The sequence below is a fragment of the Phaethon aethereus genome (genome assembly GCF_964289735.1).
Source record: "Phaethon aethereus genome assembly, chromosome: W".
Lineage (NCBI taxonomy): Eukaryota > Metazoa > Chordata > Aves > Phaethontiformes > Phaethontidae > Phaethon > Phaethon aethereus.
The window spans coordinates 28717223-28861401 of record NC_138581.1 but is presented as its reverse complement, the minus strand read 5'-3'; the positions used below and the strand labels follow the sequence as shown (position 1 = coordinate 28861401).

Sequence of the window (144179 nt, the reverse complement as noted above, 5' to 3'; positions counted from 1 at the left end):
TCTGCCTTAAAAATAACCCCATGAACCAAAAGAGGCCACCTCTAGGAATGATAAAACAAGGAAATTCTCCAGGAGGTTATTGGCAAATTGATTTTTCTGAGTTACCCAGACAAAATGGATACACGTATTTGTTAGTACTAATTGATACATTTTCTGGATGGCCGGAGGTCTTCCCTTACCGCACCAACAAAGCTAGAGAGGTAGTTAAAGTGTTGTTGAAGGAAATAATACCAAGATTTGGAGTGCCATTGGGAATGTCTTCTGATAGGGGACCACACTTTGTGGCAGATGTAGTTCAACAGATCAGTAAAATTTTGGGTATAAAATGGGACTTATATACCCCTTGGAGGCCACAATCGAGTGGAAAAATTGAGAGATTGAATCAAATGTTGAAAAGACAAAGAAGTAAAATTTGTCAGGAAACATCTTTGAAGCGGCCACAGGCTTTACCACTAGCTCTCTTGAGAATCAGGATCCAACCAAGATCAAGAGACGGTATAAGTCCATATGAAGTCCTGTATGGTAAACCGTACCAGACTCCTTTAATCCCAGGGGATATGAAGGTAGCTGGGGAAAATGATTTGAAAGTGTATCTAATTTCTTTAGGAAAAGTCCTTGGAGCACTTCGGAGATATATCGTGCTGACTAGGTCACTTGCCTTGGATATGCCTGTACATCAGTATCAGCCAGGTGATCTTTAAACTTGGAACTCTGAACCACTGCAGGAAAAGTGGAGGGGACCATTCCAGGTACTGTTAACAACTCATACTGCAATCAAGGTTGGAGGAGTGGAACTGGGGATACACTACACCCGAGTGAAGAAAGCCCCGGCATGGAAGGTCATCAATAGGGATTCAGAGACTGCAAAGTTGATTTTAAAACATGTTTAAGAAATTATCATTGGAAAATATAGAAAAATGGGTTTTGATTTGGAAACTGATGATGTTGGGAGCATTGTTTGAGATGATAATAGATCAATTGGAAGGGAGAGTGAAGCAGAGCAGCTAATATACATTCCAAGGAGAACTCCAGAAGAAAATTTAATGGTAGGATTGATAAAAGAATTTGCAAATTTACAAAATGTAACCCAAATAACCGCATGTCTTCCAATTCCAAGAGCAGTAGGTGAATCAATTCCATGGGGAATCTTAACAACAAATTTGAGCACAGTAAGCACAAGGGATGAACAATTATGCAAAGAAATAAGTAGAGGCCTCCCTGTACATGATCCCGAGGAAGCTGGACGTGTAGTCCGTAATTGTGAAAATCAAACTAAGCGAGAGGCAGAGGTTGCATGGGATTCAGTGTGGTCTATGGCTATTTCATCTCAATTTCAATATATGGCTAATACTTCATGGTTTTTTACCTAGGACGGAACAGTCTTTACAGTTTTCCCATCAGTTAATGACAAGGGAACCACATCCAGGGAAAAGGAAGACATAGTACCCTGGTGGAATTGTAAAAAGATATGTAATTGCAGTGCAGTTGATAGAGCAGCCCAAGAAGTCCCTCCCTTAGCAGCTGCATTGAAATATGGGTGTTGGTGTAGAGGACTCAAGAACGATTTAAATTTGACTAGTGTATATAAAATTAGAAAGGGATCAATATTTAGTTGTAGAAGGTCTACAGTTCAGAGCCCAGAACATTTAGTTTGGGCAATGAGTGATGGAACTTGGACCACCCATTTACCAATGGACGGGAAAGTAAAAAAATTACTTTAGGAATGCCAACATTATGTCCAATCTGGAAGAAAGCTCCCTTTAGGGGAGATTCTGAAAATGTAAAGTTAATATGGACAAAAAGATCACAAATTGATGATGATGATTGGAATGAACCCTCGACAGGAGTGAAACTTGGATGAGCCTTAGAATCCTTATTGACTCCCTTGGCAACTTACAGGAATAGGGATTGGTTATATAAGTTGACAGGTCAAGTGGAAAGATTAGCCAATATAACAAGGAAAGGATTTAAACAACTAAATTTACAGTTACAAGCCACTTCGAAGATGACCCTACAAAATAGGATGGCTCTAGATATGCTCTTACTAAAAGAACATGGAGTTTGTGGATACCTGAGGGATAGGATAGATCATTGTTGCATACATATCCCAAATGTTACCCAGGATGTTGAATATGATTTGGACTTATTGAGAAAAATAGAAAAGGATACTTAGGAAATGCAACAAGACATGCAAGAAAATTGGTTTGATAAAATTTTCAGTGGATTGGGATGAAACTTGAGTTCTTGGGTGAAGTCCTTAATTGGTACTGTGTTGTTATTATTAATAATATCTTTGGGAATATTATTCATTTATCATTGAAAAAGGAATTTACAAAAAGAGCTACCATTGATAGCAGAATTACACTTGCATTGACTACAAAACACCAAAATTTAAATGGACTAACTAATAATGCTCCTACCATCATACAATAAAGTGATTGAATGTTAATAAAGAAATTAATTTGTAATGGAAGTATTGAAAAGAAATTATTTCAAAACTTCCAAAGGGGGGAAATGTAACCAAGGTGGTAGGGAATTAAAATAAAATAGGGTTAGAAAATAGGTTTGTGAACTTGTAGCAAGTTGTAACTATAAGAACATTATGCACCAGCAATGCTGCTCGAGAACCCACCTAACCCTTCCCATCTTGATTTAATTATCAAGGAGTTAAGTGTAACATTGTGATCATGGCATTATGTTTTGTTCTAATAACAAGTAGTCAGAAAGAAGGAACACCTTGGTCAGTTCTACAGTCCGGTGGGTAGGTAATTATTCATTCTATAGTCCTGTCTTAAAACAAAGGACTGTGGGGAGAATGATTGCTTATTGGGCCGACAGCCCGTGAAAGCCTATTGAGTGTTGCCAAGCTTAAGTGAACTTTGTAGGAAAGGTAATTCCAGCAGGGAGAGATCGCGACCACCGACTCAGAGACCACCCACTCAAGAAACCCTCCGACTCAAAAGATTAAGGAAGTAAAATCCCAAGAAATTATAGTGAGCATGCGTGGTCATTTACATGGTAGGCGAGGAATACTTAACCAATCATTGTATGGACACTTGATGAATATGTATTAATCTTGCCTATAAATGTTTGATTTTTGAACCGATCGAGCGAACACGATTTAGGAGGAGCTATGCCCCATGTTCCCGGCGCCATGAATAAAGAATGCCTGCCTTTTAACACTACATTGGTGTTACGAGGTTTATTCCCGATTTCAGTGACAATATCACCTTGGAGAGTGAGTTAGAAATTCATCTACTGTGTTGTGCTAAGGAGGTGTAGTTGTCACAAAGTTCTGTGTCTGACCTGTCACTGCAGTAATTATTTTCCCCAAAATATGAAAATCTATCCTCAGGCACAGGAATAGTGTTTTTTTTTTAAATCTGATTGTCATTCTGTAAGCAAGATGGAGTAACTTAAGGTGGACAATGGTATATGAAGTTTATCTAATCTAATGCATATAAATACTATTTTCAGTGTTCATTACCAAGACAGAAAGTGTTTGAAATATTATCTTTTAAAAAAAGAGCTACAACACAGTAGAAGCAACATAAAATACCATACTGTATTTTGATACCAGTATGTATTCATTTAGAAAAAGATGCATACAGACAGGAAGACACATTCACAATGTCATTTATAAAGTCATTTACGATTTAGCATCATGACAAGAAATGACATGCACTAATGTGTACAAGGCTTGTTTCCAAGAGCAACATCTTTCCATTCCATTGGCGTAATCCCAAGTACAACCAAGCAGGTAAAAACTGGAAATGTCCAATAGCTTCACAAGCCTCGCTCACCTCTTCCCATCTCCTTATTGAAAACAAAGGGGGCAGAGATGGGTGGTTACACACTGTTAGTAACAAGCACTCCTCAAAGAACTGAGAGTGCGGTGCCACGGCAGCCTGGATCACCAAGCGCAGGCCAGTCTGAGGAACGGTACAGAAACAAAGTTCAGGAGTAAGATACACGCTAAAGGAATGGCTTCAGGTGGTAAATAACACTCGAGACAGTCTGTATGGAATACATACAGCAAAGTATAATTGATACAAGAAGCAGCGTGAACCACAGGAGATTCAGATATTCCTAATTTAGCAACCCATGCAAGTGTGCGTCCTGGTTTCGGCTGGGATAGAGTTAATTTTCTTCATAGAAGCTAGTATGAGGCTATGTTTTGGATTTGGGATGAAAACAGTATGTTGATAACATACTGATGTTTTGAGTTGTTGCTAAGCAGTCAAGGACTGTTCAGCCTCTCATGCTGGCCTGCCAGTGAGAAGGCAGGGGGTGCATGGGAAGCCGGGAGGGGACACAGCCAGGACAGCTGACCCAAACTGGCCAAAAAGCTATTCCCTACCATACGACGTCATTCTCAGTATATGAACTGGGAGAGTTGGCCAGGGAGGCGCCGCGGCTTGGGAACTGGCAGGGCATCAGTCAGTGGGTGGTGAGCAATTGCATTGTACATCACTTATTTCGTATATTCTTTTATCATTATTTTCCCTGTCTTTATCTCAACCCATGAATTTTACTTTTTTTTTTCCCCCCCAATTCTCTCCCCTATCCCACTGTGGGAGGGAGTGAGTGAACAGCTGTGTGGTGTTTAGCTGCCTGCCAGGTTAAACCACAACAGTGTGTTAATGGAATATCCTAAAAGTATCTAAAAAGCAATCTTGATACACTATTGTAAAAACAGCCTTTTAAATTAATAACTCAATATAGATCAGACTACAAGCCTTGAAAAATTATACTAAAAATAGTAATTTATACTGCAATATTTCACAATGTGAGAACTCATTTTTTTTAAAAAGTGGAAGCAAAACAAGCTATCTGACAAAGACTTTCATTAGTGCTGTAATCAAGTGCCAATAGATTTTTTTACTACAATAATAACTCGCAAGGCATGTGGGACAATATATCTCAGTTATGTGGATCCAGGCTAAACATCTTCTGTTATAAATTCACTTGGGGGGGGGAGAGGGGGAGAATCAAGTCAAGTTGGACCATATAAATTTAAACCCAAGAGGTCTCAGATTGCTTATTTTCCATTTACACTACCGGATCAGCAACAAAAACAGTGCAGGTCAAAACCTCCTGTAAAAATTTTGCTTTCTGCTACTATCTTTTTACACGTGATCTTTCAAAAACTGGAACCCCCTCCAAGCCAAAGTTACGTGGCCCACAAAAGGGGTTACGAAACAGCCTCATACTAGCTTCTATCAAGAAAATTAACTCTATCCCAGCTGAAACCAGGACACTAGCCTTCATCTTTACCTTATTTGTTGCTTCAGTTCACCTATAACATACAATTCTATAAGTGAACAGCTATGTTATATATTACCTTAGGCATGTTATTCTTGATCTCTTTCTGGAAGGTTTCTGATCTAGTGTTGCCTTGCAGCATAATATATAAGCATTCACAGTAATTTTCTCTATTTCTGTGTTGTGACCATATTTTCTCCTAGATAGTGATCAAGAGGATATAATTTTAAACAAACTTTCCTGCTCTGACCTACTGCTAGATTACAGGGTGAGTGAGAGTTTTCTACTATATTTGGAACCATTACTTTTTTGCTGTCACTGCTATGTTTGAAAAGCCTACCACTAGCAGCATACCTAGAAACACTTCATCTTCAGAATTATTTAAAAAAAAAAAAAAAAGAGAAAGTGTACAGAGCTGTATCTTTTCCCCCCCAGTGACTCAACGATCAAACAAATTCCTTGCAGGCAGATGCAATATGACAAGTACAATGGCTTAGAATATTTAATAGCAATCTAATACAGTGTTCCATCAAAACAGACACAGAAAAGTAAGAATAGCAAATCAGACAATTTTCTATGGCATTCTAATTAAGCTAGACAAATATTAAAGAAGTTATTTTGCTAACATTTGTCTAGAAAAATCCAGATTATTGGATTCTAACCATGCTTTATTGACCTTCCTCGCCTCCAATATAAAAGAAATGTACTTATGGTTTAAAAATCTTGTGTATTGGGTTTCCCTGCAAGGTTTTGGTAGCAGGAGAGCTGCAGGGCTGGCTTCTGTGAGAAGCTGCTAGAAGCTTCCCCTATGTCCAATAGAGCCAATGACAACCGGCTCCAAGATGGACCCGCTGCTGGCCAAGGCCGAGCCAATCAGCAACGGGGGTAGTGCCTCTGTGATAACATATTTAAGAAGGGGGAAAAAAAGGCACACAGCAATTGCAGCCTGAGAGACAAGTGAGAATATGTGAGAGAAACAACTCTGCAGACACCAAGGTCAGTGAAGGAGGGGGGGGACATGCTCCAGGCACCGGAGCAGAGATTCCCCTGCAGCCCATGGTGAAGACCATGGTGAGGCAGGCTGTTGCCACTGCAGCCCATAGAGGTCCACGGTGGAGAAGGTGGATGCCTGAAGGAGGCTGTGACCCCATGGGAGGCCCATGCTGGAGCAAGCTCCTGGCAGGACCTGCGGACCCATGGAGAGAGGAGCCCACATTGGAGCAGGTTTGCTGGCAGGACTTGTGACCCTGTGGGGGACCCATGCTGGAGTAGTCTGTTCCTGAAGGACTGCATGCTGTGGAAGGGACCCAGGCTGGAACAGTTCGTGGAGAACTGCAGCCTGTTGGAAGGACTCACGTTGGAGAAGTTTGTGGAGGACTGTCTCCTGTGGGAGGGACCCCATGTTGGAGCAGGGAAAGAGTGTGAGGAGTCGTCCCCCTGAGGAGGAAGGAGCGGCAGAGACAATGTGTGATGAACTGACTGCAACCCCCATTCCCTATCCCCCTGTGCCACTTGAGGGGGGAGGAGATAGAGAAATCGGGAGTGAAATTGAACCCGGGAAGAAGGGAAGGGTGGGAGGATGGTGTTTTAAGATTTGGTTTTAGTCCTCATTATATCTACTCTGATTTGACTGGCAAAAAATTAAATTTATTTCCCCAAGTCGAGTCTGTTTTGCTCATGACAGTAATTGCTGAATGATCTCTCCCTGTCCTTATCTCGACCCACAAGCTTTTCACTATATTTTCTCTCCCCCGTCCAGCTGAGAAGGGGAGTGATAGACTGACGTCATACCATATGACGTCATGCTCAGTATATAAAGCTGGGACAAAGAAGAAGGAAGGGGTGGAGGGGAAGTTCTAAGTTATGGCATCTGTCTTCCTAAGAAACCATTATGCATGATGGAGCCCTGCTTCCCTGGAGATGGCTGAACACCTACCTGCCCATGGGAAGCAGTGAATGAATCCCTTGTTTTGCTCTGCTTGCATGCGCAGCTTTTGCTTTACCCATTAAACTGTCTTTATCTCAAACCATGAGTTTCCTCACTTTTACTCTTCCGATTCTCTCCCCCATCCCACCGTGGGGGAGTGAGCGAGCGGCTGCATAGTGCTTAGTTGCTGGCTGGGGTTAAACCATGACAGATGCTATGCAGAGATTAATCACGTTTCCAAGCTCCAGGATTTTCACATGCATCCATGAGCCCTCCAAAACCTGAACTTGAATATCTAAGCAACATTCACAACATGAACACAGGGAAGTGCTTGTGCCCCTGTACTCGGCACTGGTGAGGCCGCACCTTGAATACTGTGTTCAGTTTTGGGCCCCTCACCACAAGAAGGATGCTGAGGTGCTGGAGCGTGTCCAGAGAAGGGCAACGAAGCTGGTGAGGGGTCTGGAGCACAAGTCTTATGAGGAGCGGCTGAGGGAACTGGGATTGTTTAGTCTGGAGAAGAGGAGGCTGAGGGGAGACCTTATCACTCTCTACAACTACCTGAAAGGGGGTTGTGGCAATGAGGGTCTTAGTCTCTTCTCCCAAATAACTAGCAATAGAACGAGAGGAAATGGCCTCCAGTTGCGCCAGGGGAGGTTTAGACTGGGTATTAGGAAAAATTTCTTCACTGAGAGGGTGGTCAGGCATTGGAACAGGCTGCCCAGGGAGGTGGTGGAGTCGCCATCCCTGGAAGTGTTCAAAAAACGTGTGGATGTGGCGCTTCAGGACATGGTTTAGGGAACATGGTGGCGCTGGATTAATGATTGGACTTGATGATCTTGAAGGTCCTTTCCAACCTTAGTGATTCTGTGATTCTGTGATTCTGTGATTATTTGGCTCTTAAAAAAATGTGTGTGTTTATGCTTATAAAAATCTTGCAGGAAGAGAAGAGTCATAACTGTCCTAAAGGAAGTGGATACAGCTATACATTTCTACATACAACTTCTGTCAATATACTCTCCATAATATCAAAAACTAATTAAAGAAGCTTCTCCTGAAGGTTTCTGGTACATAAGTATCATTAACCCACAAAAGACCAAATATCTCCTACACACATGCGCTAAAACTGCAGTGGGCTCAGTGAAGACGTTAAACCCTGGGACCTAGCTTTATATTTACAGTAAACAAATATCTATTGTTATGGGAATGTCTTTTGCCCACAGGTTTATTTAAAGCAGCTTAACTGGCTTTATTTGGATGCTATCTGAACAAGTACAGACACTGCATAATTATCAACACCAAACTGCAGGAGGCATCTGTTAGCAGTACCATCAGAGATCAAAACAGGCCAAGCCATTCTACTTGTCCACACCCCTAGGGAAGACTATGCAATTTTTGAATGTTTATTTATGCATGTATAACATCTTTAAGGATTAATATCATGTGCAATGGTATTGCTTTGTCTCCTACGAGACAGGCAAATCTGTTTATAAGCGACTATACCTAAGCATAGGGAAGAAGCTGCCAGGGAGTACCTGTGTGTAGGAAGAAAGATCCTATTTGGAAAAAAAGACTGAAATCCCAGCCTTTGACAGGCAAGACATCTAGGAGGTGGATTACCAAACTCAAACTCTGGACAGAAAGGATTAACATGCCAACCACCTGTTAATTCTCCCATGAAAGCACATTACCTCAACAATAATCATTGAGGACAGAGGGATTAATGACTAATGAAAAACACCACACCCAACCAGAAATTTCAACTGAAATGTTTTTATATTTACAGTATAACCATACCTGCAACTGCAGCTCTTGCAGACACACTCAACTTAAGCTTATCCAGAAAAAACAGTTCATGAATCAACAGCTGCATGAAGCTCAACACATACTAGAAAAATCTGTCTAGGCCCCAACCAAAAACCTCAGGTGTCTGAACTGAGTTGATCCAGGTGCATCACCATCAGTGTCCCAAGCCAACAAGGCTCCCACTGCCCTTCTGACAAGCCCTAAAGCATACTGAGCTCCTGTACAACTGGCAGTGTATCAGGTCATCGGCCCATGAGATTGGATTAGAGCTGGTCTGAAGTCAGTTCCCCCAAAACACATACAGTGTGAACGCTGTCCTCAACACCGGCTGTTTCACCCCGCAGATCCATTCCCCTTGCATTGTACTACTTGCTTATGTAGGCAAGGCTCTTTCTACTGCCTCATTCATTTTGTAGGAACAGGATTTCTGTGAAAAGTATTTCTTCATATAAGGCTTAGCATTAGATAACTGTAGGATACTTTTTCCAGAAACTGCACACAAGAAGTTTTAGTGTCAAAATAACTTCTTTGCAATACAATCTATTAAGGCTCCCATACAGAAAAGATTAAAGAAAAGGCATTAATGTAATTAGGTGGAGATCACTAGCATTAAAATAATTTGTTTATAACAATAGCAGGGGGTTTTCTTTGCTTGTTTTAAAGAAATTCAAAAAGCATGCAAGGTTTCAATAACTGCAACTAGCTACAGGTGAGACACTAGCACACACATACTTTGAAAAATGTTCCTGACTTGTCCTGGATTAGAGTCCAGGTCCTCAGAGATGTTTAGTTTTCTAATTCCAATTCTGGCTTTGCTTTCCAGGGACAGATCTATGACAGCTATATCTACATTTGTCATTTGCAGTTTCCACAATTTACTTTTTTCTTAATTTAATTACCGTGCCAAAATAACACTTTTATGAGAGCCACATTGGGAAAGCATACCTGGAATGAAAGCGTTTTAGCTCCTACAGCCTGTCTCTACCTGCTTGTAAATCACCAGAGTGCATATAGCTGTGAGGCTATTCCTCTGCTGTGCACAAGGTACATTGCCACAGTTCCTGGCACAGCTGCTCTCTCCAGTAGCATGAAGGTGAGGTAATGCAGGACTATAACAGCAGGGCTTGCACCTCCCAGCTATTTGACTGATTACCATCATACCAAAGTTTTCCTCACCCTCAAACAAGCTTACACCTAAAGTGTCTGATGGCGTGGCTTTAGGTTTTTACATATTTTTAACATCCCTCCTTAATTTTGTGTCTAATGGCCCTGTTAACACAATGCTAATAGTCACATACTTAGAAGCATAAAGGTTATTGAACACTATGGGGAAGGTTTTCCCCCAGCACAAGTCATTATACCTTAAGCGACCCTATCACCACCTCCTCCTTCCTTACCCTACCTGTAACTGTCCTACTTTAACTGTATGACCAGTGCTGTCTGAATGTAACCCTTAACACTCAGTTGCTTCAATTCCCAGGCAATAGTTATTACCTCTGATGAGAATTTAAAACTAAGTATGCAGAGTATGGATGGAAGCAAACCAGGGGAGATAACAAAAACAGCTGCCAGGAGGGAAGGTAATACTCAGCATAGAATGATACAGAGACCCCAGCCAGCAACTAAGCACCACCCAGCCGCTCGCTCACTCCCCCATGGTGGGATGGGGGGGGAGAAAAGACTAAAAGTGAGGAAAATCATGGGTTGAGATAAAGACATTTTAACAGGTAAACCAAAAGCCACACATGCAAGCAGAGCAAAGCGAGGAATTCATTCGCTACTTCCCATGGGCAGGCAGGTGTTCAGCCATCTCCAGGGAAGCAGGGCTCCATCACACATAATGGTTTCTTGGAAAGACAGATGCCATCACTCCAAACTGTTACTGAAAAAGTCGGCAAGAAAACCCTCTAACACTTAGTTTGAAGTTTTAGAAGGCAGGCATTCTTTATTGCAGTACTGGAGACACAGGGGATAGCGCTGCCCAATGTGTCTGTCTTGAGTTTCATAAGCACTTATTTTATTGGAACAAGCTATACATAGTCATTACATTTTCTGAGAAGTCTCCACCTCCCTGCCTATCTACTACATTTACGTAATGCTGGCGTTGCAAAACTACACTACGCATGCGCGGGGGTCTCGGGTGGTCGTCGATGGTCGTTTGGGGAGTTAGCCCCCTACTCCTTTTTCCCTTTTAAGGTCACGGATCTCCTGAGGAGTTTCTTTTCCTTCGATATTTGCCCCTTCTGTTGTTCAGCCAAGCGATTCTTTCTTATCATCCTTGTTTGAGCACTCCTGCTAGGATGTTTCTATTCTCAAGGTTAAGATATCTTCTCTGTACTCATTAATCTCTCAGTCCTTGCTCTTAACTCTTCTTTTTTTTAATTACATGAGGCCTCTTGGTTCTACACGCACGCATTTCTTGTGATTAACTATTTACACATAGCTGAAAGGTTAGCATTGAGGCAAGTATAGCCTAAGGACTATGAGAGTAGGTTGTTAAACAATCACAGTTACTAGGCTAAAGAAATCTGTACAAAAGCTAAACTAATCATGTAATCAATAACTTTCCAGAAAGTACATAAATGTATCAGAACGTTCCCCCCACTTCCTTCTTCTTTCCCCAGCTTTATATACTGAGCATGACATCATATGGTATGGAATATCTTTTTGGCCAGCCCAGTCTGGGTCAGCTGTCCTGGCTGTGTCCCCTCCCAGCTTCCCATGCACCCCCAGCCTTCTCGCTGGCAGGTCAGCTTGAAAAGCTGGACAGTCCTTGACTGCTTAGCAACAACTGAAAACATCAGTATGTTATCAACATTTTATCATCCCAAATTCAAAACATAGCCTCACACTAGCTTCTATGAAGAAAATTAACTCTATCCCAGCTGAAAGCAGGACAGAGCAATAGCATCGGAAACCACCATGGATATTCTTTAACCCATATCTTCTTTCTGAGAAAACCAGATGCCATGCAGCTAACTACCTTAACACATACTCAGTTTGAACATATATACACTCTCTCAGCAGAATTCAGTGCAACCCTGAGCCCTCTCTGTAATTTCAATACACATTCAGTGGTTCAGCAAACTCAAGAACTCAACCGCGTCAAAGTCAATGACTGTCACTGCTCTGCAATGACCAATAAGCTATATGACCAAGTTTACCTCCTTGCTGTTTCAGCTACTCAGTCTGTAATTTAGACCCATATTTTCTAAAAAAATGCACAGCCCATTCAATATTTGATTTGAATGATTGATTTGATTTGATTGATCAATATTCAATTTGACCACGGGGCGGTTTACGTGGCACCGGGCCTCCTCGCAGCAGATGGAGTGCAACCGACTCCAAGGGGCAAAAGGATTCTTGCTTATGAGCTGGCACGCCTCATCGAGAGGGCTTTAAACTAGATTTGAAGGAGGAAGGGGATAAAACCAGCTCACTAGAGTTGAGCCTAGGGGTGGCGTGCCAGAGTTGAAATCGATAGCCCAGGTCAAGTGCATCTACACCAATGCACGCAGCATGGGCATCAAACAGGAGGAGCTGGAAGCCATTGTGCAGCGGGACAGCAATGATGTAGTTGCCATCACAGAAACATGGTGGGATGCTTCTCATGACTGGGGTGCTGCAACGGATGGCTATAAGCTCTTCCGAAGGGATAGGCAAGGAAGGAGAGGTGGTGGGGTGGCTCTGTATGTTAGGGAGTGTTTTGACTGTATAGAAATCAATGATTGTGAAGACCAAGTAGAGTGCTTATAGGTAAGGATGAGGGGGAAGGCCAATGAGGCAGATATCCTGCTGGGAGTCTGTTACAGGCCCCCCAATGAGGATGAAGAGATAGATGAGACATTCTATAAGCGACTGGCAGAAGTCTCGCATTCGCTGGCCCTTGTTCTTGTGGGGGACTTCAACCTACCGGACATCTGCTGGAAATATAACACGGCAGAGAGGAAACAGTCTAGGAGGTTCCTGGAGTGTGTGGAGGATAACTTCCTGACACAGCTGGTAAGTGAGCCTACCAGGGGAGGTGCCTCGCTTGACCTGCTGTTTACAAACAGAGAAGGACTGATGGGAGATGTGGTGGTCGGAGGCTGTCTTGGGCTTAGCGACCACGACATGATAGAATTCTCAGTTGTGAGCGAAGTAAGGAGAAGGGTCAGCAAAATTGCTATCATGGACTTCCGGAGGGCAGACTTTGGCCTGTTCAGGTCACTGGTTGAAAGAGTCCCTTGGGAGACAGTCCTGAAGGACAAAGGGGTCCAGGAAGGCTGGACAGTCTTCAAGAAGGAAATCTTAAAGGCGCAGGAGCAGACGGTCCCTGTGTGCCATAAGAAGAGCTGGCAGGGAAGGCGACCGGCCTGGCTGAACAGGGAGATTTTGCTGGGACTCAGGGAAAAGAGGAGAGTTTATCACCTCTGGAAGAAGGGGCAGGCAACTCATGAAGAGTACGAGGATCTCGTTAGGTCAAGCAGAGACAAAATTAGAAAGGCAAAAGCCCAGCTAGAGCTCAATCTGGCCACAGTTGTAAAGGATAATAAAAAATGCTTCTACAAATATATTAACAAGAAAAAGAGAGGCAAGGAGAATCTCCATCCTTTACTGGATATGGCAGGGAATGTTGTCTCCAAGGATGAGGACAAGGCTGAGGTACTTAATGCCTTCTTTGCCTCAGTCTTTAATAGCCAGTCCAGGTATCCACAGGGTATTCAGCACCCTGAGCTGGAAGATGGGGATGGAGAGCACAGTAACCCACCCATAATCCAGAAGGAAGCAGTTAAGGACCTGTTAAACCACCTGGACACCCACAAGTCTATGGGGCCTGATGGGATCCACCCGAGAGTACTGAGAGAGCTGGTGGAGGAGCTTGCCAAGCCACTCTCCATCATTTATCAGCAGTCCTGGTTAACAGGGGAGGTCCCAGAAGACTGGAGGCTTGCCAATGTGACGCCCGTCTACAAGAATGGCTGGAAGGAGGATCCCAGGAACTACATGCCTGTCAGCCTGACCTCCGTGCCAGGGAAGATCATGGAGCGGTTCGTCTTGAGAGTGCTCACGGGGCATGTGCAGGACAACGAAGGGATCAGGCCCAGCCAGCATGGGTTCATGAAAGGCAGGTCCTGTTTGACCAACCTGATCTCCTTCTATGACCAGGTGACCCGCCTAGTGGATGAGGGAAAGGCTGTGGACATTGTCTACCTGGACTTCAGTAAAGCCTTTGACAGTGTCTCCCACAGCATTCACCTGGAGAAACTGGCAGCTCGTGGCTTGGACGGGTTTACTCTTCGCTGGGTGAGGAACTGGCTGGATGGCCGAGCCCAGAGAGTTGTGGTGAACGGCATTAAATCTGGCTGGCGGCCGGTCACAAGCGGTGTTCCCCAGGGCTCAGTTCTGGGGCCGGTCTTGTTCAATATCTTTACTGATGATCTGGATGAGGGGATCGAGTGTTCCCTCGGTAAGTTTGCAGATGACACCAAGTTGGGTGGGAGTGTTGATCTGCTGGAGGGTAGGAGGGCTCTGCAGAGGGATCTGCACAGGCTGGATCGATGGGCCGAGACCAACTGTATGAGGTTTAATAAGGCCAAGTGCCGGGTCCTGCACTTCGGCCACAACAACCCCATGCAACACTACAGGTTTGGGGAGGAGTGGCTGGAGAGCTGCCTGGCAGAAAAGGACCTGGGTGTGCTGGTTGACAGCTGACTGAATATGAGCCGGCAGTGTGCCCAGGTGGCCAAGAAGGCCAACAGCATCCTGGCCTGTATCAGAAATAGTGTGGCCAGCAGGAGTAGGGAAGTGATTGTGCCCCTGTACTCGGCACTGGTGAGGCCACACCTTGAATACTGTGTTCACTTTTGGGCCCCTCAATACAAGAAGGATGCTGAGGTGCTGGAGCGTGTCCAAAGAAGGGCAACAAAGAGGGTGAGGGGTCGGGAGCACAAGTCTTATGGGGAGCAGCTGAGGGAACTGGGGTTGTTTAGTCTGGAGAAGAGGAGTCTGAGGGGAGACCTTATCGCTCTCTACAACTACCTGAAAGGGGGTTGTGGCGACGAGGGTGTTGGTCTCTTCTCCCAAGTAACCAGTGATAGGACGAGAGGAAATGGCCTCAAGTTACGCCAGGGGAGGTTTAGATTGGATATTAGGAAAAATTTCTTCACCGAGAGGGTGGTCAAGCATTGGAACAGGCTGCCCAGGGAGGTGGTGGAGTTGCCATCTCTGGAAGTGTTCAAAAAACATGTGGATGTGGCGCTTCAGGACATGGTTTAGGGGACATGGTGGCGCTGGATTAATAGTTAGACTTGATGATCTTGAAGGTCTTTTCCAACCTTAGTGATTCTGTAATATGCATTATTCTGCTTACCGCACAGCTGCTCCAAGGAAATCAATGGCAGCTTTAACTTTGAAACATATCCTCCAGTGATGTAACATGTTAACACCACTGCTCCACAAATATAACAGTGTTTGAACAAACAGTAAGAGGGAAGGAACCTCTGATAAGTTAAAACACATCCAGGAGCTTTACATTAGCCTATGTACTTATCAAAACTATAAAGATCAAATTGAGTTAAGATTTTCCCTGTGACTTTTTATAAAAGAATCTATTCTGTTAGCTAGCTCAGAACAAAACATATCAGGCACATTTCCTCCTGCCCTTCCCTATCATGTACTATGCACAAAACCTGAAATACAGCATGAAAGACATCTGAGACATTTTCATTATATGGTCTGAATATCAGGTTTACAATAAAAGTATCCACTGAGCTGTAGCTACAGCATTATTAAATTCTAGAAAAAGTTTCCTGAGGTGATGTCGCGGCCCGAAAGGAGCCGTTTAGGACGACCTCCCTCCACTTGGGACCAACGACCAGGTTCGTGATCCCCCCGGACTGAATTAAGGTGAAAAGACACCAGCCAACCAATTTAACAATTTAATAGTAAATTAAACAATAACTAGACCAGCAAGTCCCGTGAAACACATCTTTCACGCGTTTGACAGAGAGACGAGGAGACAGAGACAAAGAAGATATCCCCACCCGTGGATCCAGCAGCGTCCCGTTGGTCCTCTTGATTTTTGTTGTTCCTTGGTGGTGGGAGTTCCCCCTCAGCCACTGTGAACACGGCCTTTTATACTTTTTAGTCCCGCCTTTTTCACTCCGGTTGCCCGAGGAAACGGCACATTTTTAGTGCCCACGCGGCATGTTCTTCTCGCATGCTTGGGGGGGTCATTGCTTGTCCGATGCCCTCGTTAAGCGCCATACTTAAGGCTCCATTCAGGTTTCGGTTCTTATCATGATGCATTGTTCCCTGGGCTGAGCCGTTTTTGCAGCTCCTCCCAAGTCATCTCTGCATAGATAAGGATCTGTCAAGGTGAGACAAAGCTGAGTCGATTCACAACTCCCTGCATCTCGCCTTTGTGTTCCGAAACCGGTCTAGTCCAGGTGATATTTACCACTATGCCTGCGCTGTAGCTCTGCTCTGCAGGCCTCTGCACCAAGAAATGTTTAAGACAAAGTCCTCGCATCGGTCTGCCACAGGTAACAATGAAAATAAAATTAGCAGTTTAGTGCAGTAGATCATATGCTCCATTCACCCACAGCTCTCTTCCTCAGGATTGCAGGACTATTAAAAACAATGGGATCATTAATAGTCCAGGTGCATTTAATTATACAGTCCCACCAGCATGGCCTCACAAAGGAAATTTGTTACTCAGTATATAAGCACTATCCTCTGAGAATTAAAAATAAATAAATAAAAGTGATATATTGAGATAGATACACAAAGTTGTTACAATACAACACTGCAAAATGCCTCTAATACACAAGGTTCTCTGCCAGGCAACAGGGAATTAATCTTTCTTGCTTGGCTATAGAGGTTGCCATTCTATAATCAGTTATTTTCATCCACACTTTATCATTTTGGAAGAGATTTCTGTAGCTTACACATGGCTTTTTTTCTTTTTTTGCTGCTTCTGTGTCATGGTTTAACCCCAGACAGCAACTAAGCACCATGTAGCCACTTGCTCACTCCCCCAAGGTGGGATGGGGGAGAGAATCAGAAGAGTAAAAGTGAGAAAACTTGTGGGTTAAGATAAAGACAGTTTAATAGGCAAAGCAACAGCTGTGCATGCAAGCAGAGCAAAACAAGGAGTTCATTCACTACTTCCCATCGGCAGGCAGGTGTTCAGCCATTTCCAGGAAAGCAGGGCTCCATCACACGTAATGGTTTCTTGGGAAGACAGATGACATAACTTCAAACATCCCCCCCCTTCCTTCTTCTTTGTCCCAGCTTTATATACTGAGCATGATGTCATATGGTATGGAATATCCCTTTGTCCAGCCTGGGTCAGCTTTCCTGGCTGTGTCCCCTCCCAGCTTCCCGTGCACCCCCGACTTCTTGCTAGCAGGCCAGCACGAGAAGCTGGACAGTCCTTGACTTGCTTAGCAACAACTGAAAACATCAGTATGTTATCAACATTTTTTTCATCCCAAATCCAAAACATAGCCTCATACTAGCTTCTATGAAGAAAATTAACTCTATCCCAGCTGAAACCAGGACAGTATCCACCCCTTATTCCATACCATTTATGTTATGCTCAGGTACCACACTATCCAATACAACCTCATTAACCACCACCCCTTCCCATCCTTTGATATAATACACACATATTATTTTATTTCCTTAGTCTATGGGCCACCCCTGTAAAACATCTGCGAAATGTCCACAAATGTCCATGAAATGTCCACTGAATTCATTTAGTCCATGACTTTGGGCTCCATGTCTTATGGTGGTCACTCAGGACAGGAGAGGTGGTGTGTTGCGTGGAATTATTGGGCACCAAAGCCAGCTCAGATCAGGTCACTGCTGCACTTACACTGCTTCTTGTAAGGCTTGTCCTCCATTGGTTCAGGTGGTTCCTGCTATAGCAATTCCTATAACCTGCAGCTCAAATCCCGGTTTACAACAATTTAAAGGTATTTCCATTACAATCTCCACCCCTGGGCCCTTTGGACTGGACCATCGGGTTTAACGTTGCAGTTAACTCCTCCCCTGCTCCCTGCCCCTGCTCTGGCTTGGAGGTATCCACAGACTGCAGTCCCTTCCATGAGCCACAGTCTCTCCAGGGGTATACCTGCTACAGCATAGACTTATCCACGGTCACAGTCGCTTCGAGGTGCACCTCTTCCAAAATGGCCTCCTCCATGGGCCACTGCGACGAGCGAGGGAAGGCAAGCAGTCGACTCAATATGAGTGATAAGGCAAGCTTCAACTTTATTGCAAAACCTTACACATATTTATACACTAAGTTCTACCTTATGCATACTTGTCTTACAATCATTGGCTTAGCTCTAAAGATTGCATTATCATACTCCTCCTACTTGCGGTTACTGCTACGTGGTCCGGGTTCCATCCTGTTTTTCTTATACAGTGCTTCTTCTTAGCTGTTTACCACAGCTCCTTCTTCTCAAGGCCGAGCCCTGCAGATGTCCAGCTGTTTACCAGCTTCCCAATGCCACAGCTCCCTCTTCTCAAGGCCGAGCCGTGCAGATATCCAGCTGTTTACCAGCTTCTCAATGCTGCAGCTCCTCCTTAAGGTCGAGCCGTGCAGAATGATCCCAACATCTCCCCCTTTTTGTTTATGTATAAACAAAACCTGATGGATCATTTGCAACCCAAGGACTGTGAGGAAGATGGACCATCTGTACATTATTGTATCGTCCTGTGCCGCAAACTCAGCCCAGCAGTCGGTAGGTGCCAGCTTTACGTGGGCGTCCCCACGGAGGCAACCGTGGCCTTGCCGTACACCAATCCCCCTGCTCTTCGGGAAATCTCGGTATTTATACATTCGCCAAGGAACGAGTTTCGACACACGTGGCCAGCGAGTGTCGGAACTCACCTCAGTTGTCACCTTTTAACACAGGGAGCCTATGGCGTATGTGCCCGCTGGCCAGACGTGCTGCACGCGCCACAGCCATCCCGTCTATTGGTTCGTAGGCTTTGTTCACACGGCATTTTTTCATAACCCAGCAGTCACATATCAACTTATGCTTAAGTCAATAGCAGAATATTACAAAGCAAAACAATTCTAGCTGTACTACTTCTAGTGATATAAACTACTCCTAGTGATAGAAAAAAGGTACTTGTATAAGGCTATGAAGACCAATATTATATCTTACCAAAGCATTTGTAGTTATAGAACACTGCCTCAAAAGCTTTCCACGTTCATCTCATGATATCGCAAATTTCAGTGTGATTTACCCCTACATTTTCTTTTGACTGAGGTGGCATCCAGATTGCGATGACACCTGATAGTGTCATGATGTGTCCAACGATGACGATGGCAGCTGCCGCACCCATGGCCTCACCCACTTCGAGGCACCTGCAAAGTGGGTAAAACCATGGGTAAAACCATGGGTAAAACAGCCACCACCGTCAACCTCATCCCCTGGTTAGCAGTTGAAAAGGTCCTTTCTCCTTCCGCAAATAATTTAACACATATAAGGCTTTATGCAAACGTTCTTAGGGTAATGTGGTAGCCTCTCCCCCTTTTTGTTTTGAGCGTGTTTATCTAACAAAGCTCATTCATTGGGTGTGTAAGATACTCGTTGGAGTTATTAGCTAGCCAAGCATTCTTTACTACCTTTTGAACCATTCCTTGTAGACAATGCAATAAACATGGTACAATAAGCATTAGTATTAAGATAACAAGTACTATAACAACTGCCCCTTTTATTAAGTCTTGTAACCATCCACTTAGGCCCAAACTTGACAGCTATGATTCGAGGTTTAGTGAACTTGTCTGTAACCTGTCCGTTAAGTCCTTCAGTTTTTGTAATTGTTGAGTTACCGACTATGATGTATCTGTTAAATTCATACAACACATGCCTTCAAACTCCTCACACCCGTGCCCTTGGGCCAAAAGTAGGAAGTCGATAGCTGCCCTATTTTGCAACGTCGCATGCCTTATTGAGTCAGTTTCCATTAACAAAGCACTGAGTGTTGCAGAAGTAGCATTGGTTTGTTTCGCTAGCCAACATCCAAATTTATTTAAAGTGGTTAAGCCTTGGGCAGCAGCGACCCCAGGGGCAAGGAAAGAGGTTAGTATGGTTTTGTCCGCAGTCCAAAAATCCAGTTGGTCATTGCACTCTTCCTGATATTTTCAAATCTGTCGTCTTATTCTATGCCGTCGGGTAAGGTTCAATATCATAGAAGTGTTGGGAGTTAACAATGTTAGGTGCCCCAATGTGTAAGGACCACCTCTCAAACGGGAGGGAACACCTTGCCATGCACGATCACCACAAATCAAGAATATTCCTTTAGGGAGTCTCATTGGGACAATAGCAGAGCGTGAGATGTTGCTCGTTGTATAATTACACCAATTGGTAGCATTCTGAAAAACGGCTAACGTGGGGTTTACATCCTGTGACCTGGTATCGCCCTGTCCTGTATAATTAAAATATAAACAGGTAGGGGCTGTAATGCATCCTAAAATATCCAACTCCTGCGGTTCCAACAACTCCTGTGGTCCGTGTGTCATCCATCCGTCCCACTTATCCATAGCTGCAGAGGTGTTTGTTATTTTTTAAAAACAAGGTTAGATCGGGGTGGTCTTCTTTACCACCATTGTCGAATCATAGTCCCCTAAGGGCAGACCAACTAAGCATGTTGTAAACAGATTCTCAGCAGTGGATATAGATAAGCAAAGGTGGCCTTGGCCTGTTTGATTAGCTAGTGTAACCCAGATATTTTTTCTTGGTTGAACAGAAAACCACGCCTGAACCTGGCATATCAAACACGTGACTATCAGACTCACGAACAACGGGATTTGCGTCCTGCGTCGGTAAAGACTGTCATCCCATTCACTGGGGTCTCCGATCGCATAGGCATTTCTTCAAACTGTTGATTAGCCAACAGTGACAATAATCTATCGGACGGATAGCTATTTGTAACGTGTTCTAAAAACTCAGAGATTGCGATCTGAAACTCCAGAGAACTGGCTAACAACCAATCTAAGTACTTTTGAGATACAGGAACATAAATTATTACAGGTTCTAATCCAGATATTTCTACAATTCTTTGTCTTCCCTTAATAATGAGTTGTGCAAATAATTCATATCTGGTGACCACTATTTTTCTGGGTTGATAGGAGAGAAAAACCCATTCTAATACTTTCAAACTGTTTGCTGTATTTCCTAACTGTACGATCAATCCTAGTGGATATTGCCGTTCCCCTCCTGAATTAACTATCATAAGCGAGATACTCTCAGTAGGTGAACATCTGTGAGCATAGGTTGTTGCTATCTTCTCAGTAATTTTCTGCAATGCTTGCTGTTGATCCTCATCTAGTTGACGTCGCTCTGGAGCCTCCACCGAAGACTCCAGGAGCGGCATCAATGGCCTCAGATCATCATTAGTAATTCTGCAAATATTGCGAACCCACTGTATATCCCCCATTAATTTTTGGACATCAGAAAGATTTTCTATTTTCGCCTTAATCTTTATTTTTTGTGGGTGGACCGCTGCCCTGGTAATAATCCAGCTCAAATATTGCCATGGTCCCTTCTTTTGACTTTTTTTCGGTGCTATTTTTAAACCCCGTTTTCCTAAATAGTGCTCTAAGTGCTGTAAAATGTGGTCTGCATTCAGTTGTGTCCCTGCTATTAATATATCATCTATATAATGATACATTATTAAATCTGGATACTTTTTCCACACCGGTTCTAGAGCCCATGCCACAAATGTCTGACACATCGTAGGTGAATTTTGCATTCCTTGTGGTAACACTACCCAATGATACTTTTTTGCTGGCTCTCCTTTATTTACCGATGGTACCATAAAGGCAAACTTCTCTGCATCCTCAGCTGCTAAGGGAATGGTAAAAAAGCAATTGAAATATACTCTTCGATTCCCTGCAAAAAAATGATACATTTGTGACAATAATTACAACGACATAGAATGAACCCACAACACCGTTTTACAAATATGGCATATTGAAGTTCCTGCTCTTGACCGTCCGGGGAGAGCCGCTGAGACAGTCAACGAGCCATCATTCCGCATACAAAAGAGTGAAAGCATCAGCTGGCGGTACGTTGGAGTTGACTGCGTCCGTGGGACGTGTGACAAGATCTTCAGGTCTTACTGCCGGCTGTACCGACCTGGTCGGTACCCACTTCGCTCCATCCCCTCCCTCTCTGCCAAAGTCTCTTGTCTCATGCCTCGCCAATGTTGGGCAGGGTCGTATCTTGACTTGGGGGAAGGATCATCCCAGGCAGCCCCTTCCTGTTGCGGCACGGGTCAGGAGGCGGGGGCCAAGGAGGACTCGCCACCTCCGTTGGTTGCGTTAGCGGGGGGGGGGGGGGCGGGAGGGGTGGGGGGGGAGGCGGGCGGGGGTTGCTCGTTCTCACCATCCCCAGCTCGGCCTCCCTTCTCTCCTGAGGCTGTGGCAGCGGCAGCTGCTGCCGCCGCCGTCCGCTCTGATTTTATCGCCTTTATAGAGTCTCTGACTAATCGCCAGGTTGTTAACACTTTCGCAGCCGTATGATCCTCTTTAGAGGCTGCCTCAAACACCAATTTCCCTGCTTTCTCCCAGGTAGGTAACTCAAAAGCTGTTGCAGAGTCTGCTGCTAACCCCTGGCTCTTCAAAACAGTCTCGAATAGCAATCGCCACGTTGTTGCTAGCTCCGCTGCTTGCCCATCTCCTTTTGAGATTTTTGTGTTCAGTTTTGGGCCCCTCACTACAAGAAGGATGTTGAGGTGCTGGAGCGTGTCCAGAGAAGGGCAACGAAGCTGGTGAGGGGTCTGGAGCACATGTCTTATGAGGAGCGGCTGAGGGAACTGGGGTTGTTTAGTCTGGAGAAGAGGAGGCTGAGGGGAGACCTTATCGCTCTCTACAACTACCTGAAAGGGGGTTGTGGCGATGAGGGTGTTGGTCTCTTCTCCCAAGTAACTAGTGATAGGACAAGAGGAAATGGCCTCAAGTTGCGCCAGGGGAGGTTTAGATTGGATATTAGGAAAAATTTCTTCACTGAGAGGGTGGTCAGGCATTGGAACAGGCTGCCCAGGGAGGTGGTGGAGTCGCCATCCCTGGAAGTGTTCAAAAAACGTGTGGATGTGGCGCTTCAGGACATGGTTTAGGGGACATGGTGGTTCTGGATTAATGGTTGGACTTGATGATCTTAAAGGTCCTTTCCAACCTAGTGATTCTGTGTGATTCTGTGTGTGAGACTCACCCCATTGATCTTTCACATGGGCACACAGGGGAACATTGAGTACATTGTTCTGGGCAACGTTGTCCCGTCTTGCCCTCACATACATCATCGTAGGTCTGTTTCTCTGACTTATCTATGCAGCCGGTTCACTCGGTGCATCTGGCACCTCAGGAGGTGCAGTCAGAGTTGTTGAAGGTCCTGGACCCTCTGACTCAGTTAAAAAGGGATTGGTTGAAAGTGGTTTAACAGCCTCCTCCATATCAGCTGCAGCTTTTCTCTCTGCCTTTAAGGCTTTTAATGTGGTTAACATCAACTTCCATGCCATCACTAACTCTGCGGTGGTTTTATCTCCATTCCCAATATGTTCCTATAACATTTTTCCTATCTCCTCCCACGTCTCTGCCTTAAACGCCACAGATGCATCAGGGGGGGTACCCTTTTTGGCACCAAATTAGAAGCCTTCTAAGTGTATATTCATCATATTTCAGTCCTCTCTTAGAGAGCATATGCGGCAGGAGTCTGACCATCGCCCCTTCTTCATGCGATGCGTTCTGCCTTTAGTTCTTTTAATGTCTCTAGGATCAACCTCCAGAGCGTCGTAAATTTTATACTGTCTTTGTTGCCTGTGCTGACTTGATTCTTCAGTGCTGCACCAATTCCTTCCCAAATCGGGATCTCAAAAGCCTCATTTACTCATCTTCACTTGGACCTTCCCTCTCCTCCTCCCTCTCCCCCGGCGGTGCGGAGGGACAAGCCCTTTCTGTCGGTGGATTAGGAGGGGGATGAGAGGGTCGGCGAACGACGGGAACAGGAATTCCCGAAGGCGGAGGTGAAAAATAGTCACCCCCTGCCGTGAGATGTCCAGTGGCAGGATCGGACTGCTCGAGCCGATCAGAGGCAGCTGTAGCTATTCGCTTTTCAGTTTTATATCTTTTCATGCAATTAATAACATCTCTCCAAGGTTTCATTAATTTTTTTGCTGATTTATCATCATCGATTACTAGATCCCACAAACAATCTCCATAAGAACGCCACTCGTCTACTTCAAACATACTTTCAGGGTCTTTAAAAAACCCTTTCGCTTTCCCTAACGCAATTAACCCAGCCAGATCTTTTAATTGGTTTACTCCCCGCTTTTCTAAAAAGCATTTTAAGATTTCGAACGCTACCTCTATTTCCATTGCACGCTATGTTGACCTTCTTAATTATCCGGTCAATTGCAGCCTTTTCCCACGGGTAGCCTTCTTTCGGACGGCGAACCCCTTCTAATCGTCCTGGGTTCAAGCACGGATCAGGCGCGCCGCGGCAGCGTCCGCCGATCTTCTGCTCCCTGGTCGCTGCTACCAGTGCTTCTCCGATCTCGCTGTCTGGTGAAAAACAAGGATGGGGTCCCTGTTCGGGCGCCACTTGCGACGAGCGAGGGAAGGCAAGCAGTCGACTCAATATGAGTGATAAGGCAAGCTTCAACTTTATTGCAAAACCTTACACATATTTATACACTAAGTTCTACCTTATGCATACTTGTCTTACAATCATTGGCTTAGCTCTAAAGATTGCATTATCATACTCCTCCTACTTGCGGTTACTGCTACGTGGTCTGGGTTCCATCCTGTTTTTCTTATACAGTGCTTCTTCTTAGCTGTTTACCACAGCTCCTTCTTCTCAAGGCCGAGCCCTGCAGATGTCCAGCTGTTTACCAGCTTCCCAATGCCACAGCTCCCTCTTCTCAAGGCCGAGCCGTGCAGATATCCAGCTGTTTACCAGCTTCTCAATGCTGCAGCTCCTTCTCCTTAAGGTCGAGCCATGCAGAATGATCCCAACAGGCCACAATGCCTCCAGAGATATATCTGCTCCAGCATGGCCTTACTCACAGCCACAGTCCCTTCAGAAGTAAACCTACTCCAACATGGCCTTACCCATGGCCACAGTCCCCCAGGAATGTACCTGCACCGTCCAGGGCTTCTCTATGGCCACACACTTTGAGGTGTTCCAACATGACCTCATGCACAGCCACTGATGCTTCAAGGTGTATGTGCTGCAATGTGGATTTATCCACAGATGCTTCGAGATGTACCTTCTCCAGCATGGACATATCCTTGTGCCACAGTCCCTTCAGAGATATACCTGCTGTGACACAGACATAAACCGGATGCTACTGAAGAGCATACATAACATGGATAGCAAGGAGGCACAGCATGCAGACAATTTGTGTGCAAATCTCACAAAGGTCTCTTGGTTTTGTTCTGACAGATCCTAAGATGTTTGAGAGAGAAAGATTAATATTTTTATGCAGAAAAAACAGAACAGTATGTCATCTGGTTCATTAACTGGTCAATGAGACACTATGATTATCAGTAATGCAAAAGCTGAAGAGCTGAATGCAATACAAACTCAAGTCCTGTAATGGACCATATTACTCTCTTTGCTGGCATCATTAAATTTTCAAACTGATTAGAGATCAGGTTGCTGTGATTTTTAAAGTAACAATTCATACCTTACTTTTTCTTTTGCATCAGTTTTCCTTCTTTGAGAAGAAGGGAAATAATTTCTGTGATACAATATCAGTTCCAGTTGCATTTTAGGATGTGCAACAGTGAGAATATGGTGCAGCAAGAGGACATTATCTAAAACTAAAGGGACTAGGAAAGATGGGGGGAAAACCAGTCATAATTTAAGTAAAAACCGCATGCAGCAGTATAGGCTGCTTATCCTGCCCCTTGCCATTCAGCATATCATGCAAGGGCTTTGCCAGCAGGCATGCACACATGCACTATTTGTATCACCGATTCCCTGAAATTGTCTGTTTTGCAAGCTTTGTTATCCATACTTGGATGAGGATTATGTGTTTATCAGGCAGAACAGGACCCCCAAGAAGAAAACAGTCTAAAATGCAACTGTTCCCACTTGGGCATGTCTGTTCTCTTAGGAGTCTCTTCACTTGTTTTATACCACGAGAACATCCTGTGCTCTTCCCTTTATATCAGAAGACCTATGTTATTTTTTCCATTTCCCTTGTAGCTGGCTGCCACTTTGTTTAGCCTCTTCAAAAGGAGCATTGTAAGAGGTCCATGTAAGAAAGTTTTCATCTCTGTACAAATAATTTGCAAGTTTTGGAAGGGTTCCCTTGTTCATTGACACAAATCCTAGACCATTCTAGGACGGCCAACTAGCCAACCATACTCCATCCAGTAGTGCAATAAATAACCACGGGCAGACGGTCTGGTACACAGCACGTGGAAGAACAGAGAGTTAAGAGCAGTAAGGAAAGGGATGCATGTCCTACAGGTTCTGGAGACAGGGGAAATAGGACATTCAAGTTAGTAATGTGAAGGACTGGAAGAGACAGCCACACTGGATCATGAATATTCATTATCCCCCATGGCCCAACTGCTCCTGTGAACTTAGGCTGTAAATCACATTTATATAGGCTGCATTTACACATGGGACTGGAGGGAAAGGGCAAGTGTGGGTGTACAAGCACAGAGGATATATAAAGCTAGCTGAGAAATAGTGAGTGTTTGCCAAGAGGAGGATTAATGTACATGTAATTTAACACACAGGTCTTAAATCCATCTCACCTCGCTCTTGTTCTTTAAGAGATTTGGAGTCTCCCTGATATTGTGTGTTGGGTCTTTTTTTGGTGACCAAGCTAGTTTTATTAACAAAAGTATATGAAGTTAATTACAACTTTAATAAAAAAAAGGAAGCATTACAAAAAAACAGAGAGGAGCTGGCCACATAATAGTGGGGGATTTGGGTGGTTAGGGTGTCCTGGTTTCAGCCAGGATAGAGCTGGTTTTCTTCACAGAAGCTAGCGTGAGGCTATGTTTTGGATTTAGAATGAGAAAAAGTTGATAACATGCTGATGTTTTGAGCTGTTGCTAAGTAGTCAAGGACAGTCCAGCGTCTTGTGCTGGCCTGCTAGCAAGAAGGCTAGGGGTGCACAAGAAGCTGGGAGGGGACACAGCCAGGACAGCTGACCCAGGCTGGCCAAAGAGATATTCCCTACCATACAACGTCATGCCCAGTACATAAACTGGAGTTGGCCAGGGGGTGGAAATCGTTGCTCGGGGATGGGCTATCGATCACCGGGTGGTGAGCAATTGCTGCATTGGGCATCACTTGTTCTTGTACATTCCTTTGTCGGTATTATTATTACTGTTGTTATCATTGTTGTTTCTTTCTCTCTTGCTGTCCTATTAAACTGTTTTTATCTCAACCCACGAGTTTTTTCCCAATTCTCTCCCCCGTCCCACAGCGAGCAGCTGCGTGGTGCTTAGTTGCCGGCTAGGGCTAAACCACGACAGTCCTTTTTGGCGCCCAACGTGGGGCAAAAGGCTTGAGATAATAATGGTTGCAGGTCACAATATCAGTTTATTTGATTTGCATCATGCTCTCATCTTTGCCATACATGTTAAAGATTGGTGTTGGTTTCTGCAGGTTGCTGTACTCTGCAATGATTAGTAACGTCTTGCCTGCAAGATTTGTTTGGCTAAAATGTGTAGTAATTCCTTTTTGATGATAGGAACCTCAACTTTCAGCTACAGTCAGAAGAGTGGTTCTTGACTGAGAAAACAGTTAATATAAGATTGTTTTATTGCTGACATAAATTAAACATAATTTGTTTTTAGGTGCCTGTAGAAAGCAATGCTGTCAATGTCACTGTTTCAAATTTAAATGCTATGTCTTCATACATTGTTCAGCTCGGATGCATAGCCAAAGATGGTCTTCACTGTGTGTTTGGAGTAAAGAGATTTTGGTCCCTCACAGCAAGTGAAATATAATTTTTTCCTACTGGGAATAAGCATGAATGTAAAAGCCTTTTCAGATTTTTTATCATATGAAATAGTATTGTCAGATACTATTGAAAATATGAAGAACAAACTGTTTCATATGAGCACATCTCCATCTTTTTCTATGTTTACCAGAATTCACAAACAAGCCAAGAATATCATGTAATGCAACCACAGAAATCTCTCCAGGCAGAAGAAGTGTTCTTCTTAAGTGGGAGGTAATGTTCACTTTGAGTCTAGGTACCTTCTGTTATGTCCATGCTATTAATTCATTACTTTACAGGAAAAAAATAGTCTTTCTTGTTGTATTGAGACTACACTTTACAAATAAAAGGCATTGAACATTGTACTCTTGCTTCAGGATTTGCTGAATTTGTATGGTGGTGTTTTAGGTGCTAGAAACTAGCAAGGAAAAACTACACCAATTTATAAACTTGAAAAAATATTAAAACAGCAGTCTCTGGGCTCAAAATCATGGGCTAGGATAAAGATTCTTTCCAGCTTGCATTAAGAATTGGTGTGCCTCAAGTTTGTCTCTTAGAATTAAGCTTTCCTTGAAAGATCCTCATAAGCTTCTAGTGCATACAAGTGACACACCTTGTGTTTCATGTGTTCCTAAGGAGCATTCATATTCTTGAGAGACCAAAATCTTTTAGAGAAGCGTTTGGTAAATCTACTAATTTACTAATTCAGAAGAGCAAATACATTATAATCAGGAAGGAAAATGAGCCTCTGGCTTAGAATAACAAACAGCTGCATGCTTCCCATAATGACATTTAAAGTTCAAACCTACAAGTCAGAGGCATCCTCTCTTCTGCAGCAGGTGTCATTATCAGCTGACTGACTACAGTATATCAGTCAGTTTTATCAGCTGCAGTTCTCTTGGTAAGAAATGGACAACTGACAATCTTGAATTTATATTTGAGGGGCCCACAGGCAATTTCAATGAGCAAGGTGTTACTAGAGTTTTTTGCATGGAAAATAATTCTATCTAGATTCTGAGAGAAATAACATCTACAAACTCCAAGAAGTTTGCTATAGGGGATATCCCCAGAAGAAAGGACAGAGTCTGGCAGAGTTTTGAAATATCAGATGATGTAGAAAGTTTTGTAGTTACCCCTTGTATTTTTGTTAAGGGAAAGAAAAGACAGCAGAGGAAATAGATACCTCATCTCCTGAGGAAATATCCCCCTTTTCCCTTATCTCCTGTGAAGAAAGCAAAGCTGCACAGTAAATGATTCATTTTGTAATAAAGCAATTGACTGTACATGCCAATGCTAAGAGAAGAAACTATTCTCCATCTAAATGCTTTAGCTAAAATTAACATAATATTAAATATAAGATCAGGGCTAGGACCTTCATTCAGGATAACACTTGTACTACTCTATTATACTGAAAAATGTTCAAGTCCAGATGGCTTCAACAAATATTGAAGGGGCAGAGGGAAGGAGTGCACTCAATAGTTAATACGTTAAAGAGAGATGAAAAAAAAAAACAACCTTGGGCTGTGCTGCCATACCTGTTTAAGCCAATCTGAAACAAAAAAAATGGTTTAAAGATGTTAGAGGCTAGCCATAGCTCCTCTGCTTTTGTCAACATTCAGTGATCCAAACTGTGTAGAGGTTATTCAACAGGCACAAGATAGCTGGCTTCAGCTCTAAACGTCCAACCAGGTAGTGTGTATTGCTTTCATGGCTGCAAATAACATAGGACCTCCTGCAGGACTGCACAAGATAGGGCAGTGCTAGCCTTTTCCAGTCTCATTTTGCTAAGCTAAGAAAGCTAAATTCTACTAGTTTCTTCTTGTGTGACAGACCTCATATTTCACATATCCTAGAGTTGTCCCACAAGTGGGGTCCAGTACCCAGTGTGCAATAGGCCAATCTTACACACAGAGCCGAGATATTTATTTCATGTTTGCATAAAGATGGGTGCTAGGTAGCAATTCCACAAAGCTAGAACACCATACAAAGGAATTACAATGTATTTATCCTGTTACATGATTAGCAAAAACTATGGAAAACCCACCCAAATTTACCTTCATTGGTTAGTGACTACCATATCTCTTGCTATTGGTTTGTTATATTTCAATTAGCTTCACTTACCATGTAAATCAGCATGCATGCTCTTGGCAGGGGAGGGGGGGCAATTTGCATAGACCCTCAATTGAGTTGGTGGTCATGATCTCCCCCTGCTGCCTTTACCTTTACCCCAGTTACTGTGGATTTTGCTGACTTCATGCCAGTGGCATTCTTCTATCCTTGTTATCTTCCTTATAACAAGATGTCTCCTTGAAGTCCCTCTTATCAATCCCTCCTCTGGAGGTTGGTGATTAGTAAGGCATAAAAAGTAATCAGCCCCAAATTGGACAGTGTTATCATTATCTAGGCATTAATCCAAACATATGGTTGTATTCAGTCTACATTTCCCCCCTTTGAGACTATAGAAGAGGAACTTCACTGTAGTTTCTCTTATATTAGTCTCATTTTCTCATAACTCTATCTCCCTTCTGTAGAACAACATTTCCAAAACCACTATATTATTACGTAGCAAATCCATGAGATGTGTCATCCCTTTGTATCTCATGGAGCATTTTAGTCTGTTTCCAGATTTCTTCTAGGTCTGTAGAGATTCTGCCACATTGATTCACATACACACAGCAACTAGTATTTAAAATTGTGCATATCCCTCCCTGGGAAGTTAGCATCATATTGAGAGATAATTTGCTAACTCCTAACCAGGGAATGAACCATCTAGCAAAGGAGTGAAATCCTGTGGGTCTATCAATCAATGGATTATTTCTGTTTCTTTTATTTCTCCAGAGGTAGGTTCTTATCCACACTTGAGACTCTAGTTTCTCGATTATTGTGATATTTGGAACTATGGCTCCTTAGAACACAAGTTCTGAACCAATTCAGTGGCACGGCCTTACAGGCACATCCCCACAGAATGGTTACTTTGGGGATATATCGTTAGGCAACTTGCATAATTTTTTGTAGAATTTGTAATTTCAATTTCCCATTCCTGATTTTCAGAGTTGTTGGCACTGCGAGTTATATCTTTCCACAAATTACTCCATGATGAGATATCAGTTGGTACAGGGATTCTGATTAGTGGGACCCCTTTATTTGGAATATGGAAAATGAGTTCTGGAAAATGAGTACAAACCCAGCAACTCGACTTATTTGCAATCTGAACAGTTTTTTGTAATAATTAAAAATGCATATTCTTCTCCCATGGATTTCCTGGTTTCCCATTGTTTAACTTCATACACAGGCAACAGAGGAGTATCATCTCCCTTAGTCCCTTCATTCCTTGTCCAAAAATCTGGATATTTACACAAATATACTAGCAAAGGTATAAAAGCAATTATTAAAACACAATACAAAGATACTAGGCTTTATGTACAGTCTAGTTCAATATATGAACTTTTCAGAGTCCCAACTACAGTTCACTGAGATAGGGAGAGTTTCAGCTTCAATGGTCCTGTTTCTTCAGAGATCCACTCCTTCTGTGGAGCTTTCTTCACGCAGGTATAATGTATCCACGGATCTATACCTTCCACCTTCACAGCTGTATAAGTAATAAGTAGTACCAGGTAAGGTCCTTTCCGCTTTTCCTTCAGAGGCTCATCCTTCCAGGTGCAGATATAAACTTCATCTCCAGGTTGAAATTCATGCACCGGCGAGTCTAAAGGCAAAGGAGCTCGCCGGTTAAGATACCTGTGCAATGAGGATAAAGTCTGTGACAAGGATAATAAATAATTGATTAGCATTTCCTCTCCCTTTATGTGCATTTGGTCCCCTCTTCCTGTCATCGAGTTCACAGGATACGGTTTCCCATACAAAATTTCAAAAGGACTTACTCTTTCTCTTACTCTAGGGGTAATTAGAATTCTCATTAATGCTACAGGCAGGACATCTACCCACGTCATTTGTGTTTCCTGACATAGCTTCGAGATCTGTCTCTTTAGGGTCTGATTCATCCTTTCTACCTTCCCACTTGACTGAGGTCTCCAAGGTGTATGTAGATCCCATTGTATTTGTAGAAACTTAGCGACCTCCCAAACTTCTTCAGCTATGAAGTGAGGCCCATTATCTGATGACATCCCTTCTGGGACACCAAACCTTGGAATCACTTCTTTGAGTAAGATCCTAACCACTTCTCTAGACTTGTTGGTACGGCACAGGAAGGCTTCAGGCCACCCAGAAAAAGTATCCACCAAAACCAAAAGTTACTTAAACTGGTTACATTTTGGTAAGTCAGAAAAATCTGTTTCCCAGTACTCCCCCAGGGGATTGGCCTCGTCTCACTTCTCCAAAAGGAGTCTTTCTTTGGATTTTTGGATTATTCTTGCAACACTGTTGGCATTGCCAACATTATCTACATTAATAATGTAGATAATTACATTATTTAACTTTTGCATTTTTGGCCCTACAGCATAACTTTTAACACTCACGACCAAAGCATCTGCTTCCATACAAGATTCACTATGGGTTTTCTTCAATATTTCTTTTACCACTGAGGTGATGATCAATACCTGTCCATCCTTAGTTACCCACTGTCGTGGTTTAGCCCCAGCCGGCAACTAAGCACCAGGCAGCTGCTTGCTCACTCCCCCCTCCCCCAGTGGGACGGGGGAGAGAATTGGGAAAAAACTCGTAGGTTGAGATAAAAACAGTTTAATAGGACAGCAAGAGAGAAGGAAACAACAATGATAATAATAACACCGACAAAGGAATGTACAAGAACAAGTGATGCCCAATACAGCAATGGCTCACCACCCGGTGATCGATAGCCCGTCCCCGAGCAGCGACTTCCGCCCCCCGGCCAACTCCAGTTTATGTACTGGGCATGACGTCGGATGGTAGGGAATATCTCTTTGGCCAGTCTGGGTCAGCTGTCCTGGCTGTGTCCCCTCCCAGCTTCCTGTGCACCCCCAGCCTTCTTGCTAGCAGGCCAGCATGAGAAGCTGGACTGTCCTTGACTACGTAGCAACAGCTCAAAACATCAGCATGTTATCAACATTTTCTCATCCCAAATCCAAAACATAGCCTCACGCTAGCTTCTGTGAAGAAAACCAGCTCTATCCTGGCTGAAACCAGGACAGTATCCACCCCTTATTCCATACCATTTACGTCATGCCCAGGTCCTGTACTTTTCAATATATTCCAATTATTCATTATTACTCTTCCTGTCTTTTAATATATACACACAGATATCACTTTCTTAGTCCATGGGCCATCACTTTAAAATATCTGTGGAGTTCATTCAGTCCATGACTCTGGGCTTCATCCATCATAGCAGTCTCTCAGGGCAGGGGAGATGGTATGTGGTGTTGGATTGTCATCTGGCACGGTCCATGTCCATGATCTGCAGGTCGAAGATGTCAATCTCGAGGAAATTGGTGGGCGCAAGCTGCTGAAGCCAGTTCTGGTTCCATCACTGCTGCACGTTGCTCGGTTTCAGTGAAGCTCATTCTTCATCAGTCTGGGTGATTCTTACTGTAATACCATTGATATGGTAGATAGATAGCAACCATAGTAGTAATGTCATACTGTATTGTGTAACAATTAACATAATACAATTCAAATCATTGACTATTTTCACCCAAAATCAAGTCTCCTTGAGGTACACATTGGACTTCCCCATCCTTCCGCATTACCCACCAAGTGCACCCAGGTCCCTGGGCAAAGGAAATCCCACGAATGGGTTTGCCTTTGCCTGAGGCAGGAGTAACCCAGACTGTCTTCCCCAGCATGTTTCTCACATGCACCACAGGGACTTTATCCCCTTCTACAGTACGTAGAAGTTTTGATTGGGCAGGGCCGGCTCTATTAGTAGATCCCCTAGTGTTGACTAACCAGGTGGCTTTGGCTAAATGTTTATCCCAATGTTTGAAAGTCCCATCACCCATTGCTCTCAGTGTAGTCTTTAACAGTCTGTTGTATCATTCAATTTTTCCGGAATCTGGGGCATGATAGGGGATGTGATATACCCACTCAATGCCATGCTCTTTGGCCCAGGTGTCTGTGAGGTTGTTTCAGAAATGAGTCCCATTGTCTGACTCCGTTCTTTCGGGGGTGCCATGTTGCCGTAAGACTTGCTTTTCAAGGCCCAGGATAGTGTTGCAGGCGGTGGCATGGGGCACAGGATATGTTTCCAGCCATCCGGTGGTTGCTTCCACCATTGTGAGCACATAGCGCTTGCCTTGGCAAGTTTGTGGAAGTGTGATATAGTCAATCTGCCAGGCCTCCCCATATTTATATTTCAACCATCATCCTTCATACCAGAGGGACTTTAACCGCTTGGCTTGTTTAATCACAGTGCACGTTTCACATTCATGGATAACCTGTGCAATAGCATCCATGGTCAGGTCCACCCATTGATCCCGAGCACATCTGTATGTTGCATCTCTTCCCTGATGGCCTGAGGTGTCATGGGCCCACCGAGCTATAAATAATTCACCCTTATGTTGCCAGTCCAGATCCACCTGAGCCACTTCAATCTTAGCAGCCTGATCCACCTGATGGTTGTTTTGATGTTCTTCAGCGGCCTGACTCCTGGGCACGTGAGCATCTACGTGATGTACTTTTATGACCAGGTTCTCTAGTCAGGCAGCAATACCTTGCCACAATTCAGCAGCCCAGATGGGCTTGCCTCTGTGCTGCCAGTTGCTCTGCTTCCATTGCTGTAGCCACCCCCATAGAGCATTTGCCACCATCCATGAGTCAGTATGGAGATAGAGTATTGGCCATTTTTCTCGTTCAGCAATATCTAAAGCCAGCTGGATGGCTTTCACCTCTGCAAACTGACTTGATTCACCTTGTCCTTCAGCAGCTTCTGCAACTCGTCGTATAGGGCTCCATACAGCAGCTTTCCACCTTCGATGTTTGCCTACAATACGACAGGACCCATCAGTAAACAGGGCATATCGCCTTTCGTTCTCTGGCAGTTCATTATATGGTGGAGCCTCTTCAGCATGCGCCACCTCCTCTTCCGGCGATATTCCAAAATCTTTGCCTTCTGGCCAGTCCATGATCACTTCCAAGATTCCTGAGCTATTGGGGTTTCCTATTCGAGCCCGCTGTGTAATAAGCACAACCCACTTACTCCACGTAGCATCAGTCGCATGATGTGTAGAGGGGACCCTCCCTTTGAACATCCAGCCCAGCACCGGCAGTCGGGGTGCCAGGAGGAGCTGTGCTTCACTACCAACCACTTCTGAGGCAGCTCGAACTCCTTCATATGCTGCCAATATCTCCTTTTCTGTTGGAGTATAGCGGGACTCAGATCCCCTATATCCGCGACTCCAAAACCCTAGAGGTCGACCTCGAGTCTCTCCTGGTGCATCTGCCAGAGACTCCAGGTAGGGCCATTCTCCCTGGCTGCCATGTAGAGCACATTTTTAACATCTTGTCCTGCCCAGACTGGCCCGAGGGCTACAGCATGAACTATCTCCTGTTTGATTTGTTCGAAGGCTTGTCGTTGCTCAGGGCCCCATTTAAAATCGTTCTTCTTTTGGGTCACTTGATAAAGAGGGCTTACAATCAGACTGTAATTTGGAATATGCATTCCCCAGAAACCCGCAACACCCAAAAATGCTTGTGTTTCTTTTTTGCTAGTTGGTGGAGACATAGCTGTTATTTTGTTGATCACATCCGTTGGGATCTGCCGACATCCATCTTGCCATTTTATTCCTAAAGACTGGATCTCTTGTGCAGGTCCTTTGACCTTACTTTGTTTTATGGCAAAACCAGCTTTCAGAAGGATTTGAATTATTTTCTTCCCTTTCTCGAAAACTTCTTCTGCTGTGTTGCCCCATACGATGATGTCATCAATGTATTGCAGGTGCTCTGGAGCTTCACCCTGTTCCAGTGCAGTCTGTATCAGCCCATGGCAAATGGTAGGGCTGTGTTTCCACCCCTGGGGAAGTCGATTCCAGGTGTATTGGACACCCCTCCAAGTGAAAGCAGACTGTGGCCTGCATTCTGCTGCCAAAGGGATTGAGAAAAACGCGTTAGCAATATCAATGGTGGCGTACCACTTTGCTGCCTTTGACTCCAGTTCATATTGAAGTTCTAGCATGTCCGGCACGGCAGCGCTCAGTGGCGGCGTGACTTCCTTCGGGCCACGATAGTCTACTGTCAGTCTCCACTCTCCATTAGACTTTCGCACTGGCCATATGGGGCTGTTAAAGGGTGAGCGGGTCTTGCTGATCACTCCTTGGCTCTCCAGCCGACGAATCAGCTCATGGATGGGGATCAGGGAGTCCCTGTTGGTGCGATATTGCCGCCGGTGCACTGTCGTGGTAGCGATTGGCACCTGTTGTTCTTCGACCCTGAGCAACCCCACCACAGAAGGGTCCTCTGAGAGACCAGGCAAGGTGGACAGCTGTTTAATTTCTTCCATCTCCAAGGCAGCTATACCAAAAGCCCACCGGTACCCTTTTGGGTCCTTGAAATACCCTCTCCTGAGGCAGTCTATGCCCAGGATGCACGGAGCCTCCGGGCCAGTCACAATGGGGTGCTTCTGCCACTCATTCCCAGTTAGGCTCACTTCGGCCTCCAGTACAGTCAGCTGTTGGGATCCCCCTGTCACTCCAGAAATACAAATGGGTTCTGCCCCTATATGGCTTGATGGCATCAGGGTACATTGTGCACCGGTGTCCACTAAAGCCTTATATTCCTGTGGGTCTGATGTGCCAGGCCATCTAATCCACACAGTCCAATAAACTCGGTTGTCCCTCTCCTCCGCCTGGCTGGAGGCAAGGCCCCTCTAGTCCTGGTCATAGTACTCGTTACCCACTTCTTGTAAATAGGAATCAGAAGTCCCTTCAAGAGGATCAGAGGTGAGATCAGCCCTTCCATTCTTTCTGGGGAACTGCCCACTGAAAGTGGAGCGACGATTTTTCTGGAGGAACCCGAACCCCCTTTTGTAATTGTTTTTCCTTGCAGCTCGCGTACTCGTGCCTCTAGGGTCGAGGTAGGATTTCCATCCCACCTCCTCATGTCCTCTCTGTAGTCATGCAATTGAAACCGCAGGGTGGCTCGCGCTGTGTATCCTCTATATCCTATCTCTTGAGCAGAAGAGCTCTTTCTCCTAATGGCCAAGATACTGGTCCGTACGGGTGGAGGGTATGGCATATCCCCTTTGAATTGCCAGAACTCCCGGGACAGTTTCTCTACAGCAGAGACGCAGGCCCGTAGGGAGGAAGAGAGACTTTCTTCGTATTGCCGGAGTTGGCCAGCCAATTCATCCACCGTTGGTCTCTCTCCATCTTTCCAGGCCATTACTGCTAATGAGTCGGCATATGATGATGGTGCACTCCGTACAAACTTCCGCCACATAGGTCGCCTGCAATTGACTTCATCTGGATCTTTGGATGATTGTCCATTGTCCAAGTCACCATAAATCACCTCCAGCACAGCTAGCTCCCTCAGGTACTGGATACCTTTCTCCATGGTGGTCCACTTGCCTGGGTGACATAGAACATCTTCCTTGAAGGGATACCTTTCCTTCACACCCGACAGGAGTCATCTCAAGAGGCTGAGGACTCGTGCACCTTTTCCAATTGCTTTGTCAATGCCCCCTTCCCTAGAAAGGGATCCCAGCTGCTTGGCTTCCCTACCCTCTAATTCCAGGCTACTGGCCCCATTATCCCAGCATCGGAGCAGCCAGGTGACAATGTGTTCACCTGGACGACGGCTGAAATCCTTTCGCATATCTCGCAATTCACTCAGGGATAGAGATCGGGTAGTCACCGTCTCTTTTATGAGTTCTTCCTCTTCCTCCTCTTCAAGCAATGACCTGCTCTCTTCCCTCTTCCGTCCTTGTGATGGCCCTGCTTCAGAGCACTCTGCCTCCTCACTCTCTTCCTCTGGCTCCTTCTTAGAAGAATCTTCCGCGTCCCTTACTAAATGAGCTGACTTCCGCTTCCAAGATTTCTTCTTTTGTATAGGGGCAACTGATACCGGGAAGGGCTGGTTCTCTGGTTCAGCTGCAACAGTCTGAGTAGCTACAGTGCCCGTCGCGGAGGTTGGAGCAGTCGCAGTGCCTGTCGCAGGGGTTGGAGTAGTGGCAGTGCCTATGACGTTGTCATCAGATCCAGAGAGCCTCTCTCCCCTTTGCATAGTATTAAATAGAGCTCGGTAGGCATGGGCCAGGCCCCAGCACATTGCAATGATCTGTGTCTCCTTGGAACTGCCAGGCCGACAGCATACTTCTTCCAAATATTCTGCTAGTTTATCAGGGTTCTGCACTTGTTTGGGAGTAAAGTTCCAAAACACTGGAGGTGCCCACCGCCCCAGGCATTTGCCCATGCTGTTCCACACACCCTGCCATTCATAACTATCCAGCCTTGGGGCAGATCTCTGGATGATATTCTTACATTGCTTGCTAACCTTAGACAAAACCGAAACAGTGCTCCCCAGAAGTAGCAATAGAAGTATTTTAACTACCCAAGGGTGTTCAAAATACTGAAAAGTTATTGTGATGAAGGAGGAAACGTTATGATAGAGGGTAGCAAAGGTACCATTCTGCATTTCCTCCATAAAAAGCCTTTCAGAGGCAGAAGTATAATTGCTAATTGTCTCCACAAGATAGTACCCGAAATACAGTAACAGCTTTAGTACAGAGCTCAGACACCACATTAAGCTCAAGGTCAGTGTTCTAAAAACAAATCTCCCAGGCAAGACATTACTAATCATCGCAGAGTGCAGCAGCCTGCAGAAACCAACACCAATCCTTAACATGTACGGCAAAGATGAGAGCATGATGCAAATCAAATAAACTGATATCATGACCTGCAACCGTTATTATCTCAAGCCTTTTGCCCCACGTTGGGCACCAAAAAGGACTGTCGTGGTTTAGTCCCAGCTGGCAACTAAGCACCACGCAGCCGCTCGCTCACTCCCCCTCCCCCAGTGGGACAAGGGAGAGAACTGGAAAGAAAAACTTCATGGATTGAGATAAAAACAGTTTAATAGGACAGCAAGAGAGAAAGAAACAACAATGATAACAACAGTAATAATAATACCGACAAAGGAATGTACAAGAACAAGTGATGCCCAATACAGTAATTGCTCACCACCCGGTGATTGACAGCCCGTCCCCGAGCAGTGACTTCCGCCCCCTGGTTAACTGCAGTTTATCTACTGGGCATAACGTTGTATGGTAGGGAATATCTCTTTGGCCAGCCTGGGTCAGCTGTCCTGGCTGTGTCCCCTCCCAGCTTCTTGTGCACCCCTAGCCTTCTTGCTAGCAGGCCAGCATGAGAAGCTGGACTGTCCTTGACTACTTAGCAACAGCTCAAAACATCAGCACGTTATCAACATTTTCTCATCCCAAATCCAAAACATAGCCTCACGCTAGCTTCTGTGAAGAAAACCAGCTCTATCCTGGCTGAAACCAGGACACCCACCAACCTTCCTCTGATTTGGTACATTCTAAATGTTTGGCAAGCCGACCTTTTTCTTCAGAATATTTCAGAGGTTCCCAGTGAACTTTCCTTAGTGGTATCAATGCTCCAATCAATGATCCCTTTTCTGCAACTCTTTTAGCCGTTTCATCTGCCTTTCAATTTCCTTTGATTATCTTGGTTTGCCCTTTCTGGTGAGCTTTGCAGTGTACAATGGCAACTTCTTTTGGTCTTAGAACAGTTTGTAGTAGTTTTAAAATCTCTGGTCCATATTTGATAGAGGTTCTGTGAGAGGATAACAGATCACACTCTGTCCAAATGTCTCCATGTGCGTGGACCACTCCAAACGCATCTTTGGAGTCTGTGTATATGTTTGCCTTTCTATCCTTGGATAATTCTAAAGCTCAGGTTAGAGCTATGATTTCTGCTTCCTGAGCGGAGGTACTAGGTGGCAATGGTAGTGCTTCAACCTCCTCTTGTAGGGTTACCACAGCATACCCAGCTCTCCGTTCTCCATTCACCATAAAGCTGCTTCCATCTGTAAAAAGTTCAACTTCTGGATCGATTAATGGTATATCTTTCAATTTAGGTCATCTGGAGTATACCTGTTCTATAACATGTAGGCAGTCATGTTCTAGCTCTTCCTTCTCATCTATTGGCATTAAAGTAGCAGGATTCAAGGTCGAAGTAAATTTTAAAGTGACATTGTCTTGTTTGATCAGCATCACCTGGCATTGGGCTAACCTGCTAGGAGAAATCCAATGGTGCCCTTTTTGTTCAAGCACATCTATCACTGCATGTGGTGCAAAAACTGTGATAGGCTGCCCTAAGGTTAATCTCCGGACTTCTTTAATTAGTAGCACCACTGCAGCTATCGCTCTCAAACACGCAGGCCATCCTTTGCTCACTTCCTCTAACTGTTTGGAGAAATAGGTTACTGGTCTTTTCCAGTCTCCCAGAGTCTGAGTCAGGACTCCCAATGCCACGCATTTTCTCTCATGCACATATAACGTAAAAGGCTTGTTCAAGTTTGGTAGACCCAGAGCAGGAGCTCTCATTAGTTCAGTCTTGATGGAATCAAATCCTTTCCTGCACTCTGGTGTCCATTCCAAAGTTTCTCCAGGCCCCTTGATAGCCACATATAATGGTTTGGTGATCAGGCTGAAATTTGGTATCCAGAGTCTGCATCATCCAGCCATTCCCAAGAACCCTTGTATTTTTTTTCTTAGATCAGGGGGGAGCTATTTGACAAATAGCTTCCTTTCTCTCTGCTCCTAGTTTTCTTTCTCCCTGAGATATCTCAAATCCATGTTAAACATCAGGGAACTAATGCAGTTGTCACTTGGACTCCAGAATAGAGTCCAAAATGTTTTGACTGGGGCATTGTTAAAGAGGATATGCACATGAAAATAGCAATTATGGCTACTGGAAATTTCATGCTAAGTAATGTCAACAACCATTGATAGAGGCGCCATTTCATCTACTGGTTATTTTCTGTTGGGGAGGGAAGGATTTTTATCCTGTTTTTAAGAGTAAACTGAAGATTCAGATAAGTGCAACTTGTATCTTTGTCCAGCACTGAGACAATATCGAGTTTTTAGCACCAAAGCAGATAAGAAGAGTTTTTCAGTAGGATTCTTCTGATCACAGTTGGGCAAGAAATGCAGCTAAACTGCTGCTGTTGTATGAAGTCTCTCCTTCCCCTCATTCCAGACAGACCTATACATTACTGGCTAAAAAACCCCAAATAGTTTCCCTTGTCCCTAGGTAAACTTAACTTTAAATATAAACCACTCTGTTACAGTCTCCCTTAGATTACTTTTTATCCCAGTGGCTGCCGTCAAAGCATAAGTTCTCAACTCCAGTATTCTGCTTACCAAGCTAGACACAAAGAGCTGCAGCCAGGGAGCAGTTTATGGGACAGTCATCAAAAATTGTGATTAAGATCACATAGGAGACTCTTGCAAGGGCCATTCAGGACTGGCTTTTATGTACAGTAGAGAGCATTTAACTTCAGGTTTATATAAATGAATGCACTGTTTTCCTTGGTCCTCCTGCAACATCTGCACTGCCACATTACATCTAGTTGTTTTGCTTGTTTTTAAATATGCTAGCTGAGGGGGAAATATCTGTCCTTGGAATAAGATATCTACAGTCATTTTAGTTCCCTACTTCTTCAGCAGCTCAAGCCTTCCAGATGCAGTCTATAAACAAGTCTGGCATCTTTTAAAATCAAACAAGCGTTATGTCTTGTTCTGCTTTTGAAATAGTTTCTATAAAGGGTCTAGAGACAATGAGGAAGGATGCACATATTTTGCACTCAGTGTAAAGCGCTGTAAACTTATACTATGCTTTGAGGCTCAGAAAGTAAGAACTATACAGAATAGCTATAAAGTTGTCCCTCCTCCCCTTCTTTCTCACTTATAACTTTTCAGTAAACCCTGATGTACATTTATTTGTTTTCCAGACAATTTTCAGCCAGATAAGTTGTACAAAATAATAGTCCATGCATCTGATGTGTGTCAGTATGAAAGTTTTGCAAGACATGAAAAGACTTTTGGAGTGACCCACTTCTACTCAGTTGAAGGAGGAATTTACAGAACCTCATCCCTTATATTTCTTCTCATTTCTTAAATCCAGCAATAACAATCCTACACAAAGTTTCTTTTCCAGGTGACTTAACAGCATTCTCCAGTTAGCATTACCTTTGGTCCTAGCAGTTATGCACTGGCAGTGAATGACCTGAATGTTGTTCCTTATTGACAGGTCCACAGCAATATTATTACACACAACATTACTAAAATAACAGGAAAACGGTCCCAAAGTTACTAGTCCCTGTAGCTCAAATTTAACTGTGGCCAAATTCAGATTGTCCATTTCACAGAATGACAGAATCATTAAGGTTGGAAAAGACCTTTAAGATCATCAAGTTCAACTGTCAACCCAACACCAACACGCCCACTAAACCATGTCCTGAAGTGCCACGTCCACACGTTTTTTGAACACCTCCAGTGATGGTGACTCCACCACTTCCCTGGGCAGCCTGTTCCAATGCTTGACCACTCTTTCAGTAAAGAAATTTTTCCTAATATCCAGGCTAAACTTCCTTTGGTGCAACTTGAGGCCATTTCCTCTCGTTATGTCACTAGTTACTTGGAAGAAGAGACCAACACCCACCTCACCACAACCCCCTTTCAGGTAGTTGTAGAGAGCGATAAGGTCTCCTCTCAGCCTCCTCTTCTCCAGACTAAACAACCCCAGTTCCCTCAGCCGCTCCTCATAAGACTTGTGCTCCAGACCCCTCACCAGCTTCGTTGCCCTTCTCTGGACACGCTCCAGCACCTCAACATCCTTCTTGTAGTGAGGGGCCCAAAACTGAAGACAGTATTTGAGGTGTCCAGGTCCTTTTCCGCTGGGCAGCTCTCCAGCCACTCCTCCCCAAACCTGTAGCCTTGCAAGGGGTTGTTGTGACCCAAGTGCAGGACCTGGCACTTGGCCTTATTAAACCTCATACAGTTGACCTCAGCCCATTGATCCAGCCTGTCCAGATCCCTCTGCAGAGCCTTCCTGCCCTCGAGCAGATCAACGCTCCCACCCAACTTGGTGTCATCTGCAAACTTACTGAGGGAGCACTCGATCCCCTCATCCAGGTCATCAATAAAGATATTGAACAAGACCGGCCCCAGAACCGAGTCCTGGGGAACACCGCTTGTGACTGGCCACCAACTGGATTTAACGCCATTCACCATGACTCTCTGGGCTCGGCCATCCAGCCAGTTCTTTACCCAGCGAAGAGTACACCTGCCTAAGCCGTGAGCCACCAGTTTCTCCAGGAGAATGCTGTGGGAGACGCTGTCAAAGGCTTTACTGAAGTCCAGGTAGACAACATCCACAGCCTTTCCCTCATCCACTAGGCGGGTCACCTGGTCATAGAAGGAGATCAGGTTGGTCAAGCAGGACCTGCCTTTCATGAACCCATGCTGGCTGGGCCTGATGCCTTGGTTATGCTGCATATGGCCTGTGAGCACCCTCAAGATGAACCTCTCCATAATCTTCCCTGGCACGGAGGTCAGGCTGACAGGCCTGTAGTTCCTGGGATCCTCCTTCTGGCATTTATTGTAGATGGGTGTCACATTGCCAAGCCTCCAGTTGTCTGGGACCTCCCCTTTTAACCAGGACTGCTGATAAATGATGGAGAGTGGCTTGGCAAGCTCCTCTGCCAGCTCCTTCAGTAGTCTTGGGTGGATCCCATCAGGCCCCATAGACCTGTGGGTGTCCAGGTGGCATAGAAGGTCCTTAACTGCTTCCTCCTGGATTCCGGGGAGTTTATTCTGCTCTCCATCCCTGTCTTCCAGCTCAGGGAGCTGAATACCCTTGAAGATACCTGGACTGGCTATTAAAGACTGAGGCAAAGGTGGCATTAAATACCTCAGCCTTTTCCTCATCCTTGGTGACCATGTTCTCCCCCACATCCAATAAGGGATGGAGATTCTCTCCTTGGTTCCCTTTTTGTTGTTAAATATTTGTAAAAACACTTTTTGTTGTCCCTTATGACCGTGGCCAGATTGAGTTCTAGCTGGGCTTTTGCCTTTCTAATTCTGTCTCTGCATTCAGTAGTGTCTTGTATTGCAAGTTGAAAGGAGTACAGCTGTTATTATTGGAGTATAAGTGTTCACAATTAGTCAGTCACAATTTCTACCTACTTTGGTATTGCTTAAGATGAGGTTGTTTTACTCTATGGGATTTCTCCTTTCTCTTCTACCCTTTATGCTATATTTATGACAACTAGAATCAGGCAAGGAGCTCTCTAGGAAGCAGCTAGGTTTCAGTCTTGTATGTCTATCGCATAAGTATTGATGCGGAACTTAAATTATTATCTGAATTTTAAGTTCCTAGGACAGGTCCCGCTTAACGTAACAATTCTGAATATCACGAAGCATTCTGCACTTGTGAAGTGGACTGAAATACAGTACTGAATTACTTAGATTTCCATGGGAATTGAGTGCTCTCAAAGGTCAGCTCCCGGTTAGAATATTAATGTTCTAGATAGATAGTTCTATGAATACCTAGAATTTTATAGATATCGTCTCAAATTAAATATTAATAAGAAATATTTTCCTTAAAGCTTACAGTTCTAAGACTTCTACAGAATTCTCTAGTAACACTGAAAGGAAGATGTACGCTCTCAGTATTTCTGAGGTATTAAGATTTCAATCACAATACTTTTATATTTCATTGCAACTCAACCAAGCTTGACTGAGCATTACTGTAGGACTTAAGAAATTAGATATTTCCTTTTCAAACTAAATTAGCAGGGAATACAGTTTCTATTTCTTACACATTTTCAGAGACACGTATTAATTTCATTTTTAGAAACATTTTCTTAAATTGATAGCTTTTATGTTTAGCTGCAAGGGATTAAACTTCTACACATTGAAATAAATTGTTATGAGCTCAAACCACTTAAGTTTACCAAAAAAATCACCATATCTTTTGATAAACATTTTCCTTCCGGTCTGCAATGGAAAGTCTTCTTGCCATAAATAACAATGCATTAACTTCACACATACTGACTTTCAAATAAAATTAAAGACATGTTATGGAAGACAAAAAGCACCTAAGACCCGACAAAGGAGAACAACAAGAATTCTCCAGTTCGTGTTGGCATATGCCTTTACAGGACCGTAAAAAGTAACAAAAGCTTTAAGTATGCAGCATTAGAAGGAGGTTTGGCACTGTCTTCAGGGGGCTCTAATCCACCCCACATACCTATCAGAGAGCACAAGAGGAGACCAGAAGGGGAGCGCCCAGGACTGAACTCCTCCGCCACCCCCATCAGTCAATACAACAGTGATATGACACTCAACTGCCATATTTTGCAGGCAGGAAGAATAATTTTATTGGAGAATTTGTGGAAGAGAAGCCTATAGGCTACAGCACGATTTCCACTTCTATGAAAATCTTAAATTCTCAGTGGCAAACTTGAAAAGTAATTTCTGCTACGTTAAAGGTATTCTACAGCATTGATGGTTATGTTATTCTGGACAGGGGAAAACTCACTGCACCATCAAAAAAGAAAGGTTGAACTGAAAGCCCTAAAAGTAGATGAAGCAGAATACACATCCCTTTTTCTGTACTGAATGCGAAGTAGTAGCACTGATATTAATCAAGGCAAATAACTGACGATTACTACAATGACAAGCACATGACTTAACAGGGACATTCATTCTACTACTGCTGTGAAAACCAGTCTTTATTTCAACTGTTACAGCCGAGGATATTCACTGTTTCGGATGTTAGGTATACTTCCCTCTCATACATTATACATGGCCTACTGCACCTTACCACCTAAACATCCTTGATGTGTTAGAAGCTGGGCTGGTTGTGCCTGGGATAGAGTTAATTTTCTTCATAGTAGCTAGTATATTTTGGATTTCTGCTGGAAACAGCGATGATAATATAGAGATGTTTTCGTTATTACTGAGCAGTGCTTATACAGAGTCAAGGCCCTTTCTGATTCTTCGACCATCCCACCAGCGAGTAGGCTGGGAGTGCACAAGAAGTTGGGAAGGGACAGTCGGGACAGCTGAACCCAACTGGCCAAAGGGATATTCCATACCATATGATGTCATGCTCAGTATATAAAGCTGGGGGAAGAAGAAGGAAGGGGGGGTATATTTGGAGTTATAGCATTTGTCTTCCTAAGTAACCATTACATGTGATGGAGCCCTGCTTTCCTGGAGATGGCTGAACACCTGCCTGCCCATGGGAAGTAGTGAATAGAGACCTTGCTTTGCTTTGCATGTGCATGCAGCTTTTGCTTTACCTATTAAACTGTCTTTATCTCAACCCATGAGTTTTCTCTCTTTTACCCTTCTGATTCTCTCCCCCATCCTACCGTGGGGGAGTGAGTGAGCGGCTGCGTGGTGCTTAGTTGCCAGCTGGGGTTAAACCATAACATAAGCTCATGCTTTTTACCTCTGGATTCAAAATGTACATAAATATTTTTGAGAAATCTTTTACCCATCAAAAAAATCTGCACAGTGCAACTTCCTCCATCTGTGAATTAGGGCACAGAAATTTTGCCTTTTGCCCCATCAGCTACACTGATACAGACTCAGCCATGAGAGTTCATCTAATAATCTCGTTCCCGAACCCCTCTTGTGTTTCAGCCGTTATGCTCAATTCTTCTACCACAAGTTACTGGACTGAAGGAAAAGACCATATACAGATTTCAGGATACACTAACACTGGCAAAGGACCTCCAACTCTTTCACAACCTTTCAACACTCTCAAATATGGTATGCGGAAGCTCTATGCATTTGCATTACCCAGCATGAATCTCAGCTTTATGCACTATATATGGCATTGTTTCTACCCTTTCCCACTTTTCAAGGAGTAACAAAGTGCTCATACACAAGATGTATTATTCAGTCCTTCGTAACTGATATCAAATACATAAAAATCATTCCTTTGTTAGAGATAAACTGTGTATCACAGAACAACTCTGACTGTATTTCATTACCTAACACGCAGGGAAGAGTTATCTAGGGTTCCTCATCTCAAACATTTTCTGACCTCTTTATGGTAGCTATATTTGCATATCTTTGTTGCCAATTCCTATCATAGATTTCAGCAGTTTAAATATTGTCTCTGTGAGCTAGTTAAGTTCAGTAATCTTTGTTCCTGGCAAAATCCCTAGCAATCATAGAATACCCCCCACAAGAATAGCCACAAGCAGGTCGAAAGCTTATGGGTAAGAATCAGGGATGGAGGCAAAGGGAACCTTGTGGTTGGTGTCTACTACAGGCCGAACGATCAAGGGGAATCTTCTGATGAAGCCTTCCTACTCCAGCTACAGGAGGCTTTGTGCTTGCAGGCTCATGTCCTGCTGGGGGACATCAACCACTCCGACATCTGCTGGAGAAGCAGCACAGTGAGCTGCAGGCAATCCAGGAGACTCCTGGAGTGCATGGAGGATAACTTCCTATGCCAGGTAATAGACAGCCCTACCAGACGGGATGCCATACTGGACCTGTTGGTCACTGTCCTGGTTTCAGCCAGGATAGAGCTGGTTTTCTTCACAGAAGCTAGTGTGAGACTGTGTTTTGGATTTGGGATGAGGAACTGTTGATAATGTGCTGATGTTTTGGGTTGTTGCTGAGCCGTCAAGGACAGTCCAGCTTCTTGTGCTGGCCTGCCAGCAAGCAGGCTGGGGGTGCCCGGGGAGCTGGGAGGGGACACAGCCAGGACAGCTGACCCAGACTGGCCAAAGAGATATTCCCTACCATACGACGTCATGCCCAGTACATAAACTGGAGCTGGCCGGGGGGCGGAAATCGCTGCTCGGGGACGGGATGTCGATCACTGGGTGGTGAGCAATTTCTGTATTGGGCCTCACTTGTTCTTGTACATTCCTTTGTTGGTATTATCATTATTGTTCCCTTCTTTCTTTCTGTCCTATTAAACCGTGTTTATCTCAACCCACGAGGTTTTTCCTAATTCTCTTCCCCGTCCCACTGTGGGAGGGAGAGTGAGCGAGCGGCTGCGTGTTGCTTAGTTGCCGGCTGGGGCTAAACCACGACAGTCCTTTTTGGCGCCCAACGTGGGGCCCGAGGCTTGAGATAATAACGGTTGCAGGTCACAATATCAGTTTATTTGATTTGCATCATGCTCTCGTCTTTGCTGTACATGTTAAGGATCGGTGTTGGTTTCTGCGGGCTGCTGTACTCTGCAATGATTAGTAATGTCTCGCCTGTGAATTTTGTTTTTAGAGCACTGACCTTGAGCTTAATGTGGTATCATCTGAGCTCTGTACTAAAGCCGTTACTGTATTTTGGCTACAGTCTTGTGGAGACGATTAGCAATTATACTTCTGCCTCTGAAAGGTTTTTTATGGAGGAAATGCAGAGTGGTACCTTTGCTACCCTCTATCATAACATTTCCTCCTTCATCACAATAATTTTTCAGTATTTTGAACACCCTTGGGTAGTTAAAATACCTCTATTGCTACTTCTGGGGAACATTGTTTCGGTTTTGTCTAAGGTTGGCAAGCGATTTAAGAATATCACCCGGAGATCTGCCCCAAGGCTGGATAGTTATGAATGGCAGGGTGTGTGGAACAGCATGGGCAAATGCCTGGGGCGGTGGGCACCTCCGGTGTTTTGGAGCTTCACTCCCGAACAAGTGCAGAATCCTGATAAACTAGCAGAATATCTGGAAGAAGTATGCTGTCAGCCTGGCAGCTCCAAGGAGACACAAATCATTGCCATGTGCTGGGGCCTGGCCCATGCCTACCGAACCCTATTTAACACTATGCAAAGGGGAGAGGGGCTCTCTGGGTCTGACGGCAATGTGGCAGGCACTGTGACTACTCCAACCCCTGTGGCAGGCACTGTCACTACTCCAACCCCCACGGCGGGCACTGCCACTACTCCAACCCCCATGGCGGGCACTGTAGCTACTCAGACTGTTACAGCTGAACCAGAGAACCAGCCCATCCCGGTATCAGTTGCCCCTGTACAAAAGAAGAAATCTTGGAAGCGGAAGTCAGCTCGTTTAGTAAGGGAGGAGGAAGATCCTGCTAAGAAGGAGCCAGAGGAAGAGAGTGAGGAGGCAGAGTGCTCTGAAGCAGGGCCATCACAAGCACGGAAGAGGGAAGAGAGCGAGTCATCACTTGAAGAGGAGGAAGAGGAAGAACTCATAAAAGAGACGGTAACTACCCGATCTCTATCCCTGAGTGAATTGCGAGATATGCGAAAGGATTTCAGCCGTCGTCCAGGTGAGCACATTGTCACCTGGCTGCTCCGATGCTGGGATAATGGGGCCAGTAGCCTGGAATTAGAGGGTAGGGAAGCCAAGCAGCTGGGATCCCTTTCTAGGGAAGGAGGCATTGACAAAGCAATTGGAAAAGGTGCACAAGTCCTCAGCCTCTGGAGACGACTCCTGTCGAGTGTGAAGGAAAGGTATCCCTTCAAGGAAGATGTTCTATGTCACCCAGGCAAGTGGACCACCATGGAGAAAGGTATCCAGTACCTGAGGGAGCTAGCGGTGCTGGAGGTGATTTATGGTGACTTGGACAATGGGCAATCATCCAAAGATCCAGATGAAGTCAATTGCACGCGACCTATGTGGAGGAAGTTTGTACGGAGTGCACCATCGTCATATGCCAACTCATTAGCAGTAATGGCCTGGAAAGACGGAGAGAGACCAACGGTGCATGAATTGGCTGGCCAACTCCGGCAATACGAAGAAAGTCTCTCTTCCTCCCTTCGGGCCTGCGTCTCTGCCATAGAGAAACTGTCCCGGGAGTTCCGACAATTCAAAGAGGATATGCCCTACCCTCCACCCATACGGACCAGTGTCTCAGCCATTAGGAGTAAGCGCTCTTCTGTTCAAGAGAGAAGATACAGAGGATACACACCACGAGCCACCCTGTGGTTTCAATTGCGTGACTACGGAGAGGACATGAGGAGGTGGGATGGAAAACCTACCTCGACCCTAGAGGCACGAGTACGCGAGCTGCAAGGAAAAACAATTACAAAAGGGGGTTCAGGTTCCTCGAGGAAAATCGTCGCTCCACTTTCCAGTGGGCAGCTTCCCAGAAAGAATAGAAGAGCTGATCTCACCTCTGATCCTCTTGAAGGGACTTCTGATTCCTATTTACAAGAAGTGGGTAACGAGTACTATGACCAGGACTAGAGGGGCCCTGCCTCCAGCCAGGCGGAGGAGAGGGACAACCGAGTTTATTGGACTGTGTGGATTAGATGGCCTGGCACATCAGACCCACAGGAATATAAGGCTTTAGTGGACACCGGTGCACAATGTACCCTGATGCCATCAAGCCATATAGGGGCAGAGCCCATCTGTATTTCTGGAGTGACAGGGGGATCCCAACAGCTGACTGTGCTGGAGGCCGAAGTGAGCCTAACTGGGAATGAGTGGCAGAAGCACCCCATTGTGACTGGCCCGGAGGCTCCATGCATCCTGGGCATAGACTACCTCAGCAGAGGGTATTTCAAGGACCCAAAAGGGTACCGGTGGGCTTTTGGTATAGCTGCCTTGGAGACGGAAGAAATTAAACAGCTGTCCACCTTGCCTGGTCTCTCAGAGGACCCTTCTGTGGTGGGGTTGCTCAGGGTCGAAGAACAACAGGTGCCGATCGCTACCACAACAGTGCACCGGCGGCAATATCGCACCAACAGAGACTCCCTGATCCCCATCCATGAGCTGATTCATCGGCTGGAGAGCCAAGGAGTGATCAGCAAGACTCGCTCACCCTTTAACAGCCCCATATGGCCAGTGCGAAAGTCTAATGGAGAGTGGAGACTGACAGTAGACTATCGTGGCCTGAATGAAGTCACGCCGCCATTGAGCGCTGCCATGCCGGACATGCTAGAACTTCAATATGAACTGGAGTCAAAGGCAGCAAAGTGGTACGCCACCACTGATATTGCTAACGCGTTTTTCTCGATCCCTTTGGCGGCAGAGTGCAGGCCACAGTTTGCTTTCACTTGGAGGGGTGTCCAATACACCTGGAATCGACTTCCCCAGGGGTGGAAACACAGCCCTACCATTTGCCATGGGCTGATACAAACTGCACTGGAACAGGGTGAAGCTCCAGAGCATCTGCAATACATTGATGACATCATCGTATGGGGCAACACAGCAGAAGAAGTTTTCGAGAAAGGGGAGAAAATAATTCAAGTCCTTCTGAAAGCTGGTTTTGCTATAAAACAAAGTAAAGTCAAGGGACCTGCACAAGAGATCCAGTTTTTAGGAATAAAATGGCAAGATGGACGTCGACAGATCCCAATGGATGTGATCAACAAAATAACAGCTATGTCTCCACCAACTAGCAAAAAAGAAACACAAGCATTTTTGGGTGTTGTGGGTTTCTGGAGAATGCATATTCCAAATTACAGTCTGATTGTAAGCCCTCTTTATCAAGTGACCCAAAAGAAGAACGATTTTAAATGGGGCCCTGAGCAACGACAAGCCTTCGAACAAATCAAACAGGAGATAGTTCATGCCGTAGCCCTCGGGCCAGTCCGGGCAGGACAAGATGTTAAAAATGTGCTCTACACGGCAGCCAGGGAGAATGGCCCTACCTGGAGTCTCTGGCAGAAGGCACCAGGAGAGACTCGAGGTCGACCTCTAGGGTTTTGGAGTCGAGGATATAGGGGATCTGAGTCCCGCTATACTCCAACTGAAAAGGAGATATTGGCGGCATATGAAGGAGTTCGAGCTGCCTCAGAAGTGGTTGGTACTGAAGCACAGCTTCTCCTGGCACCCCGACTGCCGGTGCTGGGCTGGATGTTCAAAGGGAGGGTCCCCTCTACACATCATGCGACTGATGCTACGTGGAGTAAGTGGGTCGCGCTTATTACACAGCGGGCTCGAATAGGAAACCTTAATCGCCCGGGAATCTTGGAAGTGATCACGGACTGGCCAGAAGGCAAAGATTTTGGAATATCACCAGAAGAGGAGGTGGCGCATGCTGAAGAGGCTCCACCATATAATGAACTGCCAGAGAACGAAAGGCAATATGCCCTGTTTACTGATGGGTCCTGTCGTATTGTAGGCAAACATCGAAGGTGGAAAGCTGCTGTATGGAGCCCTATACGACGAGTTGCAGAAGTGGCTGAAGGACAAGGTGAATCAAGTCAGTTTGCGGAGGTGAAAGCCATCCAGCTGGCTTTAGATATTGCTGAACGAGAAAAATGGCCAGTACTCTATCTTTATACTGACTCATGGATGGTGGCAAATGCTCTATGGGGGTGGCTGCAGCAATGGAAGCAGAGCAACTGGCAACGCAGAGGCAAGCCCATCTGGGCTGCTGAATTGTGGCAAGATATTGCTGCCCGACTAGAGAATCTAGTCATAAAAGTACGTCACGTAGATGCTCACGTACCCAAGAGTCGGGCCACCGAAGAACATGAAAACAACCACCAGGTGGATCAGGCTGCTAAGATTGAAGTGGCTCAGGTGGATCTGGACTGGCAACATAAGGGTGAATTATTTATAGCTTGGTGGGCCCATGACACCTCAGGCCATCAGGGAAGAGATGCAACATATAGATGGGCTCGGGATCGAGGGGTGGACCTGACCATGGATGCTATTGCACAGGTTATCCATGAATGTGAAACGTGTGCTGCGATCAAACAAGCCAAGTGGTTAAAGCCCCTCTGGTATGAAGGACGATGGTTGAAATATAAATATGGGGAGGCCTGGCAGATTGACTATATCACACTTCCACAAACTCGCCAAGGCAAGCGCTATGTGCTCACAATGGTGGAAGCAACCACCGGATGGCTGGAAACATACCCTGTGCCCCATGCCACCGCCCGCAACACTATCCTGGGCCTTGAAAAGCAAGTCTTATGGCGACATGGCACCCCCGAAAGAATTGAGTCATACAGTGGGACTCATTTCTGAAACAACTTCATAGACACCTGGGCCAAAGAGCACGGCATTGAGTGGGTGTATCATATCCCCTATCATGCACCAGCTTCTGGAAAAACTGAACGATACAACGGACTGTTAAAGACTACACTGAGAGCAATGGGTGACGGGACATTCAAACATTGGGATAAACATTTAGCCAAAGCCACCTGGTTAGTTAACACTAGGGGATCTACTAATAGAGCTGGCCCTGCCCAATCAAAACTTCTACGTACTGTAGAAGGGGATAAAGTCCCTGTGGTGCATGTGAGAAACATGCTGGGGAAGACAGTCTGGGTTACTCCTGCATTAGGAAAAGGCAAACCCGTTCGTGGGATTGCCTTTGCCCAGGGACCTGGGTGCACTTGGTGGGTAATGCAGAAGGATGGGGAAGTCCGATGTGTACCTCAAGGAGACTTGATTTTGGGTGAAAACAGCCAATGATTTGAATTGTATTATGTTAATTGTTCAGTATGACATTACTACTATGGCTGCTATCTACCATATCAATGGTATTACAGTAAGAATCACCCAGACTGATGAAGAATGAGCTTCACTGAAACCAAGCAACGTGCAGCAGTGATGAAACCAGAACTGGCTTCAGCAGCTTGCGCCCAACAAATCCCTCGAGATCGACATCTTCGACCTGCAGATCATGGACATCGACCGTGCCAGATGACAATCCAACACCACATACCATCTCCCCTGCCCTGAGACACTGCTATGATGGATGAAGCCCAGAGTCATGGACTGACTGAACTCCATAGACATTTTAAAGTGATGGCCCATGGACTAAGAAAGTGATATCTGTGTGTATATATTAAAAGACAGGAAGAGTAATAATGAATAATTAGAATGTATTGAAAAGTATAGGACCTGGGCATGACGTAAATGGTATGGAATAAGGGGTGGATACTGTCCTGGTTTCAGCCAGGATAGAGCTGGTTTTCTTCACAGAAGCTAGTGTGAGACTGTGTTTTGGATTTGGGATGAGGAACTGTTGATAATGTGCTGATGTTTTGGGTTGTTGCTGAGCCGTCAAGGACAGTCCAGCTTCTTGTGCTGGCCTGCCAGCAAGCAGGCTGGGGGTGCACGGGGAGCTGGGAGGGGACACAGCCGGGACAGCTGACCCAGACTGGCCAAAGAGATATTCCCTACCATCCGACGTCATGCCCAGTACATAAACTGGAGTTGGCCGGGGGGCGGAAATCGCTGCTCGGGGACGGGCTGTCGATCACGGGGTGGTGAGCAATTTCTGTATTGGGCCTCACTTATTCTTGTACATTCCTTTTTTGGTATTATCATTATTGTTCCCTTCTTTCTTTCTGTCCTATTAAACCGTGTTTATCTCAACCCGCGAGGTTTTTCCTAATTCTCTCCCCCGTCCCACTGTGGGAGGGAGAGTGAGCGAGCGGCTGCGTGGTGCTTAGTTGCCGGCTGGGGCTAAACCACGACAGTCACCAATGCAAGTGAGCTAACTGGTGACGTCAAGATTGGAGGCAGCCTGGGCTGCAGTGATCATGCTCTGATTGAGTTTGCAGTCATGAGGATATGGGGCAGGCAAAGAGTCAAGTCAGGACCCTGAAGTTTAGGAAAGCAAACTTCCAGCTCTTCAGGGAGTTAGTCAATAGGGCCCCTGGGAAACTGCCCTCAGGGACAAGGGAGCAGAACAGAGCTGGCAGATCTTTAAGGATGCTTTCCACAGAGTGCAAGAGCTCTTGATCCCCAGGTGTAAGAAATCAGGAAAGGAAGGCAAGAGGCCAGCATGGCTGGGCAAAGTAAAGGACAAGAAGGAAATGCACAGGCATTGCAAAGCCTCTGTCCATGATGTTTGAAAAGTCATGACAGTCAGGTGAAGTCCCTGGAGACTAGAAAAAGGGAAACATTGCACCCATTTTAAAAAAAGGTAGCAAGGAGGACCCTGGGAACTACCGACCTGTCAGCCTCACCTCTGTGCCTGGGAAAATCATGGAACAGATTGTCCTAGAAGCTGTGCTAAGGCACATGGAGGGCAGGGAGGTGATTCGAGAGAGCCAGCATGGCTTCACCAAGGGCAAGTCCTGCCTGACCAACCAGGTGGCCTTCTATGATGGAGTGACCACATCAGTGGACAAGGGAAGAGCTATGGGTGCCATCTATCTGGACTTCTGTAAGGCCTTCGACACGGTCCCCCCACAACATCCTTCTCTCTGAATTGGAGAGATATGGATTTGATGGGTGGATGAGGAATTGGTTGGATGGTCGCATGCAGAGCATAATGGTCAATGGCTCAATGTCCATACGGAGATCGGTGACAAGTCTGCAGATGACACCAAGCTGAGTGATGCGGTTGACATGCCTGAGGGACAGGATGCCATCCAGAGGGACCTGGACAAGCTCACGGAATGGGCCCATGTGAACCTCATGAGGTTCCACAAGGCCAAGTGCAGCGTCCTGCATCTGGGTCAGGGCAAGCCCCAGTATCAATACAGGCTGGGGGATGAAGGCATTGAGAGCAGCCCTACCAAGAAGGACTTGGGGGTATTGGCAGATGAAAAGATGGACATGAGCTGGGAATGTGTGCTTGCAGCCCAGAAGGCCAACCGTATCCTGGGTTGCATCCAAAGAAGCGTGGCCAGCAGGTCAAGGGAGGTGATTCTGCCCCCCTACTCCACTCAGGTGTGACCCCACCTGGAGTGCTGCATCCAGCTCTGGAGCCCTCAATACAAGGAAGACATGGACCTGTTGGAGAGGGTCCAGAGGAGGGCCACAAAAATTATCAGAGGGATGGAACACGTCTCCTATGAGGACAGGCTGAGAGAGTTGGAGTTGTTCAGCCTGGAGAAGAGAAGGCTCTGGGGAGACCTTATTGCAGCCTTCCAGTATTTAAAGGGGGCTTCTAAGAAAGATGGGGACAGACTTTTTAGCAGGGCCTGTTGAAATAGGAGAAGGGGTAATGGTTTTAAACTAAGTCTTAAACTCAGTTTTAAACTGCGTCAGTCAGCCCCATGCATCAAGACGTCCTCTGTTAGGAGAAAAAGGAGGGTAATTGTTGTTGGTGACTCCCTTCTGAGTGGTACAGAGGGCCCAATATGCCGACCGGACCCAATCCACAGCGAACTGTGCTGCCTCCCTGGGGCTCGGGTGAGAGATGTCACCCGGAAACTCCCTGGTCTGGTTCAGCCCACTGATTACTACCCGCTGTTGGTCATACAGGTTGGCAACGATGAGGTTGCGCTAAGAAGCCCAAAAGTGATTAAAAGGGATGTCAGAGCACTGGGGCGACTGATCGATGGAGCAGGATCACAGGTAGTGTTTTCATCAATCCCTTCAGTGACAGGGAAGAACGCTGAAAGGAATAGGAAAGCACACCTGGTCAACACATGGCTCAGGGGCTGGTGCTGTCGGCAGAATTTTGGGTTTTTTGACCATGGGGCAGTTTACATGGCACCGGGCCTGCTGGCAGCAGATGGAGTGCAACTGTCTCCAAGGGGCAAAAGGATTTTAGCTTACAAGTTGGCAGGCCTCATCGAGAGGGCTTTAAACTAGATGCGAAGGGGGAAGGGGATAAAACCAGGCTCACTAGAGATGAGCCTAGGGGTGGCATGACGGAGTTGGGGGTGAAACCGATAGCCCAGCTCAAGTGCACCCACACCAATGCACGCAGCATGGGCACCAAACAGGAGGAGCTGGAAGCCATTGTGCAGCGGGACACCTATGACTTAGTCGCCATCACAGAAACATGGTGGGATGACTCTCATGACTGGAGTGCTGCAATGGATGGCTATAAGCTCTTCCGAAGGGATAGGCAAGGAAGGAGAGGTGGTGGGGTGGCTCTGTATGTTAGGGAGCATTTTGATTGTATAGAAATCAACAATTGTGAAGACCAAGTCGAGTGCTTATGGGTAAGGATGAGGGGGAAGGCCAATGAGGCAGATGATAGATAGATATCCTACTGGGAGTCTGTTATAGGGATGAAGAGGCAGATGAAGCATTCTACAAGCGACTGGCAAAAGTCTCACAATTGCTAGCCCTTGTTCTTGTAGGGGACTTCAACCTACCAGACATCTGCTGGAAGTATAACACAGCAGAGAGGAAATAGTCTAGGAGGTTCCTGTAGTGTATGGAGGATAACTTCCTGACACAGCTGGTGAGTGAGCCCACCAGGGGAGGTGCCTCGCTTGACCTGCTGTTTACAAACAGAGAAGGACTGGTGGGAGATGTGGTGGTCGGAGGCTGTCTTGGGCTTAGCGACCACGACATGACAGAATTATCAATTCTTCGTGAAGTAAGGAGAGGGGTCAGCAAAACTGCTACCATGGACTTCCGGAGGGCAGACTTTGGCCTGTTCAGGTCACTGGTTGAGAGAGTCCCTTGGGAGACAGTCCTGAAGGACAAAGGGGTCCAGGAAGGCTGGACAGCCTTCAAGAAGGAAGTCTTAAAGGCGCAGGAGCAGGCGGTCCCCATGTGCCACAAGACGAGCTGGCAGGGAAGACGACTGCCCTGGCTGAACAGGGAGATTTTGCTGGGACTCAGGGAAAAAAGGAGAGTTTATCACCTCTGGAAGAAGGGGCAGGACACTAGAGAAGAGTACAAGGATCTCGTTAGGTCAAGCAGAGACAAAATTAGAAAGGCAAAAGCCCAGCTAGAACTCAATCTGGCCACAGTCGTAAAGGATAATAAAAAAAGTTTTTACAAATATATTAACAACAAAAAGAGAGGCAAGGAGAGTCTCCATCCTTTACTGGATATGGCGGGGAACATTGTCTCCAAGGATGAGGAAAAGGCTGAGGTACTTAATGCCTTCTTTGCCTCAGTCTTTAATAGCCAGACCAGGTATCCACAGGGTATTCAGCCCCCTGAGCTGGAAGACAGGGATGGAGAGCAGAATAAGCTCCCCATAATCCAGGAGGAAGCAGTTCAGGAGCTGGCAGAGGAGCTTGCCAAGCCACTCTCCACCTTTTATCAGCAGTCCTGGTTAACAGGGGAGGTCCCAGACGACTGGAGGCTTGCCAATGTGACACTCATCTACAAGAGGGGCTGGAAGGAGGACCCCGGGAACTAGAGGCCTGTCAGCCTGACCTCTGTACCAGGGAAGTTTATGGAGCAGTCCATCTTGAGGGCACTCACAGGCCATATGCAGGATAACCAAGGGATCAGACCCAGCCAGCATGGGATCATTGACCAACCTGATCTTCTTTGACCAGGTGACCTGCCTAGTGGATGAGGAGAAGGCTGTGGATGTTGTCTACCTGGACTTTAGTAAAGCCTTTGACAGCGTCTCCCACAGCATTCTCCTGGAGAAACTGGCGGCTTGTGGCTTAGACTGGTGTACTCTTCGCTGGGTAAAGAACTGGCTAGACAGCAGAGTCCAGAGAGTCGTGGTGAATGGCGTTAAATCCAGTTGGCAGCCAGTAACAACGGTGTTCCCCAGGGCTCGTTTCTGGGGCCAGCCTTGTTCAATATCTTTATCGATGATCTGGATGAGGGGATTGAGTGCTCCCTCAGTAAGTTTGCAGACGACACCAAGTTGGGTGGGAGCGTTGATCTGCTGGAGGGTAGGAGGGCTCTGCAGAGGGATCTGGACAGGCTGGATCGATGGGCCGAGATCAACTGTATGAGGTTTAATAAGGCCAAGTGCAGGGTCCTGCACTTCGGCCACAACAACCCCATGCAACACTACAGGGTTGGGGAAGAGTGGCTGGAGAGCTGCCCAGCAGAATAGGACCTGGGTGTGCTGGTTGTCAGCTGACTGAATATGAGCCGGCAGTGTGCCCAGGTGGCCAAGAAGGCCAGCTACATCCTGGTCTCTATCAGAAAAAGTGTGGCCAGCAGGAGTAGGGAAGTGATTGTATCCCTGTACTCAGCCCTGGTCAGGTCGCACGTTGCATACTGTGTTCAGTTTTGGGCCCCTCACTATAAGAAGGGCATTGAGTTACTGTGTCCCAAGAAGGGCAACGAAGCTGGTGAGGGGGCTGGAGAACAAGTCTTACAAGGAGTGGCTGAGGGAACTGGGGTTGTTTAGTCTGAAGAAGAGGAAGCTGAGGGGCTCTACAACTATCTGAAAGGGGGTTGTGGTGAGGTGAGTGTTGGTCTCTTCTCCCACATAAATAGCGATAGAACGGCCTCAAGTTGCTCCAGGGGAGGCTTAGACTAGATACCAGGAAAAATTTATTTAGTGAGTGGTCAAGCATTGGAACAGGCTGCCCTGGGAGGTGGTAGAGTCACCATCATTAGAAGTATTCAAAAAGCATGTAGATGTGGAACTTTAGGATATGGTTTAGTGGGTATGGTGGTGTTGGGTTGGTGGTTGGATTTGGTGATCTTAAAGGTCTTTTCAAACCTTAACGATTCTTTGAAAGAGGGTATATTCAGACTAGACATAAGTAAGAAATGTTTCACAATGAGGATGGCAAAACACTGGCACAGCTTGCCCAGCGAGGTAGTAGATGCCCCATCTCTAGAAAGATTCAGGGTCAGGTTGGATGGGGCCCCGAGCAAGCTGATCTAGTTGAAGATGTCCCTGCAATGCGCAGCAACATCTTCGATTGAACCAGACGATCCTTAAAGGTTCCTTCTAACCCAAACTATTGTGTGATTGTATGACGAAAAGCTTGTAAAGTATACTATAAGCTAATAAATTTAATTTTTCTACACTTCTGTTGAACAAAGCAAGTATTTTAAGTCCTGTTATAAGATGAGAAGAGTGAAGAACAGAATATTTCCATATGTATTCCATATTATCTGTGAAATGGCACTATAGTCTCCAGTTCTCCAGGCCCACAACCATAAATGTATAGCTGTCATCTTTCCATCCTCTTTAGAGATTAAGCAACAGAATAAACATATCACAGCTTTACAGATCTTTAATGGAGCAAAGGATCTCCTTGCTGATACAAGTGATGTTTGGACAGATCAAATAACACCTTATAATTAACATTATAAATATTCAGTCACCGTCTGTTGTAGAGGCTAGCTCCTCTTTTCCACATACCAATTAAATCTTCAATAACATATCTTCCCCAAGTCGTCTCTGGCAAGAGGAGAATTAAAGTGAGCACACCAAAATAAGCTTAAGAGCACCTCATGTTTGTTCCTGGTTAATATATACCTCTCATCACATCTCTATTTATTCTGTATTATGTTTCATTCAGTAATACAGATCATTTTGCTGGAGGCTGACCTGGAACATGGGTTAGTATGATTTACAGCACAGTTGAGACAAGTCTAGTCTATTACTAGATACGTAGTCTAGACTAGACTAGGCAGGATGACTGGGATGCATGAGAATTGAATAACTCTGAGGAAAATGCCAAGCTAGTAAAAAGACAAGTAATGAACGTCTCAGAAGACTTATTAAACAAGTCTTAGTAAAATAATAGTATCCCCTTAAAATTGAACAAAGCAGAGAAGCAATTATGGAAAATGCTAGGTCACCACAGTAATACATAAATCCAATGAAAGCCGATTATTATACATTTGTTCAGTGCTCACATTTCATGCGCACCAATGCATTTGCTTTGAGCTTCTAAATCCAGTAATCTGAATCAACCCTTTAAAATATTACTTTAAAATTAAAGGTTTTCTTTAGGCTCTATCTTTAAAAAGAAAAGTAAGATTTATAGAGAGAAAAACAGAAGAGGAGAAGCATGGAGTCTTCCCCATGTGTGAAGCTGAAGCAGCACACCTAAGGAAAGACTAATACTAACACTCATGTCTGCCTGTTTTCTTAAAAAGAGTAGACAAACAAGCCATGTACACAGAAAAGTTTGATTTTAAAAAACTGTCACTTTTTTTAGTCAATTTTCAATCACCTCCTCTAAAAATAATTTCTCTTTATTTCTATTTCCTGCTGTAGTGAGTAATTATTCGGTACTAAATTAACAGAAAAAAATGCCACTAATAAAAAACCCAAACTATAAGCCAAAAACTTTCCACAAAAAAAATATAAACACCTAAAAGCTAATTTTTGCTGTCAGTATGCTCCTGTATTAAGCTCAACAATCACAAAACTGCCATGACAATTTTTTTTTTTTTAAACACCTCCCCCCCATAGTAGGAGTTCATGGTTTCAGAAAACATTGTGAAAACTGAAATTTATAGATAGCTTCTCAACTGTAGTATTTACTTAAACAATACAGAATCAAAGTTAGAGCTGTGCGCCTCCTCAAACTAGGGGGGAAAATATCTGTCTCCATATTTTGTCAGACAAGTTTATTAAGCAGATCCTGCAATAGGACTTACCTACAACTGAAGCATTCTTGTATTTGAAATAAAAATTAATACAGCATGCAGAGACATTTTTTAGAAGTTTAAAATTAAACACAGTTGAAAGTGTATTTCTCTTACATTTAAAAAAAAAAAGCCCTTTTATACAGTACTTTTCAGTATTATTTTAGTTACACTTTTCACCATATAAAAATAAACCTAAGGTACAGGCTGAAAACTTTTTTTCTGTTTACATATTAGCAAACAAAATTAAGTTTTAGAATTTTTTTCACTAACAATATCTACAACTATCAACTGTCCACACTCGATTCTCTGGTGAGAAAACTACATCTCTCTGAACTGAGCACCTATTGATTTACATTATTTTAGCCATTTACAGTTCTCAACATTTGTGTCACTAAGTCCAATTATCACTTTTAAAATTATGACAACACCAAAGGCAATAATCCATTGCTATAAAACTGAAAGTATCACCAAGTGGCAGATGGGACACATAATATGCCCCAACTTGCAATATTTCATTGTTCAAAATTCATGTTTCATAATGGTAAACAAAATAATTTTTAATGCAATTTTCAAAATAAAAAAAAATTCATTGCAAACTAACAAAGAGACAGTGATGCAGAGATGCTTCAAACCTAAAGGTAGAAGATACACACATCATTATGGCATTAGTGCTTGCAACAATCATACACATGAATGAAAAAAATAACTGGTCACAATAATAAGGACAAATATGCAGTATACAAGAATTTGTATCATACAAAGCAGCCTTTACTTATTATTTCTTCCTTAGACCAAAAGAAACATCACAGAAATCACTAAATCTAGAAACTATTACAAAATACCAGTTCAAGCTAAGGGCAACACAGATAAGCTATCATATAGCAAACAGATTTGCAGAGTTTCAAATTAATTTCAGGTATTGCCTTAGATGTAACCAGGCTAGAGAACACTAGAAAGCAATAACAAGCATTCTTCAGACTGCAAAATTTAGTTTCCTAGCTACTTAGCACGAGAGTAAATGCATTTAATCAGCTCATTTCAGAATCCAAGCTGTATGTAGGTTGCCACTGTTAGCCAGCTAATTTAAAGCTAGTTCAGATGTATCTACCTGAAATTGCAATCAAAGAAATTAGCAGGTGACTAATGAGTAGGCAGAACCCATGTCTCACTGATTTCTCAGGCATTGTTCAGATGTTTCTAGTTTCCAACTTAAGTGCTTTTTTTCCTCTTGGTTCTAATTCTGAAAACCAAGTTTTGTTGGGCTTTGTTTGTTTGTTTGTTTACACACCATACTACTAACGGTGTTTGCAAACAAAATTTCATCCCTCACATCTGGGTTTACCATTTACTTCAATGAATTTATCTAAGTCACAGCCACCTCTTATTTTGAGCTTGGAATCCTGCTTCATCCACCAGCAGTTGTCTTCTGCTACCTTCCTCTTTTAAAATCTAGAGAAAAATCCTATCTGTTTTCCAGAAACAACACTGTGAAATAACTGTGGTTACTAATGGAAGCTTCCACATAAGTGTTTTACATGGTTTTAGCAAAATGGCACCATATCATCACTTTTCTGAGCAATTACGAGTCACAACATTTTCAAATAAAGGCTGATTCAAATGAAATTACATTTAAAAAAATACAGCTATCATGAACTACACTGTTCTCAAAACCTCCATTCAATTTCATCTCATTTATAAAGTGCAAAACTAAACAACCTGACATGGCAGCGCAGCATGCAAACTTATTAATAATGAAGGCAATGAACTTCCAGTCAAAGAAAGATGTACACATTTAATGGATGGTGCACACAATCAGAGCAAGCAGGAATTTCATTACTGTGCTATGCTACTGGTTTAAAAATGAGCTACCCTCTGCAGAGATAGGCATTTTACAGAATAATAGTTCTCTTGTGGTGGCTTTTGAGGAAGAGGGCAACCGTAAAACATGTAATACGAATAGATATAACAACTATTTCACAGATCTGCATAGTATTTACAAAGCAAAATCAGAAAATACAGCATTTGTAAGAAAATATGACTTGGGGTGGGGAAGATATTTATGTGTTTGGTGGATTTTCTTTTTTTGTTTGTTTGCCTTTAAAAAAAAATAAACTAAACCCCCCCACACCTTTTTGTAAGGAAACCATTAATTCACATACAATATAACAATGTGCTGCATATGGACTTACACATGCGATAAATTAGCTAGTAAGGCTGCCATCCTTAACTGTTAATTTTCCAAGGCATGTTTCTTAGCTAACTGTACACAATCCTTTACATATTCTGTAACTGCTATATAATAGAGCTATGCAATTTCAGGATAACAAAATGCAGGAAATCAAACTAACCTCAGCTGAAACGTGAAACTGCAAGAATTCTAATTTCTCCCAAAGGAGAAACTTCGCTTTTCAAAAATATTATAAGTAATACACGTATATTTTCACTTGTATCCACATTTCAATTCAAAGCAGCTGCCTGAATAAGACCAGATCAACTAAAAGTATGCAACAGCAGAAACTTCCCTCTGAAATACTTAATTTTATTAGTGAAATGGTACCAAAGATAACAAGTATACAAAGAATCTCTTTGCTCTATGCTACTTGCACATCATAAGACAGCTGTTGTTGCAAGACACAATCCTTCACAGTCTTTCTATAAGCATACAGATTTGTCATTATTTTATCAAATAAGCTGTTTACCAGTCAACAGCATGTGTGTCTATAACTTTACATGGTAAAGCATTTTCTATAGTCTTAAATGTACACAGTAGCAAGAACATAAAATCCTATTAAAAAAAAAGAGTGATTAAGCAGCTTCACAATCAAATTGGGTTTCATTACCTTAGGAATTAAGCAAATTTTTCATTCCCTGTGATATGCTTTGCTTTTTTTTTTGGTAAGAATTAACTATGCAAAGGAAAAGAAAAACAAATTGAAAGCAAATAGCTAATATTAAGTTTTTTTTAACTGAAAGAAATAACTCTTCCCATGAGGTAAGGCAATTAAAGTAATTTGATTGTATTAAGTTGTATTAAAAATAATCTGCTTGATTTTAGATATAAATTTTAAAGGTATGACTCTTAAAAAATCTCACAATGATGAAACATTAAATTAGTACAGAGAACACAAGCCATGTTTTACCTTGACAAAAATATTTGCTTTGTCATTCTCTTCTTACATGCTTTATCTTTAAAGAATGAAAAACAATCTCTACCATATAACTCCTGTGTAAATTAGAACTTTTTTCCCCCCAAATTATTCATCCCCTCAGCTTTGCGTACAATTCCTTTTATATGACCCAACAGGTATGAGAGATAATGATGGAGAGGTAACAATTAAGGCCATTCAAATGTAGATTAAATATCTAAAGGGCTGTCTTTGATGCAGGTGATCAGAAAATGCTTTGTATTCAGCTACTACTTTTGTACAGTGGTGGTCCCAAAAATGCATCTTTGCATTCACCTATAAATCTCTTCTAAAAATAAAAAAAAAAGTAAAAATGGAGCTTTAGTATTTTAACAAGTGAATCAAACAATCGTTCTGACAAATCACTTGCATTCTTGTGTACAATATGGTGGTGGCAAAATAGCAATAGAGATCATGTAAGATTTAGCTGAAAATGAGTAATAGCACATATACATTTCTAGAAAATACCACATTATTTTAAGGCGGCACTAAAGCTTCAGCTTGTGCTCCCATGTTTTTTTAAACAAATAAGAAATAAAATTTTTTTCATAATGGCACTGTCCTGGTTTCAGCTGGCCTAGAGTTAATTTTCTTCATAAAATAAATAATGTTTCTGGTGATGGAGACAGATGAGTGTTCTGGTTTCAGCCAGGATAGAGCTGGTTTTCTTCACAGAAGCTAGTGTGAGACTATGTTTTGGATTTGGGATGAGAAACTGTTGATAACGTGCTGATGTTTTGAGTTGTTGCTAAGTAGTCAAGGACTGACTGGCTTTTCATGCTGGCCTGCTAGCAAGAAGGCTAGGGGTGCACAAGAAGCTGGGAGGGGACACAGCTGGGACAGCTGACCCAGGCTGAGCAAAGAGATATTCCATACTATGTGGCGTCATGCTCGGTATACAAAGCTGGGATGACGAAGGAGGGGGTGGAGGGATGTTCGGAGTTATGGCATCTGTCTTCCCAAGAAACCATTACGCGTGATGCAGCCCTGCTTCCCTGGAGATGGCTGAACACCTGCCTGCCAATAGGAAGCAGTGAATGAATCCCTTGTTTTGCTCTGCTTGTGTGCGCAGCTCTTGCTTTACTTATTAAACTGTCTTTATCTCAACCCATGAGTTTTCTCACTTTTACTCTTCCGATTCTCTCCCCCATCCCACCGTGGGGGAGTGAGCGAGCAGCTGCGTGACGCTTAGTTGCTGGCTGGGGTAAAACCACGACAGTCCTTTTTGGCGCACAACGTAGGGCACGAAGGGTTTGAGATAATGACAGATTTGATTGGAATGTGCTAGATCGAGTTTATAGCTGTTATTGCTGTTTAGCTATTAATGGGCAGGATCCTGTGCTTGCCATGGGTTTGCTTTCCTTACTGTATATTAGTCTAGTGCTCGTTAGTGGCTGCTTTTTGCTTTTGCTGCTTGTTGTACTGCTGTACTGCTTATCGTCTGACTCTGCTGTGCCTGGGAACATTTTGATAACAGCAATGGCCTTGAACCTGGGCTGGCAGATGGCCAGGTCATCGCTGCTGTTTCTGTGCTGCTGTACTGCACAGGCTGGAACTCCAGTGTGAACTTGAGTCGAAGGGACTGTGACCTGTGGATGAGTCCATGTGGGAGCAGGACACCCCGAAGTGTCTATGGCCGTGAATAAGCCCATGCCAGAGCACGTACATCTCGAAGCATCTGTGGCCGTGGTTATGTCTGTGCCGCAGCAGGTATACCTCTGATGGGATTGTGGCACAAGGATAAGTCCACGCTGGAGAAGGTACATCTCGAAGCATCTGTGGCTGTGGATAAATCCACGTTGCAGCAGGTACACCTTGAAGCATCAGTGGCTGTGCATGAGGCCATGCTGGAGCACCTCAAAGTGTGTGGCCATGGAGAAGCCCTCGATAATGCAGGTACATTCCTGGAGGGACTGGAACTATGAGTAACGCCATGCTGGAGCAGTTTTACTTCTGAAGGGACTGTGGCTGTGGATAAAGCCACGCCGGAGCAGGTATATCTCTGGAGGCATTGTGGCCCATGGAGGAGGCCATTTTGGAACAGGTGCACCTCGAAGTGACTGTGACTCTGGATAAGTCTATGCCGCAGCAGATATACCCCTGGAGAGACTGGCTCATGGAAGGGACTGCAGTCTGTGGATATGTCCAAGCTGGAGCAGGGGTAAGGGGAGGAGTTCATTGCAATGTTAAACCCTATGGTCCAGTCCAAAGGGCCCAGGGTTGGAGATTATAATGGAAATACCTTTAAACTGTTGTAACCGATGATTTGAGTTTCATGTTATAGGAACTACTATAGCAGGAACCACCTGAACCAATGGAGGACAAGCTTTACAAGCAGCAGTGCAAATGCAGCAGTGACCTGACCTGAGCTGGCTTTGGTGCCCAGTAACTCCACATAACACACCACCTCTCCTGTCCTGAGTGACCACCATAAGACATGGAGCCCAAAGTCATGGACTAAATGAATTCAGTGGACATTTTATGGACATTTGTGGACATTTCAGGGACATTTTACAGGGATGGTCTATAGACTAAGGGGATGACAATCTGTGTGTTATATCAAAGGATGGGAAGGGGTGGTGGTCAATCACGTTGTATTGGATAGTGTGGTACCTGAGGATAACATAAATGGTAAGGAATAAGGGGTGGATACTGTCCTGGTTTCAGCCCGGATAGAGTTAATTTTCTTCACAGAAGCTAGTGTGAGGCTATGTTTTGGATTTGGGATGAGAAAATGTTGATAACATACTGATGTTTTCAGTTGTTGCTAAGCAGTCAAGGACAGTCCAGCTTCTCGTGCTGGCCTGCTAGCAAGAAGTCAGGGGGTGCACGGGAAGCTGGGAGGGGACACGGCCAGGAAAGCTGACCCAGGCTGGCCAAAGAGATATTCCATACCATATGACGTCATGCTCAGTATGTAAAGCTGGGATGAAGAAGAAGGAAGGGGTGGAGGGACATTCGGAGTGATGGCACCTGTCTTCCCAAGAAACCATTATGCGTGATGGAGCCCTGCTTCCCTGGAGATGGCTGAACACCTGCCTGCTGATAGGAAGCAGTGAATGAATTCCTTGTTTTATTCTGCTTGTATGCGCAGCTTTTGCTTTACCTATTAAACTGTCTTTATCTCAAACCATGAGTTTTCTCACTGTTACTCTTCCAGTTCTCTCCCCCATCCCACCATGGGGGAGTGAGCAAGTGGCTACATGGTGCTTAGTTGCTGGCTCAGGTTAAACGACGACACAGAAGAAGCAAAAAAAGAAAAAAGCCATGTGTAAGCTACAAAAACCTCTTCCAAAATGGTTAAGTGTGGATGAAAATAACTGCACTATTTGCAGCTGAACAGACACACTGCAGTATGGCTCAAAACAAAGCTGTAAGTTCTAATAATATCATTCAGATGTGCTCAATTCTCGAAGGATAAAAATAAACAACAAAACAAAACAACCCCAAAATAACCCAGTAAGCTAACCTATTATCTATAACATGTCAGTGTTCCTTTTAGGAACAGAAAAGTAGCATGCGTTGTTCAAATACTTTAAAAGAAATATTCATTTTAGGGATATTAGTAAGAAATTGTTTTAAATAAAACCCAAGAATCTCAAACAGTGAGCAGATGAAAAACAAACTAGTCAGTGGGCATTTAACATAAGAACTGTAAAACTGTGTTTATGTTTAAAAACCCTTTTTCTATAATTTTCATTTACAACAAAAGAAAGTGTGTATATTTGTACACCATTTCCAAGCACATCAAACAGTATACATTGAAGTTTTTTTTGATTTTTTAACCCACAAAGTAAAACAATACAAAATTCATCAACAAACAGTATTTTAAACAATCTTCAATGCATATCTTCAGCTTTTTTTGGATAGTACAAGTTTACATCTTTCAGTTTCTACTTATTTGTAACAGCTTATGGCAAAACTTAACAAATAAGTAAAGCCATCATGGAAATGCATGGTTTTTCAGAGATGAATAATTATGATAGCATCTGCTTTTTCATGGTATAACTACTGGTCTGTGCTCTCTTGCTTTACAGCAAGAAATCAACAAAACTATCACAAGAACTGGAAGAGCTACTAGTACTATCACCATGTTCAGGTTGATTGCTTTGACATTTTCTTCCTCATTCTGGGAAATAAAAAGCTTTGGATTTCATTCCTTGGTTGAGTCAGAGGTTCATTCTTTGCTTTAAATCTCTTCCATTTTAATTGAGAGGTTTTCATCATTTGGTTGACAACTCCCATTCTGTTGTAGTTTGACTTCATCTGTCCTTTGTGTATCTCTATTGCCTACTTCCTTGTCAGTTTCTGAATTCGGATCCTCTTTAGTGTGATCTTTGTCCTACCAAAGATAAAATGATTTTACCAAAAAAAAAAAAAAAAAAAAAAATATCATACTCTCAGCATTACAGGATATGACTTCCAACCAACTCTTGGTATTTTGATTGCCTCAATTTTTACACACCTATCTTGTCTCAGCAATTTTCAGAATAGAAGTGTCAGCTCTTTTTTTTTTTTTTTAAAGCTTTCTTTTCAATTGGCTGAAGTTAGGCACTCAAAACAACCTGTCACCCAAGAAATCATTGCCATAAAGTCATCTGTCTTTATCATCAATATTCAGGTAAAACAGAACAAGCAGCATCATGGGACCTATGAGAAACAGCTCCAGAAATTAAGACTTCACCATATTTTCTAAATAAAACAGGATTACAATTTTTCTTTCATATTTTTTGTCAGGTAACTGATAAATTTTAAAAAGAGTTCTTGGGTAAGACAATTACTTAAGCATGTGGACGGTCACCTAAATCAGCTGTTTTATAACAGCTGAATAATTCTGAGTACCACAAACTACTCTTTAAAGGCATGCCACTTTTCAAATTCTAAGATTAAATAATTTGAAGATGTTTCTTTTCTTAATCACACCACCTTCGATTTGCAAGGGAAAAATCCCATACCACTCTTCCTCAAATCCTCAACTTTACTCCTGCAGAGTCCAATATGCAGCCCAGGACCAAAGCAACCAGGGAGAGGCTAAACTGCAGAGTGAAAGTTTATTAAAAATCTTTTCAGCTTGACAGCCTCTAATAGTTTTGGCTGGGATAGAGTCAATTTTCTTCACAGTAGTATGGGGCTATGTTTTGGATTTGTGCTGAAAACACTGCTGAGAATATAGAGATGTTTTCATTATTGCTGAGCAGTGCTTACACAGAGTCAAGGCCTTTTCTGATTCTCACACCACCCCACCAGTGAGTAGGCTGGGGGTGCACAAGAATTTGGGAAGGGACACAGCCAGGACAGCTGACCCCAAATGACCAAAGGGATAGTCCATACCATATGACGTCATGCTCAGCATATAAAGCTGGGGGAAGAAGAAGGAAGGGGGGGACGTTTGGAGTTATGGCGTCTGTCTTCCCAAGAAACCATTACGCATGATGGAGCCCTGTTTTCCTGGAGATGGCTGAACATCTGCCTGCTGATGGGAAATAGTGAATGAATTCCTTATTTTGTTTTGCTTGTGTGCGTGGCTCTTGCTTTATCTATTACACTGCCTTTGTCTCAACCCACGAGTTTTCTCACTTTTACCCTTCTGATTCTCTTCCCCATCCCACCAGGGGGGTATGAGCGAGCGGCTGTGTGGTGCTTAGTTGCTGGCTGGGGTTAAACCATGACACAGCCAAACTAACCCTGAACCCTGCTGCTTAGTTACACAGTCTACTTCCTGCCTGTTCATACAGATAAGGCAGCCAGTCAACTCCTAACATATGGCACAGAACAGAAAAGAGAGCAAAACCAAAACAAAGTGTTTCCATAACCTATTCACACAAGGTCCTGCAGGTCCAGTAAACTTCAAACACAGAGACCTCTCAACCTGGCCTACTAAGATCAACTGGGGAATGACTTTCATGTCTCCAACTGGCAAAACCTAAACCCAAATGGCAACAATTTTGTAAGGAAAACAGGGGAAAAAGAACAGTGAGGAAAAGAAAGATTTTTCCAGTAACTGCTCTGCTTGCAGCACTCCACTCTGCTTATCACTTGGTCATACAGCTTACCTTCAAAGTTGTGGTGCTTTTGTCAGATTTCTCCTTTCCCTCTTTTTCTTTACTACTTTTTTTCTTGGAGGTGGAGTGTTCCCTTTCTTTTCTTTCATTATTTATATCCCTTTCTCTTCTTTTTTCTTTCTTGTTTCTGTTTAAGAACATTTTTACTCAAATCAGAATTTGATCCAGCAGCAACAAATGTACTACCAATGCATACATTGAGAGTACTGTACAGTAAATTGCACAGTACCGTAACTAAGAATGTTGGTATCCTGGTTTGCTTTCCTTCAGAAAGGTTCGGTCATCTTCAAACCATTTAACTGCAAACTAAACTCTCATCTGGGGGTTTTAAAAAAAAAAAAACCAAAACCAAACCCATACAAAAAAAACCCCAAACAAACAAAACCCCCAACAACAACAACAAAAAACCCACCAAAACATAACAAAAAACCCTTCATAAAGACAAGGGGATTTTTTGACTGAAGAGAGCTAAAGAATGCATGTTTTCGGTATACATGGCATTTTGCAAAAAGAAACCAAATTTATCTGTATCCGATGAAGGGCTTTTATTGATTTGAACCATCACTAACGGATTTTAAATTCTGCAGTTGAAAGCATACCAAAGATCAAATCCATGAAGGGTTTTTTTGTTTTGTTTTAAATTAGAACTGAATCATACTGACCAACTAAAATTATCCGAGATGACTAGTGAAAAGGCAGTAAACCAATGAAAATACTTCTCAAATTGTTTTCAATATATGTATCTGCATCCACCTTTGAGTGTTCTGTTTATTGAAAAACAGACCTTTTCCTTCTAAAAGAAAATTATTATTAAAGAGCTTCTTGCATAGCATAAAAAAAATCCAGAAACACAAACTGAGTTAGCGCCTTTCATAACACTGATCTCTGTATCACATTTCTACTTAAGAAAAATACTATAACTTTTTCCTCATTTACTTGCTCATTAACTTTTATGTTCACATCAAACTGACCTTCTCGGAGAAGGAGTTTGTGAAGACTTTCGTTTTGTTGTTTTAGGAGACTTGGAGGGACTTCTACTCTTCTTTTTAAGCCTTTCTCTGGAGGACCAAGAAATTCAAGATCACCAAAGAAGAAAAATAATAAACTCAGGAACTGCATAAAACCAGAAAGTTCTCAAAGTGACCTGACGCAATCAAGATAAATAACTCTGAATTTAACATTATATATCACCAGTAATATATGAACTGTACAAAGCAAAAAAAAAAAAAAAAAAAATCATGTTTCAGTTTGATGGGAAAGGGGAGACTGGAAGTAGGAAAAAAAAAAGTTCAGCCCTTTCAGATTTTAGTTTTATGTTTATCCTCACATGCTTGAACTTATACCTGATAACAATGGAAACACACTGAATTCACAAATCCTGTATTAAGTAAGAGTTTCTTCAGTCAGGAAAAGAATCCAATCGAATGAAAAGCCACAAAGCTCAGGAAAAAAAGGAGAGTTTGTCACCTTTGGAAGAAGGGGCAGGCACCTCAAGAAGAGTACAAGGATCTCATTAGGTCATGCAGAGAGAAAATTAGAAATGCAAAAGCCCAGCTAGAACTCAATCTGGCCACGGTCATAAGGGACAACAAAAAGTGTTTTTACAAATATATTAACAACAAAAAGGGAACCAAGGAGAGAATCTCCATCCCTTATTGGATGTGAGGGAGAACATGGTCACCAAGGATGAGGAAAAGGCTGAGGTATTTAATGTCACCTTTGCCTCAGTCTTTAATAGCCAGTCCAGGTATCTTCAAGGGTATTCAGCTCCCTGAGCTGGAAGACAGGAATGGAGAGCAGAATAAACGCCCCGGAATCCAGGAGGAAGCAGTTAAGGACCTGCTATGCCACCTGGACAACCACAAGTCTATGGGGCCTGATGGAATCCACCCAAGACTACTGAGTGAGCTAGCGGAGGAGCTTGCCAAGCCACTCTCCATCATTTATCAGCAGTCCTGGTTAACAGGGGAGGTCCCAGACGACAGGAAGCTTACCAACGTGACACCCATCTACAAGAAAGGCTGGAAGGAGGATCTGGGGAACTAGAGGCCTGTCAGCCTGACCTCGGTACCAGGGAAGATTATGGAGAGGTTCATCTTGAGGGCGCTCACAGGCCATGTGCAGGATAACCAAGGGATCAGGCCCAGCCAGCATGGGTTCATGAAAGGCAGGTCCTGCTTGACCAACCTGATCTCCTTCTATGACCAGGTGACCCGCCTAGTGGATGAGGGAAAGGCTGTGGACGTTGTCTACCTGGACTTTAGTAAAGCCTTTGACAGTGTCTCCCTCAGCATTCTCCTGGAGAAACTGGCGGCTCGTGGCTTAGGTGTACTCTTCGCTGGGTGAGGAACTGGCTGGATGGCTGAGCCCAGAGAATTGAGGTGAATGGCGTTAAATCTGGCTGGCAGCTGGTCACAAGTGGTGTTCCCCAGGGCTCGGTTTTGGGGCCGGTCTTGTTTAATATCTTTATCGATGATCTGGATGAGGGGATCGAGTGCTCCCTCAGTAAGTTTGCAGATGACACCAAGTTGGGTGGGAGTGTTGATCTGCTGGAGGGTAGGAGGGCTCTGCAGAGGGATCTGGACAAGCTGGATCAATGGGCAGAGGTCAACTGTATGAGGTTTAATAAGGCCAAGTGCCGGGTCCTGCACTTCAGTCACAATAACCCCTTGCAAGGCTACATGCTTGGGGAAGAGTGGCTGGAGAGCTGCCCGGCAGAAAGGGACCTGGGTGTGCTGGTTGACAGCCGGCTGAGCATGAGCCAGCAGCGTGCCCAGGTGGCCAAGAAGGCCAACAGCATCCTGGCCTGTATCAGAAATAGTGTGGCCAGCAGGAGGAGGGAAGTGATTGTGCCCCTGTACTTGGCACTGGTGAGGTTGCACCTTGAATCCTGTGTTCACTTTTGGGCCCCTCACTACAAGAAGGACACTGAGGTGCTGGAGCATGTCCAAAGAAGGGCTGGTGAGGGGTCTAGAGCACAAGTCTTATGAGAAGCGGCTGAGGGAACTAGGGTTGTTCACTCTGGAGGAGATGAGGCTGAGGGGAGACCTTATCGCTCTCTACAACTACCTGAAAGGAGGTTGTGGCGAGGTGGGTGTTGGTCTCTTCTACCAAGTAACTAGCGAGAGGACGAGAGGAAAGGGCCTCAAGTTGCGCCAGGGGAGGTTTAGACCAGATATTAGAAAAAAAGTCTTTACTGAGAGAGTGGTCAAACATTGGAATAGGCTGCCCAGGGAGGTGGTGGAGTTACCATCACTGGAAGTATTCAAAAAACGTGTGGACGTGGCACTTCAGGACATGGTTTAGTGGGCATGGTGGTGTTGGGTTGGTGGTTGGACTTGATGATCTTAAAGGTCTTTTCCAACCTTACTGATTCTGTGATTAAGACAAAAGGCATAACTTGAGCAATAGAAACTTCAAAACTTAACATTACAAGCTTAAGATCACTGGAATTTCAGTTCAGTGTGACTGAAGTTTAATTCCTGAATGCATGAGCTAGCATTCCTATTGGTTGGTTTAGAAGCAAACAATGCAAAACGAAGCTCAAGCTGTTGTCAAAATCAAAATGAATAAGTTTTCTTATTCTTTTCTTATATGTTTTTCTTATTGTTTTGTATCTATTGTTTTCCTATCAGTCCATGCTCATCAAACCTATGTATCATTCTATAATGCACTGCAGACCTCTTAGTGCTATACAAAACAGCCATTTTACACAGATGTATGGTATTTGCTAAAATTGCTTTTGTGGAGTCTGATCTCAAATAGAACAGAACATTAAATAACTGCTGGCAAACAAACTAAGGCACATGTTAAAATAAAGTAAAAATTGAGCAAGTAAAGCTTCATTCAACATAAACGTAGAACCTATCTTTGTCAAAGTAAGATGACTCTCTCCTATCAGCTCTTCATAGACCAGGAAGAGCAGACAGGAAGAACCATCAAAAAAACCCAGGGAAGTTAAAAACTAATTGACAGGGCACTTTAAGATACAGCACAAAAGCTACACTTATGCACACTAGCTTTTGCAGTTCACACCTAATTTCTTTAATATTTAGAAAGGCCAAGAAAACAACAGTTATTAGATAAATTACAAAAGGATATATTAAGATATACCTAGTATCACTATCTGGATTCATACTCTGACAATATCATCTAGCCTGACCTCCTGAAGCCACACAGGACAAAAGTTCATAACTCTTTTGTTCAGCAAGCTCTTAAGTGTGATTCAATCTTTGGTAAACAAAAATATAAAGTGGCCTCAAAATCATGGAAAAAAAAAAACCCACAATCATTGATCAGTTGTTCACTGGTTAACATGCACCTCATTTTGAACATACTCACATCTATCATCACCTTTTTTCAAATGAGGATATTGGAAATTATATTATTCTGACAGTGCTCCCACTTGGTCTACATTGAGTACATCCCCACTTTTTTGCTTTCCTGCATACATATCTGTGAGCAACCAAATAAGTGCCCTAGTAATTGTGTTCAAACTAAAAACTGTTTATTCATGAAATCTAATTTTCAGTTTCTGCTTTTTGTATTTCAAGTTGAAGAACTACAGCTGTGTCTGACAGCATTCCTACCTCTATGTTACATTTGTCTATACAAAAGATTTTTGTGTGCCTGTTTTTATTAACACTCTTAAGCAACACTAATACAGCTAAATTTAAGAAAAAGAAGTTTGAAACCTTTGATAGTGATCCCTTGTCTCCAAATCTTACACAGAACTAACATTGTTGTCTTAAAGGCAAAATCCCACAGGCTCATGACTGGAAGCAACTTCCTGCTGATTTAAATAAAGTTCACTAGGAATGGCTCCGAGATTTGCCTTAGACCAACACCAGGTCTAGCATTGCTAGAATCTTTTAATCCTGAGACAGACAGAAGCTTTGGGACAGAGAGATTTCTCAACACCCATCTCCAATTAGCAGTACTTGGAAGAATGGTGGCAGTGTGAACTAACTTCCTGGAAAGAGAGGTAGTTTTCAGCCTCTTCATATTCTGTTTGCCCCTAATTAAGGCACAAATTTTGTTTTTCACCCTGATGGAATCTGAGCCTTGCTAACTGTCTTGGTTTAGCCCACCTCCGGGCTAAATGCTAGCAGTTGCTCTATCACCTGAAAACCCCCTCTCAGACAAGAAAGGGAAATCAGGGGGAAAAAGGAAACTCGTAGATTTAAATAGAAATAGATTTAATAAAATAATAAAACTAATAGTAATACTAAAGCAATATAAAGGGCACAGAGTTATACTCAGCCCAGATAGTGGTCATGAACTGCACACTCCCAGCAGCGAACACTGGTTGGTGAACACTGTGAGCAGCACAGCTCCAGCAAAGGGAGAGTAGGTCTCAGGAACAGAGCAACAGGCGAGACCCTCCAGGGATGGCAGCCACTGAAAGAGAGCAAGAGCTGTTCCCAGCAGACTCCCCAATTTATGGTGAGCATGACATTTATGGTATGGAATACTTCTGTTGGCCAGCCTGAGTCAGCTGCCTTGGCCTCTGTTCCTCCTAGCTTTAGCACCTGGCTATCTCAAGACTGCTAGAGGCCTTGATCACTATGGAAACCCGCATACCATGGCTGGCCATGAACTAAGAAAAAGTGTCTTATCAACTTTGTTCTCACAGTAACGGGTGCTGCAGCCATCTTAGAAATGCAGCTTTCCTGAACAGGAAACTGATTTTATGATTCTATCCCAGCAAAACCAGGACACTAATGCCAGCAGAAATTACCAGTGGAATATATGGGGTCCTCTGCCTTCTTTAGGAAAAAAACTAGCAAAAAAATTAAGAAAAAACCCCAGACAAACAATACTTAATGGGTAAGACTGACTTGATATTTCCACCTTCAGGTTGGGCCATTACTGGGTTATGAAGGAAGATAACACTTCAGCCATCAAGAAGTCTTCTCTTTGGACAAAGTCCCTACTTATCTCCTTTGCTAGCCTGTCTGATGTCTAGCAAAGATCTTGACATTCCAAGATGTCTCTTGGAAAAGGAGCGTGATTTTCCTCTTCCTCTGGTCTATGTCTCTTCCTTCAGCGAGGAATCAAAAATAGCCATCTGATTTCTAGTATCTGCATGCTGTTTGTCCATAAAGCAAGGTGAGCTGCCACCTAGTTCTTAGAAGGTCCTGTATGTTCTATTCCACCTCCACCTCTTCTCCAAAAAGAAGACTAGAAGACTATTTGTCCAATATTTTACACTCTTCAGGAAAAGGATTTCTTTACTGCTAAGACTACTCCCCCGGAATCCCAGACCCTGGACGTAAGCGAAAAAGCCTGGAGGGAGGAAGACTCTCTGCTGGTCGACGAGGTTTGGGTTAGAGATCATTTGGCTGAACTGAACACTCACAAATCCATGGGCCCTGATTGGATGCACCCGCGAGTGCTGAGGGAGCTGGCTGGTGTTGTTGCAACACCTCTCTCCATCATTTTTGAAAAATCATGGAGAATGGGAGAGGTGCCTGAGGACTGGAGGAAAGCTAATGTCATCCCAGTCTTCAAAAAGGGCAAGAAGGAAGACCCGGGAAATTATAGACCGGTCAGCCTCACCTCCAACCCTGGGAAGGTGATGGAACAGCTCCTTCTGGAGGCCATCTCTAGGCACGTGGATGAAAAGAAAGTTATCAGTAGTAGTTAGCATGGGTTCACCAAGGGGAGATCATGCTTGACCAATCTGATAGCCTTCTATGATGGAGTGACTAGCTGGGTAGATGAAGGGAGAGCGGTGGATGTGGTTTACCTTGACTTCAGTAAGGCTTTTGACACTGTCTCCCATAACATCCTCATAGTGAAGCTCAGGAAGTATGGGTTGGATGAGTGGACTGTGAGATGGATCGAGAACTGGCTAAGCAACAGAACTCAAAGGGTCTGTCTTGTGGTCAGCGGTGCAGAGTCCAGTTGGAGGCCTGTAGCTAGTGGTGTTCCCCAGGGATCAGTACTGGGTCCGGTTTTGTTCAACATCTTCATCAATGACCTAGATGAAGGGTTGGAATGTACCCTCAGCAAGTTTGCTGATGATACAAAACTGGGAGGAGTGGCTGATACACCAGGAGGCTGTGCTGCCATTCAACGGGATCTGGACCGACTGGAGAGTTGGGCGGAGGGGAACCTCGTGAAATTTAACAAGGACAAGTGTAGAGTTCTGCACCTGGGGAGGAACAACCCCATGCACCAGTACAGGTTAGGGGCTGACCTGCTGGAAAGCAGCTCCATGGAGAAGGACCTTGGAGTCCTGGTAGACAATAAGTTATTCATGGGACAGCAATGTGCCCTGGTGGCCGAGAGGGCCAATGGTATGCTGGGGTGCATTAAGAAGAGTGTGACCAGCAGGTCGAGAGGGGTTATCCTCCCCCTCTACTCTGCGCTGGTGAGGCCTCATCTGGAGTATTGTGTCCAGTTCTGGGCTCCCCAGTTCAAGAGAGACAGGGAACTTTTGGAGAGAGTCCAACGGAGGGCTATGAGGATGATTAAGGGACTGGAACATCTCTCGTATGAGGAAAGGCTGAGAGACCTGGGGCAGTTCAGTGTGGCAAAGAGAAGGCTGAGAGGGGATCTTATCAATGTCTATAAATATCTGAAGGGTGGCTGTCAGGAGGATGGAGCCAGTCTCTTTTCAGTAGTGCCCAGTGATAGGACGAGGGGCAATGGGCACAAACTGCAGCACAGGAAGTTCCACCTCAACATGAGGAAAAACTTCTTTATTGTGAGGGTGATGGAGCACTGGAACAGGCTGCCCAGAGAGGTTGTGGAGTCTCCTTCTCTGGAGACCTTCAAAACCCAACTGGACGTGCTCCTGTGCAACCTGCCCTAGGTGATCCTGCCTTGGCAGGGGGGTTGGATCAGATGATCTTCAGAGGTCCCTTCCAATCCCTACCATTCTGTGATCTGCATCTTCAAAAATGGTCCCAACTCAATGCTACAGTGTAAATCCAGACAGCTGAAAAGCCAGGTTGTTGGATAATCTTCTCCTGAATGGATTGTAACCATTTAGACTAGGCAAAGTCAGTAACCAAAGTAAACAGACACCCCTAAATACAAGCAAATCGGGACTTGGTAGCCCAAGCTACTGACAAATACTTTTCAGAATAACAGAATTACTGAGGCTGGAAGAGACCTCTGGAGACCACCTAGTCCAGACCCCCACCCTCCCAAAACAGGATCAATTAGAGCAAGTTACTCAGGGCCATGTCCAGTCAGGTTTTTAATATCTCCAAGGATGGAGACTCCACAATCTCTCTGAGCAACTGCCTCCAGTGTGCCCAGAAAACACAGAATTTAAACATTAGAAAAATTACCTTTTATTTCCCATATATGCCCATTGCCTCTTGCCCTGTCACTGGCCATCACTGAGAAGAGTTTGGCTCCATCTTCTTCACACACTCCCATCAGGTACTCAATACGCACTGATAAGATACCCCCTCAGCCTTCTCTTTTCCAGGCTAAACAAACCCAGACCTCTCAGCCTCTCCTTGTATGATGAATACATATAAAACCCAAAGTATTTCACACAGAATCACCCAGAATCACCAAGGTTGGAAAGGACCTTCGAGATCATCAGGTCCAACCACTAATCCAGCGCCACCATGTCCCCTAAACCATGTCCTGAAGTGCCACATCCACACGTTTTTTGAACACTTCCAGAGATGGCGACTCCACCACCTCCCTGGGCAGCCTGTTCCAATGCCTGACCACCCTCTCGGTGAAGAAATTTTTCCTAATATCCAATCTAAACCTCCCCTGTCGCAACTTGAGGCCATTTCCTCTCGTCCTATCGCTGGTTACTTGGGAGAAGAGACCAACACCCTCGTCGCCACAACCCCCTTTCAGGTAGTTGTAGAGAGCGATAAGGTCTCCCCTCAGCCTCCTCTTCTCCAGACTGAACAGCCCCAGTTCCCTCAGCTGCTCCTCATAAGACTTGTGCTCCAGACCCCTCACCAGTTTCGTTGCCCTTCTCTGGACACGCTCCAGCACCTCAGCATCCTTCTTGTAGTGAGGGGCCCAAAAGTGAACACAGTATTCAAGGTGCGGCCTCACCAGTGACGAGTACAGGGGCACAATCACTTCCCTACTCCTGCTGGCCACACTATTTCTGATACAGGCCAGGATGCTGTTGGCCTTCTTGGCCACCTGGGCACACTGCTGGCTCATATTCAGCCGGCTGTCAACCAGCACCCCCAGGTCCCTTTCCGCCGGGCAGCTCTCCAGCCACTCCTCCCCAAGCCTGTAGGGTTGCATGGGGTTGTTGTGGTCGAAGTGCAGGACCTGGCACTTGGCCTTATTAAACCTCATACAGTTGGCCTCTGCCCATCGATCCAGCCTGTCCAGATCCCTCTGCAGAGCCCTCCTACCCTCCAGCAGATCAACACTCCCACCCAACTTGGTGTCATCTGCAAACTTACTGAGGGAGCACTCTATTCCCTCACCTAGATCATCAATAAAGATATTGAACAAGACCGGCCCCAGAACCGAGCCCTGGGGAACACCGCTTGTGACCGGCAGCCAACTGGATTTAACGCCATTCACCACAACTCTCTGGGCTCAGCCATCCAGCCAGTTCTTTACCCAGCGAAGAGTACACCTGTCTAAGCCACGAGCCGCCAGTTTCTCCAGGAGAATGCTGTGGGAGACGCTGTCAAAAGCATTACTGAAGTCCAGGTAGACAACGTCCACAGCCTTTCCCTCGTCCACTAGGTGGGTCACCTGGTCATAGAAGGAGATCAGGTTGGTCAAGCAGGACCTGCCTTTCATGAACCCATGCTGGCTGGGCCTGATCCCTTGGTTGTCCTGCACATGCCCTGTGAGCACTCTCAAGACAAACCGCTCCATAATCTTCCCTAGTACGGAGGTCAGGCTGACAGGCCTCTAGTTCCCCAGATACTCCTTCCAGCCTTTCTTGTAGACGGGCATCACATTGGCAAGCCTCCAGTCGTCTGGGACCTCCCCTGTTAACCAGGACTGCTGATAAACGCTGGAGAGTGGCTTGGCAAGCTCCTCCGCTAGCTCTCTCAGTACTCTCGGGTGGATCCCATCAGGCCCCATAGACTTGTGGGTGTCCAGGTGGCTTAACAGGTCCTTAACTGCTTCCTCCTGGATTATGGGCGGGTTATTGTGCTCTCCATCCCTGTCTTCCAGCTCAGGGGGCTGAATAGCCTGCGGATACCTGGACTGGCTATTAAAGTCTTATTCAATATCTTTATTGACGATCTGGATGAGGGAATTGAGTGCTCCCTCAGTATGTTTGCAGATGACACCAAGTTGGGTGGGAGTGTTGATCTGCTGGAGGGTAGGAGGGCTCTGCAGAGGGATCTGGACAGGCTGGATCGATGGGCAGAGGCCAACTGTATGAGGTTTAATAAGGCCAAGTGCAGGGTCCTGCACTTTGGCCACAACAACCCCATGCAATGCTACAGGCTTGGGGAGGAGTGGCTAGAGAGCAGCCCGGCGGAAAGGGACCTGGGGGTGCTGGTTGACAGCCGGCTGAATATGAGCCGGCAGTGTGCCCAGGTGGCCAAGAAGGCCAACAGCGTCCTGGCCTGTATCAGGAATAGTGTGGCCAGCAGGAGGAGGGAAGTGATTGTGCCCCTGTACTCGTCACTGGTGAGGCCGCACCTTGAATACTGTGTTCACTTTTGGGCCCCTCACTACAAGAAGGATGTTGAGGTGCTGGAGCGTGTCCAGAGAAGGGCAACGAAGATGGTGAGGGGTCTGGAGCACAAGTCTTATGAGGAGCGGCTGAGGGAACTGGGGTTGTTCAGTCTGGAGAAGAGGAGGCTGAGGGGAGACCTTATCGCTCTCTACAACTACCTGAAAGGGGGTTGTGGCGACGAGGGTGTTGGTCTCTTCTCCCAAGTAACCAGCGATAGGACGAGAGGAAATGGCCTCAAGTTGCGCCAGGGGAGGTTTAGATTGGATATTAGGAAAAATTTCTTCACCGAGAGGGTGGTCAGGCATTGGAACAGGCTGCCCAGGGAGGTGGTGGAGTCGCCATCTCTGGAAGTGTTCAAAAAACGTGTGGATGTGGCGCTTCAGGACATGGTTTAGGGGACATGGTGGCGCTGGATTAATGGTTGGACTTGATGATCTTAAAGGTCCTTTCCAACCTAGTGATTCTGTGATTCTGTGATTCTGTGAAAGACAAAGGCGGCATTAAGTACCTCAGCCTTGTCCTCATCCTTGGAGACAATGTTCCCTGCCATATCCAGTAAGGGATGGAGATTCTCCTTGCCTCTCTTTTTGTTGTTAATATATTTGTAGAAGCATTTTTTTATTATCCCTTACGACTGTGGCCAGATTGAGTTCTAGCTGGGCTTTTGCCTTTCTAATTTTGTCCCTGCTTGACCTAACGAGATCCTTGTACTCTTCGTGAGTTGCCTGCCCCTTCCTCCAGAGGTGATAAACTCTCCTTTTTTCCCCTGAGTCCCAGCAAAATCTCCCTGTTCAGCCAGGCCGGTCGCCATCCCCACCAGCTCTTCTTACAGCACATGGGGACCGCCTACTCCTGCGCCTTTAAGATTTCCTTCTTGAAGACTGTCCAACATTCCTGGATCCCTTTGTCCTTCAGGACTGTCTCCCAAGGGACTCTCTCAACCAATGACCTGAACAGGCCAAAGTCTGCCCTCTCGGAAGTCCATGGTAGCAGTTTTGCTGACCCCTCTCCTTACTTCGATCACAATTGAGAATTCTATCATGTCATGGTCACTAAGCCCAAGACAGCCTCCGACCACCACATCTCTCACCACATTTCTCTCATACTCCATCTTCAAAATGAACACTGTCCCTGTTTAATGGCATCTGTACAAAAAATTAATTTCATATCAAAGTAGGGCTTTGTACTGTAAGTCCATTAGAAGAGATGCACTAAATTTCACTAGAATTCTCTGCCCAAGTACATAAAATTTGAGCCGTCCATGACACTTTCTTAAATAGCGGGATGCATAACTGTTGCAAACTAGAATATGAATTTTTTGTAACATCCAGCTAACTACACTTGCTATTTGACATTAGGAACTGGGTCTTTCACCAGGGCTCTTATATAAGCTACGCATTACTGTATTGGGTTTGCATGGCAAGGTTTTGGTAGCAGGGGGCGCTACAGGGGTAGCTTCTGTGAGAAGATGCCAGAAGCTTCCCCTGTGTCTGACAGAGCCAGTGCCAGCCAGCTCCAAGACAGACCCGCTGCTGGCCAAGGCCAAGCAAATCAGCGAGGGTGGTAGCACCTCTGTGATAACATATTTTAAAAGGGGGTAAAAAACTGCTGTGCAACAACAAACAGAAGAGAGGAGTGACAATATGTGAGAGAAACAACTCTGCAGACACCAAAGCCAGTGAAGAAGGAGGGGGAAGACATGCTCCAGGTTCTGGAGCAGAGATTCTCCTGCAGCTCCTGGTGAAGACCATAGTGAAGCAGGCTGTCCCCCTGCAGCCCATGGAGGTCCACGGTGGAGCAGATATCCACCTGCAGCCTGTGGAGGATCCCACGCCAGAGCAGGTGGATACCCCCGAAGGAGGTTGTGACCCTGTGGAGACCCCACACTGGAGCAGGCTCCTGGCAGGACCTGCAGCCCCATGGGGGACCCATGCTGGAGCAGTCTGTTCCTGAAAGACTGCACCCCGTGGAAAGGACTCACATTGGAGAAGTTCATGGAGGACTGTCTCCCATGGGAGGGACTCCACACGAGCAGGGGAAGAGTGTGAGGAGGAAGGAGCGGCAGAGACAACATGTGATGAACTGACCGCAACCCCCATTCCCCGTCCCCCTGTGCCGCTTGTGGGGGCAGAAGACAAGAGAAATGGGGAGTGAAGTTGAGCCCGGGAAGAAGGGAGGGGTGTTTTAAGATGTGGTTTTATTTTTCATTATCCTGCTCTGATTTGATTTGCAATAAATTAAATTAATTTCCCTGAGGCAAGTCTGTTTTGCCTGTGACGGTAATTGCTGAATGATCTCTCCCTGTCCTTATCTCGACCCACGAGCCTTTTGTAATATTTTTATCCCCCTGTCCAGCTCAGGAGAGGGAGTGATAGAGTGGCTTGGTGGGCACCTGGCGTCCAGACAAGGTCAACCCAGCACAATTACTTATCTAATTCAACACTCCTGAGGCATACAGGCAGAAAATGTTATGTTTTCAAAGTTGACAGAACTATTTCTACTCTGTGCAGGGATTCAACCCATGAAATAATCTTAACAGTGCATTAAAATAGGAAGCTGCATATGCTTAAAGAAGCCGCAGTTATTTTGCCCATAAACTTCCAAAACAACATAGACATTTCACATAACCAAAAAAGAATGTTCAGAAACCGTTACAGCCTTTTCTGCATTATATGAACCATGAATTCCTGTATTTTGAGGGCTATGGAATCTTTACTTTTGTCCAGGGAAGTGATTATAATACGTAGAACTTTTCCCAATTCATCCAACATTTCATTCTCTCAAGGTAACAGATAAAATTTGGTATCTAAATTTGACATGTGATATTATTGAACTCTGTAATTGCTGAGGTATTCAGAAAGGACTTTTTCCACCAAAGCTTCTGAACTTAAGGTAGCTGCAACACTTTTAGAATATGCCTGAGTTAGTCCACTTACAGAGCTTATAATCAATCTCACAGCCTCCTTTTGCTGTACTGAATTTATCCAGACTTCCACCTAGTTTACCCTCCCTCAGAGGCAAAACCAGCTAGATTAACCTTGACTGCTTTCCTGTTTACTATCAGCATGGTTAAGGAATGTTACTTTGTACTTTTACCTGGCCATCTAACCAGCTAAACAAGGTATCCTTATCTTCCAACTGAGATACATTCACTTTCTGAATGGCTAGCCAGCCAAGTGACATGCTTGCTTCCTGCTGTTCAGCCATCCAGCCAAGAAAATTCATTGCTTTCCATCCTTAAGGTGTCCAAGTGGCAAATACTACCACCCAACTGTTCGTAAGCCCAAATTACTTTACAGACCAACACTGTACAGTATGTAAGTAACCAAGGAACTATGTAACAATGACTCAAACTTTCATCAGGATAAAGATGATTTTTGATGTCCCTCTGTCATAACCTTTGGATGTCTCCAACACAGAGAAAGGGCATAAGAACCATCTACTTACTGTCCTCAAGGACTATACTATACAGTTATGTGAAAGGCAAGCACCAGCTGCCCAACAAGAAACTATTTTCTATAAAGCAACATACAGAGCTCTTTGTAATAATTTTACTTTATAGGGAAATCTACAAAAGAGAAAGAATACAAATTGAACTAGTAAGTGACATGGTGATACTGATACATAAAAATTAGGATGTGCATTTTTCACAGTGCATCACTGTACTGACAAGTCCAAAAAAGCATCAAAAAATTCTAAACAAACCTGCTGGAGCTACGAGATCTTCTTGAAGAGCTATAGCTTCTTGGGGGTGTTCTGTATCTCTTATCTTTCTTCTTTTTATCATCTCTGTCTTTTACTCTTTCTCGCTCCTTCTTCGCCTTATCCTCATCTTTTTCCTTTTCTTTGTCCCCTCTGTCCTTCTCTCCCTCCTTGTCCTTAATCTTCTCTCTGTCCTTCTCCCCCTCTTTCTCAACATCGTCTTTTTCCTTGTTCTGGTCTACCTCTTCCCTGTCTTTTTCCTTCTTATCTTTGTCCTTTTCCCTGTCCCTATTTTTGTCCCTATCCTTGTCTCTGACTCTCTCTCGTTCTTTGTTTTGCTCTTTCTCTCTCTCCCGGTCCTTCTCCTTGTCCTTATCCCTGTTTCTCTCTCTATCTCGCTCTCTTTCCCTTCCTTTGTCTCTGTCCCGGTCTCTCTCCTCTTTGTCTCGGTCTCTCTCTGTCTCCTTTTCCTTGGCCTTTTCTTTTTCCTTGACCTTTTCCTTGTCTCTTTTCTTGTCCCTGTGAAAAGCCAAACACAAATCCATCAATTCATCTTAGAACTTTCCAATAAAAATTACAAATAACTCTTTAGCATACATTAATTGTTCAAGAGAAAAATATGTGTTTCTGTTGAAAAATACTAATTATTCAAAGTTTTAATTTTCAACCCCTGTTCACCATAAGGGAGAGGCTATATAGCTAGGAAAAATTTGGAAAAACAAATCGAGGAAGGAGGGGCCAAAATAAAATCAAACAATGATCTTCAAAGTGATATTATTTGAAAGAAAATGTCTTTTCACCTCACAGCTACATTACTATACATACATAAATTTTCCACATTTTGTCAGGAGTGAGAAAAACTCTACAATCTGTAAATCCATTCTTTACTAAAAGCGCATCCACGTAAAATGGACTGCAAATTAACCACCCCCACATGAATAATGCCAGCTGAATGGACAGAAGTCTTTATTCTACAGTGTTCTCTCACAAAAATATCCTGGAAGTCCAACATCAATTAATACACAGAAAGAAAAAAACAGGGATAAAATTTCACCAAATTCCCTCAGGAGGCAAATATAAGATGTATTGTGTTTGCATGGCAAGGTTGGGGGGGGGCTGCAGGGGTGGCTTCTGTGAGAAAATGCTAGATGCTTCCCCTATGTCCAATAGAGCCAATGCCACCCGGCTCCAAGATGGACCCACTGCTGGCCAAGGCTGAGCCAATCAGTGACAGTGGTAGTGCCTCTATGATAACATATTTAAGAAGGGGAAGAAAAAAAAAGGCACACAGCAATTGCAGCCAGAGAGAGGAGTGAGAATACTTGAAACAACTCTGCAGACACCAAGGTCAGTGAAGAAGGAGGGGGAGGATGTGCTCCAGGCACTGGAGCAGAGATTCCCCTGCAGCCCCTGGTGAAGACCATGGTGAGGCAGGCTGTCCCCCTGCAGCCCATGGAGGTCTACAGTGGAGCAGATATCCATCTGCAGCCCATGGAGGATCCTGTGCCAGAGCAGGTGGATATCCCAAGAAGGCTGTGAGCCCAAGGGAAGCCCGCGCTGGAGCAGGATCCTGGCAGGACCTGTGGACTCCACGGAGAGAGGAGCCCATGCTGAAGCAGATTTGCTGGCAGTATCTGCAGCCCCATGGGGGACCCACTCTGGAGTAATCTGTTCCTGAAGGACTGCATCCCGTGGAAGGGACCCAGGCTGGAGCAGTTCATGAAGAACTGCAGCCCGTGGGAAGGACTCATGTTGGAGAAGTTCGTGGAGGACTGTCTCCTGTGGGAGGGACCACACACTGGAGCAGGGGAAGAGTGCGAAGAGTCCTCCCCCTGAGGAGGAAGGAGTGGCAGAAATAATGTGTGATGAACTGACTGCAACCCCTGCTCACCATCCCCCTGTGTCACTCAGGAGGAGGAGATAAAAGAAATTGTGAGTGAAGTTGAGCCTGGGAAGAAGTGGAGGTGGGGGTGGGAGGTGTTTTAAGATTTGGTTTTAGTTCTCATTACCCTATTCTGATTTGATGGGCAATAAATTAAATTAATTTCCCTGAGTCAAGTCTGTTTTGCCTGTGACAGTAATTGCTGAATTATCTCTCCCTATCCTTATCTCAACCCACAAACTTCTTGTTATATTTTTCTCTCCCCTGTCCAGCTGAGAAGGGGGAATGATAGAACGGCTTTGGTGGGCACCTGGTGTCTAGTCAAGGTCAACCCACCACATAAGGTCAAAGCTCAACTAAGACAATTCAATCATCTGCAATGTCATTAGGAATTTGAAAATTATTGAAAAATTGGTAAGACAGTAAAAACAGAAGCAAGGTAACAGAACAAGTCAGCTTCTTTGGGATAGGCAGAATAATACATGTTCATAAAAGCAGTAAGGAAAATTCCAATGGATGTTCTAGGAGTCAAGGCAAACAAAAATTTATTAGATCACAGCTTTGGCTGGAAGATTACATTTTGGTAAAGGATTATTTGGAAGCGCAAGACTCTGAACCATCTTTCCTTTCTAGCAAAGAGAAAAGGGACACACGACTCCTAGACCTACCTCTAGGACATATGAAAATGATCAGTTGTTCAGAGAGAGAGAGAAGCAGGAGAAAGCACAAGAGAAGTTGTTGATCAGCAGGCCTTTTCATGTCCAAGAGAACCAGATTGACAGAAGTTGCTGTGTCCATTGGTATTGGTACCTATTCTAGGATTTTTAAAGATTCTTAAAGAGACTCCTTCAGACATGAAAGGCCCTACACACAGAACCCACCTTTCTTCATTGGAAGAAGTGTTTGGCTACTAATATATAGTAGGTTTGTTTCATGGTCTGTGATCTGAAGACTTTGGTTCCCATCACATTTTGGCAAATAGCTCTTTAAATGTCTCACAGAAGGAATGTAAGATCATAAAGATGAAACAGCACACAATCCCTGCAATAGCAAGGGGTCTCACAATGACCCAAGAAGCACCTTCCAGTTATTTATCACAGAGATTTCATTGGACTTGCCTCTTCCAGTGAGCAGATATCTCAAGAAGCTCCAGACAACAGCAACAGTCAAAAGGATCCATCAACAAAGAGCAGCTATGTAGCCTACTCCTAACTGTTCCCACTGAGGTCCACAGATCTGCAGTTCTCTTTCCCACAAAATTTCTCCCCTCAGAAAAGAGACAACTGCACAACCTAAGTATGAAGCTCCCTTTAAATGAGTCAGCGGAATCACAGAGATGAAACAGAAAGAAAAGTACCAAGGCTTCTATTCATGAAGCTACTTTTATAGGCACTTTTGTTTTGTGAATATTCACTGTTTCATACCTCAGAAAATTACATTATCATCCAAGGAGATAAAGCAATTATCTTGTTGGAATTTCACAGTTCAATAATTTAAAAAATCAGACTTAAAAAATAATAGACTAGGTAAAATATAGATTTATTAGATCCTGAAATGTAAATATGCCACATAACAGACATATGCATTTGTGCTTACAGTAGTGTATGGCCAACATGAAATAACCAGAGGCAAAAATAAAAGCTCGTGCACAAAAACTTTATACATGTTCTCAGAATGCAGGATCAAGTTCAGTCTGAATCCAATCTATACCTGTTGAGAAGGTTGAAGAAGCATCATCCACTTTTTTGTGCGTTGCACATGTGTGCTGGTTTTGGCTGGGACAGAGTTAATTTTCTTCACAGTAGCTAGTATGGGGCTATGTTTTGGATTTGTGCTGGAAACAGTGCTGATACTATAGAGATGTTTTCATTATTACTGAGCAGTGCTTACACAGAGTCAAGGCCTTTTCTGCTTCTTACACTACCCCACCAGCAAGCAGGCAGGGGGTGCACAAGAAGTTGGGAGGGGACACAGTCGGGACAGCTGAACCCAAATGACCAAAGGGATATTCCATACCATATGACGTCATGCTCAGCATATAAAGCTGGGGGAAGAAGGAGGAAGGCGGGGGACGTTCAGGGTTATGACATTTGTCTTCCCAAGTAACTGTTATGCATGATGGAGCCCTGCTTTCCTGGAGATGGCTGAACACCTGCCTGCTGATGGGAAGTAGCGAATGAATTCCTTGTTTTGCTTTGCTTTTGTACGCGGCCCTTGCTTTCCCTATTAAACTGTCTTTATCTCAACCCATGAGTTTTCTCACTTTTACACTTCCGATTCTCTCCCCTGTCCCACTGTGGGGGAGTGAGCAAGTGGCTGTGTGGTGCTTAGTTGCCGGCTGGGGTTAAACCACGACAACAGGCTACACGGAACATACCTAATCCATTGGTTTAAGTCGGACAGTTAAAATTACCTGGTTTCAATCAGCTTGCACATTGGTATAAATGTAGACTAGACCTTGGTATCAAAATTTAGGTACCTCAGTGTTGTTGGTTTAACCCCCATAGGCACAATATGAGTTACTATGAAGAAAATTAACCATATACCAGCATATAAATTTACTTTCTGTTCTTTTGTCCCACAAACAAAGCCTAGGGACAGGCTAAAGCATTTAGAGACTCCATCCTTTGCCATCACCTAAAAGGTTTGTTAAGATTTTTTTCAAAAACTTTGTACTGTGCACTAAGAAGAGCAGTATCATTTCTTAGGAATGGAACTCACAGAGAATGAGAGCGACTTCTTGATTTCCACCTTTCCCTAGATCTAGACCGTTTCTTCAGGGGACTTCTGGATCTGTGTCTGTCCTTTTGTCTTGAGAGCAATCTGTTGCCAGATCTACTTCTATATGAACAATGCCAGAAGAAAAATACTTTGATATTGAAACTTCATAAAAATTAGGTCAACCAAGAAGGGAAAAAAACCCCACATAAATCTTGCCTCACTACATAAAATTATATAGAGAGTTACACCTTAGTAATATACTGCCTACCAACATTTTTGTAAATATGGATATTTTAAGCTTCACCAGGTGCATATGCTCTCCTTTGAAATAATGCACCATTTAAGTAATACTCATGTTTCATAATAACTTCCATGAATATTCTGGAAAATATAAATTCATATCATATTAGGATAGTTGTCCTTAGTAAATCTAGTGCATGAAATCTACTATAGACAATTTCTAAGCAGCTTGTAAAAATAATTAGTTACATTTTTCTTCTTTTCTAGTCACTTATTGCAGTCTTGGTCAATGAAGAAAGATGGCTTTAACTGGCCTCTCTGTTTTCCAGCCTTACAATTTAATTGCACTTTAAAAAATAAAAATAAAAAATAAGAAGAGCCCCACTATCTATAGTTCAGCATTTAGTCGTTACCTTTTCAGTTGAAAGGATATGTTAGCATGGATTTGAATTATAAGAGTTCTCAAGAAAAGGAATGAGCATTTACTACACGATAAATCAACAATTGTTTAAAGCACAGGTTTTCTGCAAGTAAAAAAAAAAGCAAATTTATCTTCTAAAAATCAATTTGGTTTGTGTCAGTACAAAATAGCACTGAGATTACTGCAGTGTTAAACAAAACAAAGACTGTTTTTCAGTTATGTCCTGAGTTAGAGAAACAGAAGAGAAGCAAGCAATAAGGAAATGAACAAATGATTCTTCTTGCATTAAAAAGTAACCCAGTGTTTTGATGTCATTAGATAACATGTACTGTGTAACACTATTACAAAACTGAAGCCTGCACTTAGATCATATTTGCTTGGTAATATAGCTGATGTGGTGTGTCCCTCTAGCCAGCTTTTCTGTATGTAAAAGAATTCTAGTTGCCCTGTTAAAAGACAATGGATGAAAGAACGCAACAGTGCTGTCGCTGCAACACTGATAACACTCACCTTTTTAAAGTGTAAGCTATCAAATACACTGAGTTTCTTTTTTTTATTCTTTTGATACTTAATGGAGCCAAATATCTTTAGATTGATTATGTAAATGATCAGAACACATTCCTGACACTGAACCATTTCAGGAAGCGTTTGTAAGTCTCTCTTAGCAAGATTGTCCAATTCTTGGAAAAAAAATCTTAATGGGTAAACTTTGAGGGTGATCTAGTAATTTTATTTCCTCCTATATTTTGAAATATAGCCTGTTTCAGAACTGAACAAATGAACAAAGCAAACAAACTCTGAAGAATGAAAAACTGCCCCTAAAGCCTTTATTCTTCTGGCTTTTAAAGAAATATAGCTTTACATTTACAGTACAGTAAATAAAAATACTGTCTATGCTAACTAGATGTTTAGAAGTTCAGGACAGTAGGAACTTTCTACTAGCAAAACCAGCCAGCCTATCTGTTCAGGGTGTTAACAGTAAACTAAATGTTCCATATACAAAACACAGATAAGTATTTCTTTTTAAAACACAGAGGTCACAAAATTAAATTACGCTACATGGCACAAAAAATACCTTCTAGGGTGTTTTACCTGAAAGTAATCCTGAAAACATTTAGCATTTAGAGGGAAAGAGTACCTATCTGTTCAGGGACAAAGTTCCTAGTTACTCTGATCTGGTCAGTGTAAGTTACTAATCTTCTCTACAGGGATACTTGTCTCATAACTCAGTAAGAAAGCTCAGTAACCACTACCACTCAAAAAACCCCCAGTATGATCTCTTAGTCCAAAATAAAAACCATACCTACCTCTGTTTTGAGTGTGATCTTTTCCTTCTAGATCGGGATTTTGAGCTAGACCTGGATTCCGAACGAGAATGGGAACGAGATCGACCGCCTTTTCTTTCACTGCTCTTTCCAGACTCTGAGAGGAAAAAAACACTTTGCAGTGTAAGCTCAGAACATTTAAAGATCCCAGTTAACAATATGGCACAAGTGGAATGTACCACACATATAGTGTAAGGGGCCTACGCTTTGCACATCTTCCTTCTTTGCAAATATCCTTCAGAAACATCCAAGAAAGTCATTGCATATACTCGTTGAGTGCAGCCATCCTGCAGCAGTACACGTAAACCAGATAATTATAAACAGCTAGCTCTGTTAGGAATGGGATTTATGTTGCTGCCACAACGCACAAGATTACAACACGTTCTCCTCTGGTATATTATTTAACATAACTACTTTTTTTTTTTTTTTTTAAATAACCTCAGAAGGTGCAGTAAATTTAGAGGGCATAATTTTGAAAATAAGCATAAAATGTAAATAATAATTAGTACTTTTTATACTTTTAGATATTCCAACCACTGTACAAATACTGAAGTTCTATTCCTCGAACACTGTTTTGGGGGAGGAAGGGATGGAGAGAAGGGGGTGAAAAGTTTGATCCAAAGGCCAGAAAGTCACCAGAAGGCCTACCAGTGACCTTAGCAGACTTTGGTTCAGACTCTAAAAGATTATTATTCTGTTGCTTAACACTGAGGAAATGTTAGAACTATTTTTCTCCCAACCCTAAAAAATGACAGAAAATACCCCCCCCCAACCACCCCCTCAAGACCCTCCACTATCTAAACTACGTAAGTCAATGTCTGGGTTTCTTACTAAGAAGAATGACAAAAATCTTGCTCATGAAAAGATAAAGGAGGATTTCAACTGCAAGTTTAACAAGTTGAGAATTTTTTATGTTGTGGTTTTGCAATCAGTTTAAGTCCGCATAAATCAGCACCAAAATGTCTAACCACTCAACCCACCAACACCTTCCTCCTTGACCTGTCATTTCAGTGTTAACAGGGATCAGGGAACCAATCTGGATGAAAAGAAGTCCATTACAATATGTTAAGTTTTATCCCAGATTCATTCTCTGACCCACAGAGAATAGGACACACATAGTCTTGAGCCAGCATGAAAAAGAGCACAGCACAGTGACAAAAATTAACCTGCTGAAGGAAAGCATAATACTGCTGCTTTCAGCAGCATGCTAGCTCCCCCGATCATGAAACTATGGCATTAATGGGTGCTAGGGGAGAACAAAACAAAATATCAAGCTTTTTTTTAAGTCTGTAAATACTTTGAACTTTAAAAGTACCAACATTAAGTATTAATTTAGTATTGACTTTGCATTTTTGAAAACACTCAGTGAGCATGTTGTGGTGGTGCATCTCCCCCCCCCCTTGCTCGATAAGCCTTGGCCTTGGAGCAGAGTTTGGCGGTTAAGGGCCCCTTGACTGTACCAAGCACTCTAGTGTAGATGGGAGTAACTCACCATCCCCAGACAGCCTTGGAACATATCTTATCTAGCTGTGACTCGGGTGGATCAGTACCAGCGTCACTGGGATGTCGAGAATTCTAGCAATTACCAACAAATAATTTGTGACAAGGATGGAAATTTACTGATGCCTAAAATCAGTCATCTCCCAGTCCTATAAATAGTGGTCCCAAGAGAGACTCTTTGAGCTCTCCTGGACTGCAGCGGGCTGCGACCAGTACCTCCCTCTGAGTGGGATGCCTCTCAGAGCCCGTGAACCCTCAAGTTCGCGATCGACTCAAGAGGCTTGGCTGACCACCCGTTGAGCAATGCAAAGCATTCGATATGAGTATTCAACTGAATTCGAGGGGGGCATTTAAAGGTACCTTTGTACATATTTATCACTTCTCTTTATGTGTCTGATCTTCGTATGTTGCTATGATTTAATACTGTGATTTATCTCAATACCATTAATCTTAGTAAGTTTTAGGTTAATTATGTTACTAAGTTTTATATGATTTGATATTGTGATTTATCTCACTAGCATTAGTGAATTTGATTGCTGTTATTTTAAAGTTACACCAAGCACTACACCAGAATCCCCGATACCCTATCCCTTTAGTCATAAAACATTAACCAAGTCTGGGACTAGGAGTGGATTCAGCCGCCCCTAGACTCCTCTCTGAGAAGGAGTTTAGAAAGCAAGGGGGTTCACTCTGAACCTCATGACTCAACGGGAGGGCATTCCTTTACTTTCCTTACCTAACCTTAGTTATAAACCGTCGACCAAGTCTGGGACTAGGGGTGGATTTTGGTCCACTCAACCTCATGACTCAATGGGAGGGTCTCCCCTACTTTCTCTCCTCAATATACATATAAGCCACATTAACCCGATTCAATCCGCGAACAAATCATTCCATCTAACTGTAACTCGGTTTCTCTTCATACACCTTTTCATGTTAGGTGAATAATAGAGTGAACCTTGCCATCGAATTCTGTTAAGTCGTACCTTTTTACAAATCTATATTAAAATAATTCGCTTTCTGATATCTTTGGTGGTGACCCTTTAAGCGTCCCAACCACTCGTCCGTGACACATGTATATGAAAATAAGATATGATGAAGTAAAGTCAGCTTCATTCCACTGCTTTGTTGCATGAAGACAATTTTGATTACTTACTTTTGTTTTCCCCCACACATGTTCACCTTTCAGTACCCTTTTCCTGTGTTTGAAAGTGCTCTTAAAAGCATGTGCCAAGGTATACACAGAACATGTCTGTTAGGTAATGAATATAATATGCCTACCTGGCTCAATAGCAGCAGATATGAAAGACTGGGCTTCCCTTACTCTCTTCATCACTTCCTCCAGTTCCTTGGCAGCAGCTTGTGGTGTCATTTCAGGAGGCTTCACTATTGCGTTATTGGAGTGATTTATTCTAAATTAAGGAAAAATAAAACCTTTAACTCCCAAATGCTTGAAAAGGGAAAATGAAAACAAATAAGAAAAAACACCTCAACTTCCACGTATGACTAAAAACTTCAAAGTTCAGCAAAACTACAGATTTTCGGTGTTAAAATATTTTCTAGTAGAAGTCTAGAAATCTGTTTCTCTATTTCAGATCAAATATCTACATTAAGACCTACTAATTACATACACATCATATATAAAGCTTAATTAGCACCAAGGACTTTGCAGATTCTTTCACTGTTATGGCTTTCACTAACTCAAAATTAGATGTAGAAATATTTTACTCTATGCCATCCATATTCTTCTTGGAGAAAGTTATGTCCAACCTTGAAATTGGAGTTCATAAAAGTGTTCCAGTTAATTAACAATAGGTCCTTATATTGAAAAAATATTCATCACAGCAGTTTCCTGCACAGAGTAATAAATGTATAAGGATACTGAGAAATCTCTCATTCAATATCCATATAGATAATTAATTTCTTACTTCAGTGGCCTGTCTCCAAACATAACTCCATTAAAGGCAAGAGCTCGAGGTACAGAATTTTGGTCTGCGAATTCCACAAAAGCAAATCGTGTTGGCTGCGTCTCATCACCTGCCATTCGCACGAATTTGACTTCTCCAACTTGCTTAAAGAATTCAAGCAGCTGATCTGCTGTTGTAGTCTAGAAAGAGTCAAAGAACTCAGCTGAAGTCAAATATATAACGAAAACCACTTATCCAACATATCAAGTAATCCAAGAGCTACAGATTTTGGAAAGACATCTCACCATTATTACACAGGAAACATGAATTTGGTAACATTACACTTCAAGAGAGAAAGGTATTTTTTTCTTCCATTAATCTAAAGAATATACTACAACTTAAAACAGTGCAAGCACAAGCCCTGAAGTCCTACATCTAGGTTAAAGAAGTACTTGCGCAGGATTTTGCACTTTTCAGTGCATCAGAAATAAATGATGAGGAATTTCCTTAAACACCTATGTCAAAGCTATTGATTGTGAACTTTGATCAATTAAGAAAAAAAATCCAAACAGTATTACAAGACTTTGCTTTTATCTGTTTTTCTACTACCTTCCAGCTTGTTGTATTTTATTGCGATCAATAGTAATTTTACACTCTAGTAGCTACTTTGGCAGTAAAAAAACCCCAAAATCAAATACTTACATTGCCAACAGTCAAAAGCAAATTGTTTTTCAATGAATTCAATCAGTTGCAGAAAAAACAAATTTCTGGCAGACCTAACTTTCCTGTCAGAAATGTTGCTAACTTTGCAACTTCCACTAGGACAAATCATTCCTTCTTACTGTACTTAAGCAACTGCACAGTGTTGTGTGGGACAGCTGCCATGATCTCACAACTTCTGAGGTATTGTTCACCTAACACAACCCAGCTGGACATTTAATCACGCACAATCATAAGTATGTTTCTTGAATTCAGCTACAGTGTGATTTCTCTGGTATCCTGCAAAAATGAATTCCACAGTCTGGTCTGATCTGATTGGAAAAGGAGTAGTCAGACTTTGAAATGTCAGTAGTAACCAAAAAGATTCTTTTTTTTTGTTTTGTTTAAATTCCTGTGGGCATCAACTAACAAAGACTCTTAAAATGTAAGATTATAATGCATAAATTAAAATTCTGTATCTTCCATTAATATTGCCAATTTAAAAAAAAAAATCTACCTGTGAATTCAAGTTTCCAACATAGACTGTTCTTCTGATTTCATCAATTTTGGATGGGTCCACATTCCCCATAATCGGAGGCTGTGGCATTTCTCCCAGTGCCGTGATGTTAGGGTCCAATGCTGTTGCTGGTATAGTCCCCAAAGCGCCAAGTGAAACACCAAGCTGGAAAACACAAAAAAAGAATATGCTTTACAACCAAGCACTGGTGGGAGATACTTCAATTGTTAATACTTGCCTGCCTTGTGCGTTTCTGTAAAAGTAAATCTAATAAATATACGCAAGACTTTAAACTGAAGGTCATAGAATCATAGAATCTTTGGGTTGAAACGGACCTTTTAAGGTCCCCAAGTCCAACCCCCCTGCAATGAGCAGGGACATCTTCAACTAGATCAGGTTGCTCAGAGGCCCGTCCCACCTGACCTTGAATGTTTCCAGAGATGGGGCATCTACCACCTCTCTGGGCAACCTGTGCCAGTGTTTTACCACCCTCACTGTGAAAATTTTCTTCCTTATATCTAGTCTAAATCTACCCTCTTTTAGTTTAAAACCATTACCCCGTGTCCTATCGTTACAGGCCCTGCTAAAATGTCTGTCCTCATCTTTCTTATAAGCCCCCTTTAAGCACTGAAATGCTCCAATCAGGTCTCCCCAGAGCCTTCTCTTCTCCAGGCTGAACAACCCCAACTCTCTCAGCCTGTCCTCATAGGAGAGGTGTTCCATCCCTCTGATCATTTTTGCGGCCCTCCTCTGGACCCTCTCCAACAGGTCCATGTCTTTCCTGTGCTGAGGGCTCCAGAGCTGGATGCGGCACTCCAGGTGGGGTCTCACCAGAGTGGAGTAGAGGGGCAGAATCACCTCCCTCGACCTGCTGGCCATGCTTCTTTGGATGCAGCCCAGGATACGGTCGGCCTTCTGGGCTCCAAGCACACATGGCTGGCTCATGTCCAGCTTTTCATCCACCAGTACCCCCAAGTCCTTCTCGGCAGGGCTGCTCTCAGTCCCTTCATGCCCCAGCCTGTACTGATACCGGGGGTTGCCCTGACCCAGCTGCAGGACCCTGCACTTGGCCTTGTGGAACCTCATGAGGTTCACACAGGCCCATTCCTCAAGCTTGTCCAGGTCCCTCTGGATGGCATCCCATCCCTCAGGTGTGTCAACTGCACCACTCAGCCTGGTGTCGTCTGCAAACTTGCTGAGGGTGCATTAGATCCGACTGTCTATGTCCTTGATGAAGATATTAAACAGTACTGGTCCCAATACAGACCCCTGAAGGACACCACTCATCACCGATCTCCATCTGGACATTGAGCCATTGGCCACTGAAGAAGCCCTTCTTATTATTCTTTGCATTCCTTGCCAAGTTCAGCTCCAGCCGCGCCTTGGCCCTCCTGACCTCATCCCTACACAACCGGGCAGCGTCCCTGTACTCTTCCCAGGATACCTGTCCCTGCTTCCACTGCCTGTGCATTTCCTTCTTGCCCTTAACTTTGCCCAGCAGGTCTCCACTCAGCCATGCTGGCCTCTTGCCTTCCTTTCCTGATTTCTTACACCTGTGGATAGAGAGCTCTTGCACTCTGTGGAAAGTGTCCTTAAAGATCTGCCAGCTCTGTTCTGCTCCCTTGTCCCTGAGGGCAGTTTCCCAGGGGGTCCTGTTGACTAACTTCCCTGAAGAGCTGGAAGTTTGCTTTCCTAAAATTCAGGGTCCTGACTTCACTCTTCGCCTGCCCCATATCCCTTACAACTGTGAACTCCACCAGAGCATGATCACTGCAGCCCAGGCTGCCTCCAATCTTGACGTCACCAGTTAGCTCACATGCGTTGGAGACCAACAGGTCCAGTATGGCATCCTGTCTGGTAGGGCTGTCTATTACCTGGTGTAGGAAATTATCCTCCATGCATTCCAGGAGTCTCCTGGATTGCCTACAGCTCGCCATGCTACTTCTCCAGCAGATGTCGGGGTGGTTGAAGTCCCCCAGCAGGACGAGAGCCTGCGAGCGCGATGCCTCCTGTAGCTGGAGTAAGAAAGCTTCATCACTAGACTCCCCTTGATCGGGTGGCCTGTAGTAGACACGAACCATAAGGTTCCCTTTGTTGCCTCGGTCCCTGAGTCTTACCCATAAGCTTTCAACCTGCTCGTGGCTATTCTTCAGAGACAGCTCCTCGTACTCTATCCATTTCTTGACATAGAGGGCAATGTCTCTGCTCTTCCTTCCTCGCCTGTCCCTTCTGAACAGCCTGTGGCCATCGATAGCTGCACTCCAGTCATGGGATTCGTCCCACAAAGTTTCAGTAATGCAACCGGGTCATAGCTTTCTATCAGCACGGTGGCTTCCAAACTCCTCCTGCTTGTTGCCCATGCTGTGTGCACTGGTGTAGAGGTGCTTCAGCTGGGCTGTCAGCCATGTCATCCTCTTAGAGGAACCCCCTTTAGTTCCTTTGAGGTCTTTCTCTGGTGCAACAGGCTGAGGGGCCTTGCTAGCACCCCATCACTCTAACCTTGGTGTGTCATCCCACAGCTTGTCATGGGTGAGCCTGATATTACCCCCCTCCCCCTTCAAGTCTAGTTTAAAGCCCTGTCAGTAAGCCCCGCTAGCTTTTGAGCAAAGACCCTCTTTCCCCCTTTGAGCAAAGTGAATCCCATCTGATGCCAGCAAGCCAGGTGCCATGTAGGCCCTCTCATTATTAAGAACCCGGAATTGTGGCTGTGGCACCAGTCACAGAGCCATACATTAATAGACTGGGCCCATCTATTTCTTCCTACGTTGCTGCACGCAACTGAAAGGAGGGAGGAAAATAACCTGTGGTCCAGATTCTCTTACCAACTGTCCCAAGACCCTGAAGCCTCTTTTGATCATTCTGGTCTATGAGTTGCAGCTTCGTCTCCACCCACATGGAAGAGCAGTAGTGGGTAACAGTCTGAGGGCCACACCAGGCTAGAAAGTTTCCTAGGGATGTCCTTAACCCGGGCCCCAGGGAGGCAGCAGACTTCCCTAAGAGGAGGGTCTGTCTGGCATATTAGACCTTCAGTTCCCCTCAGAAGGGAGTCACCTACAACTATAACCTGTCTTTTGTTCATCGTGGGGGTGGTCATGATACAGGGGGTAGGCCTTTCTGACCTTGGCAGCACCTCCGGTGTATCTGGACCATCGTCCACCTCATCCATGGACTGGCCTTCCACATCCAGAGCCTCATACCTGTTTTACAGAGGCACCTGGGGAGGCAAGGTGGGCAAAGAGGGGGTTCACCTGCCACCCTGAGCATGGACTTGCCTCCATTCGCTCCTTTCCTTTAGCTACTGCCTTCAGCCTGGCAGGGGGAGGATACAGGACCCCCATTGATCTTGGTTTTTTTCTGGTGGCTGTTGTGCTTCTGTCTCAGGGAGGGCAGAGCATGGTTCCACGAGTCCATCTCTTTCTCAGACTCCCTGATGCTCCTCAGTCTTTCTGCTTCCTCTCATAGCTCTGCCACCAGACTGAGCAGATCACCCACCTAGTCACACTTCACACAGCTGTTCTCATTTCTGCCATCAGTTACCAGTGAGAGACTCTGGCACTCCCTGCAGCCTGAGGCTTGGATGGCTGCATGTTTCTGTGGGAGCTCTGGGTTGCCACATCCATTCTGGCATGTGCAGAGGTCGTGTCTTTCCGCCGGGTGGCTACCATAGCTAAGCTCCTCCTGAGAGGGTGATGACCACCAATTGAACTCACCTCTTGAGCTGGTGGGGCCACCATGCCCTCCCTGCGCTCCCTTACACGCAAGCTGCTGCGCCACGCCCTGGCTGACATGCTATGCTCTCTTTGCCCCCTCTGGTCGCACCACGTCTGGTTGGTAATGCTCCCCAGGCTGCATTTTTATAGGTGTGGGGGTGGGCCACCGTTGCTCTGGCAACACCCGGTCCTCGTCATCGTCTCTCACGAGAGCTGCTGGCTCCTAGGGGGTCTCTCCATTGCCCTGCTGTTTCTCTGCCTCAGGAACTCCCCTGTGCGCCAAGATTGCCGCTCTGCTGCGGGGCAGAGTCCGAGACTGGGGTCCCAGCCAAGAACTGTATTGGGTTTATGTGGCAAGATCTTGGTAGTGGAGGAGGGGGCTACAGGAGTGGCTTCTGTGAGAAGATCCCAGAAGCTGTCTGCATTTCAGATGAAGCCAGTTCCAGCTGGTTCCAAGATGGAAGCACCGCTGACCAAAGCTGAGCCAATCAGCAACGGTGGTAGCACCTCTGTGATAACATATTTAAGAGGGGAAAACTGCTGTGACAACCGCAACTGGAAGAGAGGAGTGAGAAGATGTGAGAGAAACAACTCTGCAGACACCAAGGTCAGTGAAGAAGGAGGGGGGAGGAGGTGCTCCAGGCACCATGGTGCAGACCATGGTGAGGCAGGCTGTCCCCCTGCAGCCCATGGAGGTCCACAGTGGAGCAGATATCCATTGGATCCCATGTGGAGGATCCCATGCCAGAGCAGGCGGATGTGCCCTGAAGGAAGCGGTAACCCTCTAGAGAGCCCATGCTGGGGCAGGCTCCTGGCAGGACCTGTAGCCCCATGGAGAGAGGAGCCCACGCTGCAGCAAGTTTGCTGGCAGGAACCTGTGGCCCTGTGGGGGACCCACGCTGGAGCAGTCTGTTCCTGAAGGACTGCACCCTGTGGAAAGGACCCACGCTGGAGCAGTTCGTTAAGAACTGCAGCCCATGGGAAGGACTCACGTTGGAGAAGTTTGTGGAGGACTGTCTCCTGTGGGAGGGACTCCACGCTGGAGCAGGGGAAAAGCGTGAGGAAGAAGGAGCGGCAGAGACAATGTTTGATGAACTGGCTGTAATGCCCATTCCCCGTTCTCCTGTGCCGCTCAGAGGGAGGCGGTAGAGAACTTGTGAGTGAAGATGAGCCTGGGAAGAAGGGAGGGGTAGGGGGGAAGGTGTTTTTAATTTATTCTTATTTCTCATTATCCTACTCCTCTGTTAACTAGCAATAAATTAAATTAACTTCCACAAGTTGAGTCTCTTTTGCCTGTGACTGTAATTGGTGAGTGATCCCCATCCTTATCTCAGCCCACAAGCCATTAGTCATATTTTTCTCTCCCCTGCCCAGCTGAAGAGGGGGAGTGATAAAGCAGCTTGGTGGGCAGGATTAATTACAGTTGAAATGCGAAGGACATATAAAACTAAGATCTTTCCCTACAAACACAGTCACTTCCTAGAGAATGAGGACAATGCAACTCTCATTTTTAGAACTGGGAATTGAAAACCCGCCCATAATCCAGGAGGAAGCAGTTAAGGACATGTTAAACTACCTGGACACCCACAAGTCTATGGGGCCTGATGGGATCCACCCAAGAGTACTGAGAGAGCTGGCGGAGGAGCTTGCCAAGCCACTCTCCATCATTTATCAGCAGTCCTGGTTAACAGGGGAGGTCCCAGAAGACTGGAGGCTTGCCAATGTGACGCCCATCTACAAGAAAGGCCGGAAGGAGGATCCTGGGAACTACAGGCCTGTCAGCCTGACCTTGGTGCTGGGGAAGATTATGGAGCGGTTGGTCTTGAGAGTGCTCACAGGGCATCTGCAGGACAACCAAGGGATCAGGCCCAGCCAGCATGGGTTCATGAAAGGCAGGTCCTGCTTGACCAACCTGATCTCCTTCGATGACCAGGTGACCCGCCTAGTGGATGAGGGAAAGGCTGTGGACGTTGTCTACCTGGACTTTAGTAAAGCCTTTGACAGCGTCTCCCACTGCATTCTCCTGGAGAAACTGGCAGCTTGTGGCTTGGATGGGTTTACTCTTCACTGGGTGAGGAACTGGCTGGATGGCCGAGCCCAGAGAGTTGTGGTGAACGATGTTAAATCCGGCTGGTGGCCGGTCACAAGCGGTGTTCCCCAGGGCTCAGTTCTGGGGCTGGTCTTGTTCAATATCTTTATTGATGATCTGGATGAGGGGATCGAGTGCTCCCTCAGTAAGTTTGCAGATGACACCAAGTTGGGTGGGAGTGTTGATCTGCTGGAGGGTAGGAGGGCTCTGCAGAGGGATCTGGACAGGCTGGATCGATGGGCAGAGGCCAACTGTATGAGGTTTAATAAGGCCATGTGCCAGGTCCTGCACTTCGGCCACAACAACCCCATGCAACGCTACAGGTTTGGGGAGGAGTGGCTAGAGAGCTGCCCGGCGCAAAAGGACCTGGGTGTGCTGGTTGACAGCCGGCTGAATATGAGCCGGCAGTGTGCCCAGGTGGCCAAGAAGGCCAACAGCGTCCTGGCCTGTATCAGAAATAGTGTGGCCAGCAGGAGGAGGGAAGTGATTGTGCCCTGTACTCGGCACTGGTGAGGTTGCACCTTGAATCCTGTGTTCACTTTTGGGCCCTCACTACAAGAAGGATGCTGAGGTGCTGGAGCGTGTCCAGAGAAGGGCAACAAAGCTGGTGAGGGGTCTGGAGCACAAGTCTTATGAGGAGCGGCTGAGGGAACTGGGCTTGTTCAGTCTGGAGAAGAGGAGGCCGAGGGGAGACCTTATCGCTCTCTACAACTACCTGAAAGGGGGTTGTGGCGACGAGGGCACTGGTCTCTTCTCCCAAGTAACCAGCGACAGGACGAGAGGAAATGGCCTCAAGTTGCGCCAGGGAGGTTTATATTGGATATTAGGAAAAATTTCTTCACCGAGAGGGTGGTCAGGCATTGGAACAGGCTGCCCAGGGAGGTGGTGGAGTCGCCATCTCTGGGAGTGTTCAAAAACCGTGTGGATGTGGCGCTTCAAGACATGGTTTAGGGAACATGGTCACGCTGGATTAATGGTTGGACTTGATGATCTTGAAGGTCCTTTCCAACCTTAGTGATTCTGTGATTCTGTGACATGACATGAGCCAGCAGTGTGCCCGGGTGGCCAAGGCGGCCAACAGCATCCTGGCTTGTATTCAGAAATAGTGTGGCCAGCAGGAGTAGGGAAGTGATCGTGCCCCTGTACTCGGCACTGGTGAGGCCGCACCTCGAATCCTGTGTTCAGTTTTGGCAGTGAGGGCAGTATCACCCATTTTAAGACCAAAAAAAGGAAACATTCTTGTGAACTTAAAATGATTTTCAATGTCATGCAACATCTCTTATACAATGACAGTTATGAACCATAAACAGAATTAGCCTAAAACCTCTAACTGGTGACTTTGGTCCCGCTGTTTCATTATATGAAGTTGTATCACACTTCCACAAACTCACCAATGATGTTGATAACACACTGAAGCTTTAGTTGTGGCTAAGTAGTTGTAGTGCTTATACTAAGTCAAGGACTTTTCGATTCTCATGCTCTGCCAGTGAGGAGGTGCACAAGAAGCTGGGAGGGGGTACAGCCAGGACAGCTGACCCAGACTGGCCAGAGAGATATTCCCTACCATACGACGTCATGCCCAGTACATAAACTGGAGTTAGCTGGGGGCAGGAATCGCTGCTCGGGGACGGGCTATCGGTCACCGGGTGGTGAGCAATTGCTGTATTGGGCATCACTTGTTCTTGTACATTCCTGATGGGGCTAAACCATGACAACTCTGAAATAGCTATTGGAGCACAAGCTTTAAAAGGGATGCTGACCTTTCTGCAGGTTTTTGAAATAGTGCAGAAGAAATAAAACTCAGTTAAAGCAATGTTTTTATGGAATGAAGGAAAGCAGGAAGACACTAAATACATTCATGTATTTTAGGATGCTGATCAGTATCTCAGTATGAGAGTGGGAATAATGTTTCTGGTAATGGAGACAGATGAGTGTTCTGGTTTCAGCCCGGATAGAGCTGGTTTTCTTCACAGAAGCTAGTGTGAGACTATGTTTTGGATTTGGGATGAGAAAATGTTGATAAGGTGCTGATGTTTTGGGTTGTTGCTAAGCAGTCAAGGACAGTCCAGCTTCTTGTGCTGGCCTGCTAGCAAGGAGGCTGGGGGTGCATGGGAAGTTGGTAGGGGACACAACCAGGACAGCTAACCCAGACTGGCCAAAGAGATATTCCCTACCATACGATGTCATGCCCAGTACATAAACTGGAGTTGGCCGGGGGGCGGAAATCGCTGCTCAGGGACGGGTTGTCGATCGCCAGGTGGTAAGCAATCGCTGTATTGGGCATCACTTCTTCTTGTACATTCCTTTGTCGGTACTATTATTACTGTTGTTATCATTGTTGTTTCTTTCTCTCTTTCTGTCCTATTAAACTGTGTTTATCTCAGACCACGAGGTTTTTTTTTCTAATTCTCTCCCCCTCCCCTGTTCCACTGTGGGAGCGGGAGTGAGTGAGCGGTTGCGTGTTGCTCAGTTGCCAGCTGGGGCTAAACCACGCCAGTCCTTTTTGGCGCCCAACATGGGGCTCGTGGCTTGAGATAATAACTTTTCAGTATTTTGAACACCCTTGGGTAGTTAAAATACCTCTATTGCTACTTCTGGGGAACACTGTTTCGGTTTTGTCTAAGGTCGGCAAGCAATTTAAGAATATCACCCGGAGGTCTACCCCAAGGCTGGATAGTTATGAATGGCAGGGTGTGTGGAACAGCATGGGTAAATGCCTAGGGCGGCAGGCACCTCCAGTGTTTTGGAAGTTTACTCCCAAACAAGTGCAGATTCCTGATAAACTAGCAGAATATTTGGAAGAAGTATGCTGTCAGCCTGGCAGCTCCAAGGAGACACAAATCATTGCAATGTGCTGGGGCCTGGCCCATGCCTACTGAGCTCTATTTAACACTATGCAAAGGGGAGAGAGGCTCTCTGGATCTGATGGCAACGTGGCAGGCACTGTGACTACTCCAACCCCTGTGGCAGGCACTGCCACTACTCCAACCCCCATGGCGGGCACTGTAGCTACTCAGACTGTTGCAGCTGAACCAGAGAACCAGCCCATCCCGGTATCAGTTGCCCCTAAACAAAAGAAGAAATCTTGGAAGCAGAAGTCAGCTTGTTTAGTAAGGGAGGAGGAAGATTCTTCTAAGAAGGAGCCAGAGGAAGAGAGTGAGGAGGCAGAGTGCTCTGAAGCAGGGCCATCACAAGGACGGAAGAGGGAAGAGAGCGAGTCATCGCTTGAAGAGGAGGAAGAGGAAGAACTCATAAAAGAGACGGTAACTACCCGATCTCTATCCCTGAGTGAATTGCGAGATATGCGAAAGGATTTCAGCCGTCATCCAGGTGAGCACATTGTCACCTGGCTGCTCCGATGCTGGGATAATGGGGCCAGTAGCCTGGAATTAGAGGGTAGGGAAGCCAAGCAGCTGGGATCCCTTTCTAGGGAAGGGGGCATTGACAAAGCAATTGGAAAAGGTGCACGAGTCCTCAGCCTCTGGAGACGACTCCTGTCGGGTGTGAAGGAAAGGTATCCCTTCAAGGAAGATGTTCTATGTCACCCAGGCAAGTGGACCATCATGGAGAAAGGTATCCAGTACCTGAGGGAGCTAGCGGTGCTGGAAGTGATTTATGGTGACTTGGACAATGGACAATCATCCAAAGATCCAGATGAAGTCAACTGCATGCGACCTATGTGGCGGAAGTTTGTACGGAGTGCACCCTCCCTCATCATATGCCGACTCATTAGCAGTAATGGCCTGGAAGGACGGAGAGAGACCAACGGTGGATGAATTGGCTGGCCAACTCCGGCAATACAAAGAAAGTCCCTCTTCCTCCCTACGGGCCTGCGTCTCTGCTGTAGAGAAACTGTCCCGGGAGTTCCGGCAATTCAAAGAGGATATGCCCTACCCTCCACCCGTATGGACCAGTGTCTCAGCCATTAGGAGTAAGCGCTCTTCTGTTCAAGAGAGAAGATATAGAGGATACACACCGCGAGCCACCCTGTGGTTTCAATTGCGTGACTACGGAGAGGCCATGAGGAGGTGGGATGGAAATCCTACCTCGACCCTAGAGGCATGAGTACGCGAGCTGCAAGGAAAGACAATTACAAAAGGGGGTTCAGGTTCCTCCAGAAAAATCGTCGCTCCACTTTCCAGTGGGCAGTTTCCCAGAAAGAATGGAAGGGCTGATCTCACCTCTGATCCTCTTGAAGGGACTTATGATTCCTATTTACAAGAAGTGGGTAACGAGTACTATGACCAGGACTAGAGGGGCCCTGCCTCCAGCCAGGCGGAGGAGAGGGACAACCGAGTTTATTGGACTGTGTGGATTAGATAGCCTGGCACATCAGACCCACAGGAATATAAGGCTTTAGTGGACACCAGTGCACAATGTACCTTAATGCCATCAAGCCATACAGGGGCAGAACCCATTTGTATTTCTGGAGTGACAGGGGGATCCCAACAGCTGACTCTACTGGAGGCCGAAGTGAGCCTAACTGGGAAGGAGTGGCAGAAGCACCCCATTGTGACTGGCCCAGAGGCTCCATGCACCCTGGGCATAGACTACCTCAGGAAAGGGTATTTCAAGGACCCAAAAGGGTACCGGTGTGTTGGGATCACCCTGCACGGCTCGACCTTAAGGAGAAGGAGCTGTGGTAAACAACTAAGAGGAAGCAAAGGAGCGCAGGAACACCTGCAAGCAGTGAATCCTGACTGTGTGAGAGGCGCATGGACAGTGCGTGATATTTTGTATATAGCCAATTGCAATAATGTGTGTAACAAGCTGTAACCAATCATGAGTGTGTGCGCAGTGACTAAACAAAGATTATGATATATATTGGACTCAGACAAGACAATAAATGGCTTCGGAATATAACTCTCATAGAGTTGTGAAGTCCATCCTTTTCCCGCAACTGGTGACCCCGACGTGATACGATCTATGGGATCTCACTGTTGAACACTGGTCGAGCGCAGAGGACGCCGTGGGAGAAGCCCGGTTGGAAGAATTGCAGTCAGCGGGACTGACGCAAGGAAAAAGAAAAAGGAATACGTTGCAACAGAAAAGCACCCAGCGAGGTGAGGTGAGCAACCGGGGCGGCATGGGGCAGAACACATCGCATGAAGAAGGGGCAATAGTCAGACTCCTGCTGCATATGCTCTCTGAGAGAGGACTGAAATATGATGAATATACACTTAGAAGGCTCCTAATTTGGTGCCGAAAGAAAGGGTACCCGCCCGATCCATCTGTGGCCTTTAAGGCAGAGACGTGGGAGGAGATAGGAAAAATGTTATGGGAACATATTGAGAAAACCGCTGCAGAGTTAGTGACGGCGTGTAAGTTGATATTAACCACATTAAAAGCTTTGAAGACAGAGAGAAAAGCTGCAGCTGATATGGAGGAGGCTGTTAAACCGCCTTCAACCAATCCCTTTTTAACCGAGTCAGAGGGTCCAGGACCTTCAGCGACTGCGACTGCACCTCCTGAGGTGCCAGATGCACCGGGTGAACCAGCTGCATTAGATAAGTCAGAGAAACAGATCTACGATGATATATGTGAGGGCAAGACGGGACAAAGCTGCCCAGAACAATGTACTCAATGTTCCCCTGTGTGCTCGTGTGAAAGATTGATGGGGCGAGCTTCACCACCCCCAAAACCACCCAGACTTAACCGATCGAAAGCCGTAGTTTTGAAGCCCTCAGCCGAGCCCCTGCCACCTTTATGGCCCCCATTGCCTGATAGCAGCGACGAAGGAGAAGAGCCTGTTGTAGAGACTATAGGGAGGCAAGAGCCTAGAATGAAAGGCGACCCTAGGGAGCGGTGGGAAGACGTTTTTTTTAGGAGCGATGAAAGACGAGGAAACGGAGTTACTCATGGCATTCCCCGTTAGTGTACAGCCTCACGGGCCCAATCGCTGGGACCCATTTCATTGGGACTTGATTAAGGAAGTGTGGAAGGCAGTACAAAATTATGGCTTGCAATCACCTTTCACGCAAGCTCTATTAGATAACATATTCACGGGAATGGTTCTTACACCATGGGATTGTTGGCAGATGCTAGATACGTTGTTGACACCAACCCAAAGGTTATTGTGGGCAGACAGATGGTATAAACTCTGTATGCAAGAAGCCCTGAGAAACCTGGAGCGTTAAGACGGCGATCCGCTTGAGAACATTACTATGGAACAAATGACAGGCCAGGGACCGTTTGTGGATGTTAGATTGCAAGCTCGGCTGCCCTTAGAAGCCTTGCAATTAGTTGGGCGACTAGCGTTGAATGCGTTGCGAACAGTCCCTGAGGAGGGAAAGAGGCAACCATCTTACACTCAAATTAGACAAGGGAGAGATGAACCATATATGTCTTTTGTTGATCATCTGAGAGACGCTTTGAATAAGGTGTATACCAATGAAGACGCAAAACTAGCAGTGTTGTTGAATTTAGCGGTAGAAAATGCCAATGTAGATTGTAGAAGAATTTTGTTGCTTCTTTTGGCAAAGCTAACGTTAGTACAAATAGTAGAAGCCTGCAACAGAGTAGGCTCTGCCACACATCAGGCAGAGACACTCGCAAGTGCCTTTGCAGCAGCAATTAAGCCATTTATAAATGGAAAAGGGGAGAAAAAATGTTTTAATTGTGGAAAAACAGGCCATTTTAGGGCTCAGTGCAAGGCCACAAGGAAAGGACCTAGGCAGATTGAGACAGGTCATAAATCCTTCCAACAAGGACCCTTTCAGCAAGGAATAGGCCCAGCAGGAGCACCATGTGGTTGATGTCAAAAATTTGGTCATCAAGCCTCAGAATGTTGTTCAAAGTATCATCGGGATGGTATGAAATTGGGAAACGGGCGACCGAGCACGAAGGCACCCCGCACGATGACACAAATGGGGAAGCACCACCAGGCTGCTTGGCAAGCCTCAGCGCCCGAACCAGAGGGAGCGCCGGAATGGACGTGGAAACAACAGTAGAAGTTACCTTATGGGACATGTCGGTTTATGATGTCCCGACTAACGCGAATGGACCATTAGGATATGGATTGAGTGCTTTGTTATTAGGATGATCTTCAGCAACAAAGCAGGGACTTTTTGTTCTCCCTGGAGTCATTGATGCTGATTATATGGGAACCATCAAAGTAATGTTGTGGACTCCATCTCCTCCTGTTGCAGTTCCTGCAGGCACACGTATTGCACAATTGGTGCCTTTTACTGCTTCTGTACCTCAGGCAGCACAATCAGTGAGGGGGAATGGAGGGTTTGGCTCAACAGGAAGACCACAAATCTTTCTAGCATTAGATATCAGCAGAAGAAAAACGACTTTGAAAATGAAGTTTAGGCATCCTGACCCCGCCGTGCGGCCGTGACAATGGACCATCGATATGTTAGTGGATACAGGAGCTGATGTGACCATAATCAGTCAGCGAGAGTGGCCGCCAGGCTGGCTGGCTCAGTCTCCAGCTCACGGACTTGTAGGGGTTGGTGGGTTTTCTGCAACACAACAGAGCGTAAAACTCTAACCTGTGAAAATCCAGATGGGCTAGTGTGTTCAGTACGACCCTATGTAGCCGTACTACCATTAAGTCTGCTTGGGCGGGATGTACTGAGTCAAATTAATATATCACTCTCTAGCGATCCACAGGGTTTTCGGTAGCGGCCATTGAAACGCGACCTGTGCTCAAACTGGAATGGAAAACCGATGATCCAGTGTGGGTAAATCAATGGCCGCTGACCGCAGAAAAGGTCACCCACCTGGAAGATTTGGTAAAAGAACAGCTAGAAAAAGGCCATATTGTGCCAACCACTAGTCCTTGGAACACACCTGTTTTTGTGATTCCAAAGAAAAGTGGAAAATGGAGACTATTACATGACTTGCGAGAAGTCAATAAGGTTATAGTGGACATGGGAGCCTTGCAACCAGGGCTACCATCTCCCTGTATGATACTGAAGTATTGGAAGCTTTTGATTATAGATCTCAAAGATAGCTTTTTTACAATCCCTCTGCATAAAGACGATGCCAAACATTTTGCATTCTCAGTCCCAAGTACAAACAAGGCGCAACCCATGCAAAGATATCATTGGACAGTATTGCCACAAGGCATGAAAAATTTGCCCACGATGTGTCAAATTTATGTAAATTGGGCTTTACAGCCAATCAGAAAAAGGTGGCCTCAATATTTCATCTTTCATTATATGGATGACATATTGTTGGCTGGTGATCAATTAAATCCGGAAGAAATGATGGGGGAGCTCGTTGAGCTTTTGAGACAAAGTGGGCTGCAAGTGGCGCCAGAAAAGATACAAGCTGAAGCGCCTTGGAGGTACTTGGGGTGGATGATCACTGAAACCTCGGTGACCCCCCAAAAGGTTGAATTAAGAATTCAGATTAAAACATTAAATGATGTACAAAAATTGGTAGGAGACGTTAATTGGATTCGACCTATTTGTGGGATCACAAACCAAGATATGGAGCCCTTGGTTCAGCTCTTGCGAGGGGATAGCAGGTTAAACTCTCCTCGACAATTGACCAAGGAAGCCCGGGAAGCAGTAGCAAACATTTCTGAAAAGGTAACTCAAGCATTTAGTTCTAGGGTAGACCCCTCGATAGGGATCACTTTGGCAGTAATCAATCACGAGCGACATCCCTATGCACTTATAATACAGTGGATAACAAAGCTAGAATCAAAAGCAGACCCATTGAGAATTTTAGAGTGGGTCTTTTTGCCTCAGCAGCAGAGAAAAACCATCACCACGAAAGCAGAGTGTTCTGCAAATTTGATTATGAAAGGGCGCAACAGAATTATTGATATATCGGCAAAGGACCCGAAAACGATTTTAATACCATTACAAAAAGAATATTTGACTTGGGCTTTGCAGCACTCTGTTCCCTTGCAAACTGCATTAGCAGGATTTGAAGGTGACATTCAGATTCATTATCCATCACACAAAATGTTTACCTTTTTAAAAAAAAAACATGAAGTTGATTTTTCTTCGAAGTGTAGTCAATATCCAGTTCAAGGTACTACAGTATTTACGGATGGTGGTGGGAAAACAGGCAAGGCAGCAATAGTATGGCGAGAGCACGGAGAATGGAAAGAACGGGTACTTGTCGTGCCAGGATCAGTTCAAAAGGTAGAACTACAGGCAGTAATTGAAGCCTTTAAATTATGGTCTGAAGAACCTGTGAATATAATTACTGATTCTTTATATGTAGCTGGAGTACTCCAAAGATTGGAAGGTTCAATCCTCAGACAGGTACAGCAGGAACAGCAGCTATATCAACAATTTAGAACGCTTTGGTTTTTATTGCAGAAAAGACGACATCCTTATTACGTTATGCATATACGCAGCCATACCAACCTTCCAGGGGAATTGGTGGAAGGAAATGCAAGAGCTGATCGGCTGACTGCCGCAGTATGGGCTGGACCAGCCCCGGACCGTTTAGGTCAAGCACAAGCCTCTCATGCCTTTTTCCATCAATCTGCCAAAGTTTTAGCGAGACAATTTAATCTAAGTGCAGGTGATGCTAGAGCTATTATACAGACTTGTGCTGATTGTCAACAAATAGGCCCAGGAATCACGATTACAGTAAATCCCGAGGACTGCATTTGCTACAACTATGGCAGATGGATGTGACACATGTCGCTGACTTTGGAAGTTTTAAATATGTTCATGTTTCAATTGATTGCTATTCTGCAGTAGTTTGGGCCACTGCACAAACAGGAGAAACTAGCAGGCATGTACAAAAGCATTTGCGAGCTGCATTCGCAGCCCATGGTATACCTGTACAAATTAAAACCGATAATGGTCCTTGTTATGTAGCCCAGTCAACCCAAAGATTTTTTGCTCAATGGGGAGTGACGCATGTTACTGGAATACCGCATTCCCCAACTGGACAAGCTATTGTTGAACGAATGAATCATTCCCTGAAGGGTTTATTGCAAAAACAAAAAGGGGGAGAGGCTACCACACCACCCCAAGAATGTTTGAATAAAGCCTTATATGTATTAAATTATTTGCCTCTAGCAGAAGGAGAAACAGTACCTCCCATAATAAAACATGTAAAAGGAATGACAGGAAGTCTGTTTGAGTTAACACAACATGTGCAAGTAAAAGTTAAAAATTTGGAAAAGAATATGTGGGAAGGACCTTTTCAACTGCTAACCTGGGGATGAGGTTATGCTTGTGTCATTGCAGATTCTGGAACTCGTTGGGTACCCGCAAAATGGGTAAAACCATGGGTGAAACATTCACCGTCGTCGTCGGACACATCTTGACACTATCAGATGTCATTGCAATCTCGATGCCACCTCAGCCAAATGAAAATGTATGGGTAAATCACACTGAAATTAGCAGTATCATGAGAGGAACATGGAAAGCTTTTAGGGCAAACCGCTCTATAACTACAAATCCTTTGGTAAGATATAATATTGGTTTTCATAGCTTTATACAAGCACTTTTTCCATCACTAGAAGTAGCTTCTATCGCTAGGAGTAGTACAGCTAGAATTGTTTGCCTTGTAACATTCTGCTATTGACTTAAGCATAGTTGATATGTGACTGCAGGATTATGGTAAGATGCCATGTGAACAAAGCCTATGAACCAATAGATGGGATGGCTGTGGCGCGTGCAGCACGTCTGGCCAGCGGGCACATGCGCCATAGGTTCCCTGTGTTGAGAGGTGACAACCGAGGTGAGTTCCGACACTCGCTGGCCACGTGTGTTGAAACTCATTCTTCTGCAAATGTATAAATACTGGGATTTCCCAAAGGGCAGTGGGCCGGTGTACGGCAAGGCCACCGTTGCCTCCGTGGGGACGCCCACGTAAAGCTGGCACGTACCGACTGCTGGGCTGAGTTCGCGGCACAGGACACTACAAGAATGTACAGATGGTCCATCTTCCTCACAGTCCTCGGGTTGCGAATGATCCATCAGGTTTTGTTTATAGATAAACAAAAAGGGGGAGATGTTGGGATCACCCTGCAAGGGCTCGACCTTAAGGAGAAGGAGCTGTGACATTGAGAAGCTGGTAAACAGCTGGATATCTGCACGGCTCGGCCTTGAGGAGAAGGAGCTGTGGTAAACAACTAAGTGGAAGCAAAGGAGCACAGGAACACCTGCAAGCAGTGAATCCTGACTGTGTGAGAGGCGCATGGACAGTGCGTGATATTTTGTATATAGCCAATTGCAATAATGTGTGTAACAAGCTGTAACCAATCATGAGTGTGTGCGCAGTGACTAAACAAAGATTATGATATATATTGGAGTCAGACAAGACAATAAACGGCTTCAGAATATAACTCTCAGAGTTGTGAATTCCATCCTTCTCCCGCACCGGTGGGCTTTTGGTATAGCTGCCTTGGAGACAGAAGAACTTAAACAGCTGTCCACCTTGCCTGGTCTCCCAGAGGACCATTCTGTTGTGGAGTTGCTGAGGGTTGAAGAACAACAGGTGCCGATCGCTACCAGAACAGTGCACTGGCGGCAATATCGCACCAACAGAGACTCCCTGATCCCCATCCGTGAGCTGATTCGTCGGCTGGAGTGCTAAGGAGTGATCAGCAAGACTCGCTCACCCTTTAACAGCCCCATATGGCCAGTGCGAAAGTCTAATGGAGAGTGGAGACTGACAGTAGACTATCGTGGCCTGAATGAAGTCACGCTGCCACTGAGCGCTGCCGTGCCGGACATGCTAGAACTTCAATATGAACTGGAGTCAAAGGCAGCCAAGTGGTACGCCACCACTGATATTGCTAACGCGTTTTTCTCAATCCCTTTGGCGGCAGAGTGCAGGCCACAGTTTGCTTTCACTTGGAGGGGTGTCCAATACACCTGGAATCGACTTCCCCAGGGGTGGAAACACAGCCCTACCATTTGCCATGGGCTGATACAGACTGCACTGGAACAGGGTGAAGCTCCAGAGCATCTGCAATACATTGATGACACCATCGTATGGGGCAACACAGCAGAAGAAGTTTTCGAGAAAGGGAAGAAAATAATTCAAATCCTTCTGAAAGATGGTTTTGCCATAAAACAAAGTAAGGTCAAAGGACCTGCACAAGAGATCCAGTTTTTAGGAATAAAATGGCAAGATGGATGTCGTCAGATCCCAACGGATGTGACCAACAAAATAACAGCTACGTCTCCACCAACTAGCAAAAAAGAAACACAAGCATTTCTGGGTGTTGTGGGTTTCTGGAGAATGCATATTCCAAATTACAGTCTGATTGTAAGCCCTCTTTATCAAGTGACCCGGAAGAAGAATGATTTGAAATGGGGCCCTGAGCAACGACAAGCCTTCGAACAAATCAAACAGGAGATAGTTCATGCCGTAGCCCTCGGGCCAGTCCGGGCAGGACAAGATGTTAAAAATGTGCTCTACACGGCAGCCGGGGAGAATGGCCCTACCTGGAGTCTCTGGCAGAAGGCACCAGGAGAGACTCGAGGTCGACCTCTAGGGTTTTGGAGTCGAGGATATAGGGGATCTGAGTCCCGCTATACTCCAACTGAAAAGGAGATACTGGCAGCATATGAAGGCGTTCGAGCTGCCTCAGAAGTGGTTGGTACTGAAGCACAGCTCCTCCTGGCACCCCGACTGCCGGTGCTGGGCTGGATGTTCAAAGGGAGGGTCCCCTCTACACATCATGCGACTGATGCTACGTGGAGTAAGTGGGTCGCGCTTATTACACAGCGGGCTCGCATAGGAAACCTTAATCGCCCGGGAATCTTGGAAGTGATCATGGACTGGCCAGAAGGCAAAGGTTTTGGAATATCACCAGAAGAGGAGGTGGCGCGTGCTGAAGAGGCTCCACCATATAATGAACTGCCAGAGAACGAAAGGCAATATGCCCTGTTTACTGATGGGTCCTGTCGTATTGTAGGCAAACATCGAAGGTGGAAAGCTGCTGTATGGAGCCCTATACGACGAGTCGCAGAAGCTGCTGAAGGACAAGGTGAATCGAGTCAGTTTGCAGAGGTGAAAGCCATCCAGCTGGCTTTAGATATTGCCGAACGAGAAAAATGGCCAATACTCTATCTCCATACTGACTCATGGATGGTGGCAAATGCTCTATAGGGGTGGCTACAGCAATGGAAGCAGAGTAACTGGCAGCACAGGGGTAAACCCATCAGGGCTGCTGAATTATGGCAAGATATTGCTGCCCGATTAGAGAATCTGGTCATAAAAGTACGTCACGTAGATGCTCACGTGCCCAGGAGTCGGGCCACTGAAGAACATCAAAACAACCATCAGGTGGATGAGGCTGCTAAGATTGAAGTGGCTCAGGTGGATCTGGACTGGCAACATAAGGGTGAATTATTTATAGCTCAGTGGGCCCATGACACCTCAGGCCATCAGGGAAGAGATGCAACATATAGATGGGCTCGGGATCGAGGGGTGGACCTGACCATGGATGCTATTGCACAGGTTATCCATGAATGTGAAACGTGTGCTGCGATCAAACAAGCCAAGCGGTTAAAGCCCCTCTGGTATGAAGGACGATGGTTGAAATATAAATATGGGGAGGCCTGGCAGATTGACTATATCACACTTCCACAAACGCACCAAGGCAAGCGCTATGTGCTTACCATGGTGGAAGCAACCACCGGATGGCTGGAAACATACCCTGTGCCCCATGCTACCACCCGGAACACTATCCTGGGCCTTGAAAAGCAAGTCTTATGGCGACATGGCACCCCCGAAAGAATTGAGTCATACAGTGGGACTCATTTCTGAAACAACTTCATAGACACCTGGGCCAAAGAGCACGGCATTGAGTGGGTGTATCATATCCCCTATCATGCACCAGCTTCTGGAAAAACTGAACGATACAACGGACTGTTAAAGACTACCCTGAGAGCAATGGGTGACGGGACATTCAAACATTGGGATAAACATTTAGCCAAAGCCACCTGGTTAGTCAACACTAGGGGATCTACTAATAGAGCCGGCCCTGCCCAATCAAAACTTTTACGTACTGTAGAAGGGGATAAAGTCCCTGTGGTGCATGTGAGAAATATGCTGGGGAAGACAGTCTGGGTTACTCCTGCCTCAGGCAAAAGCAAACCCGTTCCTGGCATTGCCTTTGCCCAGGGACCTGGGTGCACTTGGTGGGTAATGCGGAAGGATGGGGAAGTCCAATGTGTACCTCAAGGAGACTTGATTTTGGGTGAAAATAGTCAATGATTTGAATTGTATTATGTTAATTGTTACACAATACAGTATGACATTACTACTATGGTTGCTATCTACCATATACATATCAATGGTATTACAGTAAGAATCACCCAGACTGATGAAGAATGAGCTTCACTGAAACCGAGCAACGTGCAGCAGTGATGGAACCAGAACTGGCTTCAGCAGCTTGCGCCCACCAATTTCCTTGAGATTGACATCTTCGACCTGCAGATCATGGACATGGACCGTGCCAGATAACAATCCAACACCACATACCATCTCCCCTGCCCTGAGAGACTGCTATGATGGATGAAGCCCAGAGTCATGGACCAAATGAACTCCACAGACATTTTGAAGTGATGGCCCATGGACTAAGGAAGTGATATCTGTGTGTATATATTAAAAGACAGGAAGAGTAATAATGAATAATTGGAATGTATTGAAAAGTACAGGACCCGGGCATGACGTAAATGGTATGGAATAAGGGGTGGATACTGTCCTGGTTTCAGCCAGGATAGAGCTGGTTTTCTTCACAGAAGCTAGCGTGAGGCTATGTTTTGGATGAGAAACTGTTGATAATGTGCTGATGTTTTAGGTTGTTGCTAAGCAGTCAGGGACAGTCCAGCTTCTTGTGCTGGCCTGCTAGCAAGAAGGCTGGGGGTGCACGGGGAACTGGGAGGGGACCCAGCCGGGACAGCTGACCCAGGCTGGCCAAAGAGATATTCCCTACCATATGATGTCATGCCCAGTACATAAACTGGAGTTGGCCAGATGGCAGAAATCGCTGCTCAGGGACGGGCTGTCGATCGCCGGGTGGTGAGCAATCGCTGTATTGGGCATCACTTGTTCTTGTACATTCCTTTGTTGGTATTATTATTGTTGTTTCTCTCTTTCTGTCCTATTAAACTGTGTTTATCTCAACCCACGAGGTTTTTTTTTTTTCTAATTCTCTCCCCTGTCCCACTGCGGTAGGGGGAGTGAGTGAGTGGCTGCGTAGTGCTTAGTTGCCAGCTGGGGCTAAACCACAACATCAGGAACCGCTTAATGACAGATAGGTTTGGGAATCCGCAGGACACCCTTAACATGGGTCAAAAATCCAGGATAATACCAGTAACAACATCAATACACACACTGTTGCAATATGTTTGGAAGACTCAGGACTTTCATCTTCAAATAACATGGGGTTAGTGACATTAAGCCCAATTTTTTGAAGTAGGATTTACTATTTCCAGAATTCTCCCTGAACAGGGCACAGCAGCCCGTTGGTGTCAGGAAAGGTTTACAGAGGCAAAAGGGAACTGAGCAAAAGCAGCAGCAGCTAGCTCTTATGCTTTCTGCAGTGAAAACATTTTTAGGCTAACAATCAAAAACCCTATCATAGAGATATCAAGTAAAAGCACCCTAATGCAGCATTTTAATATTCTGAAGAACTGTGTCAATTTAACTATTATGTTTTACAAATTTTTAGGAGGTGGATAGCATTGCCAATGGATCAAATTAATGGGTCTGGGGAAGGGACAACAATTAAAATGGACACAACCAAAACCAGTATTTACCCACTATTTTGCAAAACAAGAATCTGAAAGAAACACCCAGGAAAGGTAGTGCATGGACATTTTGTGATCTATCCTCAAGAGAGGCACCACAGCTAAATCCTCAGTGATTTAGCGTATAAGAGGACAACATCCATGGATCAAATAGTTCTTGTTCTCTGAACACAGAAAGGCTACTGAGTATAGAGGAAAAGCAGAAATCAAACAGGGATTGAATTTTACTTACTGTAGTCAAAGGGGTTGGTGTAGGTATAGGAAGCAACCCTGCACCAGGCATCAGGCTTGTCATAGTAGGAGCAGGTGCCAATAGAGAAAGGGCTTTGGCTTCATCAGGGATTTTACCTGTAGCAGCAAATGAAAGCATTACACAGAGTTGGAACACTACACAGATGTTACTCTTTCTATGATTTTACAATTATCCTTGCATTTAAAAAAGTAATAGATAAGAATGAATCTATCTACCAGATCCTTACAAAGAAACAAATACGAACTTAAGTATTTCCTTTTACCCTGCTCTACTAGGAAAAACAAAAGTGAGCAAAACTTCAAAGACTAGCAATCTCATTAACGGATTATTATTTTAAAAACTGAATAATGTACACAATTATTTAACACTTTGAGCTATGGGTCACCTGTACTGGAAACTTAATGTTCATGAACCAAACGATATCAAGCATGGACGCTTTCCCAGGGCGGTGTTTTCACGGTGATCGAAAGTTGTTTTACACATGACAACCGTTCGTGTTGGCTGCATCACTAATAGCACACAGAACATCAGATACAGAAAAGAAGAACATTTTTTAAAGTTTAATCCCCAGAAATGGCAAATAACCAAATCAGTTAAATAAAAAAGAAAAAAAAAGAAAGAACAAAGAATGTGCTAACTGAAATTAGTGCGCTTTTCCCCCCTCTGGTGTTACCTACTTTTGATGTAAAAATAAATAAAAATAAAATAAAAACTACCGTGACTCCACACAAGACATATTACAAGTGAAGTTGGGAGTGGAGGAGGGGAGGTCAGAAAAATTCAGATTTGTACTGTCTTACATTCTAGGACACCTCAGTTTATCTGAAACTTTGATAAATTAGCTTTAAATTTACTGAGATCGAAGAAAATCATAACTGATCAGCTAAGCAAGCTATGTTTTCCTAAAATATGTATTTCCTACTATTTCAACCATATTATATTCCCTGTCATGCTAAAAGTTTAAGTAATATCTAACCTGAACTAAATTCAGGTTTCATTCAAAGTTAGTTACAATTAGACTGCTAAATGAACCCCCCCAAAAATCTTCAAAAAAATCAAAAAATGTAATAGTTAATTACAAATACAATTAAATGTATGTATTAAATTTGAAATGCAAAGGGATTTAAACTGGTGCAAACATTAAACACTGAACTGAAAAACTACAGAGAGGAAGTTCTAATTATACTAGGTATCTATGATCTATTCAAAATTACTGGCACAACTGTATATATGTTATCCAACTGAGCCTTTTGGTATTACCCCATGCACTTTAATAAAGTAAATGCTTTTATTTAAACATTGTCTTAAAAGTCAAGGTATATACAAATACTGTGCCAGTGGCTTTTACTACTTTGGTTCAAACCGTATATGTTTTAACTATAAAACCCCTAACTTCCTGAATTAAAAATTAATATATAAATATTGTTATCAAAAAGCAAAATATGTTTCAAAACACTGTGCAATTTTAGCTATATGAGTTCCAATAAACCCCACAAGAATTGTACTACTTCAAAAAAATAAAAAGAAGACATAAGTGTTGCAAACCTGTTCTACAGAACTACAGCAAGGACTAGGTTGCAGTTGGATATGACCAAAGGACAAAACAAATCTAAATGAAAATTAATTTATATGTAGCATGGGTAGAATAGAAAAGACAAAATAACAGTAATCTTTTTTTCCCTCATGCCTCCTATTTAGATTTATTTTATTTATGTTAAGTTTTGAGGCACCTTGCTCCTTAACATGTAACAAACCGTTTGATTTTGCTATCTAAAGGAGAAAAATAGGAAAATTACTAGCACTTAAGAATTAACTGTGCAATTATGTCTTCCAGGGCTTTTATAAAAACATGCATGAATCTGAGTCATCGTCACAATGTTCAGCACTCTTTACAGGTCTCATTTTGAAGTCGGGCATGCAATGAGAGGTGTACCTGATTTGCCTGACTGCTCATGAGAATCAGGTACCTTGCCTCACATCCTGCCTACTATGTAGCTAACTAACAGGCTTCCAAATATACAGTTCCAGCAACTGTGCGTGCAAATTAGGCATACAATTATATACCAGTTCTGAAAATCAAAATACTTAAGTGTTTTCAAATGATTGATGAACCAGACCTTATCCTGAACAGCCAGCATCTTGCAATTAATTGGATACTGATACAGGTTTCTACAGGATCAACAGACATGGCTCAAGTAAATCCAATGGCAGAAATGGCTCCTGAAGTAGTACATCTACATTCTATTTTAGATCCTTGATCATTAATGTACATAAGCATATGCCTAACTTAAGTATGCACTTACATACAGCCAATCCAATATACACTTAACCAGATAAACTTAAGAGATGCTTAAGGCATTTAGCCCTTTTAAATAGGAACCGAGTTATGCACATAACTAGACAGACAGGGAGTCAAGTTCAGAAAGGCACTTGAAATACAATCCTAAACTTTAAGCATATGGGGCATCTTACTGAAATAATTGGAATTATTCATTTGCTCAAACATTGCTTAAGGAATCAACTGAACACTTTCAGTTAAGTAAACTATTATAGCAGTTCAAAAAATTAACACCACACATATCTAAATTATAGTTAGCAGCATTATTTCCAAAATACTTTGGTCCCTGAACAATGTAATGTTTTATATTAAATATAAAATCTAGTTGGTCAGTCCCATGCCACAAACAAAGATCTGCTAATTTATTTTATTCAGGAATGAGGAAGGGTCTGTCTCTACAGACAAAACCCTGAAAATTTGCCTGTATTTTCAGAGATACTGTCTTTTCAGAAGATCCCCCTCTAGTTTTTAAGAGCAGGACAAACTTTTTAACGATTCTATAGAAAATAAACTGTTGTGGGTGGAAAAAGAGAAAACCTGAAATATCTTGCAAATTTACTTCCCTGTTCTTTAGATGGTTTTGAAAACCAAATTAATACGTGAGGCCAAATAACCTCACGAGTTACAGCCTTTAAGTTTTGGAGTGTTATCTCCATGAATTTATTTATAAAAGGAATACAATCCCACAAAGATACAACAAAACATGTGGGTAATGACATAACAAATTAGGACACTTTAGTTTAAGAATAACTGTTTTGGTTTTTAAACTCATGGTATTTAAAAGTTGAATAGAAATGAGGTAAAGATATTTATTTTCTAATAAGAGAAACAGAAAAAATAAATATGCCACATCTATACCACATCCTTAGAAATATTTCTTAGAAGCTTATGAGTGCTTAGTAAATTACAGGTTCTATGATCATTTATTTATTCTTTGCTTTGCAAAGGAATCTGGAAGCAAATGTAGATTAGCTCTGCATTGCCTAGAGATGCCTTATGCTTCTTCAGAAATGTACAGCTGTCCTAAATATCAGTTATGATTGTTACTTTTTTGTATCATCAAAGTGCTTAAGAGCCCTAGTCAACCTAGTCCGTACTAGAATCCATTTTGCTAAATGCTGAATAGAAGTATTTGTGTTAAGCAGGTACTAATCACAGTATTTTTATTCCCCTCCATGTGCTCAGAAGAAATTAAGTTCCTGCTCTTTGTACTGAAACTACATGGTTAATCCTCCCCTTTCCCCAAAACTGCTTCAGCAACAAGTACGTACATTTCTTTTAAAAATACTTTCTGTTCACATCTACTCGAAACATAATTAAAGGAATTGTTATTTTCCTACTATTTTAAATCAATGGAAAATGCACACTTAGAAATAAAGTAATTTCTGTGATCCAATTCATGATTCTTACTGGATTTAGCAGCAGAGATTAAAGAGATTACAACTACTCATAATTACCTCAACTGGCACAGCTAAATCAAACAGAGATCACAAAGCAAAGCTCTTCCCAGCTGCAGTGCACAGCTTGGTGCATTACCAGAGTGAAACCAATTGGTCCCAATGCAGCTGGCTGGGAAGAGCAATGGCTGAGGACTAGACACACCACCTGGTCCCAGCACTTCTGTTTCAGGACTTCTGTTTCACAAGAAAGAACATCATTTAGAGATGAGAACCTTCTCAATCACTCCAGCATGAACTGCCAGGGCTTCTGAGATTGAGAGATAACACTTTTTTTTTTTTTTTTTTAAACTCTTCTTGAAATAATCACCACTGGAGCATGTAAAAGTACAATACACACATACATACACACACGCGCACAGAACTTTTCAATCTTCCCACAAATAACAGTGTTAAAAGACAATGTGTCTCACATAACACATTCAAACCAAAACCTCAGACTGCATTTGTACTTATGAGTGGTAAACAGTTTTTTCTAAAAAAATTACAAAAACAAAAGAATGAAATCTTACTGCCACTGACCTCACTGGAGCAAGGTTTCATCAGAAGCAAACAAATATTTCATGACATTCAATATTCATGAAAGTTCAATATCAGAAATAATTATTTTAAACTCTTCATATTAGACATAAATAGAAAGCCTTCTTTTAAACAGACCATGCAACCTAACATAAAACTACTCTGCTAAGAAGAGGAAAAATAGCAGAGAAGGATCATGATTTTACTTTGTAAAGTTAATTTCTCCAGAAAGTAAGAGTTTCAACTGTCCTCTTCCAAGATAAGCTCATAAAGCATAACATATAGAATCACAGAATCATTAAGGTTGGAAAAGACCTCTAAGATCATCAAGTCCAACCATCAACCCAACACCACCATGCCCACTACACCATGTCCCAAAGTGGCACGTCTACACGTTTTTTGAATGCCTCCAGTGATGGTGACTCCACCACATATGAAAGAATGCATCTTAAAACTGATATATTTTTCACTATTCCAGTCTGACACAATGTGCTCGTCTGTTGAATTTAAATGCTTAAATGTATCCGAAACCAAATTTATCCATAATTCACAGCATAAAACTTAGTTAATCATATTCTAAATTCTGTGTATACCATCCACAAGCAGCTTCGGGTCAATTTCAAAATGAAACACTATGAACCCTTTACAAAACATCATTTTTTTCAGATCTGAATTACCAGTTCACAAGTACAAGGGAAAGAGATTTAATAGAACAAAACAAAAAAGGGAACAAATAAAAGAAAAATAAAAGAAACAAAGGAAAGAAAGCAAAATAAAATAAAAACAGAGACAGGGCGTCCATCTTCAGCAGGCCAGACTTCGATCTCATTTCCCCCATGAAGGTTTCACTTGGCAGCAGGTTTAGTGGCATGGCAAACAATGCCTAACTCAGGCAAGTGTAACAGGTCTGCCTTGGCCAGTCTAGTCATCTAATAATGCACAAATATCACACAGAGAAAACATACAAAACCAAATTAATAGTCAAAATCCATTTAGTAGACAATGTGGACATAAAATTTAGAATGACTAGGGTGGCATCTTTGTTTATCTTTCAACCTTTGCGTTCTCAAAGTATAACGTTTAAAGAAAAACCTACTGATACACACAAAAGAAAGTCATATTTGGACAACTCAATAATGTTACTTCATTTACAATTACATTTTTGTTAAATTGTTAATTAAATGTCACAAAATTAACATTGTTTTCATTGTGTAGTGATCCCTTCCTCATACTCCCTTGATTTACCGCTGTTTCAATACACTCCAAATTTCAGATTTTATTCTGTTTTTTAAAACCAAGTTTTCAGAGTTACATTTTACCCCTCTATGTTCAATTTGGCACATGAAACATTTTATTACTGGCACTGCTGGCCATGGATATAATTTAACCTTCCAGTAGAATATAGCTACTGCTACTTTTAAAGCCTGTGATACACTACATGGACTCCGTTAACAATGATACATAGTGAATAAAAAACGTTGCACTGTGGTCTCCAAAGCCATGCTTATTCCACAGAATAAATAACTCAGAAAGTTAAACCTATATGAATTCACATCTTTACAAATTAAAATTAGTGATTCTGTTAGAAAGTTACATGGAAACAGCATACTGACTTTAAAAAAAATTTGACCTCACAACCCAATCACTTGTTCACCTAATTATGCATAATCTCTGTGGGGTACAGAATGATCTGGAACAGTGACAATTTTTCTATAATACATTTTCTCAGAAATGCCTAGTAAGTCAGCTACAAACAGGGTTGGAACAAGATTTCTCAGAACTTTGATTTTATTCTCCTTCCACTCATTGTCTACCATCAAGAGACACAGAAAAATGTAGCTTTACCTGCCTGTTGCCATATCACGTCAGGCAGTGATCTCATCACAAGAAAAACACCAGGAAGTGTTGTTCATTCATTAGGCAGCAATCTTTCCTCTCAGGCAGTACTGAACCAGCGTTAAGGTGTTTTCAATGAAATGTAAAACTAAGATACTGAAGAATTTGCAGTCAATTATTTAAGGGCAATTTTTCAATAAGGACTCTGGTCTGATACATTTTGCCTACCCAAAACCTCTACAAAGCTCCAAGTGGATACAACAATATCCTCTTTGTGGTTTAAGAACAAGTTCCAAAAGTAAAATCAAAAAGCCCCCAAAACAAAGCATAAAAGCAACTAAAAATGTAGGCTTCACAAAAACTTGTTAATATGCCCTTATTAACAAGGCTACAAGAATAGACAGTATATTGTAGGTCATTTTAGAGTCTATGAAATTTTGGAGACTTGTCAGAGTTTGCTAGGAACACCCTAGACCATTATTACAGCAGCACTAATCTCATACTATCCAGATCATGGTGCGTCAAACATGCCAAAAAATGTTACTCTGGGACCACTGTTAACAAACTCCAAGAAGTCAACAGTATGTTTTGAACCAAAACCTGATTCTTGCAGTTAGAAAAGTCCTGTTAATAGGAGGTATTTCTGGACTCACTGCAGTTTATGGATCAATCATTCTAAATATTGTTGTTCATGGCAAAACAGCTACTATGTTCAAAGTGAAGTTAACTTCACTCCACCAGCTGGAATGTTTCCACTTCAGAGAGGCAAAAAGTCCAGCTCCAAATGGGCATATGCTCAATTCCCACAATGATCCCAATGAAGTCAATAGGGCTCTGCCTAACTCCAGTGATCTGCCTACAGTAGAGCTGTATAGAACTGTATTCAGATCTGGGATAGTATACTAACAATAAGAACTACCTTGTATTCAACACATCTGCAAAAGCATGACCTCAAAGACAGTTAAAGGAACACTTGTAAATATACTATTCACCAAGCATTTTATTTTATTAAGAATTATAAAAATATTTTACACTAGAAGCATTCTGTACAGCTGATTGCATTTTTAAAGAGATATCTAAAATCAAAAAGGAGTACCAGTATACATAAGAAAGCCTTTTTAATGCACACAAAGTAATATTTTCCACAGGAACAAGAAAGGAAAACTTTTTTTTTTTATTAAACTAGAAGGTAAACATTTATATTCAAACAATAATTATCACCATAAATGCAAAACATTTTAGATTAATCTAAAATGGTCAAATGCATACTTCACGTCTACAAGACAAAATTTGGATTCAGTCTAAAAAAAAACGAAAAATAATTAGTATTAAAAAAACCCACAACACAAAAACAATACCACAGCAAGGGCGATACATTAAGATCCAAACTGCAGTGTTACTGGTACCAGGAAATTGCCTAATCTTTTCAGTGCTCCATTGACTTCAGTGAGAACTTTGCGTGGGAATAAGCTTGCCAACACAAACCATACTAAAGGGAATTATTTCACCTTCTTTTCCCCCAAAATATGTAATAACTACAGAAAACTGAATCATCCTAATTTAAATCAACTAATTTTTTCTATTGCTGAATTTCTATTAAATATATATAATTGGGCTTCTTCATTCAATTTTCAATTTTGTTTCAAGACTTTTTTTTTTTTTAAAAGTAATAAAATAAAATAAAAACAGAGCACCACCTCTTTACATAGAAAGCTTAAAACAATTAGCAGACAGGACAAAGACCAACATTACAGAAGAATGTCTAAAATACTAACCTTCTGCACAGGGCACAACTATCAAAGCTCTGTCAATAAAAACCGTGTTTGTTAGATGCTGGGCCACACCAACACTTGATGCTTCACGAAACTTAATATAACATACTTTGGAGGAAAAAGCAAGAGGTGCGTTGCTGCAAGATAAAAGGGGGAAAAAAAAAAACCCAATTAGCCATATTAAATAATTGTATGCATGTATTTTCAACTATTATTTCTTAATTTAAAAAAAAAAAAAAAAAGGTTTTAGACTTCCTGGAAAAGTTACCCAAAAGACAAGAGTATCAAAATTTACTAATTTGCTTACTTACTATGTCACTAAAAATAGCATAGCATAGCCCCTCCTCCTTTTTAATGGAAACTTACAGAAGCCAAAATCCCAAATTAACAAGGCTGATTTTCTTTACAAATCTTGCTAAAAGACATTCACCAGTACATTCCAAATTATTATTTTAAGTAGCACATTTCCTCGACACATTTGTCAAATAAATAATTTATAGTTTATCTTTTATCCTCCAAATAATCCTTGTTTAAGAAAGACAAACAATAAACCCAGTCATTTTTTAGCGGGTCCTTCAGATATTAGCCCATATTAACCAATACTCTTTCTTAGGCCTTCACAAAAGAAGTTTTGTTAACTCATATTAAGATAAAAGCAGTTCTTGAGAGTTCTTTCAAATGTTAGGTCTTATTTCACTAATGTAACAAAAATCCATTTTATCATCTGCCTTAGTTTGGCATAGTGTAGTACCGGATAACACTGGAAGAGGTAGGAGGAATTCACTATTAGGCTAGAATAAGGAAGAAAATTAAAAATATGTATGTTGAGTAATTTGCTTTTCCATTAGAAAGTACACCAAGAGAGATGTAAGAAAGCACAAAACGTAAACTTTGTAATCTTGATCAAAACCAAAGAAGTTTGCTTTAAAAAATGTATTCCCTAGTTGAGGTTTATACTCTTTATACAAGCAGTTTATTTCTTCATATGAAGTAAGTACAGGTGAAACCTTCAAAGACAGAATACAATTGGATATTGCTGGAACATCAGCAAGTTCCATCTGAAAAAAACATCTATCTTCTAGCAAAGCAGTAAATCATGGAAAATACAGTGCATGAACTGTTTAATCCTGACCTACCCTCAACTGAAACACTTGTCAACTTTTTGGAAGTACCAGAAGCACTTCAAGTTTAGCCCAATCCATCTTGTAGTCCCTCAAATTCCAAGCAGGTACTCCCCAAAGTTGTTGTATGGAATTAATTAGGCTTTAGTATTTAAATACAAACTCAGAAGTTTTAGACACATTATTTCATCATATTAATTGCATATATGAACCGGGAACTTAGTCTGAGGCAGGCAGATTGGTACATTTCTGGTTACCAGAAAGATAACATCTAGGTAAAATATCTAGAGAGCAAGCCAACTTCAGAATGGCAATCGGAAACATTTATGATGGAAAACTCTGTGAAAACAGAGACACTGAGGAAGCAAAAATAAACAGGGAAGGGGAGAAACATAAATATGAAAGTCAACCTTACACAATTTAGAAAAACATTGCAAGATGTCAACATTTCATCTGTCTGTTTAGTTTGTCTGTAGTAGACAACGTATACACAGTTTCAACCTTTCATATTCAGGAAATAAATAAGCATATAAAATGGCTTTTGAGCCATCTGTAAGATCTTCGTTCAGAACAATTTCCATCAGAGCTGACAAAGAGCTATGACTTATCAGCACTCAACAGAAATGTTTGCATACAACTTGCAATCTTACATATTTCCTCAGGCATGGAAACACCAGGGCAGCAGAGACATCTGCCAGGAGACCTGGGCTTTGCCAGAGCAACGGTGGCCCACCCCCACACCTATAAACATCCTGGGGAGCGCTAGTGACCAGATAGGTGCATAGTTTGGCAATTTGCGTGGCAGGGCACACAGGGATACTGTAGTGGGCCCACCAGCTAGAGAGATGAGTTCAATTAGTGGTCATCACCCTCTCAGGAGGAGCTTAAAAACTTGTGGGATGAGATAAAAAGAGTTTAATAGGACAGCAACAGAGAAGGAAACAACAATTATAATAATAATGATAATAATGCCATCAGGAATGTACAAGAACAAGTGATGCCGAATACAGCAATTGCTCACCACCCGGTGACCGATAGCCCGTCCCCGAGCAGCGATTCCTGCCCCCCAGCTAACTCCAGTTTATGTACTGGGCATGACGTCGTATGGTAGGGAATATCTCTCTGGCCAGTCTGGGTCAGCTGTCCTGGCTGTACCCCCTCCCAGCTTCTTGTGCACCTCCTCACTGGCAGAGCATGAGAATCTGAAAAGTCCTTGACTTAGTATAAGCACTACAACTACTTAGCCACAACTAAAGCTTCAGTGTGTTATCAACATCATTGGTGAGTTTGTGGAAGTGTGATACAACTTCATATAATGAAACAGCGGGACCAAAGTCACCAGTTAGAGGTTTAGGCTAATTCTGTTTATGGTTCATAACTGTCATTGTATAAGAGATGTTCCATGACATTGAAAATCATTTTAAGTTCACAAGAATGTTTCCTTTTTTTGGTCTTAAAATGGGTGATACTGCCCTCACTGCCAAAACTGAACACAGGATTCGAGGTGCGGCCTCACCAGTGCCGAGTACAGGGGCACGATCACTTCCCTACTCCTGCTGGCCACACTATTTCTGAATACAAGCCAGGATGCTGTTGGCCGCCTTGGCCACCCGGGCACACTGCTGGCTCATGTCATGTCACAGAATCACAGAATCACTAAGGTTGGAAAGGACCTTCAAGATCATCAAGTCCAACCATTAATCCAGCGTGACCATGTTCCCTAAACCATGTCTTGAAGCGCCACATCCACACGGTTTTTGAACACTCCCAGAGATGGCGACTCCACCACCTCCCTGGGCAGCCTGTTCCAATGCCTGACCACCCTCTCGGTGAAGAAATTTTTCCTAATATCCAATATAAACCTCCCCTGGCGCAACTTGAGGCCATTTCCTCTCATCCTGTCGCTGGTTACTTGGGAGAAGAGACCAGTGCCCTCGTCGCCACAACCCCCTTTCAGGTAGTTGTAGAGAGCGATAAGGTCTCCCCTCGGCCTCCTCTTCTCCAGACTGAACAAGCCCAGTTCCCTCAGCCGCTCCTCATAAGACTTGTGCTCCAGACCCCTCACCAGCTTTGTTGCCCTTCTCTGGACACGCTCCAGCACCTCAGCATCCTTCTTGTAGTGAGGGGCCCAAAAGTGAACACAGGATTCAAGGTGCAACCTCACCAGTGCCGAGTACAGGGGCACAATCACTTCCCTCCTCCTGCTGGCCACACTATTTCTGATACAGGCCAGGACGCTGTTGGCCTTCTTGGCCACCTGGGCACACTGCCGGCTCATATTCAGCCGGCTGTCAACCAGCACACCCAGGTCCTTTTGCGCCGGGCAGCTCTCTAGCCACTCCTCCCCAAACCTGTAGCGTTGCATGGGGTTGTTGTGGCCGAAGTGCAGGACCTGGCACATGGCCTTATTAAACCTCATATAGTTGACCTCTGCCCATCGATCCAGCCTGTCCAGATCCCTCTGCAGAGCCCTCCTACCCTCCAGCAGATCAACACTCCCACCCAACTTGGTGTCATCTGCAAACTTACTGAGGGAGCACTCGATCCCCTCATCCAGATCATCAATAAAGATATTGAACAAGACCAGCCCCAGAACTGAGCCCTGGGGAACACCGCTTGTGACCGGCCGCCAGCCGGATTTAACATCGTTCACCACAACTCTCTGGGCTCGGCCATCCAGCCAGTTCCTCACCCAGTGAAGAGTAAACCCATCCAAGCCACAAGCTGCCAGTTTCTCCAGGAGAATGCAGTGGGAGACGCTGTCAAAGGCTTTACTAAAGTCCAGGTAGACAACGTCCACAGCCTTTCCCTCATCCACTAGGCGGGTCACCTGGTCATCGAAGGAGATCAGGTTGGTCAAGCAGGACCTGCCTTTCATGAACCCATGCTGGCTGGGCCTGATCCCTTGGTTGTCCTGCAGATGCCCTGTGAGCACTCTCAAGACCAACCGCTCCATAATCTTCCCCAGCACCAAGGTCAGGCTGACAGGCCTGTAGTTCCCAGGATCCTCCTTCCGGCCTTTCTTGTAGATGGGCGTCACATTGGCAAGCCTCCAGTCTTCTGGGACCTCCCCTGTTAACCAGGACTGCTGATAAATGATGGAGAGTGGCTTGGCAAGCTCCTCCGCCAGCTCTCTCAGTACTCTTGGGTGGATCCCATCAGGCCCCATAGACTTGTGGGTGTCCAGGTAGTTTAACATGTCCTTAACTGCTTCCTCCTGGATTATGGGCGGGTTTTCAATTCCCAGTTCTAAAAATGAGAGTTGCATTGTCCTCATTCTCTAGGAAGTGACTGTGTTTGTAGGGAAAGATCTTAGTTTTATATGTCCTTCGCATTTCAACTGTAATTAATCCTGCCCACCAAGCTGCTTTATCACTCCCCCTCTTCAGCTGGGCAGGGGAGAGAAAAATATGACTAATGGCTTGTGGGCTGAGATAAGGATGGGGATCACTCACCAATTACAGTCACAGGCAAAAGAGACTCAACTTGTGGAAGTTAATTTAATTTATTGCTAGTTAACAGAGGAGTAGGATAATGAGAAATAAGAATAAATTAAAAACACCTTCCCCCCTACCCCTCCCTTCTTCCCAGGCTCATCTTCACTCACAAGTTCTCTACCGCCTCCCTCTGAGCGGCACAGGAGAACGGGGAATGGGCATTACAGCCAGTTCATCAAACATTGTCTCTGCCGCTCCTTCTTCCTCACGCTTTTCCCCTGCTCCAGCGTGGAGTCCCTCCCACAGGAGACAGTCCTCCACAAACTTCTCCAACGTGAGTCCTTCCCATGGGCTGCAGTTCTTAACGAACTGCTCCAGCGTGGGTCCTTTCCACAGGGTGCAGTCCTTCAGGAACAGACTGCTCCAGCGTGGGTCCCCCACAGGGCCACAGGTTCCTGCCAGCAAACTTGCTGCAGCGTGGGCTCCTCTCTCCATGGGGCTACAGGTCCTGCCAGGAGCCTGCCCCAGCATGGGCTCTCTAGAGGGTTACCGCTTCCTTCAGGGCACATCCGCCTGCTCTGGCATGGGATCCTCCACATGGGATCCAATGGATATCTGCTCCACTGTGGACCTCCATGGGCTGCAGGGGGACAGCCTGCCTCACCATGGTCTGCACCATGGTGCCTGGAGCACCTCCTCCCCCCTCCTTCTTCACTGACCTTGGTGTCTGCAGAGTTGTTTCTCTCACATCTTCTCACTCCTCTCTTCCAGTTGCGGTTGTCACAGCAGTTTTCCCCTCTTAAATATGTTATCACAGAGGTGCTACCACCGTTGCTGATTGGCTCAGCTTTGGTCAGCGGTGCTTCCATCTTGGAACCAGCTGGAACTGGCTTCATCTGAAATGCAGACAGCTTCTGGGATCTTCTCACAGAAGCCACTCCTGTAGCCCCCTCCTCCACTACCAAGATCTTGCCACATAAACCCAATACAGTTCTTGGCTGGGACCCCAGTCTCGGACTCTGCCCCGCAGCAGAGCGGCAATCTTGGCGCACAGGGGAGTTCCTGAGGCAGAGAAACAGCAGGGCAATGGAGAGACCCCCTAGGAGCCAGCAGCTCTCGTGAGAGACGATGACGAGGACCGGGTGTTGCCAGAGCAACGGTGGCCCACCCCCACACCTATAAAAATGCAGCCTGGGGAGCATTACCAACCAGACGTGGTGCGACCAGAGGGGGCAAAGAGAGCATAGCATGTCAGCCAGGGCGTGGCGCAGCAGCTTGCGTGTAAGGGAGCGCAGGGAGGGCATGGTGGCCCCACCAGCTCAAGAGGTGAGTTCAATTGGTGGTCATCACCCTCTCAGGAGGAGCTTAGCTATGGTAGCCACCCGGCGGAAAGACACGACCTCTGCACATGCCAGAATGGATGTGGCAACCCAGAGCTCCCACAGAAACATGCAGCCATCCAAGCCTCAGGCTGCAGGGAGTGCCAGAGTCTCTCACTGGTAACTGATGGCAGAAATGAGAACAGCTGTGTGAAGTGTGACTAGGTGGGTGATCTGCTCAGTCTGGTGGCAGAGCTATGAGAGGAAGCAGAAAGACTGAGGAGCATCAGGGAGTCTGAGAAAGAGATGGACTCGTGGAACCATGCTCTGCCCTCCCTGAGACAGAAGCACAACAGCCACCAGAAAAAAACCAAGATCAATGGGGGTCCTGTATCCTCCCCCTGCCAGGCTGAAGGCAGTAGCTAAAGGAAAGGAGCGAATGGAGGCAAGTCCATGCTCAGGGTGGCAGGTGAACCCCCTCTTTGCCCACCTTGCCTCCCCAGGTGCCTCTGTAAAACAGGTATGAGGCTCTGGATGTGGAAGGCCAGTCCATGGATGAGGTGGACGATGGTCCAGATACACCGGAGGTGCTGCCAAGGTCAGAAAGGCCTACCCCCTGTATCATGACCACCCCCACGATGAACAAAAGACAGGTTATAGTTGTAGGTGACTCCCTTCTGAGGGGAACTGAAGGTCTAATATGCCAGACAGACCCTCCTCTTAGGGAAGTCTGCTGCCTCCCTGGGGCCCGGGTTAAGGACATCCCTAGGAAACTTTCTAGCCTGGTGTGGCCCTCAGACTGTTACCCACTACTGCTCTTCCATGTGGGTGGAGACGAAGCTGCAACTCATAGACCAGAATGATCAAAAGAGGCTTCAGGGTCTTGGGACAGTTGGTAAGAGAATCTGGACCACAGGTTATTTTCCTCCCTCCTTTCAGTTGCGTGCAGCAACGTAGGAAGAAATAGATGGGCCCAGTCTATTAATGTATGGCTCTGTGACTGGTGCCACAGCCACAATTCCGGGTTCTTAATAATGAGAGGGCCTACATGGCACCTGGCTTGCTGGCATCAGATGGGATTCACTTTGCTCAAAGGGGGAAAGAGGGTCTTTGCTCAAAAGCTAGCGGGGCTTACTGACAGGGCTTTAAACTAGACTTGAAGGGGGAGGGGGGTAATATCAGGCTCACCCATGACAAGCTGTGGGATGACACACCAAGGTTAGAGTGATGGGGTGCTAGCAAGGCCCCTCAGCCTGTTGCACCAGAGAAAGACCTCAAAGGAACTAAAGGGGGTTCCTCTAAGAGGATGACATGGCTGACAGCCCAGCTGAAGCACCTCTACACCAGTGCACACAGCATGGGCAACAAGCAGGAGGAGTTTGGAAGCCACCGTGCTGATAGAAAGCTATGACCCGGTTGCATTACTGAAACTTTGTGGGACGAATCCCATGACTGGAGTGCAGCTATCGATGGCCACAGGCTGTTCAGAAGGGACAGGCGAGGAAGGAAGAGCAGAGACATTGCCCTCTATGTCAAGAAATGGATAGAGTACGAGGAGCTGTCTCTGAAGAATAGCCACGAGCAGGTTGAAAGCTTATGGGTAAGACTCAGGGACCGAGGCAACAAAGGGAACCTTATGGTTCGTGTCTACTACAGGCCACCCGATCAAGGGGAGTCTAGTGATGAAGCTTTCTTACTCCAGCTACAGGAGGCATCGCGCTCGCAGGCTCTCGTCCTGCTGGGGGACTTCAACCACCCCGACATCTGCTGGAGAAGTAGCATGGCGAGCTGTAGGCAATCCAGGAGACTCCTGGAATGCATGGAGGATAATTTCCTACACCAGGTAATAGACAGCCCTACCAGACAGGATGCCATACTGGACCTGTTGGTCTCCAACGCATGTGAGCTAACTGGTGACGTCAAGATTGGAGGCAGCCTGGGCTGCAGTGATCATGCTCTGGTGGAGTTCACAGTTGTAAGGGATATGGGGCAGGCGAAGAGTGAAGTCAGGACCCTGAATTTTAGGAAAGCAAACTTCCAGCTCTTCAGGGAAGTTAGTCAACAGGACCCCCTGGGAAACTGCCCTCAGGGACAAGGGAGCAGAACAGAGCTGGCAGATCTTTAAGGACACTTTCCACAGAGTGCAAGAGCTCTCTATCCACAGGTGTAAGAAATCAGGAAAGGAAGGCAAGAGGCCAGCATGGCTGAGTGGAGACCTGCTGGGCAAAGTTAAGGGCAAGAAGGAAATGCACAGGCAGTGGAAGCAGGGACAGGTATCCTGGGAAGAGTACAGGGACGCTGCCCGGTTGTGTAGGGATGAGGTCAGGAGGGCCAAGGCGCGGCTGGAGCTGAACTTGGCAAGGAATGCAAAGAATAATAAGAAGGGCTTCTTCAGTGGCCAATGGCTCAATGTCCAGATGGAGATCGGTGATGAGTGGTGTCCTTCAGGGGTCTGTATTGGGACCAGTACTGTTTAATATCTTCATCAAGGACATAGACAGTCGGATCTAATGCACCCTCAGCAAGTTTGCAGACGACACCAGGCTGAGTGGTGCAGTTGACACACCTGAGGGATGGGATGCCATCCAGAGGGACCTGGACAAGCTTGAGGAATGGGCCTGTGTGAACCTCATGAGGTTCCACAAGGCCAAGTGCAGGGTCCTGCAGCTGGGTCAGGGCAACCCCCGGTATCAGTACAGGCTGGGGCATGAAGGGACTGAGAGCAGCCCTGCCGAGAAGGACTTGGGGGTACTGGTGGATGAAAAGCTGGACATGAGCCAGCCATGTGTGCTTGGAGCCCAGAAGGCCGACCGTATCCTGGGCTGCATCCAAAGAAGCATGGCCAGCAGGTCGAGGGAGGTGATTCTGCCCCTCTACTCCACTCTGGTGAGACCCCACCTGGAGTGCCGCATCCAGCTCTGGAGCCCTCAGCACAGGAAAGACATGGACCTGTTGGAGAGGGTCCAGAGGAGGGCCGCAAAAATGATCAGAGGGATGGAACACCTCTCCTATGAGGACAGGCTGAGAGAGTTGGGGTTGTTCAGCCTGGAGAAGAGAAGGCTCTGGGGAGACCTGATTGGAGCATTTCAGTGCTTAAAGGGGGCTTATAAGAAAGATGAGGACAGACATTTTAGCAGGGCCTGTAACGATAGGACACGGGGTAATGGTTTTAAACTAAAAGAGGGTAGATTTAGACTAGATATAAGGAAGAAAATTTTCACAGTGAGGGTGGTAAAACACTGGCACAGGTTGCCCAGAGAGGTGGTAGATGCCCCATCTCTGGAAACATTCAAGGTCAGGTGGGACGGGCCTCTGAGCAACCTGATCTAGTTGAAGATGTCCCTGCTCATTGCAGGGGAGTTGGACTTGGGGACCTTAAAAGGTCCGTTTCAACCCAAAGATTCTATGATTCTATGACCTTCAGTTTAAAGTCTTGCGTATATTTATTAGATTTACTTTTACAGAAACGCACAAGGCAGGCAAGTATTAACAATTGAAGTATCTCCCACCAGTGCTTGGTTGTAAAGCATATTCTTTTTTTGTGTTTTCCAGCTTGGTGTTTCACTTGGCGCTTTGGGGACTATACCAGCAACAGCATTGGACCCTAACATCACGGCACTGGGAGAAATGCCACAGCCTCCGATTATGGGGAATGTGGACCCATCCAAAATTGATGAAATCAGAAGAACAGTCTATGTTGGAAACTTGAATTCACAGGTAGATTTTTTTTTTTAAATTGGCAATATTAATGGAAGATACAGAATTTTAATTTATGCATTATAATCTTACATTTTAAGAGTCTTTGTTAGTTGATGCCCACAGGAATTTAAACAAAACAAAAAAAAAGAATCTTTTTGGTTACTACTGACATTTCAAAGTCTGACTACTCCTTTTCCAATCAGATCAGACCAGACTGTGGAATTCATTTTTGCAGGATACCAGAGAAATCACACTGTAGCTGAATTCAAGAAACATACTTATGATTGTGCGTGATTAAATGTCCAGCTGGGTTGTGTTAGGTGAACAATACCTCAGAAGTTGTGAGATCATGGCAGCTGTCCCACACAACACTGTGCAGTTGCTTAAGTACAGTAAGAAGGAATGATTTGTCCTAGTGGAAGTTGCAAAGTTAGCAACATTTCTGACAGGAAAGTTAGGTCTGCCAGAAATTTGTTTTTTCTGCAACTGATTGAATTCATTGAAAAACAATTTGCTTTTGACTGTTGGCAATGTAAGTATTTGATTTTGGGGTTTTTTTACTGCCAAAGTAGCTACTAGAGTGTAAAATTACTATTGATCGCAATAAAATACAACAAGCTGGAAGGTAGTAGAAAAACAGATAAAAGCAAAGTCTTGTAATACTGTTTGGATTTTTTTTCTTAATTGATCAAAGTTCACAATCAATAGCTTTGACATAGGTGTTTAAGGAAATTCCTCATCATTTATTTCTGATGCACTGAAAAGTGCAAAATCCTGCGCAAGTACTTCTTTAACCTAGATGTAGGACTTCAGGGCTTGTGCTTGCACTGTTTTAAGTTGTAGTATATTCTTTAGATTAATGGAAGAAAAAAATACCTTTCTCTCTTGAAGTGTAATGTTACCAAATTCATGTTTCCTGTGTAATAATGGTGAGATGTCTTTCCAAAATCTGTAGCTCTTGGATTACTTGATATGTTGGATAAGTGGTTTTCGTTATATATTTGACTTCAGCTGAGTTCTTTGACTCTTTCTAGACTACAACAGCAGATCAGCTGCTTGAATTCTTTAAGCAAGTTGGAGAAGTCAAATTCGTGCGAATGGCAGGTGATGAGACGCAGCCAACACGATTTGCTTTTGTGGAATTCGCAGACCAAAATTCTGTACCTCGAGCTCTTGCCTTTAATGGAGTTATGTTTGGAGACAGGCCACTGAAGTAAGAAATTAATTATCTATATGGATATTGAATGAGAGATTTCTCAGTATCCTTATACTATTTCCTTATTTGGAAAGCTACAGTGAAAATAAATCAAATAAATGGTTATAAAACATCCCTTTAAGGGTCCAGATTTTCTCAGGCTGGTGGTGGTAGCAGAGACAACAGCAGAAATTAATAACCTATCAAGATAATATGTTCTGGAATAATTGTGCAGATCACATTTAAATAAGGCTCTGTGTGATTCATCTCAAAGGCCTCATCTATACTACAGGATATAACAATGTCTAAGAAACACTCATGTGTACTAGCCTCCAAGACCACTCCAGAACATCTGGAAGCAAATAGTATTATAGCAGGTTTTTCAACACCTAATGCAGACAGTTTGTGCCTCCCTGCTTTCAAACAATTCACTCTGCAAAAACTCAATTGTTGCTCAATAAAGCTTTTCAATATTTAACTGTTAAAAAAAAAAAAATCTTCTTACAGCTACATTTGAAGGTTTATCGCTACAAATGCAATTTTGAAGGCTTCTCTGAAACACAGACCAACTGTGTGACAAGCATAATGCAAAAACATGACTGGGCCCAAGAATCTCACTACAGACACCAGTGGTCTCCTAGGATGCTGAAAAACAATTCTAAGATGTATGAGTAGTTAGCATACCGGAGTACATATCCCCAAGGCAAAAGACCTGTCACACCCTGCAAACCAGCTTCAGATTTCAACTGTACTGCAAACTGAAAGTGATCTATAAAGACTGGTCTCAGTTTTGTTCAGAACTGTGAGAAAAAGAAGCCATACTTCATCTTCGTGCAAAAGTCTATTTAAACAGCCAACAGTAAGGTACCAAATTAATACTTTCTTGGAAAACACATTTTGTAAGTTTAAGTGTAAGTAACTTCAGGCTGATTAAAAAAAAAAAAAAAAACAAACCACACCGCACAACACAAAACCCAAAACAAAACAAAACGCAGCGGAGACAAGTGTCAGAAGATTCTACAAAGCAGGGAACACAGAATACCCTCTCATGCTCCTGGCATCACCACACAAGCATGGTTTCTCAGAGATCTTTTGCACGCACAGGCTTGCAGGATGCCTCCCTCCTTAATGTCCTCTGTGTATTCCCACTTCAGAAAACTCAATAAGCACTGAAAGTTTTGCAAATGGCAAACTGAGGAGCACAATGACAGCAATTCTCCATTCTCAACATGGGATTTCAGATCCCTAGCCAAATCAGGACCATACACAGATATTCAAGACTTCAGGAGTTTTTCCTCAGACTTTGAGCACTGAATGCCACCTACAACAGTCTTTAAGAGACAAGTCTTACAAGGAAAGAGTTAAAAATTTCATGAAGTCAGTTTCTTGGGCAAGTTTTTGACACCAATTTTAAACCAATGCAGCAGACAGTTGCAGCATGATAAAACATAAATTCAGCTAGCCTCTTTAAGATTTGATAATCAAACACAAATTACTTAAGAGTAAAATGAGTGGATTAAAAAAAACACCACCACACCTCTTTTCCCACCTCCACATAACTTATATTTGTTTACTAATGTTATTCATCAAATAGGTGCTTTCATTTTTTAGATTAAAGTTTCAATGGAAAGCCTTCCAGAGAGCAGAACAGTATATAGTTGTACAATCAAGTCAAATTTAAAATTTTCTTGTAAGAAAATAGGTAAATACAAGCAGCCACCACTAACAAGCATCTCTGACACACCGAAAGATGATTCATGTTAATGGTTAACTATTTTGCAAGGAAATGCATATTTCTAAGAGTTATGCATAAGAATTGTAAATAAAACCAAGAGTAAAATAAGTAATCACTATCCCACATCCTACCTCTGAAAACTAAATTAATCATTTAGAACTGATGTTTATTGCATTATAACTTTGACATTTCCAAGTCAAACCCTGCTATGGTACTGGATTTTAATATTTATGTGTATACACAGACTGGCAAAATTTTATACAGAGGCACAAACATTATTTGCATACGAATGTCAAGAAAATATCCATTTGCCTTAAAATCTGCTATATAACTTAGTGAAAAATAAGAGTAACAGCTATAATAAATATATTAAGTCATGAGAAAACAAGTGTATTAAGTGTATTGTGGAACAAGTCCAAAATAAAAACCTAGAAAACTGTACAAAAATCACCATAAATCTAAAAGAGCGTTTAAAACTTGGTAAGGCTGTTTTATCTTTACATGAACGGATGCCTACTACATATACTTTATATACATATTAAATCACATTTAACTTTTCTGAATGGTTCTCATTCAAACCCAGCCAAGTATAGTCTAGTAACAGATAATTTTTTTTAAAAACTAAATAGCAAAAATGTTGGTATTTTTCAATTTTTAACTTTTACTCCTCTCTCTTCTCTGTATTAAAATTGAAGTATGGATGTGAATGACCCCCCTGCCCCTTTCTGTTATTCCTATTTAATTTTCATACACAAAAAGATAAATGGTTTGAAAGGGCACATCTGTCATTCGCTTCCTAATACAACAGATGCATTAAGAAAAAATATTTCTTTTCCTCCCCTGCTCTGTTGGTCACCATCTGCTTGGAAGAAACACTGAGGTTCTCAAACTAACAATATTGTCTCCTATGTGAGCAGATTCCTTACATGCAGCTGACATAATGAGTACAGCTACAATTTAGAGAAACGTGTAATGCCCATTATTAACTTTCATTTACTGTAAACGTCTTATCGGGGGCATTTCTGAGCACAGGGCAGGTACCATTCCTCTGTTAACAGCTATGCTAGCTTCTGTTTGAGCGGCCCTTTCTCAAAGGAGAAAAGAACCCTTCGAACAAAAATAGTTGGTCCCGACAGCACGCGCTCCCGCCCGACCCCCCTCCACCTGGGATGAGTCCGAGCGAAGGGAAAGGTGGGCCAGAGAAAAGAGGTTTTCCTGAAGAGGCGAAACGAGACCTGCGCCGGGGAAGCATGCTTCTCGCCAGGCCTTAGGCTGTGACTCAATGCCGGCAGCCGCCACCACGAGAACACAAAACCCGACGTATATTCTACAGGCCACTCCGGCGATGCCGCAACTACTCCCCTCCTCCGGACCGGGGCCGCCACCTTGGGTCCGGGCGAAGCCCCTTTCCCCTAACGCTCCTGCCTCATACAAAGGGTGGGATCACGTGACTACCACCTCACTCCCGTGCAGGAGACTCTGGTGCCCACACTCAAGATGGCACATAGGGCCTTCTGCCTCTTCCCTCCATCCTCTCGACCCCTCTAAGCCTCATCCTAAGTCTCTATCGCTCCGGAGGCCGGTGCAGACCCTACTTACTCCGGGGGATAGAGGCGCAGTTCCTCGATATCTCCCAGGAAGCCGAAGAGAGTCCGCATCTGCTCGCTTGTCACTGCCGAGGACAGGTTCGTGACCTGGATGACAGACGTGGGGCCCAAAGGGAAGCCGAGCGGCACCCCAATCCCTCCGCTGTTCATCATGGCGGTGCCTGACGGAGAGGCGGGCCTGACGACACAGAGGAGCGCGCGGCGCCTGCCAGAGCGTCCTAGCATGCGGGCGCTCTAGTGGCGAACTCGACTGCTCCCTGGAGGTGTTTCTGGGCGGACAGCCGTTCTTCCCGTGCTGGCTGTGGCTCACGAGGGAGTGGGTGCCCTCACTCCGCGCAGATGGGAGTCCGAGCTCGACCGCGAGGGCCCCCCTGCAAGAGGGGAGGGGAAAAAAAACCCCACCAACCTCTTTTCCCTCCGATTTCCCAAGGAGCCAGCCAGGGCGGGACCAGCGCGAGGCGGCCTTCCCCGACCTCCCTTCACGCACACGCTACCCTCCCCAGACCGCCAGGGGACTGGACCGCAGATCCTGCGGAAGGGAAACCGCGGGAAGGAGCAACCCTGGTGCCCGCATAGCGGAGAAAACGAGCACGACGGCCTAGACGCCGCACACAACGCCCTACTGGCGTGATTGATGCGGTTAGATAGCCCCATTACATGTGGGGAAGGTACAGCTGTGAGCGCGTCTGACTAATCCCGGCATGAACAGGGCCTGAGTACCTTCTTAACTGGCTTCCTTGTCCTTTAGCAAAGCGAAAGGCTGCTTATTTTAAAACCGGAATACCAAAGAATCTAGGTACAAAACCCCACCTTTAATAGGCCGTGTTTAGCTCTGTTAATCGATTTGGCATGAAATCTACTGAATGCTGTGCCAGCAAATTAAAATATGCCCACAAGAAATAGAAGGAAAAATAGATTTCCCATTTTTGGCAGTTTAATTACCCTAGGGAATAAACCCTTGAAAATTTACCCTAACTATGTTTAAACAGGAAGGGTTGTAATGGAGTAGATTGTTAATGGTTTTGTTATAACTTGACTGGGAATCTATACCAATTAAATTGATTTTACCTGGTGTTACAATTCAAGTGAAATTGACTGGAGAAAATGAGACTGAGCACTATGCATGTGGGTGATCAGTATTAAGGATCTAACTGTGGTCTGTCTTAGGTGGTAAAGAACTGTGTATCTTTACATTGATACACATTACTGTGTGTCTTAAGAAAGACTTATGGTTTCAGACATTAATATTCTAGCTTTTAAGACTTTCCATACCCCAAACCTGAACTGACAAGCGACTGAAGTATTTTTTAAGCTATCATCTGGGCTGAAAAAAGACTGTAAATTTGTGATACTTCCCTGAGCAAGTAGGTCAGTTGTTATAGAATCTCCATAGATAAGCCTGGGTGGTGCTTCCTTTATTGATGCTTAATATGTTACAGGAATTTAAGTAATTCCAAGAAATTGTCAGAGATTTGTTTCATTATAAAATGCCTATGCATATGTTTCAGGTAGTACTTATTTCAAAATGCTAATCAGTGCACTCATATTCTTTTTCTAAATGGAATCCAGATTCCAAAAATACAAGATTTAAGATCCAAGTTAAATCATTTATTTCAGCCATCCTGATAGCTTCTTAATTAGCTTAAGCTTAGAGAAGTTTAACTGGAGAATTCAAGATCTTTTGTTATATATTATGCAAAATTAAACTCTGGTATGATTATTTTATCTATAGGAACATTACATAAAGATTTCCTGTGTTTTGACGAGTACATTTCATCTGAAGCAGGTTAGCAGAGGTGTAGAAGCTATTACTGCTTTGAACATTTGTGTCCTTGCTCCTTGCATCTCTCAGTGGAGGATACCAGAAAAATGAACTCTCAAACTCACAAATAGAAAAATTCTGTGCTATCGGAACTGACTGGGATACCCCACCTCGGGTAAAGCCTTTAATAGTAAATATGAAATTCTGAGCTACTGGTCTCCTTCCCAAAAACAAAACAGAAGCAAAACACTGTTTACATTTTATATTTGTCCGTCCCTACCCCAGGAAAAAATTATATTGGAAAATAATATGAAAAAAAATAATTTGGATTTCAGAAGGATAGCAAGGAAAAAAAGAAACAATTCCGAAAGACTTGGTTCACACATGCTGCCATTAAAATGCCAGAAGCAAACAATTAATCTGTTTTAGCCAAACTGTTCAAAATTTAAAAGTATTTAAGAGCCACTCCCTCTCCTATAATAAAAAACAGCTATTGAGGGAAAAAAGTTAAATAAAATGGGTAGACATGCAGGAGGGGAATCAATGTACAAGCAGTGCCCTAACATCATCTTCTCTCTAATCAACGGTTAACAGACGTGCCTTAACATCTTACAGGATGCTGTAGGCCAAGAGAAAACTTTAGGTGTGATCTAAGTACTGGATTAATACATGTAGGGGCTTCTTTTCAGTTTTGCTCACCTGTTTTTATACTTTTAGTAACTGGATTGTTGCACTTACATTCAGTAAATAAATTCTTTCATTTAACCTTACTTGTACGAACAATAATGTCAGGTTAACTAGAAAAGACCAAGGTATTCCATGCCTACAGTGCAGAAAACCTTAAACTTCTCCCAGCTGGGGATTCCAACATCAATCTCCTGACAATCCAAACAATAGATATTGACTGAGCTCCAATCTTGGAACTCTAACCATGATTTCAGAAAGCCCTTTGCAACTGCAGTTATCCAGAATTGATGGGGTGCTTAAGAGAACAGCTTTACAGTAATTGCATTAAATTCTCAACAATATGCATAAAGACCTTTCCTGGAAGAGGAAAGTTATTACTTAATAATTCCTATTCTTAATGTATAAAAACAGGTGCAAACTATGCTTCGAAGATAACTGATTTATCAGCAACCATTGCATAGTAAAAACACGTACATTCCCTTTCTTCTTTCCCTTTCCTTCAAAGTTGCTACAGAAATTAGACTGAGTTGGACTTTGCAATTCGTAAGGTTCCCCTGGTGAACACAGTTTTCAGATACCGTGAAGGCAAATGATAAATAATAAACCATCCATGCATCAACAATATGACTGTTCATGAGGACAAATAAGCAATCCTTTCTGAAAACAAAAAAGTAGGATTTTTTTAGAGGGACAGGGCAAATCTCAGAATATGGAGCATTTGCTTCCCCTTACAACAACATACTTCTTTGGTTTCATTAATCAGCTGAGTTTTTCCTGTGTACAGAAAATAATCTTCCTGTAAAAATGCATGTCGTGGTTTAACCCCAGCCAGCAACTAAGCACCACGCAGCCGCTCGCTCACTCCCCCACAGTGGGATGGGAGAGAGAATCGGAAGGGTAAAAGTGGAATTCATTCACTACTTCCCATCGGCAGGCAGGTGTTCAGCCATCAGCAGGGTTCCATCACGTGTAATGGTTTCTTGGGAAGATGGACGCCATAACCCCGAACATCCCCTCCACTCCTTCCTTCTTCCTCGTTCCAGCTTTATATACCAAGCATGATGTCATATGGTATGGAATATCCCTTTGGCCAGCCTGGGTCAGCTGTCCTGGCTGTGTCCCCTTCCAGCTTCCCATGCACCCCCAGCCTTCTTGCTGACAGGCCAGCATGAAAAGCAAGACAGCCCTTGACTCCTTAGTAACAACCCAAAACATCAGTACGTTATCAACATTTTCTCATCCCAAATGCAAAACATAGCCTCACACTAACATCCAGCTGAAACCAGGACATTGCATCATTCCCTCTTCCTTTTAGCTTCTGAAAAAACAGCAGCAATACATTACCTGTACAGAGATCATGAAGCTTAAATTCCATAGTACCTATGTGTAAAAAGGTGTCCTGATTTCAGCCAGGATAGAGCTAATTTTCTTCATAGAAGCTAGTGTGAGGCTATGTCTTGGATTATGTGGAGGGATATGTGGATATGTATATTCACATATGGATATGTGGAGGGACGTTCGGAGTTATGGCATCTGTCTTCCCAAGAAACCATTACGCGTGATGGAGCCCTGCTTCCCTGGAGATGGCTGAACACCTGCCTGCCCATGGGGAGTAGTGGATGAATTCCTTGTTTTGCTCTGCTTGCATGCATGGCTTTTGCTTTACCTATTAAACTGTCTTTATCTCAAACCATGAGTTTCCTCACTGTTACTCTTCCGATTCTCTCCCCCAATGCCACCGTGGGGGAGTGAGCGAGCGGCTGCGTGGTGCTTAGTTGCTGGCTGGGGTTAAACCACAGCAGTCCTTTTTGGTGCCCAACGTGGGGCACGAAGGGTTTGAGATAATGACAGATTTGATTGGAATGTGCTAGATCGAGTTTATAGCTGTTATTGCTGTTTAGCTATTAATGGGCAGGATCCTGTGCTTGCCATGGGTTTGCTTTCCTTACTGTATATTAGAGTCTAGTGCTTGTTAGTGGCTGCTTTTTGCTTTCGCTGCTTGCCATGCTACTGTACTGATTATCGTCTGACTCTGCTGTGCCTGGGAACATTTTGATAACAGCAA

The 144179-nt window shown here is 44.2% G+C and overlaps 1 protein-coding gene across 1 annotated transcript; it reads right to left on the bottom strand.

Moving 5' to 3' along the window:
* Nucleotides 1–68270: 68270 nt before the first annotated feature.
* Nucleotides 68271–139818, bottom strand: LOC309415100 (uncharacterized protein; the record flags this gene model as incomplete). The annotated part of the gene is made up of 12 exons (XM_082012542.1): nucleotides 68271–68592; nucleotides 70304–70439; nucleotides 71284–71370; nucleotides 84675–85190; nucleotides 89275–89394; nucleotides 91243–91357; nucleotides 94039–94169; nucleotides 94686–94864; nucleotides 95881–96045; nucleotides 117610–117725; nucleotides 125556–125689; nucleotides 139658–139818. 12 exons carry the CDS (start codon nucleotides 139816–139818, stop codon nucleotides 68440–68442), a joined length of 2013 nt encoding a protein of 670 aa, XP_081868668.1. The 3' UTR covers nucleotides 68271–68439.
* Between the last annotated feature and the right edge of the window lie 4361 nt (nucleotides 139819–144179).